The sequence below is a fragment of the Carassius auratus genome, chromosome 2, assembly GCF_003368295.1.
Source record: "Carassius auratus strain Wakin chromosome 2, ASM336829v1, whole genome shotgun sequence".
NCBI lineage: Eukaryota > Metazoa > Chordata > Actinopteri > Cypriniformes > Cyprinidae > Carassius > Carassius auratus.
Window position 1 is genome coordinate 16,915,481 of NC_039244.1, and position 125,315 is coordinate 17,040,795.

Below are 125,315 nucleotides of genomic sequence, written 5' to 3' on the forward strand. Positions count from 1 at the left end.
AGTATAAATTACAGTAATTTACAAGCATTCTCATATTGTTATGAAATTTGTATGATCTGAAACACACACACACACACACACAAAAGGAGACATTTGAAGCCATTCAATAGCTTTGAGTGAAAAAGTTTTACAAATTTGAAACGAATAGTTCACCCAGAAATAACAATTCTGTCATTATTTGTTCTCCCTCTTATCATTCCAAACCTATGTGATTATTATAATTATTTTTATTATTTTTAATTCTGTGGAACACAAAAGAAGAAGAATGTTGGTGACCAAACATTTGTGGTTTCCTTTAACTTCTGCTGTATGGGGATAAAATACTGTGGGAGTCAACGGAACCAAAACTGTTTCACACAGGTTTGGAATGACATGAAGTTAAATGAATCGTGATAGAATTTCATTTTGGATTGACGATCTCAGTGATCATTTTAATATTCACCCTAGCCAAGCAGCAATTCATCTTTGAATCAGATCGAATTGACCAGTGAATCAGTTCACAGAACTGGTATTAATTATTAATCACTGCTTTCTTCTGTTCTTATTTTCGGCGGAATTATTTCTGTTTCATAAAGTGTCATACATTTTTTCTTTACCTGATTCAGTCTCTCCTTCTCCTTACTTTTTCAGAATATTATATTCATAGTGACAAACACATGCAGTTTCTGCATTTTAATTTTCTCAATTATGAATGTATACTGTATGATTTTGCATTCACACACAGGTGGCGTTCAGAGCCGGGCTCAGTACAAACTATGAGTCTGAGAATTTGTTCTTCTTGATGATGTCTCAGTTAAACTGGAACATGTTCCCCAACAGGAAGTTGTGATTTTGAGTCAGGAAAGTGTACATGGCTGAATGTTGCTAATGGTATCATAGATGAATATGACTGGATTCATGCAAGCGGTCTCTACAGAGGTCCTACAGAGCAATGACTGTTGTTTGAAACACAGATCACTGGGAACAACTGGAAAAATGTCTCTGTCACTGTAGCTGAGACCAATACCTTTCAGGTGTGAAATACATCTATTTGGAAAGCCATAATATCCATTTGTAATTGTGCCATGTAATATTTTTAAACCTTGATTACCAGATTCATATAGAGGCTCAAACGGGTTGTGAAGGATACATCGCTGTAGATGACATTAGTCTGAAACATGGGCCATGTACAGGTAAACTGGTTTTCTACTCAGTTAAAAAAGAAAAAAGGTTTTGAATTATCAAACATTATTTGAGGTGGTTAATGTTTTTCAAGGTCAAGGTCAGAAAGATTTGTTTGGAAGAAATGCTTTTATTCAGCCATGGCATGTTAAATTTATCAAAATAATGGTAATAAATGTTACAAATTAATAATGTTAAATGTATAATGTTACAAAAGTTTTCTGTTTCAAATAAACAAGTAATCAAAGAATCCTGAAAAATCACAGAATTAATCAGCAAAATTGTTTTCCACATTGGTGATAAAAAGAAATGTTTATTCAGCATATTAAAGTTATTTCTGAAGGATCATGTGACAGAAATCTGGAGTAATGGCTAATGAAAGTTCATTTTAAAGTTCATCTTAAAGTTCATCTTTTTTTTAAATATATTTAAATAGAAAACTGCCATTTGAAATTGTAATCATGTTTCACACTATTACTGCTTAACTTTATTTTTTATTAAATAAATGCAGCCTTGGTGAACATAAGTGACTTCTTTAAAAAATAATTTAAAAACTCTTACTGACCAAGCTTGGTGTAAATGATCCAAAATATTGTAAACATAATTTTCAGGTAATTTTCAATAGTGACACAAAGTACACCGAGAGTACTTTTTTTTTATTTATTTTTTTTTATGTTAGTTATGTTTATGTACCACTGACAGAATTCTCCTCTTATAATGAAATGGTTGTGGTATGTTCCAGGTCGTAACATTACTTCAGCACATGATTTGGGTGAGATACAGACAGACAGCAGAGATCACCTCTAGCACCCTGCTGCCCAGAACTTATTGCACCATGAGTCATTGTGCAATCATGTGTCAATCAAATAATGAAATGCACAGTCTCTTTCATATGCACTGATGCAATCTGACTCAACTTTATTTTCAGACTGTCTTCCAGTATGTGAGGTTCATGCGTCACAGACAGTGATGGACGAGGTTTCCTTCTGTGTGACATAAAGGTGCTCCTCAAAAAATCAGAATGTCATGAAAAAGTTCATTTATTTCAGTAATTCAACTCAAATTGTGGAACTCGTGTATTAAATCAGTTCAATGCACACCGACTGAAGTAGTTTAAGTCTTTGGTTCTTTTCATTGTGATGATTTAAGCTAACATTTAACCAAAACCCTCCAATTCACTATCTCAACAAATTAGAATACTTCAATACTCAACATTTTCAGTGAATTGTTGGCCTTCTGGAAAGTATATTCATTTACTGTACATGTACTCAATACTTAGCAGGGACTCCTTTTGCTTTAATTACTGCCTCATTTCAGAGGTGATCAGTTTGTGGCACTGCTGAAGTGATATGGAAGCCCAGGTTTCTTTCACAGTTGCCTTCAGCTCATCTGCATATTTTGGCCTCTTGTTTCTCATTTTCCTTGACAATACTCCATGGGTCTCTCTGGGGTTCAGGTCTGGTGAGTTTGCTGGCCAGTCAAGCACACCAACTGTCACTGTCTTCTGAGAATGTTGTGTTTGTTTGTTGCCATGTGCTCTCTCCTGTCTTTTTCTGACCCCGCCCATCTTGTTAACTCATTATTGTTTAGTTGCTCCACCCGTGTTTCTCCCTGGCTCCCGGACTCATTACCTTCAGTGGTACTTTCATCCACTCACACCTGCTTCTGCTCGTGTTCCTGTTGTTTGGTTCGGTTATGGTTTTGCCTTGTTGGCCTTTTTGTTCCTGTTCTTTCCTCAGCGCCCTCCGCCGCGCATTGACACCAACACCATGGTCATTTAACCAACTTTTGGTGCTTTTGGCAGTGTGGGCAGGTGCCAAATCCTGCTGGAAAATAAAATCAGCATGCTGGTCAGCAGAAGGAAGCATGAAGTGCTCCAAAAATGTATTGGTAAATGGGTGCAGACTTTGGTTTCTAAAAAAACACAATGAACCAACACCAACAGATGACATTGCACCCAAATCATCACAGACTGTGGAAACTTAACACTGGACTTCAAGCAACTTGGGCTATGAGCTTCTCCACCCTTCCTCCAGACTCTAGGACCTTGGTTTCCAAATGAGATACAAAACTTGCTCTCATCTGAAAAGAGGACTTTGGACCACTGGGCAACAGTCCAGTTCTTCTTTTCCTGAGCCCAGGTAAGATGCCTCAGGAGTGGTTTAACAAGAGGAATACAACAACTGTATTAAAATTCCTTGACACATCTGTGTGTGGTGGCTCTTGATGCCTTGACTCCAACCTCAGTCCATTCCTTGTGAAGTTCACTCAAATTCTTAAATCGATTTCGCTTGACAATCCTCAAGGCTGCAAGGATGCAGTTGATCGGTTGGTTGTGCATCCCTTTTTTTTCTCCACTCCTTTACCTTCCAATTCAAATCTCTGTTAACATGCTTGGATACAGCACTCTGTGAACAGCCAGCTTCTTTGGCAATGAATGTTTGTGGCTCCTTGTGAAGGCTGTCAATTATTGTCTTCTGGACAACTGTCAGATCGGCAGTCTTCCCCATGATTGTGTAACCTAGTGAACCAAACTGAGAGACCAATTTGAAGGGTCATGAAACCTTTGCAGGTGTTTTGAGTTGATTAGTTGATAGCCATGTCACTATATTCTAATTTGTTGAGATTGATGGGTTTTTGTTAAATGTTAGCCAAATCATCATAATTAAAAGAACCATAGACTTAAACTACTCCAGTCTGTGTGCATTGCATTTATGGAACCTGTATAGCATTGCTAAGACACTTGGTTTTTCAATTCAGGAGAATGAGTTTCACTGCTGGCAGTATGGTAAAAATGCGTCGCAGCTGGTGCTCAGTGTATTTATATCCTAGACTGCCCTCTAGAGGAAGATAAAGAAACATGCGGGGAGTCATTCAATCAATCATTGAGTCATTCATTTTAGGAAGAACAGAAGTAAAAAATAAAATATAATTGTCAAAATAAATTTTAAATATTCAAAAGATCACATAGACCTAAAAGTAAAGGGTAAAATGGGTAAAATGATGACTACTACTACTACTAATAAATAGTATACATATATTTAAAAATAATAGATTATTTAATATATAATATTTATATTTAATATATAATAATTATATTAATATATATATATATATATATATATATATATATATATATATATATATATATATATATATATATATATATTATATTAGTATATATATATATATATATATATATATATATATATATATATATATATATATATACTTTTAGGTCTATGTGATCTTTAGAATATTTAAAATTTATTTTGACAATATATTTTATTTTTTACTTCTGTTCTTCCTAAAATGTATATAGACACACAATTATTGTATTATATTAATATAATTATTATATATTAAATAATCTATTATTTTAAATATATGTATACTATTTATTAGTAGTAGTAGTAGTCATCATTAATCATTTTACCCTTTATATCTCCTCAGGGCGTTACATGCAGATCAAAGAATGTGGCTGTGTTTCAGAGTCCATCCCTGTCTGTCAGCTCTGCATGCTGTTAGCTTCTGTGAGTTCATTTCTAATGTTGATGTGCAAAACTGCTGACAAAAGTAAAGTAAAATGTTTCTGTAAAACAGACAGATACTTCCATTACACAACATAACACACGACACTGTCCTCTTTTGTTTATCTCTTTCACACTAGGTTTCACTTCCACATGCGTGCAGGAAGTGCAGGCGATCTCAGCGTGATCATGAAGAAGGGTGAGGAGGACAGGAAGCTGCTTTGGTCATGATCCAGCCGCACTTCAACTCAGTGGGATTCAGAACACTTACCACTGGGCAAACAAGAACAGCCTTACAGGCTATGCAAACACTTACACATGCAATCACGAGTCTGATCTTTAGAGATCAATCCTGTAGGATCCCTGCCTCATACACTAATTCAGGCAAATTGTCTTCATGATTATAGATGTCATTTCCCTGTGTCCTATTTAAGAACGTTTTCAGCAGCCAAACCTCACTCATACAGTATGATTACCTGTCTGCAACTCGGACCATGGCCCTGGATGAGACTACCAACCTCCAGGTGCATGGGGATAAAACGGAGATAGCTTTGAGCTGCATAATAATCTTGCTTCTTCGGTATAACAAAAGGTAACCCTGTTTTACCGTAGTCTAGAAATGATAAGTGAAATATTGTGACTACTTCTGAACACAAATGTTTCAGGTCTGTGATTTTTATTTTATTTTATATTTTTTTTAATACTTTAGCATTAACACATCAGATGTACCAAAAGTGACAGTAAAGTCATTTACAATGCTACAAAATAATTATTTTTCAAATAAATGTTGTTTTTACTGTATTTTTGATCAAATAAATGCAGCTTTGGTCAGCTTAAGAGACCTCTAACATCATTAAATAAAATTATTACAGACTCTTGTCTCACTTTTCCTGTACTCCAGACATTTCTTTGGCCACATGCTCCTTTGAGAAGGACTTGTATGGGTGGATCCAGGAAGCTGAAGAGGACCTTGACTGGGAAAGATGGAGCGGAACTTCTGAGACCCCAAATCATCCGGGTGACCACACCAGTGGAAATGGTGAGCCAACAATTTGGTCAGCTCAATCATCACATTTCTTAATTATGTGTTTCTTGCTATTATCGGATATTATTTGTACATTAACATCAGGGGACTGAATGGCAGATGGCTCAGAGTCATGTGCAACTGACAGAAATTCATCAGATATTAATTGAGGCTTCAGTTGGAGGGCTGTCTGGTCACATTGCTGTAGATGATTTATCTGCCACTAAAGGTGACTGTACTATCACAGGTTATTAATAACATAGTTTAGCATTTGTTCTGTTGTTTTTCACAGTGTCCTGTCGAAATGTCCTCCATGCTTACTAGAGCACCACAAGCATTTGGCACAGCTGTAACATAATGTTGTATTCATCTATCTATATACTATCTTCAATATCAAACTTGTAAGCTTAGTGACAAATTTAGGAGATTTAATTAATGTCAAAAGCAACTTGATTATATATACCATTAAAAAATGTGAGCCTGGAGAGGGGTCATTTAATAAAGGGGACTTTAACCATTGCCTTACTTTAAAAATGTTCCACTTCATATGAAAATCCTTTGCATAACTAGGTTTGAGAAGTAGTGAAACACCAATATATCTTTAACATTTACAGTTAATCGTTGAAATAGTTTTTGACATTGACACCATATTTGTTATCAGCTGATATTAGATTCAAAATTGAATATTCAATAATGCTTGTTAATTTCTCAAATGTTTGAAAAGATCATTTAGATTATCTTTGCCATCAACTAATGATTACTTTAAGTTAATCTTTAAAAACACTAATAGTTTAATAATGCAGTTAAATCTTTATAAAATCTCAAATTAACTATACATTTTTCACATGTTTCATATTATTACAGTATGTTGTGATGCCTAAATTTTACTGCTGGTGACCCGGTCTGGAGAACAGGGTGGACTGTGGAGGTTTGCTCAGACTCTCTAACCATCTCAGGGTCAAACTACAAGGTGAGTCCCTGAGTCATCACTGTGTCTGGGGACTGATCAAAACCTCAAAGTAATACGCAGTTGCTGTCACTGTTTGGTACAGTAGTCACAGATCACGAGCTGCACAGATCTGTTCATTATCTACAGTCTGTACCCTTGAGTTTACTGATGTGGAACTGCATCCTCATTAATACAGCTGTCTTTCAGATCGTGGCGGAGGGGATTACAGGCCAAACGGAACAGGGAGTCATAGCACTTGATGCTGTTCAGGTTTCAAACCATCCCTGCACTGCTTCGGGACAATGTGACTTTGAGGCAAACTTCTGCAGCTGGATGAATGGAGGGTTAATGATGCAGACTGGCTCAGAGCCCAGCCCTCCACCAACACTTCCACAGGTGAGCTGAAAGAGTTCACTCAGCTTCATTAAAATGTTAGAGAGAATATAAAGGAAATATAAATAGATCTGATATTGTGCTTTCTTTTAATGGGGATCATACATACTTTACACTTAACTCCTGGTCCCAAAGTGTTAAAAATTGTATTTTATATTTTATAAAATAGCAATGAGAGCGTGCAAAAAGTATTTATTTTACTTAAATACACTGTTAAAGTAATAATAATTTAAATTTTAGAGCTGTCAGTGGGAAAGACTTTAGTGGAAAGTGCATGCACAAAACATTTAAAGTGTCTGTCAGTTCATATCAGTTCACAGAGAAAAGCTTTAGTGAAGCTCCTGGAGGATGTTCTAAAGCTGAAATGCAACCAAAACAATGCAGGTTTATTTTATAACCGTTAGAGGGCCAAAAGTTCCATAGTGTTTTAAATACTGGTTACCGTAAGTTTCAAAAGTCCAACCATAATCAAAGGTCATCAAAAAACACATGACCTCATTGCTTTTGTAGGATAAATTGAAAATCTGGACAACAGTGAAGGTCCGCCTACTTGCTTGTCTGTTGAGAGAACTGGGCTTGAAAACAACACATTTGTGCTTATTTTAAATCCAGGTTTATTAAGTAGTGGTGTTTTGTTTGTGAATAAATCAGAAATGACGACTGAAAATACTTTTTGTGGAGTCTTTTTGCGTATATGTAGTTCAAAAATATAATAAGACTTGTTTGAGTAGATACACCTATGGGCAAAAATGTAACCGAGAAAAAGATCACTGACAAATAAATTATTAAATCAAAACAAGTCTTTTTAGTAAACGATTCAAAAGACTGAATTTCCTGATGTGATTTATACAGTTTGCTGTATTGCAGTTTATCAACTTGCAGTAGAACACTAAATAAGTGATTGATATAGTACTAAAAACAGACCTTTTATGAAAGTGGCGTGACATATAGCCAAGCATGGTGACCCATACTTATTATATGGACAGTTCTGTGGGGACCTGGGGAAACACTGTCATGATCCTAAGTGAGATATTCACCCCTGACAGCAGAGGGCACTGCTACACATTCATATGTATGGACACAATTTTGGGACTCTCAGGTTACACATCAACAACAGGTACAGGAGGACCATGACCAAAAAAAAAAAAGAAAAAAGCTGTTTAGATGTAGGTTTTGGTGCTGGGTTGGGAGTGACAGTCTTTGTGATATGTATTGTCGTCCCTGTCCTTTTTGTGCTGAATAAAAAAGAAAAAGGTATGTACTGCTCATTACATGGCCAATTTAATGAGATAAAAATGAAATGTCTTGTTTATATACAGGGATACTTGAAAATGACATGCTTGATGAGTGTGGGTATTTTGATATGAGTGTGGGTATTTTTTTCTATACTATAGGACTATACTATACTATAGAGTATACTATACTTAAGAGCACACATCCATATAGCATTGTAAGAATTTGGTTTTCCACTGCTATTTTTGCCAGGGTTTAACATCTACAGGAGCAAACAGCAACTCCAGGAATATTCTACTTTCAGCAGATGGAGATGACACTCATCTTTCACATAAAAAACTTTCACATAAAAAATCTTTCAAACTCGGACAGAATCTTTATAAATCTTATCATACCTAATGTATATCTTTATTGTACTGAGAAATGATTGCAGTCCCCCAACCATTTGTTTTAACAGTAGTCATATGGCATTAAAATACATGCCTGACTGAATCATTGCTAGGATCATGCCATTTTGGCTATATCGGGGGGCCCAGTGTCTGATTTCACATAGAACTACCGGTTTCCTCACAATAAATTCTTTAAATTAATTTTGTATTGTTTTTGAATGCATCGATGTTGCGTTGAACTTGCATGATGGCACAGGCAGATTAAATGATATAATTGGATTTGCCGACATATCAAATGCAAATCCTGTGTGAAGTGCAGCCTTTCTGGAGTTGTTCATTTATTCTTTAGTTGTTCATTATTGATTTATTTACACTTTTACCTACAACATAATAACAAGCCAGAGAGGCCTACTAATGTGCTAATATTTTATTTGGAGTGTTGGGAATTCACTTTATAAGGCTGAAAATATTATCAGTAAACACTGTTATATTTAAAGCTCTTCAGATTTATATGACAGCACATCATATGACTGCACTCAAAATTTAGTTTAAGCAAATTACAAGAACTTTCTCATAGACTGTAAATGGGTTTTGACCTTTAACATTTTGAATTCACCTTTAGACTTCCTTTTATTTATTTTTAAATTCAATCTCAGCAATTAGAGGCTTGGTTGGAATACATTGGATTTAAACCACTTTATTAAACCCCTGTGTCTTGAGCTGACCTTACATCATTCAGGAGAGGGCTGTCTGACACTTCCAAACCGAAGGGCCAGAGAATCTTCTCAGCTCTATGAGACATGTCACACTCCCCTAATCCACTCGTTTCTCACAGGAACCTAATGGTTTCCTAATGGTAAACCAGCACTCCCTCTTCCTGCCTTTCAAACAAGCACACACACACACACACACACACACACACACTCAAATTCAGACATATGAGTTGGCCTACAAGCGTGGACTAAATCACTTTTAAGTGCTCAGATGAATCAAAATGGAAGGTTGACGTTTTTATGTCTGTAATGTCTGTTAGATCAATTATAACTTTGCCAAACCACTGTTTAATATGGCTCTGTTTATGCTGACACAAAGTCTGCTGTAATGTTCAGAAGACTCCAGAAATGAAATGATGAGTGTGGTTAAATACTGTATTATTTAGAAATGTAAAAAAAAAAAAAAGAAAAGAAAATGCATTTTAGATTTCTGTGCTTCCTTTGTGCACATTCACATCTTCAAAAGTCACTTCTGAGGTCTGGCAGTATGGTCTTAGCCTTTTTTTTACAACAGTACAAACAGAACAAACAGTTATACTGTAGGACTACTATAATATGTGAAATAAACAAACATAATATATAAAATGCTTAATGTATAGAAAATACACATTATTTTATTGTAAACTCTCATGAACTCCTCATATGTACTTCACTGGACAGTCTCGTGTGGTTGTGTTTGGAGCTGAACATTAAGCGCATCAGTCGCATGCAGTTATCTGGCAGCTCCCTTCATTTAAATGTACAAGGAAAGACATTAAATGTAGTTGGTTATGGAACTGCCTGCAAAACCACATGTTTTCTCAGGAATTTAAGCAGTTATTTTGGTTCAGTTTACCTTATAGGAATTTACCACTAAACTTAAGTGTTAAGTGTTTTTTTTTTTTTTTTTTTTTTTTTTGTGCATGTTTTAATTTAGTCTAAACATGCAATAGGTGTTACCTATTTATTTAAGACTTATTTACTTCATAATTTCTGAATGTAAAAAATAAATCTCTCTTCCCCCAAACAGAGGTACAGTTATAACATTTTCCTGTAGATCTAACAAGTTCCAGCCCTGCTTCAGCACACCTTCCTGTAATGATCAAGTGCTCCTGAAGATCTTCATTAGCTGGTTAAGCCATGTTTGATCAGGGTTGGAGCTAAACTTTGCAGGAAGTTAGATCTCCAGGAACAGGGTTAAACTTTCACTTAAAACTGTATTATTTTTCTATTATTCAGTGGCTTTTAATGCTGCTTTGGCCTCGGATTTTATGTTGATTGTGTATTATTTTTATTTTATAGTATGGCTTTTATACATCACACAAAAAAACTTGTCTTTTACAATAAATGAAATAAAATGTTCCATACCTGGTTATTCATAGTTCTGTTCATATGGACCACCTACCGTATTTTCTGGAGTATAAGTCGCACTTTTTTCATAGTATGGCTGGTCCTGCGACTTATAGTCAGGTTCGACTTATTTATCAAAATTAATTTGACATGCTACAAGAGAAATGAGAAAGTGAAAACATTACCGTCTACAGCCGCGAGAGGGCGCTCTATGCTGCTCAGTGCTCCTGTATTCTACACTAAGCAGTGTAGAGCGCCCTCTCGCGGCTGATGACGGTAAAGTTTTCTCTTGGTTCTTGGTTCTAAATAAATGCGATTTATAGTCCAGTGCGATTTATAATCCGAAAAATACGGCATATATTTTTTGCAGTACAAAAATATATAAATATGCGTTCAAATCCCTGACTCTATGAACTGGATATTTAACATATATTTAAGATCTAGACAAAAATAGTGTGTGTCATTGACCCATAAATCATCTAAGAGGCATTAGCATTCATTAATTTTGATTAGAACAGAAATATTATTGCTTGGCTTTGTCATGAAGAAGCAGTGTAATTGTAAAGAATATTTATCATTTTAATAATATAATAATAGAGTTTTGTACTCCTCAAATAGCTAAGTTTTTTTTTTTTTTTGGCCCATGTATGCTCACTGTATACCCTGCGTTCTCTGTCAGCATGTTGGAAATAAATGTGATAGACCTGAGGGCATATCACACAGTGCCAGAGAGGAAAAGATCTGTCCGTTGTGCTTGGGGTGCAGGATCTCATGCTTGTATTGAAGAGTATTCTAACATATATAACAAGTATATATAACAAGTATATAAGCAACATAGGCAACATTAAATTGAGAAGGACATAGGAAAGAAGTGAGCAAACAGAAACACTGTTACCAAAGTCAAAACACTGTCCTTCCCTCACACTAACCCACCCAGCACTATGACGAATTCTGAGCATGTTTCACCCTCTCCTGAGAAAGAACTACACATGCTTGTCACTGCAGGATGTGAAGAACTGTGTGTATTTGCATCAAAGGTCGTTTTCATCCACTAACAGCTGCTTAAAATCATTGTCAATGTTACATTCTTCAGTTCTCCAAAGAGCTGAATGTGTGCATTGTATTTTATGTGAAATTAATTTTGAATTAGAGAGCAATTGGCATGCATGTAGGTTATCAATGATTCAATGACTGCTGTAGCACAGACAATACAGCATATAATAATGTTTGATTAATCTTCATTCATCGGGGGTCTCCTGCTTCACCTGTTAAAGGCACTCCAAGCAAGAGAATGCTAGTGTAAACCTCAAGCTTTACAGTAGGAGACGGAGAAGATTGATGCTCTCATCCAAACCGGTGGACGAGATCAGTCAGAACCAGGATCTGGAGCGCTATGAAGAGCACAGCAGACTGGATTCAGAGCGCTTTCCAGAAGGTGTGACAAATCAGAGTCATGACAATTTATCTATTAAGGTGAACATCCATGAATGTATTGTCTATATATACTGTACATTGTCATGTTTATATTTCAAATAATGTGTATATTTCATTAGCGAGATATGGATCATATCTACAACACATTCAAATTCTATGGGACCACGGACAGTCCAGACAAATATTTGTGGGTAAATATTGAACGAATGGGCTTTGGAAGAGTTCATGGAATTCTTTCCAACACACTTTGCCAGACTTTGGTACAATCATACAATCACCTACAAAGTGTTTACAAATTTTTACTTATTTTGTGCACATAATTTAGTGGTTTTATTTATCTTATAGAGGGTGAATCTGAACTTCAATTTCCCTTTCTACGGACATTCATTAAGGAAAATGGTTTTGACCAGTATCGTCAGTACTGGGTTGACAGTGGGTGCTTATTTGAGGTGAATAGATACAGCATATCCTCCACTTTTATCTTGAGTTGTTTCTCCATTCCACGGTCTCCCATTTTTACTAACTTATTCTAGTAGTATTTTAAGATAAAGAACCAGAGCTGCGACAGAAGCAGCTTGTCATTAGAAGCAGCACTCCAGCAGTGCAGACAGGAGTGATGGCAGTGTGTAGAACTACAACATCACCTACATCAGCCTCTTCAGTCACCACCAAACTCACCAGCACACCTTTATTCAGAAGAAATCTTTCTACCAGCGGTGTGTATCAGTCTTATTACCGTATGTCCTGCAGCTCATTGAGAGGATTTTTTCTTCATTATGTCTTGCTTCAAATTGAAGTCGCATTTGAGATCATTTATAGGAGCCCTACAAACCGAGATAAAATTGACACCTGCACAGCTTTTTTTCCTTAGGCCATAACCTTTTTCAACAAGACACTTAATCCATAATCCAAGACTGACCTTTCATCTGAAGAACACACTTCCAGTCTTTGTATCTGTTGCACTGTTTAACATTAAAAACGCTTGGTTTCTGTGCTGCATGTTACTTTGAATTAAAAGTTCTGTCATTATTTACTGCTCTACCTTCATGCCGTTCCAAATTAGAATTTCTTTCATCTGTGGAACTGGAACATATAATAAGATGATTTGAAGAGTGTTGGTAACCAAACTGTTTTAGTGTCCAATGATATGTTATATAAAAAATATATATATTTTATGATTCCTTTCTAAAATATCTGACCGTCTAAAATACTTTGAATGTTCCACAGAAGAAAGAATGAATACTGGTTTGGAGAGAAAATATGACAAAACTTTGGGTGATCTCATTATGTTTTTATTTCAAATAAATGCTTTTCTTTTGAACTTTTTATTTCAAATGTTTCAGCACAACTGTTTTCAACACTGATAAGACGACATGTTTCTTGAGGACCAAATCAGCATTTGATCAGATTTCTTTTGTAGGTGCTCTAAAAATGTTGTGATTTTATTCTTGATCTCTAGAGATGACCAACACACTGGACAGCCATGAAATTCTGTCGGGGCTCAGGACTCCCGTCTTATGCAGAGGTAGAGGCCATGGGACAGGATAAAGAACGATTCACTGTGATGGAACCAAGAGACAGCTTTCTTGTTGTTCCAGACAGGAGAGAGAGCTTGTTTCTGACGGACCACAGGGAAGGATTTACTAGCCTGAACTCAGTGGTTTATGAATTAGTACCTCGGTTTTTGAGAGGAAGTTGCACTGGATGCTGGGATGAATGTGCTATTTGTTTGACCTTGAGTACTACAAATGTGAGTGATGTACTGCACCATCACACCAAAGTGAATCTAGACAATGTGGATATATGTTTTTTCCAACCCAGCGATGCCAGTGGAATTGCAGCACTCAGGGAAAACCTTCACATCTAAGCTTTTATTTCATTTCTCTCTAGAGCCCCCTTTAAACCAGGGTCTGATAATGTTCCTGGGAGTCCCCTTGTTGGTGTCCCTCTTCTAACCAGATGGGTGATTAAAGCCTGTGTATTGCAGACGCCTCACAGAACTTCCTGTGTAAAACAGGGAAGCCTAAAGGATATATTTTTGCAATAAAATGAATACCTTTATTCACTTGTGTAAGTGATTGCAACACATCCAAATTCATGTGGATAATTTTAAAGTACAGAAATAGAAGATTCTTAAAAACTTTGACAACAGTTCTTGGAAATTTACTTGAATACTTTGCAGCTAATCAGAGAAATACTGAGATATGGTACAATGAGTTGATCTAACACCCACTACACACATACTGTATATATGTGTGTGTATATATATATATATATATTGTGACATGCGTCCCGAGCGCTCGTCAGCGTCGCCCTGGCAACACACCGGAATCACCGGCACGAGCTCATCACGGGCTGAGCGGCCGCACCTGCAGCTCATCAAGCAGTGCCTACTTAGGCAGAGGAGGAAGACAGAGTGGTGAGGAATGTCTCCCAACAAGGACGCTAACCCTTTCCTCCTCTGTTGCAGAGAGCAGCGTGTGACCGTCAGCCCCACTAAGGAGAGCACAGCACGGGATCCACCACTCAGGACACAGCGAGCACGAGGGACTTGAAGCGCCACAGGAGAGCACCGCCTTCACCAAGAGCACTATTTTATTTAATAAATCCACCCTTCGGGGACTTTTTCTGTCCATCGGTTGTCGTGTAGTTCCTCACCCCGCCACACTGGTGGAGAATGCGGGCAAGAGTGTGAGTTGGACACCGACAACCGACCCCTGAGGAGACCGTTAAAGCCACCCGTTTGTTTTTGTTTTGTTTGTTTTCCTTTTTCCCCTGTCATTTGTATCTGCTCTGTTTTCACAGGCGGCCGCTCCTCCCCCGGCATGGAAGAACTGCTCAAACACCTCACCGAGGTGAGCATCCGCCAGCAACAAATAGTGGAGCACATGGCCTCACGTCAAGGAGACGCCGAACGTGAGCTCGCCGCCCTCCGCGCCGCCGCCCACCGCACGCCGCTGCCTGACCCCCGTGTCCAAGCCGTCCAGCTGATGCCACGGATGACATCGCATGACGACGTGGAGATGTATCTTCGGATGTTTGAGGCCACCGCAGTCCGGGAGGCGTGGCCAGAGGACGAGTGGGCCCACCTCCTCGCACCGCTGCTGACCGGGGAAGCGCAGCGGGCGTATTTCACCATGACGGCCGAGAGAAGCCGGAACTATGGAGAGGTGAAGAAGGAGATCCTGGGCCGAGTAGGCCTTTCCCCAATCTGTGCGGCGCAGCAATTCCATGACTGGGAATATCGAGCTCGACAGCCCGCTCGCGCCCAGGCGGCCGAACTATCCCGGCTGGCCCAACATTGGCTGTTGACCGGGGGTCCCTCCGCACACCAGGTAGCTGAGCGTGTGGTGATCGACCGACTCCTCCGCGCCCTTCCCCGCGCGTTGAGGCAGGCGGCTGGCATGAGGAACCCCACTGATCTCGACGGGCTCGTGGAGGCCATTGAGCTGGCGGAGGCCGCCCAACACCGGGAGATGGGGGAGCGGAGGCCGCCCAACACCGGGAGATGGGGGAGCGAGCGCCGCCTTTTCCCCGAAGGGTGGTCCAGGAGCGACGCTCGCCGGAGGGCACCCAGCAACCCGTGAGCAGGCCTGCGGTTCCCGGCCCCCAGGACGAGCCAATGCCCACCGAGCCGCCGCGTTCCCCAGGACGGACATGGCTAGCAGGCTGTTCAGTCCACGGTCCAGCGCCGAAGGCACCACGGGCCAGGGTGCGCATCAACGGCCGGCCGTTCGTCGCCGTCCTCGACTCGGGCAGCGGGGTAAGCCTGATACAACCGACTGTCCTTCCACCCCGAATAGGTTCCAGGGCCCGACTGGCGATAACGTGCGTGCACGGGGATACCAGGCATGTGCCGGCCCGGAGAGTGACCATCACCGCGACACCTGGTTCCTGGCCCGTCGAAGTGGGAATCTTAAGGAACCTACCGGTACCCGTTCTCCTCGGCCGGGATTGGCCGGGGTTCGATCAGCTCCTCCCCTCCAGCACACAGCCTGCTAGCCCGGCCGGGAACCGCCGACGCCGGAGTCCAGCAAGGCGCCCTCGACGAGGCCCCGCGCTGCTGACGTCGGACAGCCCTCGAGGAGGTGAGTCCCCCTCCCAAAACTCTAACCTGTTCTTCGATGTCTTCCAGCAGATAGCGGGAGGGGGGACGCTCGCCAAAGAGCAGCGTGGGGACGAGCGCCTCAAGCATTGCTGGTCTCAAGTGCGGGTGGCGGAAGGAGAGGATCTACAACCAGCTCCCCACCCCACACCCCACTTCATCATCCAAAACGGCCTGCTCTATTATGTCGGCCAGCGGAGGGGGGAGGAAAAGACGCTGTTGGTGGTACCGCGGAGCAAAGTCCCGGCGGTCTTGGAACTCGCCCACGCCCACCCGATGGCTGGCCACCTCGGCGGCCAAAACACGGTGCAACGGATCCAGGACCGCTTCCACTGGCCGGGACTGGAGGCGGATGTCAAGCGGTACTGCCAAGCGTGCCCGACGTGCCAACGGACCTCGCCACATACTCCTCCCCCTAGCCCGCTGATCCCGCTGCCGATCATTGAGGTGCCCTTCGAGCGCATCGGGATGGACCTAGTGGGGCCGCTGCCGAAGTCCGCCCGGGGCCATGAACACATCCTGGTTATCGTGGATTATGCCACCCGCTACCCAGAGGCCATTCCCCTCCGCAAGGCCACCGCCAAAAATATCGCACAGGAGCTCTTCCTACTGAGTAGTCGGGTTGGCCTGCCAGCGGAGATCCTGACCGACCAGGGCACCCCTTTCATGTCCCGGATCATGGCTGACCTCTGTAAACTCCTCAAAGTCCGACAGATCCGGACCAGCGTATACCACCCACAAACCGATGGGCTCGTGGAACGCTTTAACCAGACCCTGAAACAGATGCTGCGGCGTGTCGTGGCCGAGGACCGACGCGACTGGGACCAGATGATCCCGTATGTGCTGTTCGGGATCCGGGAGGTGCCCCAGGCATCCACCGGCTTCACGCCCTTCGAGCTCCTCTTCGGCCGCCAACCCCGAGGGCTCCTAGATGTTGCCCGGGAAGCCTGGGAACAACAGCCTGCGGTATGTCGGACCACCGTCGAGCACGTCAAGGCCATGAGGGAGCGGATCGACAGGGTCATGCTATTGGTCCGGGAGCATCTGACCAAGGCCCAGCAAGACCAGCAGCGCCTCTTCAATCGGGCTGCCCAACCCCGGGAGTTCCAGCCGGGAGATCACGTCATGGTACTGGTCCCCACCTCAGCCTGTAAGTTCCTGGCCCGCTGGCAGGGCCCGTATACGGTCACCGAACGGGTGGGACCCGTCACCTACAAAGTGCGCCAACCTGGTCGTCGAAGGGAAGAGCAGCTCTATCATATAAACCTGTTGAAGCGCTGGGTGGGGACCGGGCCCCAGCTCTCGGCCCTCGCCGCCACCTCTCCCGTGGTTGTGGACATGGACCCCCACCTCTCCGCAGCCCAGAAGACGGAACTGCAGCACCTGGTCGGTCAGTTCTCGGATGTGTTCTCCCCTCTGCCAGGGCGGACGGCCGTCATCCAGCACGAAATCCGAACACCACCAGGAGTCATCGTCCGGCAGCGGCCCTATCGTGTCCCGGAGGCTCGGCGACACGCAATCGAGACAGAGGTACAGGAGATGTTGAAGCTAGGGGTAATTGAGCCCTCGCGGAGTCCATGGTCCAGCCCCATCGTCATGGTCCCGAAGCCCGACGGCACCCTAAGGTTCTGCAACGACTTCCGCCGCCTAAATGAGGTCTCTGAATTCGATGGCTATCCCATGCCCCGCGTCGATGAGCTCCTGGATCGACTAGGAAGGGCCCGGTTCATATCAACTCTCGACCTCACCAAGGGGTATTGGCAAGTCCCCCTGTCCAAGGATGCCAAGCCTAAGACAGCCTTCTCGACCCCCAGTGGCCACTGGCAGTACCGGGTCCTTCCCTTCGGCCTGCACGGGGCCCCCGCCACATTCCAGAGGCTCATGGATGTCCTGCTGAGGCCCCATATGGCCTACGCCGCGGCCTACATCGACGACGTGGTCATACATTCAGAGACCTGGGGGGAACATTTAGAGCGGCTCCGGAGGGTGCTGCTGGACCTCCGCCGGGCGGGGCTCACCGCCAACCCCCGGAAATGTCACCTGGCTCTCTCCGAAGCCAAGTACCTGGGCTTCTGCGTGGGACGTGGCCTTATCCGCCCCCAGGAAAAGAAGGTGACAGCTATCCTCTCGGCACCACCGCCCTCTACCAAGACCCAGGTACGAGCCTTTTTGGGGTTGGCGGGATACTACCGATGTTTTATCCCTAACTTCTCCTCCTTAGCCTCTCCCCTGACAGATCTGACCAGGAAGGGGCAACCGGAGAAGATAGCCTGGAGTCCAGAGGCGGAAGAGGCGTTCCAGCAGGTGAAGTCAGCCCTCACCACGGAGCCAGTCCTGCGAGCCCCCGACTTCAACTGCCCCTTCCTGGTGCAAACCGACGCCTCGGACACCGGGTTGGGAGCCGTTCTCTCCCAGGTCCAGGACGGCGAGGAACACCCGGTGATCTTTATTAGCCGGAAGCTGACCCCGACCGAACAACGGTATGCCGCCGTGGAGAAGGAAGCGCTGGCCGTCAAGTGGGCAGTCCTGGAGCTCCGCTATTACCTCCTCAGACGCCGGTTCACCCTGCTGACAGATCATGCGCCACTGAAGTGGATGGCCCGCGCAAAGGACACCAACCCCAGGGTAACCCGCTGGTTCCTTGCGCTCCAGGACTTCCACTTCACCATACAACATCGGGCGGGGACGGCCAACGCCAACGCGGACGGTCTCTCCAGGATAGGGGCAGCTTTTGCAGGTCTGTCAGGCTCCACTCCCCACCCTCCCCATATCTCCCCATTGTACCGCAGGCGCAGGTCGACGCTTAGGGGGGGGGAGTGTGACATGCGTCCCGAGCGCTCGTCAGCGTCGCCCTGGCAACACACCGGAATCACCGGCACGAGCTCATCACGGGCTGAGCGGCCGCACCTGCAGCTCATCAAGCAGTGCCTACTTAGGCAGAGGAGGAAGACAGAGTGGTGAGGAATGTCTCCCAACAAGGACGCTAACCCTTTCCTCCTCTGTTGCAGAGAGCAGCGTGTGACCGTCAGCCCCACTAAGGAGAGCACAGCACGGGATCCACCACTCAGGACACAGCGAGCACGAGGGACTTGAAGCGCCACAGGAGAGCACCGCCTTCACCAAGAGCACTATTTTATTTAATAAATCCACCCTTCGGGGACTTTTTCTGTCCATCGGTTGTCGTGTAGTTCCTCACCCCGCCACAATATATATATATAGATAGATAGATAGATAGATAGATAGATAGATAGATAGATAGTAGTACTACTTGAACACAGTAAGGTCATAAATTGCTAAATTGCAATGGTAACTGTACACGTCTCAGTTTTGTCCTAATAATATCTGTGCTTTGTAATTGTAAAATATAGTTTTATTTGTATATTTGAAATACTCTCAAACAGAAAAATAGATCTCAACAACTGAAATGTTATATTGATGATTTCAATAAATGAATACCATAAATAGCTCAGGTTATGTAATCAGAACAACTCAATTCAACAAAAACAATAACAACAAAACTCTGTGGACAAAAATGTACTATAATTGAAATATAATCAAACAAAGAAATCCATTCATTTATATAGATAATTTACACTTTACAATCAATCAAATGTCTATTCAATAGTTTATTTATAATAAAATCACATTAATGTATATTATCAGCGAGTTTAAAGTTCTGCATGAATGTGACACATGGCATCGAATGATCTACACTATTCCTGACATAAATCATAATTTAGAAAGATTAATCCTCAAAATATTTGGTCATTCAAATGATTCTATATATATATAGAGAGAGAGAGAGAGAGAGAGAGTGAGAGAGAGAGAGAGAGAGAGAGAGAGAGAGAGACTCTGTGAATCTGTGGAGCATAAAATATAGATTTTGACCTTTTTTTTTTTTTTTTTTTGAAGACTTAATTGAATGATTAGCTTGATTCACAGTAATGGTAAAATATGCCAAAACAAAGCTCCACATCATTGTATAATATTACATTATTTTAGTTTATTATTTATTTTACATTATTATTTTTATGAGGGGAGGGAGTTAATAAAGCAGTCTTATCCAAGAGGCATTTGTTTGTGTAAAATGGCATCAGTCTATTTGAATCTGGAGGCCATTAAATATTATCTATGAGCCATGAGCTTCAAGGCACATGTGATCATTGGCTTTTTTGTAGTTTGTAGTTATGTAACTTTGTGGTGATTCTTGCTGATGTTTCCCACTTTCCTCATTATGCTTCTTTATCTGAAATTTACAGATAAAACGGGAGATTCAAATCATTTTCAGCGACAGATTTGAACTATTTTATATGATAGACGTTTGAGTAATGCAACAGAAAAAAAACGAAGCACATTTAAAGATGAAGGGTATAATTTCTGCAGGATTTTAAAAATAAAACAATTACACATTTCACTGTAATTACACCAGCAACATCTTTCAAAAAAATCTATTTCAGTTGTCAGTATTGAATATGAGTAGATCTTACCTTGTTTTGGAGGCGCTGGCAGTCGCCTCCTCAGTTTCCGAGATGAGCTAATGGTTTGTGTCTGAAATAAAAATATTATGACATAAGAGCATGTAAGAAAATGTGTATGAATATTATTTTAAATATGAAGACAGCACCTTGGTTTTTGTAGTCTTGACCTTGGTAAACTGGGTCTGTGGAGTTACATTAAGACCTGCATTTTTCAGAGCAGCAATTCTTGAGGAAATGTCTGAAACCTGGAAAAAAAATAGCACAGATCAAAGCAAGTAGATATGAAATGACTGTTTTATTGTGATCAGTAAGGCTTTGCGAAAAAAGACTGTTATGTGAAATGTTATTGGCAGTTTTGGGATGGATAGTCCATTTGCATAGTTCTATATAGTATGTACAGTATAATATACAGTATATATTATAGTATAACTTAATAACAGCTGTATATAGTATGTCCTGTATAAAGGAAATTTTATATTTCAATGTTTTTCAATATTTATTTTCATATTTCTAATGTTTATCAATATGTTTTAATCAGTTTTATCCTTATATTTTGCTTTTCCTTTTAATTTAAGTTCAAGTTTAGTTATTTTGTAATGTTCTTTTAATTGTTCACTTTTTATTTTTATTAAGCTTTAATTAATATCTATTTCAGCTTTATTTAGTAATTCTAATATTCTAATTCTAATTTTCTAATATTTCTAATTTAAGTTTTTCGTCTATTATTTACATTTCATTTAATTTTAGTTTTAGTAATTTTATTAAGTGCTTTGGTCCTTTTTATTCGTTTTTTTTTTCTATTTAGCTTTATTTTTGAGTTTTAGTCATTCCATTGTTAATTCTTTACTTCAATTAGTTTCCAAGGCAACATTTCTAATTTCAGTTTTTCATCTAATATTTATATTTACATTTTAGTTTAGTTTTATTTCAATTAATGATAACAATGTAAATAGTTTTAGTAATGTTTGTATATATTAATCATTAATTCAAGCTTAACTGCTTCTTCAGAGCTATGAGATGCTGCTGCTGAGATTCAGAAAGCGAGAGAGAGAGAGAAAGACAGAGAGCACAGCGTCCAGGTCGAACACACCTGGAGCTCAGACTGCTGCACCTGAGCTGCTGCAGAAGCCACCTGGTCCTCCAGATGTGACAGATCTCTTTCAGTGGTGGATCCACTGATGCTGCGTGCACACTCCTCCAGATCCCCCAGTTCAGCCTCAAGCCCGTACACTGTACCTGCCGCCACATATACCTGCACACAGCGAAATGAATGAGAATAAATTGAGAAGTAGCTCATAAATGCCCAGTGGCATGAGAAATGTTAATCTCCGAAAGAATCCACACATTCTCCTCAAGTCCGCTGAGCTGCTCATCCAGTCTTCTGGCCTCGGCAGGGGGAATTACTGAGACGTCACTGTGGTCTGACTGGCACTGTCCATCTCCGGCAGATCCGTGAATCAGATCCTCTGTAGCGTTCAGTACTTTTAGCACTTCTGTGGTGATGCTGCGCAGTGATGTGGCCGAGTACTTCTATTTACGATAAAAAGACAAAGGAAAGTATTGTAACTGTACACATTAACTTTCACATTAATGGGGTCAGTAACACCTGCATTAGCAAAATTATTATAACTGATTTAATGAATAAAATTTGCATTAAAATATTTTTTGGATGGGCCAACTGCATGCCATATTCTTTATGTAAACAATACGTCTAGACCAGGCTGAGAAACTGAATTATTACTTATGGAAACCCATTCCCAACCACATAAGGAAGAAAATAATGCTTTGTTAAATCTTAATTATGACATAAAAAGTCACAATTAGAAGATAAAAAGTCATAATCACGAAATTTAAAGAATCAAAATGATTATATACCATCTCATTTTTGACAGATTAGGTTATGATTTCAACTTTTATCTCATAATTATGACATATATATACATATATATATATATATATATATATATATATATATATATATATATATATATATATATATATATATATATATATAATGAAGCAGAAATGGGCTCCCATACTTATTTTCATTGTGCCTATATTCTGTAGGTCATAATGAGAGGATTTGCAAGTGTGCAGACGTCAGTCAGCTTGTATAGGAAACAAATCTGCCATTTAGAGTGCCACTGAGTGGATTAAAGCACCTCTGACTGGCCATTGTGTGTGCTCAATCTGCTCAACCAACATATCTGTGATTGGGTTAATGCTGTGAAGAAAAAAAAAAAAAACTTTGACCTGAATTGAACTATAATACACATATTTTATGTGGCAGCCATTATCATAATCATGATTATTTATTGATGAATTGCGCTCTAATAGAATGTGAAATATAATAAATAACGGGCATCAATAAGAGCAAACTGTCTATATTAGCATAAAATCATCACCTGTTGCAGTATATTGGAGATTAAATGTAGGTTTTTCTCTATGTCCAGCATGTGTGCATCCTAACAAAGATCAAAAAGAGGCAGAAGACAAAGACAAAGATAAGAAATAAAGAAGAGCTTCAGAGAAACAGGTTAAGAAGGTTAAATAAAAGCATGTTAGTCGCAAGAAACTAAGGTTACTGCAGCCAGTAGTGTTTAGTGTACATACTGTTGTTAGTAGTTACCTTGTAGATCTCCTCAGGTGACAGATACTGCTCCTGACCATGTGGGGCGCTGTGCTGAGTTGTGGGGTTCCTCTGTTTCTCCCTTTTTTCAATCAAATCACCTCGACTGTTGCTGTACTTCTTTAGAATTTTCTCTTCTGATGATTTTCTGCATTGTTTGTCTTCTGTCTTCTCGGTATCTTTAGTGTTTCTCTTTAGTGCCACAACTTCATTGATCTTGCCAGCTACCTTCATTTCTTTTTCCTGCACCTCCTTCGATTTTCCACCAACAAAGCACCCCTCAGATATGGTCTTGTCATCCATTTCCTGTACACTTAAATTCTTGTCTTCTTCAATCACCTTATGTTTCTCTCCCTCACTTCTCTCTTTGTCTAAAAATACCCCCTCACAAGTATAAGCTTCTGTGAGTTCTTCCATATCATCTGAAGCCTTCACTGCAGTATTAATTATCCTATCAAATTCCATCTTTCCATCTTCACTTATCAATCTACTCAAAGCGAGTTCGCTGGATAAGACCTCTCCAAGCTCCTCAATGTTATCAACCGTCTCTATATTCTCAGCTCTGCTCTGCTGACCTTCAACTGCATTTCCTTTTATATCTTTTATTTCAGCTTTTTCAGTCTGAACCTCTTGCTCGTTCTTTGTCTCTTCAACTCTCTCTCTAGCTATCTCATTTTGTGTATCTGTCTCAGCAAGTGTCTGTTTTCGGCTCACAGAGCTCATTTCTTCTGACTCACCCATGTTCTTTTGCTCACTAATGTCCTGCTTTGCCACAGTGTCCTTTTGCCTTTTCTCTGATCTACTGTCTTCTGATTTCTCTGCATGGTTTGGGGTTTTCTCATGATATTTTATAATGTTGGTTCCATCTGTCCTGTCATGGACCACCTGCAGCTCAGTTCTTATTGGCTGATTTATACCCTTGGTTTCAGTTTGATACTCAGACCTGTCCAGTTCATCTTCAGTTGAGGAAAGCAGTGTCTCGCTGGCCTGACTGGTCAACTCTCTCAGTATGGAAGTCAGGTCATCTTTCAATATCTCACTTGATCTCACTTGATTTGTAGATTCATTTTCATCTGACATTTCATTTGAATCGGACTCAAACTTTATTGAACCATCTCCCATGAATTTATCTCCCACTTTTGCATTTGTCTTATTTTCTTCATTCCCCAGTTGATACTCAAACCTGTCCAGTTCATCCTCAGTGGAGGAGAGTTGTGTTTCTCTGACTTGACTGGTCAGCTCTTTTAATTTGGAAGTCAACTCCTGATCTAAAGATCCAACTACACCAAGGGCCCCATGATTGTAATTGCTGGGAGAATTGAGACCAAGTCCAAATGGATCAGGGGTCACGGCCCCAGAGCTCAAGATGTCAGGGGTCGCAGTGTCTGAAGTGTCTGAAGTGCCTTGTTTCACATGACGCCTCTTCATCAGATCATCTAAGACGTGACTACTGGAATCCTGCCAAATATAATCATCAGAGTCATGGAATGTAGAAAAAAAATTATAATGATACAATAAAATAACTTTTTATAGGTTCAGAACTTGAACTGAAACTGAACCTAATACAAGAAACATTTTCAGATATAATTGTTGTTACCGACTGTCCTTTCCACTCTGCCTCCTCTCTTTTATTTTTCCTCCTTCGCCTTGACCTTTTGACACTGTTGTCCTCTAGGCCATCCTCGCTGCTTTCAGCGCCTCCTGGATTGAAACTGATATCCATGATATTCGCACAACGGGCGGATGAGGGTCGTCTGTGTTCTAGTGGCACTTTTCTCTTCAAGAAGGGCAGCAGAGTTTTCGGGGACTGGGGTAGCGTCCCTTCCTGTCCTGAGGAGTTCTCAGCATCAGCATTCAAGGTGTGTGCAGTGAGGTGTTGTGCTTGTGCATTTAAAGGCAAGGTTGCTTGATGGCTGTAGGACTCTTGGTAACCCAACTGCTTATTGGCCGACATTTTACGCCGAAACTCATCCAGTGCAACGCCCCAGACCCCATTAGCTTCAGGCTCTGTTTCTGAGCCCATCTCATCGTAAGCTGACACCACATCAGACTCCCTTTCCAAGACGCTGTAGACCAGACTTTTGCGCTTAGTTAAAAGGCCTGGTCGAGAGAGCAGGTTGCTCTGATAAGCAATCCAGTTACCATCAGGACTCTGTAACACTAAAGACACATACACAGCATTTAAACACACACACACACATATATATTAATTTATATATACAGTATATAAATGAAGGTAGTTAACAGTTTCAAATGTTAAAATAATTTAAAATCTCTCTCTCATAAACAAGAGAAGTCAATTAACTGTGATTCAGAATCAAATGGATTTAAGTCAAGGATCTAACTGGAATTGTCCAGTCGGTCGACACTCCTCCAGCTAGGCATGACCTGGACAGGCATCGTTTCTTCCATTGTTTCCAGAGTATGACTTATAGAGGATGAAGGTCTTGACCCAGTGTTAGAATGCTGGTCTGTTTTCTCATCAGTCATGAGACAGAAAGCTGAGCGAGACTTCTGAGGTAAGAGGAAATGTTTCATTCAGCAAACATTGAAGCAACAGAACAATCCAAAAAACATTGCAAAATTGCAGGTGATTCAGTCTTTAAAAGAAATAAAAAGCCACTGTACCCAGAGAGGAGCGTCAAAGGCACTCTGGGTTTGATCAGGAGAGATTCGATCACTGTTCTCTTCAGTCTGTTGATCCTTTTTCCGGCGGACAATCTAATGTTTAAATATTCCAATATAATACTTTTATGCAAACATTGTCATTTATTCAATGTATAAATAATAATATGACATTTTAAAATTAATATAATAATTGAAAATTATTTATAGCAAAAAAAATTATACATTTACATTTTATAATATATCAACACATATATTCCTATTCAAAATATGTTAAATAATACAATTCTTCATTGTATTTTAGATGTAAACCAAGACTGTAAATATATACAAATACCAAGATCTTTATACATTCAGATGTCACATGACCCTTCACAAATCATTCTAATACGCTGATTTGGTGTTCAAGAAACATTTCTTTTTATACATATTTTTGTGGAAATCTTAACAGGACTCTTTGATTAATAGAAATTATAGCATTTAATTGAAATAAAAACCTACGCAATTTCAAAACTCTACATTCATGAAAGGTCATTGCTGTCACTTATTACTCACTTTTTGTACTATAGTTGTGGTCAATTCCTCTATCAGCTCTCTTCTGTTCTCTCGCAAATAATGAGCTTCTTTCTCCTTCTCCTACAAAGCAAATGTCAAATAGCTGCCCTGAAGGAATAATCTTGTACTTATTAATGGAAAAGTCTTACTTGACTGCCAGTCTGGCTCTCAGCTTTAGCAATAGCCTCATCTATGGCCTCTTCTGCCACCCGCTGTGCCACATTAATAGTCTCAGCCATGCTGTGCTCTGGAGAGACACATAATAAATCAAAGAAAATAGCTGAAAATTGCCATATCATTGTCAAGTGTTTTAAAATGTCAACTCATAAAATCAAAACTACTGATATTCAGTAACAAAACCCTAAATAATTATTTGATCACAAACCTTCACTTTGCCTGTAAAACGTGGAGTCGCTCTCATACATACTACTCTCATTGCAGACACTCTCCTCATAAGTGCTCCCCTCTGTTGGTGCAAAAAAATGTTCCAGCTGATTTAGTCAGAAACTTTACAATGCTTTATAATCTATCCATTTTCAGTTGCAGAGGATGCATAACTTCAGTAAGTGTGTGTGTATGTTGCATGCCATGAAGAAATACTTAATGCCTCGATTTCTGGGGGCATCAACTTTTTATAAAATGTTTTTCCTAATGATCTTTTATCCATCATTCAAATAATATTCTTAAGAGTGATAAGGTAGGATGAGAGTGAAATAGACAGCTTGGCTCAATATTAAATTAAGAAAAAACAAGTAAAACCATATGCATCAACATTTCTGTTGTTGTTGTTTGTGTTACTGACAAACTGTTCCTGAGATAAACTGAGAGATTCAACAGCCCTTCCGGTTCTGACACATGATTTTATTGTGGTGTCAACGGTTTTCTCTCTCTATCGGTTGACAAATCATTTGATTGGTAAATACTGACATATCAGTATGGCCTCAGCTCTACATACATCCATTTAAAGTGCTCCCCTCAAACCAATGAAGGTCAGTCTTCCTCTGAAGTCCCTCTATTAAGACACCTGCCCTTTACATTCAAGCAAGTGCTTGTGCCTACACTCTGCCGAAGAGAGCAAATCAAAGTAATGTTATGAATCTAGATTTTTCTATGAGATAATCTGAAGACTGATGTTGCAGCTTAAAAACCTATCCTATAATGCTATAAGCTTATTGCTCCATTTCTTAGTCTGACGTTAAACTCAAACAGATTATCTCCAAGCTTTTCTCTGCATTAAATTTCCAAAAGCCTGACCACAGTGCGGTGAGTTTTGTGGCCAAAGCTCTTTATATTTCATTGTCACTGTAATGGTTTTACTCTCCTCCACAGAGAGCTATTGTTTCTCAGAGGTTACAGGCGTCTGCCGAGGTGACAAACATCCACAGTCATGGTCATCCATAGTTAATGTGGCATCGGCCTTGCTCTAAACTGCTTTCCTCTTCAGGGAGAAGACGGTCTCTGCTCACAGACCACAGCAAAACTGAAATGGAGGCTGGACATAGACCATAACTCATTACAAGCTAAGGAGCTTCAAACTGGCGTGGAGGGAAAAAATTATAATTTAGATTTTTTTTTAACTTCCAAACAAGGGTGCACAGTAAAAAAAATTGTGAATTAGCAGTATACATCTGGCTACTACCTTCTGGCTGTATCTTTACAGTAAATTGTTTTACTGTAAAAATGCACTGTATCCTTTTGACTTTCCAGTGCACAGGGAGCAGGAAATTTCTGTATTATATCTTTCTGTACACCAGTAAACTGTAATATTCAGTCATTTTTATTCAGTCATTTTATTTAAGTGAATAAATTATTTACCTGTTATTGTAATAAGTCGTTAGTGTGTAGAATTATGTGTATATGCTTGATTTTGATTCGTTATTTAAATAAATAACGAAATAACGATAATCATAATCACATTGACCCTTCCTCCATAAACATGAATAATTCTCAGAAATCCTGCTGCTGTTAAATTGTATACAGAGGAGGCAAGTCAGACCAGATGAACCCCGTCTGCTCTTTCCTTAACCCTCATGAATTAGTGCTAAATACATGTGTGCACATGCAACCATAAGCTGTGAAAAAGACATAGTGAAGGACAATCTAAAACTGACATATGCACTGAACGCAGATGTCATTTGAAATGGAGCAACTTTTACAAACCAGCTCTTTTACCTCCAAAGCATATACCAAAATGCATGAAAATTTTTGTGAATTTTCAAGAAAGGTCATATAATAGTCCAGACAGCGAGTACCTGTAAGCTCTGTTAGCGATCCATGCTCAGCTGCATGCCTCTTGTAGAGGTTCTTTAATACTTTGGCACTGCCAAACTGTTTAAAACGCCTTCTCACATTATTGTAGAACCATTCCAGTGACTGGGTCTTCAGTAGCCTGGAAATGCAAGAAGAACAAGGCCACATTATAATGTTTATTTAAGAGCGTTCCTGAGTTTCTGTTTACATTACACTGATTAAAACCTTTGACAACATAAATACAGAACATATGTTTATGAAGACCATGACATTTGTCCTATAATCATAGACACAAGGTTCTATAATCAAGCACACACACAAACAAACAGTATCTACAAAGAAAGGTCATAGTAGATAGAGCATTTAGAGCATGTGTTTTTTCAGAGGAACTGCCTGCTGAGAACATATAAGATTGCATATAAAGGGCAAATAATATTTATACATAATAATATTTATAATATCAAATAATACTTATACATACACACGCACACTCTGTTTAAGTGTGAGTGTTTATGTATAAGATAGGAAAGAAAATAAATAATCCTTCTATAAGTAAAAAAAAAAATAACTACAACAATATTTTGTACAGAAATGCAGGACTTTTGTAGGACATAGTAACCTTCCATGCACAGTGTGGGAAGTGTAAAGCTCTTGGGTTTCATTAAAAATGATATCACAGCACATTCATATGACATCTGTAGAAACAGCAAAATAAGGCAGTCACCCAAAATTTGACCCTGACTTCACTGGTTAGCAAAATCAAATGAGTTAAGCCTAAAATGAAGGTGGGGTTAAGTCATTTATATGTTTGCAGACATTTGTAAATTAGTGTGCATGTATGAAGAGCAAAATTGTCTTCAGTCTTGGTTCAGTAATATTCTGACCTACAGCACTCTGCGACATTTACAAAGGCCTTTGAGAGCAATAAATGTCATGTCGTGCTCTATACTTGTATTATACGTAATTATTTTGATGACTGCAGAAGCCTTCACAGTGCTATCTGAACCCTCACCAGGAGGGTTATTGCACTCTCTTTCATTAAACCATGTGTGTAAACAAACCCGGAGCCATACAGACACTGATGCTCAAATGACTACTGGGTGCTACAAAAAGGTGCTTTAAAGTAGAGAGACACAACTCATGAACATAAACACGAGAACATTTTCACAGTAAAACAAACAGTCCATTTACAGATCCAGTTCTGAACCCCTCAGGATGTCTTTTGTTAGTTTCATGTAAATTAACTGTACTTTCTTTTTTACTGTATAAAAATACTTACAATTATTTTTACAAATTCATATATGTTTTTTTTTTATTTACTTATTATAAACTTTATTTATTTCATCTATATTCTATATTCTGTCTGATAAAATTTTGACTGATTATTCTATAGTATTCTGTCGAAATAAAATATGCCGCTAAAAACTGAAATAAAGTGAATTTAGGCATCACAACATTATAATGTACACATTGAAAAAATGATTTTCCTTCTTAGATTTGCAAAAGTTAACTGTTACTAAATTATTAGTATTTTTAAGATTCACTTCAACTGAGACATGGAATTAGACACGTTCATCTAAATGTAAAAAATAAATAAAAATATTGTATGAGAAATTAGCATGTATAATGAATTATCCAATACTGACTGATACGGTCAATTAAAAAATTCTGATATCAACTAACTAACTGATAAAGCACCAATTTATCATGCACCCCTAGTTTTTAAACCCTGAAAACTACCAGAGGCATCATGAGGCTTTAACCTGCATGTGTGTCCCACTAAAGCCCCCTGACGGAGCTCACGCTCACTCGGTCTCCGAACCACAACAGCTCTTGTTAGCATGGCAATACTGACCTGGTCTTCTGGCAGGCGGAGCACAGCCAACCTTTGTCCTTCTTACTATATGTGCAGCAGCCCTTGCAGATGTTGTAGCAACAGTCCAGGCAGCAACGTTTTGGGTTGAGCAGGAAAGTGAAGGGAGAACAGCAGCGGATGCAGCAGCGCTCATTAAACCTGTGCTGCCGCGACAGCAGAACAGACCGACTGCCCTCCTCAACCAGTGTCTTCATCACTCTGGAGTGAGAGAGAGAGAGAGAGAGAGAGAGAGAAAATAAGAAGAAGAAAATGGAAATGGAAAAACAGCTGTGATATAAAGAATCTGACTAAAATTATCTAAAATGATTAAGCTGATGCATATTTGTCTGAGTATTAGGATGATGCATTAAAAACATACATAATTTATCTCTTTGGAAGGCAGGCTGTAGTGCCCTGTAAGTGGATCATGTTCGCATGACATCTGCGTGTTGACAGATGTGCTGCATTTGCCCTTCAACGTCTTAAATCTGTCTGCAATTCCAGCCGTACTGCAGCCTCCAGAGAGGAGAGAGCAATTCAGAGCAAAATTGCTCTGACAGCAGAGAGACGAGAGACCTAACACTATTCAATAGAGGTTTGCAACCAGCACACATTTTGTTTGGACTAGGTCCATTAGATGCTGCTTAATTAAACTGATGTGCATTTAGGATATGAATTAAAAGTTACGTTTATGATTAACAAGTCAGAATTGTAGGCTTTACTGTGTACAGCAGTAAGAAGGCAACTGAATAAATGAAAGTAAATAAGAAATATCTTAATCAAGCTTGCACTGATACATCAGTAGGTGGCATTAAGAGACTACATTTATGAGTAAATCACTGAATCAGTCACTCAACCGAATTGTTACATTCAAAATACTGCTTTATTCTACAACAAAACAAGAGAGTAATTACCTAGTGACCATTAAAAAAGTATGTTCTATATAGTAAGAATGCATTCTGGATGTACTACATTCATCATGTCTACCAGCATCAGTTGCGTTGTTGCTTCACTAACTGCTATTCACAAATCCTCTCCCGTGGCCTTGTGGGATAGTAAAGTGTCAAATGAATGCATACTTCAGATTCTTGCCAGAAATAGCAGGTCATCCCTACTCACAATACTTTGAATTCAGACATACTGTCCTGTTCATGTATTGTTTTGCATCTACTGTATGCCTGGGAGATTTTGGATGTGTTTATGAATAAATCATTGAATAACTGAATCATCTGAATCGATTCGCTCAAAAACACTGATTCATTCAGAGTTGCTCAAAGATGAATAAAGGTTCCTTCTGCTTTGACTTTGGTTGGAAATATTTTCTTTGTCAGAAGTATGTAAATTAAGATAAATGGCTATATTTGAATATTATAATATATAAGTTAATAATAACTTCTTGTTTATTAAAGTGTTGCATAAAGGCAATATCACACTTGCAACTGTGCTTCTGTACGGTGCCCCTAAGCTGATTTTATTAATGCTAATTAATAGAACATAATTATAAATACTATAGCTTTTCGTTGGGGAATTAATCATTCATGTAGTTTCATTTGCACACAACATGCTCATTTATCATTTATCTGACAATTATGTCAATAATGTTTTGACTTTATGATTGTATTTATGCCTATGTGTTATGATAAATGAGCATGTTGTGTTTTCATTTACAAATTAAACTACGTGAAGTAGGCTATTATTTACAAAAGTATTCCGAATGTTAAGTAAAGAGATCGAAATTAAGGGATAAAATAAATCTAAATGAATATAAAAACATAACCAATAATAACATGATAATAATAATAATTATATACAAATATTACGGGGAAAAGACTATCAGTTAATGGATTTACAAGACTGTTGGATGGATAAAAATGTTTTTTATATTTTATATTTTATATTATGCACTTTATGTAAAATTTATTTATGATAAACTTCATTTGAATGCTCGATCAAATGGAATACAGCCCGGTAGCCTAGGCCTATGGTTAATATAATAATTTAATAATATGATAATTTCTTACTTCAAAATAAAATATGAATGAATCCATCATAATCCTGGACTTCTGAGGTTATGCAGGATTATTTACATTGAACACGTGGCCACAAGAAAAATGTTGTCATTCCATAAACATAAGAAGTCGTGGCCACGAGAAATGGATGTCGTTCCCTCAAAATAACATCTCGAGGCCACGACATAAGGATGTTGTTACCTCGATAAAATGATCTCGTGGCCACGACATAATAACACATTCCCACGAGTTAATATGACGTTCTCATAAATTAATATATCATGGCCATGACATATTATCACACTCCCACAAGTTATTATGTCGTGGTCACGGCAAAACTAAGTGAACCCACCGAGTCACCTAAGGGGCACTGTACTTCTGGTCATCATATCATCATGGTTGTGATTTTTTTATGGAAATGTAAATAATTTAAAATTATATGACATGATACAAATTGTTCTAAAAGCTAATCTATGACTCATAGAGATAAATTGACAAAGAAGAATAGAAAGACAGATGAAAACTAGAAAGGAAGTATTGTATTGAAAATATCTGCTTCAGGTATGGCGTTTACTTTGTCTCTCCACACAACAGCAACAGGAAATCATTACGGATGATTAGAGCCCCAGCTTGAATGGATCGACTCCAGTGAATACTGAGAGAGGGGAACTGAGGATAATCTCAGCAGACTTAAAACAGACAGACAGGACAGAATAAAAAATGGTAAAGGAAGAAAACTAAGTCTTTAATGACATCATGCACACACAAGGGGGGATAATACATTACAGTGATGTTGATGTTGTAACTGTGGACTTGGCAAACATAATTTTAAAACACTGCATTTGTGTCCATGTGTGCACATTGAAATAGTTTGCTGACAAATTTGTGCCAAAATCTCCCTTTGAGGACATTTTGCGCATGCATTTGCTTGAACTCAGTGAAAAACAACTCTTGCACTAAATCCAAGATGCATGTAGTTTCTAGATTAATCTCTAAATGTGATATTAAGACCCTACAAATGGAGATTACAAACAGCTTTCCACCAGTTTGTATAGACTGAATCAGTGAAAAATGCATTTAAAGTGACAGAAAAAAAAGGAAGATAATAGCTGAAGATTCTTACAGACCTGAGCAGGATCAATTTCATGTCCCTACAATCACCCACGGTGATGATACCCCATCAGGGGTCTCTCCAATGAACTTATAATTGGATACTCAGCAGGCCATTTCCACCGAGTTCTCAGAAATATGGTCTGTTGTTTACAAAGCAAGCTGTTAGCAGAGAACAGCAGAAGTGTCCTGTGCCAGTAGGTGCAGATCCAAGGGAAGGTCTACTAAGTGACTCATGCCAGATAACCAGACTGGGCACAGGTGTGATGGACAGGGGGTCAACCAAAGCAAATATTTTTACTAAGTCATTTGACAGACCAATATCTATCATGAATGACAGGTTACATTAGATACAATCTGCAACTATAATACACATTTAAGAATATAGTCTTCTTTTCCCTTGCCTGTTACACAGTATGTATCTATGATACATTTTATATTATCCTTTGAAGTTTATAATGTATAATATAACTGACACTTTTATTGTTCAATATTTGATGTATATCAGCTGATATTAGATATTTAGTTAGATTGTGGATTTTGTTCCCATACAATTTTTTACATTATATTAAGTGAGTATTAGATGATGGCAGAGGCAAAGTTATTAAAAAAAAAATAATATTAATAATTCAACAATGTTTACATTTTAACAGATATGTCATTTTTTATACTGTACATTAAAATATAGTGATGGTTTAAGTTTTGAATGTTTTGTTATGAATATATTTAGACTAGGCACTTACCAACATGAAAATAATAATTAGTTTTATTTTTCAATGCAGTGTTAAAATATTTTGTAGTACCCCCCCCCCCCATTCAAATTAAAATTAATAAACATTAACATAAATAAAATGCATTTTATAATATAACATACATTTTATGTATTAGTAATTGAGTCTAAATTAAATCTCATAAAAAAATGTTGCATGAGGATTGAGAGCTTCTCTGCACACAAAACAAGGGAGATAAAACTCAAACCTAATCTACTGTTGTGTTATATAGCGCAAAGACTCCAGCATTGCAGCAATTACATGACCTATTCCAGGAAAATCTTGTTTACATAGATCAGCAGTGTTATTGCAACACAATAACACATAGCAGACAGTAAAACAAGATGTGGTATGCTGGGAAAGGCTGACTTTAGAGCAATGCAAGAAAACATACTAATCAGAGCTTGTCAATCTGTCAAATGTTGTTAGTTGCTAGTCTTTCTATGGAGATTCAGCATAGACAGAACTGAGACAAAACTAGTTCTCTAATTTAAATTAATTCTCATGAAGAATCAGGTTTGGATGCGGAAGAACAGCTTCAAAACAAGCTTCACAAATATTCACATAGCTGTATTATAAATAACAGTGTAAATGGATCAGCATGTAATTAAAGAAACTATCTGGTCATAATTGTTTGTTTGGGCCTACATAAACAATTGAATAGTGTACTACAAGTCGAAATGTGTGCCCAGAATCACTATGTTCTGTGTGCAGTTCCATTACATTTCCTCTTCGTGTACTGGATTAACAGCATCTTCATAAAAATGACAGAATCTGACATCCGTTTGAAAACTTTGATTTAATGAAATGGAAAATCAAGGATAAGAGCATGGATAGATGGTGGACTCTACGGTGTATTTCCAGATTTTTTCCAAAGGCTGACTATGATACACACCTTTAGTACTATTACATTCTTTGCTCATTTGTTTCCATCCTTGTGTGATTTTCTTAACCTTTATCATGCAAAATAAAATTGAACAGTTGTTCTTATCAAGGGTTTTGTTAAATATTTCTGGAACAAATATCTGATGCCTTGACATATTTAATCGGTTCTCTTTTTTGTACTACTTTGTCAAAACAAATACTTTCCCTGTATTCCTTTTTTTTCTTTTTTTTTGCTCTTCCAATCTCTTCCAGTGAACTCACTCAGTCCTGTTTAAAATTCAGAGATGCTCCCCAGGTGTCAGAGAGGCTATTGAAAAGCTCGATGCATGCAGGCAGGACACACTTGGGAAAAGAAAAAAAATGCTGTCTGCATAAAATGAGATGGTTTAAGGTTTTGCAGTGATTTGAAAAATAATTGTGGGGCTTAAGAAATAGCACTAATATTCTAAAAGAAATTCTGTTTAATCATTTGAACAAGGTAAAGAGAATTGAACAAAAATACCTGACAATTATTATAGGGTTGTATGGTACAAAAATAACATGGTATACAGGCTAACCAATCCCAATGCTCTAACAAGACAAACAAAAACCTGTTTCTTGGTTGGAGGAAAATCAAAGGCAAACTGTACTCAACATTACATCCCAGCAGATCAACATGTTATTAACATCCATCTTAAGCGATTCAATTACAGTAAAAGTGGACAGCTAAGACAGATCTTCACTCTGGCCATTAACACACATCTCAAACATGTCGCCTGTAAGCACCCGTGATTGGATTTTGAAGGCAAGGGTCTCTTTTTGTGACTACATAAAAATACGATGTCAGTGTATTTCTACATTTCTGAGCTGATCTGATGCCAAAAAGCATGAGACAGCTACACTGAGGCATTGTTTTTGTTTTTTCCCAAATTAATTTTAGTGCCATTATTCCTGCTTCCTTTTCCAGCAAACAAGCATTTTCAACAGCAGAGTGAGAGATTAGAGAAGTCCGAGCGCTTGTCTGTCGGTCAGATAAAACCCTGGTGCCAAACAAAGTCATTAACTAAAGTGTTTTTCTCACCCCAAAGTACCATGATGAGTAATGTGCTTCATTGTTCCAATGTTGCACTTTTTTTTTTTAAAGAAAGACAAAACAACGATGGAAAGAAGGAAAGATAGAAGGTCAAACAGACTAAATACATGGGTTATGTTCTGCTCTTTGGGGACCAATGTATTTATACATAGTACTACACAAAAAACCTTAAAAGGCAGGTCAGGTAAGACCATCAGTTAAGCATTCTGCCTGTTTCACACAATTACTTTCTGTGAAGTGCTGCAAATAAAAACACCAAAGAGATTTTTTTATATGTAAAAAGAAAGGGCCTTTTAATTCGCAAATACCTGTTAAGATAGAAATATTGGTCTCATATAACCAATAAGATACAACATGAGTCTGTCTCTCCTGAATAATAATGCATCTATGTGTATCTTTAGTTCAGAATCAGATTTCTTCAAAGCTCAGGGAAGTGAGTCATGGATAAGGAGGGAAAGGGAGAGCCCTTCCTGTCATTTTGTTTTAAAGAATGACCAAGAAGGATGGGAACTTCCTCATGCTCTCTAGCTACTTGAACACCATTTGGGTGACATCACAAGGAAGACCATGCTAAAATGGCTTATTTACCAACTTTTCATGGGAAAATCTGGTGATATTCAGCATTATAATTTTAAAATGTCCTATACTACAGTTTAAGTTTGGTTTGGTACAACTTTTCATGCTTCTGATAAAGTCTCTTAGGCTCATCCAAGCTGCATTTATCTGATAATAAAAGAACGAACAAATGAATGACTAACAATGTAAATATTTTACTGTCACTTTTAATTCATTTAATGTATCCTTGCTGAATAAAAGCAAAAATCTTACTGACTCCAAACTTCAGAACAGCAGTGTATTTTGTGCAGGAGGAGTGATAAAACTGTGATGCTACAAAGACACAGAAGTGTGCATGAGACTCACTTGAGCCGCATCTCCTCAGTCTTGCGCAGCTCCATGTCCCTTTGCACCACCTGCATCACATGCTCAGCCTCCACATCCGTCAGACCAGAGAGATCCAGTTTACGCCCCATTCTTCACCTCTGCAGAGCTAATAAGATACCTGCCCTGTCCCAGCTGTTAGCTAAGAACAGTAAAAGAAGCATTTAATATATCAAAAGCTAGGCATCAGCTGCGCCTGTGGCTTCATAATGTGTTTCATGTTGCAGACAAAAGTTACAGTTTTACTTTATGAGGTTATTTTTTAATTTCATACTCTAACCAGGATCTTTTAATGCTTTGGCAAAATCAGTTTTCGACTATAGCCTAATGGAAGCTGGGAGGTAAATCTAATGACAAAACAATCTTGTTATTATAACATGATTTCATTATGAAATCAGCATAATACAGTGTATTGCAAAAGTCCAAAGTAAATCATCTTGCATAAGGCTGTTAAATCTGCATTTAGCTGAAAAAAAGGCCTTGAGATTCAAGACCACAACAATGTCATTTGTATCCACTGCCCTAGATGTTTGATAATTCTGGCATGACTTATAAAGAATACATGAAACTGTCTGAGGCACAACATGCCTTGGGTTGTGACCTTGCCTTAAACACAATTAAAACTTTTTTGTCTGAAAGATAAGTCCCCAATGATGCCATTGTCAATATATATATATATATATATATATATATATATATATATATATATATATATATATATATATATATATATATATATAATTCACTAGCTGAAATAAACCAACTGAAATAAAACAAATACTATCCTAAAAATTAAATAAAAATATATTACAGCTTAATAAAATAAATAAATAAATAAATAAAAGTACTAAAACTAAAATTAAATGAAAACTGAACATATAGGCTAAAAATATAATAATGTATATATAATAATAAAAATAACAAATGAAACCAAGGCTTTTGCTGGCACACTGTAAAACTATCTTTCTCAGCAACCTCAAAACCATCTGCTGAGTAAACAGTGAAAGCAAATGCAGAGCTTTTGCCCATGAGATATAACTACAATTCATTTGTCAGAAGGTGGCAACGCATTAAAGGGACAGTTTTACTTTTCGTCATTTACTGTACTCTCCACAGCCTCAAGTCACCATTCACTTTCGATGCATCTCTTCCCAGTCCATGAAAGTGAATGGTGACTGAACCTGTCACCTCTCCAAAAGAAAGAAAGAAAGAAAGACTACAGTATGTTCACACACAGGTTATTCATACTGAGTTTGGATAACAAACCTCTTTCATCTCAAAGCTCAAAGCCATAATAAATATGTTCTGTTCTGATTAATAATGCAGTCGCGTTTATAAAAATAAATAAATAACAAGACTGCAATAATTAGCAAATAAGCCATAGGCCTACTAGAGACATAAAATTGATAGGTTGAGAAGAACTAGTTTAGATGCGGCACTTACCTTTGCGTCTTCACCTCAGTCGCTTACGTCAGCTCTTTTCGAGCAGCGACTGCCAAGCTGTCAAGATTTACAGACAAACTCATTATGAATGTCCGCGGACCGCTTCAAATCAACAATGACTTTCCGTGTCTTTCGGGAATGTTCGAAGTTAACCTTTTGACAAGTTTGACAAAACAATCAAGAATCTCTGAAGAGAAACCCTCGGAACGGAGCGCGTGTGTAGCAGGAGCGTGAACCTGCTGTGGTCTCATACCATTTACGACCACGAGACCAGAAATCTGCCCACCTCCGGGACACGAAGAGCTGCAGTGCTGCAACAGACTGGTGACTAGAGCTGCTAATCCACTTCTGGACGTGCTGAGCAATGATACCACACTGAGAAAGAAGCGGGGAATGTAAAATTTATACGTTCCTGTTGATTAAGCCACAGTTGCTTGTTTACTTTTAAAAAATTATAATAAAAATTTAATAATAATAAATAAAAATAAATAAAAAACGGTAAACCGTCACATTTATTAAAAGACACACATTTGGATTCATTTAAACCTTCTCTTAAAACCTTAAAGTTTTAATATATAGAATAATGATGAGAGAAGTTGGCCTTTTTAATTACTTTTTGACTGTTTGATTGATATTAGAATTACATTACTGAGCATGATTTATATTATTTAACCCTCATATTGTGTTTTGTTAATATGCGAGATGTTTACATTTAGTCACCCACACACACACACACACACACACACACACACAAAATGCTGAAATTATTAAAATAAACCTATTCAAAAGTTTGGGAACCCTTGGTTCTTAATACTGTGTGTGGTTACCTGGATGATCCACGACTGTCTTTCAAACACAACTATTAAAAAAGGTTCAAACATTCACTGATGCTCCAGAAGGAAACAAGACGCATTAAGAGCTGGGGGGTGAAAACTTTTGAAATTTGAAGATCAAGGTAAATTGTACTTAATTTGTGTTCAGGGAAACATACAAGTATCTTCTGTTGCTTACAAAGGGCAAAACTAAATGGAAGAAAATACATATCTCAACAAAATAAGGAAAATTTGGACATCTTCATTATGTTCAAAAGTTTTCATCCCCCACTCTTAATGAATAGTGTTTCCTTCTGGAGCATCAGTGAACGTTTGAACCTTTTTTAATAGTTGTGTTTGTGTGCGATCTCAAAATATGCAAAGATGCTGGAAAACTGAAGAATCTGCACGACCTTAAAGATCTTTCTGAAGAACAGTGCTCAGTTTAACTGTTCAGAACAAACAAAGGACTCATGCACAGCCATCACAAAACAGAAAGACAGTCGTGGATCATCCAGGTAACCAAACACAGTAGAACCAAAGGTTCCCAAACTTTGAATTGGGTTATTTTAATGATTTCAGCGATTTTTTTGTGTTGTGGACTAAATGTAAAATCTTTTACGTACAATATCTTACTCAGGACAGTACTAAATAAAACATAACATGCATTTAGTATGATCTCTCTTATTTTGTTAAAATTATTCACAGATTCTGAAAGGGGTTCCTAGACTTCCGCATGCCACTGTATAACCAATCAGGAATACAAAATGTGCTAGAAAGAATACATTATGACAAACATTTTTTTTAGTTTTAAAGGCTGGTCTAGTAGGATAAGGATTTTCACAGAACAAGAGTTCAATTGTTTTGTCTGTTACATGCTGCCTTGCCATTTTGCATTCTTCGTTGCCTTCTTAGATCACCTTTTTTCTCAACATCTCAACAAGTTATCCTACAGGTAACAACCAACAAAAATGACCTATTAAGAGGCCCACCCATATAGTAAAACACATAGGCTATCTAAATGATATGGCAGGTCTAAAAATAATTTAAAAAAAATATTTTATATCTTAATATCCAGTTTAAACTAGCCTCGTTTTTGGTCTTAGCTGGTTTGTATTGACAGGGGTATTGAGCAATTGTATGCTGGTCCACAAACTATTTTAGACCGACTTAAACATGGACTTCTTATGATCCTGTTAAGGTTGATGCAAATCCCAGTCCCACACACACTATAACACCACGTGGGCCATCTTTAACCTTGCAATGTCACTATCTGTCTTCTGTCCATGTCACTGATCTGCTAATTCAGACTGTAAGGCAAGTGAATGTTCCAGCATTTTCAGACTTAAGCTTAGTCACATGTAGGTCCAGTCAGCTGCTTTGAAACAATGGCACAGAAAGGCCAAAGTACCCTGAATTTTTCTCCATCTCGCTCGTTGTTTCAAGATCATTGTTTTCTCTCATTTCTGGAAAAAGTTATTTTGCAATGGCTATCATCTGTTTTCCCGCAAACAAAGTTATAGATCAATAGCGAAACCGAAAGCTGGATAACAACCAATAATAAGGACCTTATGAGATACTGTACACTGGCCCCTGTACTGTACAAATCAATGATGATTAATCACCATGTGTCACAGTATTAGACAGAAGATCATTACTTACTTGAGCGGGGTTGTTATTCAAGCCTGCAAGTGTGTTTCAAAATGTTTTTGTCAGGGAAAATGTGTTACTGCCTCTTTTTTTTTAGACATCTGGTAGTGATTAAATGTGAGTATAAAGGAGAGATGAAGTGTGCTTGGACAGCAGAAAGCAGCAGGATGAAGAGTAGTGTGCAGCTAGGGCTGTTGTGTCTCAGCCTGCTCATCTCCTGTCTTCATGGAGGAGAAGAAGAAGTCGAGCCAGATTCGAGCATGCAAATCGGAATCATCTTTGATGAACCAGATCTTCATCAGTTTAAGGTGAGGAATACACTTTGCTAGTAGTACATGGTCTGGTCAATCACACTGGGGCAAGAATGCAGTTTCAACAGGCATCTTTCATGCATTTCCCTAAATATAATTCATATACAGTTTTTGCAAAATGATAAATTGCTTTAGTGGCGTATTTGTAACCTAATTTCTTGAAATACTATTATTAATAAGCAGTTGAACATTTTGTAAAGATAAACAATAGTTGTAGTAAATGGTCCTCTCTTGACTCGACACAAGATCATTTCAATATGCATACCATGTCCAAGCAGCACTAAACCAAAATACATTATATGTGTTTGAATTGTATATGTTTGTGTGTGAGTTTTGCTTACTTTGAGTCATTTATGTTTTACCAATCCTTTTGCAAGATGTACAGAGCACGAAGACAGACGGTCTCCGCAGAGGAGGAAAATATAGCTGAAATACAGACAGCAGCTTTTGTGCCACCAAGCGTATGTACACATCTAATAAAGTAAAATATGCACCAATTTTTCCAGCTGCGGCTGTTAAAAAAAATGTAATAAACCTACAGGGTTTTGAATGATAATCAAGCCATAATCAAACTCTCTCTTTGATAACTATTGAAATAGTAGTACTGTATATTACAAAATAACTGCATGTTACAAAAGAACTACTTAAAGATTTCATCTGCCAAAATTATAATCTGTATTTTGCAGCTATATCCGTCTTCATAATTGTTTCACAGTGCAAAGATGGCCATGTAAAATGTGTAATCAGAAATGTTATGTTTTCAGGACAAAAAGCAAAAGAAGAAAAGCAGGAAAAACAAAGGGAAAAAACATACCGGAAGTATGAGTGTTTTAGCAAGCACTGGATTTATCCAGGTATTCCTTATTCTCTGATCAGCCTGTCAGCGTGCAATTTAAACATATTAATAGTTATTTTTTATTAAAGAAATAAACTCATCATTTGCCTCCCTCAATTAAAGGACCCCCATCTGACTGACATAGCCAAAAGGGATACGGGAGGAAAAAGACCCTTTCCAGAAAGTTAATGCATTGTACTCGTTCAAGGCTCCTTCTGAGGTAACATACTGCAGCGTTTTTATTTACATAATATGAAGGAGGAGAAAAACTGTACTAGGTGATTTAACAGACATTATTGCATGTTTTATCCTTACAGATTACCTGAATCAGGAAAAATTGGAATTGCATATAAATACATCACCATGTTTCATAAAGAGTGTTTCGGACTCAGGTTATGCATGTGACAATCATTTATATTTCTATAGCTTTTCTTTTCCAGGTCTGTTTTGGTTAACTAATAACCTCTATGGAAAATCAAATGAATTTAATTTACTGAATTCACCCCGTGTGTAATTCTTATTGGCATCACTAGGGGGCAATATTAACACAAGCGATAAGCCCGCGAACCAGCTTGGCTTCTGTTAAAGCAAAATGTTTGATATCTGTTTATCTTCATCTCTTAATTACAATAAAGCATTTGTGTTTAAAAATCACTTTATTGTGTGGAGCCAGTGCAAAACACTGTAGATTTCTATATGTAGGCTTATAAAGTTTTGGCTGTACTGCCTTTTTTTTGTGAAGGAACTGTTGATATTGTCAAGCTTAAACAGTATGTGTGTGTGTTGATAAATTATGTGGGATATAAACTGCACATCTATTAGTCGTCTTTCGTATTTGAGTAGTTCTGCCCCAGTTTATTGTGCCAGAAATGTTGCTGGCCTGAAAAGGCATACAAAATAGTAGGCCTATGTTTTGTGCCAGGAATCTGTAAACACATTAGTGGTCCAAAGTAAAAAGAAAAGCAACACCCCTTCCTCCTTATCTGCATAATCCTTGATAATAACACAAAACTATTTGTACGTTTCACTTTGTTGTTTTTTTAAGCATCTAAAATGTTCTGGAACATTTTGTTTGAGATCACACAAGCCTAGTACCATTGCCTTCACACTGAGACCCTAAAAGTAACCACAAGTAACCTTGCAAAAACAATTTGCACTTGCACAGGTATGTACAATGTAAGTAGTGCAGTTGACTACAAAGTGAACAGCAATTTTTCTAAAATTAAAAATTTGCAGCTCAATCACAGACCATATAACTTGTAACATATAACAACATAACATAACATATAACATAAAACCATATTTATTTATACATATATAACCTGGCTTCAAATAAATATGTTGTGGTTGTGCATTATATTTATCTTATGTGCTCTCTGATAATCTTTTTTAAAGGCATGTTTGTATACTCTTGCTGGAACCACAGATGAGAAAAGATATGTTCACAGTAAGTTTAGGTGTGGGAGCAACACTCTGCATGCATGAGTCACAGTAAACAGACTCTGTTCTCACAGGAAGAGCAGACAGAAACAATCTACTCTGCCTTCATGTAAAACCCCGAATCTTTCAAGGTAAGAAAAGCATGGCATTATATCAGTTTTAGATGTTATTTTCTTTTTAGTAAGACCTTAATATGATCCAGATGTTAGCTGCTGTATTTGCACAGTGTTTGGGAGATAACTCTTGAACTGGAAGTATGCAAATACATCTAATTAAAACATTAAGATAAACAAACATGAACTGTATTAAAATGTACATGTCTGCTATTTGAAAATAACTATAGGAATGTTTGGTTTATAACTTATCTGATTAATTTTAAATATATACAGTGATCCAAATGACTGAAAATAGCGTTTGGGTTCAAGTCTGAATGAAATAATACTACTTTAAATTCTTTGAATAATTTATAGTATGATATCAAAGCTATTTGATTTGTGCAGAAAATTTGAAAACATGTTTTGCTGGAATGAGTGCTTAAGATTTGAAAGTATAACGAAATGCATTCATGCATTTACTTTTTATTTATAAAAAAAAAAAAAACTTGCATTTCTCTGGAAGAGGTAATGTTTAAAGAGAAACCTTAAAGTTTTTGACTTGTTTAAACAAATGTTGGATTACACAGGAAAGCTGGAAATTATTTACAATGTTTAACTGATATGCATGTCTACTTTCGGTTTATCTGAGATTTTAAGCATGCATAGAAAAAGTCAACTGATAAAAGTGGAAAGGGAATGTTCGGAATGAAGCTGTTACGCGCCTGGGGGAATAAAACATCCTGTCTGTTAGCCAAATGCTTCCTCTCTACTTTTGTGGAAGAAAAAAAAGATCAACTCTTTATCTGTAAATCTGAGAATGCTTGCTCATTTCCGTGTCTTTTTGCACATAAAAATCTAAAAGCTTTCAAACCATTGTTTTTATTTTCAGAGCTTTAGAAGAACAATGGATACCTCAGAGGAACACCATTACGACTACCCGAGTATGAAAACAACAGCTTCAACTTCAGCTACGATGACTATCAGACCATCTGTGAGAAGGGTGACGTGCGCTCCTTTGCGAGGATCTTCCTCCCAGCTGTTTTTGCGTTATGTCTTGTGATTGGATTAGCAGGCAATGCTCTGGTTGTGGCGGTGTATGCACACTGCAAACAACTGAAAACGATGACTGACACATTTATACTTCACCTGGCTGTGGCAGACCTTTTGCTGCTCCTAACGCTGCCCTTCTGGGCTGCCGATGCCGTCCACGGGTGGAAACTCGGGGTCACTGTCTGTAAACTCGTGTCTGCCCTATACACCATCAACTTCACCTGCAGCATGATGCTGCTGGCCCACATCAGCATGGATCGGTACTTGGCTTTGACGCCAGGAGCCAGAAACAAAGGCATTATGCGTGTTTTTCAAAAGAAGCATTGTGTAAAACTCTGTTTGGTGGTCTGGACAACTGCTTTTTTTCTTGGCATCCCTGATTTGGTGTTGTCAACAGTCAGAGAGCTTCCTCATAAAAAAAGCTGCATTGCAATGTATCAATCTGACATGGCGCTCAGGGCTAAAGCTAGTTTGGAAGTGGTGGAGATCATTATAGGCTTCCTGCTACCTTTATTAGTGATGTTGTTCTGCTACAACCTGTGTAGGTCGAGCCCTACTGAAGCTCCCTCAGGAGAGGAGGTGGAGGAAGTGGAGGTCCATCCGTGTGCTGTTGGCGATGGTGGGAGTCTTTGTGGTCACGCAGTTGCCCTATAATGTGGTCAAGTTCTGCCGGGCCATGGACATCATGTACATGTTTGTGACTCACTGCGGGGTTAGTAAGGGGCTGGACAAGGCTACTCAGGTCACAGAGAGTCTGGCATTGACACACTGCTGCCTAAATCCTGTTCTGTACACTTTTGTCGGTTCCTCCTTCAGAACACATGTATTAAAGAGTGCCAAAGACTTTGGAGATAGGGGAGGAGGTTGGCACGTACGAGAGAACAACAAGAAGTGGATATCTCCTTGAATTCTCATTCCCAGAGACCAGCACTTTTTCCATTTGAGCAAACTGAAGAGTAGATGTTTACTAGGGTGGAGCTTTGCACCAACTGCTCCTTTGCAAAATATGTACACACTGACAGGGAAAAATTTGTGAAAACATAAGGCAGTATTTTGACCAAAATTCTAGCTTAAGTAAAGGCTGAGTTGCAAGATGTCGATAGTTGGGTTTATACAAAATGAACAGGAAATGAACAAACCCGCGGAGGGATACGAGAGATACGAAAATAGAGCCGGACTACTAGCGGACTGATGGCGAGTTCAAGTCCTCCTTTATGAGCTGATGCGTTCAAATGACCTTGGTCGAAGCATGGTGTCTTTTTTTCCCCTTAATATTCAACAAGATTTTTAACTCTACTTCTACAAAATTATGAATAAAGAAGACTTTCCACTCGTACGGTAATTATGACTTTGTGTGTGACTTTGTGATGTTCATGTCCAACTAATAAATACGCCCTTTCCCACATCACTTGTAAACATGACTTGTTAAAAAAATTTTACTCAGCTTATACAAAACAAAATTAAACAAAATTATGTATTTTAAATGTTTTTATTCAATTTGATGAAAGTGCTATAAATGTAATTAAATCATCTATTCTGTTGTAGTTGTAGCCTATATATATATATTTAGAAGCAATTTTTTGATAGTTTTATGTAAATTACTAAAATAATAATTTCATTAATTTCAACAAATTGACCATCAATATGCCACCATTGTGTCTGTTTACTCACTGCCTGCTGAGAATAAACAAAAAAATGACAGCAAAGGTAAACCCCGCCCATATGCTGGCTGCTCTTAGCTACAGTGAAAGTGAGGTAAGGTGTGGCCAAGCATGGTGTCCCATACTCTGAATGTATCCCATCTATCCCAGCAGTGAGTAGTGAAACACACACACACACACACACACCTGCAGCAGTGGGCACCCATTTTTGCTCAAAGGTCTCACCTCAGTCGTGGTATTGAGAATGGAAGAGAACACTCCCCCACCTACATTTCCAGCTGGTCCTGAGACTCAGACCTGTGACCTTCGGGTTTTAAGTCAGACTAATGCCACAAATGACCAGTCAGAATTGCCATAATAAGAGAAAACAAATGCTCTGTGGAGAATATCAGAACAAAAATGGACAAAAACATATAAATATTTTATTTATAAAGAATGTGATTTTTTTTAATGTAATTTTTTTCATAAGACTTCATAACTAAATATAATTTTAATATCATGTTCACTGACATTTTGCTAATTATCATCTTTTTATTGGTTCCATGCAGTTTATTCTTTATTCTTACAGAGATTTATTATTTCAGGATGTTCAAAATGTTCTGAAGAATTTGAGAAGCAGAGCAGCAATCTTGGCCAATAATTATGGCTCACAGGGGTGACATAGCATTTATATTAACTCCAGCTGCAGAATCCAAACAAACATTTTAAATATAAACAATTGGATCTTTCATCATACTCATAAAAGCCTAGATTTTTTTGTTTCTCAAAAGATATTTCAGCAAGGAATGCAAATAGAATATGCATTTAAAAGCAAGTATGTTGCACATAGGCCTAGTACATAGATGCAATCATACTGAAAATAAATGGAAGTTATACCTTCACCTTATTTTAATTTTTCTTAACTTTATTCTTTGTGAAAAATTTGTTTCTTGGATAACTGATTTTTTTTTTTTTTTTGGACTTTAATTATAAATTGTGTAAAAAGTGGGCCTAGCTGTGACCAAACCTTTGACTGTACATGCTGATATAGAGATTATAATTTTAAAGTACAATGCCCTTTACAGAGACAAGATAACGGTTTCTGAATTTAACCTATTTCTAATTCTCGGTAGGATTTCTAGGGTTAAACAGTCCTCTACTCAGCCAATTCCTAAAAAATAATTTTAAAATTGTTCCTTAAAATACTAATGCTGTATGTGAAATTATTAGTAAGAGAAAGATGCAGAACTGCTGCATACTGTAAATAAGCGGAGGCCTTGAGGCATTTAAAGAAATTGAGAAATTATGGCACACAACCCAAAAGAATGCTTCATGTGTTATATTGCAGTATTACAAACAAATAGGTTTCTTCAAAACTTAAATAATCACAATACTTGAGCAATAGAAAGTGTTTTTTTATATAAAACTTTGGTAAAAAAAAAAAACAAGTGCAACAGAACAAAAACATTGCTCTTTTGATTAGAAAAGCTATACAGAGAAAATAGTTACTTACAGTAATAGAAAAAAACAGCGTAACGCAAAATCTTGTGGAATGTACAAACAAAGATTATCCAAGGCAGTTTAACATCCTTTGTCATCTAAATCAAAAACACTACAATTTAAATTACACCTGTCCACTTTTTAAATTAGGTAGGATTGCCTCTACACAAACAATAAAAGAAACAAATTAGCTTTTCACAACAGGGTGAACAGCATAGTGATATTCCAACAAGGCAGTCAGTAACAAAGACACACAATAACTCAATATAAATATACAAAGAGGATCGTCACAGTGTTTCTATCAGTGGACTACAAAACAACCAACAGACAAATAATTAGTGTTGTGATTAAATGCTTCGACACACATTAAAGCCATTCAAATAAGTGTGTGTGTTTGCACTGTTAAATTATATTATACATTTTCATGTTAAATTGTAGAGCTTCTGCTTACAATGTGTGATAAGAAGATAAAGTAAGAACTGTTTATAATGTATCAGGAAGAATAAGATTGTGGCACGCAAAGAACAAAAATAATGATATTAGCTGATCATAAGGCACATGTTCCAACAAGTGTACAACCGAATCTCTTAGTGTGTCATGTTTGGGTGGTTTTAATTCCTCCGATTACATTCAAACACCATCACTCATCAGGAACAATGAGTGAAGTCACAAAAATAATAACTGTATCAAACAAAATGAGAACAGACAAGTGTTTAAAGTACAGGTGGGAGGGCTTTTCCTTTGAAACATTAGCCACAGTTGAAGGCAGACAGGACAATAATTTTAAGGACTTACAAGTCCAAGTGGAGGATGAATGTAAATGAATGTGAAACTGAGCGCAGGCCAAGGTTCAAGGAGCAGACGCTGAGGCAGGAATGCAGCCGTTGGCAGTGGGGGGGGGGGGACTCATTACCTCTGTTTTTGTCCTATGAAAGCAAGTGTGGACTGGTGTGCCAAGAATCATGCTTTAATAATTAAGAATCTGCACATCAAAAAGGTCACAGACTCCCTCGTTGTCATCAAGGTTGAAATTGTAATCCACACCAGGGTTGGGTGAAAGTCTTAACAGGGGGAAAACTGCCGGGGTTGAACACACACACGAAAAGGTGATCACGAAGAGCACAGATTGGGTTTATCCAATACACATTTACCAGATGAAAAAAAAAAAAAAAAAAAAAAGAGAGATTTGTTTTTTTTACTGTACTGTTAAAAAATTTGAGATCAATAAGATTTTTTAATGTTTTTGAAGCTCTTACGCTCACCAAGACTGTCATTGTGTATTATTGTGAAATTAAAATATTTTTAAATAAATACTCCAAGGCCCTCCTTGGAACATTTTTTTTAGGAATCTTTGATGAATAGATAGATCAAAATAATAGCATTTGTTTGAGATAGAACACTTCTGTAACATTATAAAATGTCTTCACTATCACTTTATCAATTTCATTCATGTTTGCTAAACAAAAAGATTACTTACCCAAAAACTTTAACTATGGTGTATTTTTTTTATGTTTCAATACTATATAGACACATACTTAATAAATAAACAAAAAAACAGCAAGTTAACACTTCTTATAAAAACTTATCTTTTAAGTGCATTTTATTTTGGTGATTTTCAAACAGAAATTGATTTATAATTTTATTTCTATACCTATGACAACATAAAGGATCTAATAGCAAGGTAGCATAACATACATCAATGCCATAAAAGAATAAGCCGGAGGCAAAAGTGATGATAAACTAGCATGCATAAGAGAAAGAAACCTAGAGAAGAACCGTCACTGAGCTGTGGGAACCCATCCTCCTTTGGTCAGGACGTATTAAAAAGATTTATCTGCACTGCTAGCTATGACTTATTGATAAGGACAGTGAACGGCTTTAAATCAGAACCCATATGTGACCCTGGACCACAAAACCAGTCTTAAGTCGCTGGAGTATATTTTTATCAATAGCCAAAAAACAAACAAAAAATTATCATCGATTTTTCTTTTATGCCAAATATCATTAGGATATTAAGTAAAGATCATGTTCCATGAAGATACTCTGTAAATTGCCTAATTGTAAATTCAAAGGCAATTTCTCAAATTCAAAGGCGATTCTATCAGTATTCCAGATTTTCAAATAGTTGTATCTCGGCCAAATATTGTCCTATCATAACAAATCATACATCAACGAGAAGCCTATTTATTCAGCTTTCAGATGATGTATACAGTACATATCAATTTCGACACTTAAGACTGGTTTTGTGGTCCAGGGTCACATATAACCAAATGAAGCTACTTTGTGTGACCACAAGGGGGCTGTGCAGAAGACCAACACTGACAAATAAATGACTAGAAAACTTTTTTAAAGAACTTACCATCTGAAGACATCATTTCATCAATGAGGTTTGAAACGCCTGGAGGAAGAAGAAAAAGGCGAGTGTAAACTTTCTTCTTCAAAATACATACACATATATACATATACACACACACATATATATGTGTGTGTGTATATGTTTCATTTTAAAATAATTGCTCAAAAAAATCTTTTTAATATATGATTTTATAATGGCATCCATGTCACCTTCTCTCTCATCTCTCATTTCTTCCAACATTGATTGCAGATCCTGACCCCCCATCTCCCTCTGCTGTTCTTCAGGGCCACCTAGAGACCCCTGCATCAAAAAACACTGACTGACAGGGGACTCAGTGTTGCATTCTTAAAAAAAAAAATTAAAGGGGAGGAAAAATATAAATACAATTAATCATATTCAAAGGCTGTATATTAATTTTCATATTCATTACAATAGAAAGGTTTGGGATAAGCCGAACTAATGTGTCTTTTTTCTTTTTTTTTAAAGACACTCTTTTGTTTGCGAAGGATGTGTTAAATTGTCTAGCACTGAGTTATTGCTGAACGCAGAGCTGCAATAGAATAAATAAGTAAATAAAAATCTAAAAATAAATAAGCCGCAATGACTCGAGTTTTAAAATAATATAAAGATATCGCTGTCCCTAACTTGCAACCTCCCACTTAATTCACTTCCTAAATTAAGTTTATGTATGTATGTGAAAGGAGAATGTAAGTGTGTGAAAGCAAGAATATATGTATGTGAATGGAGAATATATGTATGTGAATGGAGAATGTATGTGTGTGAGAGTGCCAGAATGAATTAAGTCTTTTACGGCCCCTCATAATGATGCATGTACATTTTTAATTGTTGAAAATTTTTCTCCTACCCCATTTCAATATGCAGAGAGAATAATGACTGGTGCTATAGATATCAATCAAACAGTAAGGAACAAGGTCAGTAAGAATGGAAGCAGTACCCATGTGCATATCAGGGGATGTGGAGGACGGTGTGAGCTGGTGCTCTGCAGTGGGGCTTTTCAAGGACCCACACTTTAGATCACACAGCTCAGCTGAGGAGATGGGGAACCTCTGCAGCCCTGCTGGAGTACTAGGAGGAGTTGGCATGGCAGAAATGTCATCTACAGGTGGAACGGGGACAACAACAGGCTCGGAGCAGCTTGTCTCTCTGTTTATCAGCATCACCTGGATGGGAGCTGAGTGACTTCGCAAGTTCACCTGGTACTTTTTCTGACCACTGTGGCCCTGAATCAACAATAAAGGGATGGAGATGATAAACAACCAAAAAAATAATAATAATAAATGCAAAGAAATGCATATTTACCATCTCAGGCACTGGGACCTCCAGCTGGGTTCCTGATGGTGCCATGACAGCTAAAAGAGTATCCCCACTGAATGCATCACATATGTCCTCATGTGTCACGTAGCTGTATGTATACAATGCTAAGGAACATGTACCAAGTGATAATGCAATACATCCTCAAACCTTGTGTTTATTTTTCACACAGAAATGCCCCCATGACACATGAGATTGGAGGAAAAAACTACATTTCAGTGCTTCTGCAAGCAAACCCAAAGTTTTCCAGGGAAAAGCAAAATTGTTTCGAAAGCAAGCAAAAGCATTAAAATATGAGATGAAAAAAATTATAATTCAGTGATTTTGCATTCTCCTGAGAAACTGTATTCATTTACAAAAACACAAAACTGAAGATAGACAAAATATAAGGCGAGAGGGCAAACTATTTCAACGGTTTTGCAATTGTAAGCAAAGTTTCCCAGGTGAATTTTTTTTTTTTTTGAGAGAGAGAGAGAATAAAATACAAGATGTAGAAAAATTCATTGCAACTGGAAGCAAAGTTTTTTTTTTTTTTTGCTAGAACACAAAAGTATTTCAATGTTGTTGCATTCTATCAAACAGATGTGCATTTTCTCGCAGGAAGGCAATATTTTTTTTCCAGAGAACCCAAACGTATTGACTGGAATGAAGCAATCTCCCCTTAAAATCTCATCTTTTCTCCATTTCTGTTCCATGGCATTATAGGTTTTGAGATAAAAAGGCTGAACTTTGCATTAACCACTTTAATCCTAAGAGGAATAACTGGTGGGGTAAGGCTTTGGAAACTCTAGCATAAACCACAATAGACTGGAAAAACTGGACTGGGGCCTCTCAAAAACCCAACACTAACACCACATAGTCAAAGGAGAACAGGTTATAGCACTCAACATATAATTAGGTGCACTTATTTTGACAATGGCATTTTTCTGGGGCTGTTAATTACCAGAGGAACCTACCAAAAAAAGCAAAAATATCAGACTAGAATAAGGAAAAAGAAAAATGGAGAACTTTGCCTGGAAGGATATCTGCAGCTGGAGGGGTCTTCATTCAGGTGTTTGATGCTTTGTTGCAGACACGACTTCTGCATGTCCAGCTCTCTCTCTTGAATATCTAGATCAGCAATATTTGCCTTGAGAAGTTCAACCTGCTCAAGAACTTCCTGAGACTGGCAGCCTGAACCCTCCCCTCTAATTAAGAATAAGAATTAGAGAATTAGATACTACTAAGCATGCAACGAATGCACACAACATTACGATACGCATATAAAATGTAAAGGAAACATTTGATAGCACACTGATAACTTCCCTAATCTTTGTACTCACTTCCACTGAATGGTGTTTTTTGTCTTTTTTTCAATGAGCCCGATGCCTTCCAGAACATTGGTGATGTCATAGATTCTCCTCTTCTGTTTGACAGCCAAACTGTCTGCCGCCTATGAAAATAATCACAATTTTCTTTTCAGAGACCCTCCAATCAAAACTGGTTTCAGATAACTTAGTAGCTCTGTCTGGACTGTTAATAAATAAATTAAAAATAAAGGTTTTCATTAACTAATTTAATCACTAAATAAATAATAATAAAAATAATAATAATAATGCAACACGGTTAAAATAGATTTTAGAAAATTATTTAAATTATGAAATCCCAAAAATATTTTTTTTACCCCTCCACAGCATTTCTGCATGCAAATAAATCACATTTTCTAAATTTACACATAACATTTATTTTTGCATTTTGTAATAGAAGTTGTTAGTGGTTACTGCATTAAAAAAATCAAATATTTTATTTAATGTGTGGAAATAAGTCTTATCAATAACTTCTCATTAAAATTCAATCAATCAATCAATAAATAAGCAAAATCTCTAATTTAAATAAAATACTTTTCTTGATTTTAAGCAACTCCCATTTGCTGAAGGAAAAAATACTTTTAATTTTTTAAGAGTCTATTTTGTTCCATTCTTGAGGTAAATAGCAGGTGATTAGACTGAATAATGTCTCCAATGACTTCACACAGCGCGTCTCTGCTGCCTCAAGCGTCAGGTCAGGTAACAAACACCTGTCGTGAGAGTCCCACGGGTTTCTGTTCAAAATCCCCTCTGTCACAATAACACGACATTTATATTCGCTTTTTAACACTTTATATAAACTACGAGCCTGAAACGTTCTTCTGTAAATCTTACAGTAAGAGCCTCACAGAACAGTGAAAGTCCACTCAGGTAAAAACAGTTTCTTTGTGTAACTCCTGACAGACCTCCTCACTGAACAACCTGCAGAGTTTCATTCATTCCCTTCGTTCATTCTTTCCGCCACTTTTAAATGTATTTTAACCCACCACTTTGAGATCGAGCACTCCGTCTTTGGCCTCTTGAAGCAAGGTAACGAACTTGACCGTGAGGAGACCCAAACTCTTCTCATGGCGACTGGACCCGTTCGGTGTCGTGTGAGGAAAACTCGCGCTGTTCGACTCAGCCATACCATCCAAACGTCCGGTGTTAGGGACGAGATTGAAAAACTCCCTCTTTGTCTCGTTCAGATGTATGGAGGTCAGTTTAGTTGTTGACGGTGAGGGGGAGCAACAATCATCTCTTGCACTTATTTACCTCAGGCTACACTTCTACTGATGGCTCGAGGGTTTTTAAATGAGAGGAAATGACGTTGGATTACCGTTACTATGACAGCGCTTCTGCTCGAGAGTTCGAAGAACACATAACGGTATAAAGATCAGAGGTTCGAACAGAATACAGGCAATGCTTTGAGAATTCAACACACTTTTAAAATGTAATCGAATTCTCCAAAATACACAACAAACACAGCGTAACAAGGAGTTTATAATTTCATTATATAATTTTTAAAAAGCCTATGGTATAAAAAAATGCAGTATATAATGTTTTATGCTAAAGGTACAAAAGTTTTAGATTATATACATATATATTAATGATTTTGTAATAGAAATAAGTTTTACAATTTCAACATTTTATATAATATGAAGCATAAAGCCAAAAAAAAAAAACTTCCAGTAGCTAGGTTACATAGAGACATAAGTGTCATAAGTCTTGAAAAGGGCATTTCCACGTTTTTGTCTTCGGTTTGTAATGGATGGGAAGTCTTTCAGCACTTGTGTGAGGCATCTCATTTTCTCCTCCATTACCCTTTTATTACTCTCAGTTTCCTCAAGCAGCTGGCACACTTCCTCTTCCACCAGGAGCACCTGTGGTTAAAAATAAATAAACAAATAAATATGTTCTTGAGAACATTCTCCCAGTCAATCATCTAATTCATCAAGACATTAAATCATTAAATTAAAAACAATACTGTAATGACAACTTTAGGGGCAGTAATACCTTCTTATTGACTTTTTCTATTTGTTTCTGTTTGTCATTCTCAAGACTAAGTATTTCAGTCTGATGGGAAGCTTGCAGAGATTCCAGTTGTCTACGGAATGCATTGTCCACACTGTGAAACTTTATCACTGCTGCTCTAATAAAAAATAAAAAAAAATACTTTTAAATTTATACTATTAATTGGCCAAATTAAGGCAAGCTGCACATCCCATACCGGTGTGCTTGTGAAGCCTTTACACTTTTCTCTATCAGCATTCTCTCTTTGGAATCAAAACCCTCCTTCATTCGCTTCACCTGGCTCTCAAGCCTGTTCAACAGCTCTGCCTTTTCCTGCCATTTTTTACTTGAGGCCCTGCAAAAATAATTTGATTCAAAAATATTTAAATTCAACATTACTAAGCAGCTTTGTGATGGTTTGAGACATCAGCATACACCCTTTCAAACAATGGCATATTGTTCCATAATTAATGGAATTGTGGCCTAATGGGTAGAGAGTCGGACTTGTAACTCAAAGGTCAAGGGTTCAGTCACAGATCCTGCAGGGTTGTAGGTGGGGGAAAGTGAATATCCAGCGCTCTCTACACTGCAACTGAGGTGAGACCCCTGAGCAAGGCACAGAACCACCAACAGCTGGACACCGCTGCATTAACTGCCAGTGTGTGTATGTGTATGTACTTGAATGGGTTAAGCAGAGCACAAATTCTAAGTATGTGACACCTTAATGAGTTAGGGTTAAAGCTTGGAATCGTGACATGATCTAACTAGCTTTCTAATATTTTTGTATTTCCGTTTTCTTTTCATTAATTATACAATTATCAAAAGCAAAAAAGACCTCTAACACTAGCTTGCTCTATTATTTTTCTATTCTGTTTTCTTTTTATTTATATTATTTAAAAGCCCATCTTTTGGCCATACCTTAAACTCAGCAATGGCTTCCACTGTAGTTTGGATATGAGGAGCTTAGAAATGCATGTTTTCTGTTCTTTCACCATAGCTGTGAGCTCTTGCACTGGTGAGGCTGACTGCTTCTCCTTCTGCTGAGACTGGCTGAGACTTCTAGTTCAGCAGATACCTGATCGAATCCCTCCTTTACCTACAAATCACACACACACACTCAATAAGGGCAACCAGTCTTGTGTCACTAAATCATTTCTGACAACTTAGCCAATATTCTTAACTGAAACCATCAACATTTTTGTTAATTGAAATAAATCTGAAATAAAATAAATATTTGATAAAAAAAATATATCTGAAATGTTGCTTTGAAATATGTTTAAATTTAAGTACTAAATTTACTGACAGAAACTTAAACTATTTAGAAAAAAAATTGTAACAAAAACAAATAAAGAAGATTTAAAAAAAGCTTATTCTAAATATTGCTAAAAACTCTAATAGTATGTGCATACTTAAATAGCACTGATTTTAAACATTGCACTGACATTCACGTCAGTACTGTTTTTTTTTTCTGTTTTCTCCGAATTTATTTAACTGAAATCTTTTTCAAATAATAACTATGTTCTCCTCCTAGATTCAAATTTAGAATTAATCCAAACTAAAATGTAAATCACTGTTCTTGTTTTTTCTTTATTATTCTAATAAGACTTATCAGATGAAAGATGTTATCTCACAATTTAGATTTACTAAGCAACCCTTTCCTAAATGGGGAGAGCCATGCAAAATTCATCCTGTAGAGAAGCATACTGTCTTCTAGCTTTAGAGATCTTCTGTTCCAAGAATAAGGCAGATTTTTTATTTTCTAACTCCGGAGTACTCTTCATCTGAAATAATATAGCACGTCGTTCACTTTTAAATTGTACAGAGAATTATTCCATTTTGAAGAGTGTTTTTCAATTTTTAAGTAGATAACTACTCAAGCAGAGCTCAAGAAGTTTTCTCATGGCAGTTCAATTCAATTTTCTCAACTCAATTCACAGGATTCAAATGATAAAAGAAATTAAAACATGTCTGCAATTCAGCCATATGCCTGTATATTTATCTGGAAAGTGCTTCTGTAACTGTCCCGCAGAAATTGCCCTTTAGATGACTATTACATTAGTATTTCACTGTCTAAGCATTCTTTTAAGTAGGAATAGTTCTTGTCAGGTCAGAGAAGATTGGATGTATGGTTCAGACATGAACGAATGCCACTCTATACAGTATACTAGAGCATTCAGTGCACACAATGGATCGCCACTACAGAAGATTTGGTCTGCAACTGTTCTACCTCTTCTGCATGCTTCTGGAAACTGAAAGCCTCTGCTTTGGTCATGCTGTTCTCCAGACTGTGCTGCGCCTGTGTGTGTTGTTCTTCCTGCTTGTGCAGCTGCTCCAATGTAGACCTGTATCTCTCCTCCAACTCCTGCAAATGAGTCTGCAATGCTGCCCGATCAGAGCGCCCGCAACACTGCCTTCAGATCAGATGCTCAGGCCTAGAGCAAATCCAGGGCTAACATGAGGAGGGGCTTTAAAAATGCTAAGTACTGCTACAAGCTAAAGGTAGAGGAACACTTTTCCAACTCTGATCTCAACGCATGTGGCAGAGCATCTAGATCAGTGACTACAAGCAACGCAGCTCTACTCCAACTGTCACAGACGTCTCCTTCCTTAATGAGCTAAATTACTTTTATGCTCGCTTTAACAGCGACAGCAAGGAGATGGCCACCAAGACCACACCCTCAGCAGACCACCAAACCCTCAAACTCACCTTCACAGATGTCCACACTGCATTGAGCCGGATCAATGCACGCAAGGGTGCTGGACCAGAAGGCATTCCTGGACATGTGCTTAGGGCATGTGCGAAGCAGCTTGCAGGGGTCTTCACAGACATTTTCAACCTGTCCCTCACCCAAGCAACTGTGCCAACATGCTTTAAGTCCACATCCATTGTGCCAGTGCCGAAACACTCCTCCCCGATATGCCTAAATAACTACCACCCTGTAGCACTCACACACAGCATTATGAAGTGCTTTGACCGACTGGTCCTAGCACATCTCAAGGACTGCCTCCCACCCACACTGGAACCACACCAATTTGCCTACCGTAGCAATAGGAGCACAGAGGATGCAGTATGCACAATGCTGCACTCTGTACACACACACCTGGACAATAACAACAGATATGTAGTTTGTTGACTTTAGCTCAACATTTAATACTGTCATTCCCTCCAAGCTGACCACAAAACTTGGAGACCTGGATATTAACACCTCCTTCTGCAACTGGATTGTGGACTTTCTGACCAACAGACCTCAGCATGTTAGGTCAGGCCACACCTGCTCCACCACCATCACACTCAACACCGGCATACAGGTCCTTCTCAAAAAATTAGCATATTGTGATAAAAGTTCATTATTTTCCATAATGTAATGATAAAAATTAAACTTTCATATATTTTTGATTCATTGCACACCAACTGAAATATGTCAGGTCTTTTATTGTTTTAATACTGATGATTTTGGCATTCAGCTCATGAAAACCCAAAATTCCTATCTCAAAAAATTAGCATATTTCAAATGATTTTAAACATTGCACTGACATTCATGTCAGTACTGTTTTTTTCTGTTTTCTCAGAATTTATTTAACTGAAATCTTTTTCAAATAATAACTATGTTCTCCTCCTAGATTCAAATTTAGATGAAAGATATATCTCACAATTTAGATTTACCTCTAAGCAACCCTTTCCTAAATGGGGAGAGCCATGCAAAATTCATCCTGTAGAGAAGCATACCGTCTTCTTTGGGTAGAAAACCCAAAATTCCTACCTCAAAAAATTAGCATATTTCATCCGACCAATAAAAGAAAAGTGTTTTTAATACAAAAAAGTCAACCTTCAAATAATTATGTTCAGTTATGCACTCAATACTTGGTCGGGAATCCTTTTGCAGAAATGACTGCTTCAGTGCGGCGTGGCATGGAGGCAATCAGTCTGTGGCACTGCTGAGGTGTTATGGAGGCCCAGGATGCTTCGATAGCAGCCTTAAGCTCATCCAGAGTGTTGGGTCTTGCGTCTCTCAACTTTCTCTTCAAAATATCCCACAGATTCTCAATGGGATTCAGGTCAGGAGAGTTGGCAGGCCATTTGAGCACAGTAATACCATGGTCAGTAAACCATTTACCAGTGGTTTTGGCACTGTGAGCAGGTGCCAGGTCGTGCTGAAAAACGAAATCTTCATCTCCATAAAGCTTTTCAGCAGATGGAAGCATGAAGTGCTCCAAAATCTCCTTATAACTAGCTGCATTGACCCTGCCCTTGATAAAACACAGTGGACCAACACCAACAGCTGACATGGCACCCCAGACCATCACTGACTGTGGGTACTTGACACTGGACTTCAGGCATTTTGGCATTTCCTTCTCCCCAGCCTTCCTCCAGACTCTGGCACCTTGATTTCTGAATGACATGCAAAATTTGCTTTCAGACGAAAAAAGTACTTTGGACCACTGAGCAACAGTCCAGTGCTGCTTCTCTGTAGCCCGTTTCCTGCACGCGCCTGTGCACGGTGGCTCTGGATGTTTCTACTCCAGACTCAGTCCACTGCTTCTGCAGGTCCCCCAAGGTCTGGAATCGGATCTTCCTCAGGGTCCGGTCACCTCTTCTCGTTGTGCAGCGTTTTTTGCCACACTTTTTCCTTCCCATAGACTTCCCACTGAGGTGCCTTGATACAGCACTCTGGGAACAGCCTATTCGTTCAGAAATTTCTTTCTGTGTCTTACCCTCTCGCTTGAGGTTGTCAATGATGGCCTTCTGGACAGCAGTCAGGTCGGCAGTCTTACCCATGATTGCGGTTTTGAGTAATGAACCAGGCTGGGAGTTTTTAAAAGCCTCAGGAATTTTTTGCAGGTGTTTAGAGTTAATTAGTTGATTCAGATGATTAGGTTAATAGCTCGTTTAGAGAACCTTTTCATAATATGCTAATTTTTTGAGATAGGAATTTGGGGTTTTCATGAGCTGAATGCCAAAATCATCAGTATTAAAACAATAAAAGACCTGAAATATTTCAGTTGGTGTGCAATGAATCTAAAATATATGAAAGTTAAATTTGTATCATTACATTATGGAAAATAATGAACTTTTATCACAATATGATAATTTTTTGAGAAGGACCTGTACCACAGGTCTGTGTACTGAGCTCATTCCTCTACTCCCTGTACACCCACGACTGCAAGCCTGTGCATGGATGCAACTCCATCATTAAGTTTGCAGATGACATCAAAGTTAATTGGCATCATCAGATACAATGAGACTGTCTACAGGAAGGAGGTACAGCACCTGGCCACATGATGCACTGACAAACACCAGCAAGACAAAGGAGATCATTGTGAACTTCAAGAAGAAAGGAAACATGCATGACCTCATCCACATCAACGGGATGATTATTAAACGTATCTTCAGCTTCAAGTTCATAGGAACCACCATCTCGGAGGACCTGCCCTGGACCACAAACACCTCCAGCCTGGTCAAGGCGGCACACCAGCTCCTCTTCTTCCTCAGGACACTGAAGAAGAACCAGCTGTCTTCAGCCATCCTGGTGAACTTTTACCGATGTGCAATCGATAGCATCTTGACCAGTTGCATCACAGTCTGGTATGGGAACTGCTCAGTTGCTTTCCACAAGGCACTGCAGAGGGTGATGAAAACTGCCTAACGCATCACAGGGACACCACTTCCTGCTATTGAGGACATCCAGAGAAAACGCTGTCAACGTCGAGCTCGCAACATTCTTAAGGACTCCTCTCACCCTGACCACATACTGTTTAACCTCCTGCCCTCCGGGAGGCACTTCAGGAGCCTCCGGACATGGACCAGCTGATTCATTTGCACACTGAAATATTTTTCTATGCACTTTTTTACAGTCCATCGCACTAGTGTAAATAATTTGTGTGTGTGTGTATACATTTGAAGAGTAGTGTATATTATATAATCAAATCTGGGTTAGGAAAGGAGTCAAAATGAGTCAGAAATCTATTTCAAACCAGATTAAACCAAGAATATCTGAATGAGCACAAAGGAACAACATGTTGCCATTACAATAATAAATGAAACACACACTAAATCTTCTGTTTAATGACAATTAATACATGACACTATTATATTAATTTACATTCACACACAATGAAGTGTTAAAAAACAGACACTGGACTGTGAGGCAAGAGTCATTAGCAGCAAATTGCTGCAGGGGTGGAAATTAGGATTGATTGATGATATTCGGCAGACAGGTGCCTGTCACTATAATAATTACAATTTATCACTGGGGGAGTGGGTGGGCTTCAATATTAGTGCATAATATCAGGGCCGTCACCACGCCACAGAAACTGCCGTGCAGGTGGGAAGGCAGAGCTTCATACATCAGGGCCCTGCAGTAGGGTCTCTGGAAACTTCTAATAAAATTTAATTATACTCAAGTGAATTCAGATCCAGTATTTCAGCTGAAGCTGACACCAATTAGGTGTAATACATCAAGCCAAACATTCTCTCTAAACACTTGGATGGCTGAAGATTGTTAAGGTGTCCTTGATGGAAGAGAATGTTTGAATGGGTGAGATAATAGATTTTGCAGCTAATTGTGTTCGTTGGTAAAATTTAAATATATACAGTTTTGTTCAAAATAATAGCAGTACAATGTGACTAACCAGAATAATCAAGGTTTTTAGTATATTTTTTATTGCTACGTGGCAAACAAGTTACCAGTAGGTTCAGTAGATTGTCAGAAAACAAACAAGACCCAGCATTCATGATATGCACGCTCTTAAGGCTGTGCAATTGGGCAATTAGTTGAAAGGGGTGTGTTCAAAAAAATAGCAGTGTCTACCTTTGACTGTACAAACTCAAAACTATTTTGTACAAACATTTTTTTTTCTGGGATTTAGCAATCCTGTGAATCACTAAACTAATATTTAGTTGTATGACCACAGTTTTTTAAAACTGCTTGACATCTGTGTGGCATGGAGTCAACCAACTTGTGGCACCTCTCAGCTGTTATTCCACTCCATGATTCTTTAACAACATTCCACAATTCATTCACATTTCTTTGTTTTGCTTCAGAAACAGCATTTTTGATATCACCCCACAAGTTCTCAATTGGATTAAGGTCTGGAGATTGGGCTGGCCACTCCATAACATTAATTTTGTTGGTTTGGAACCAAGACTTTGCCCGTTTACTAGTGTGTTTTGGGTCATTGTCTTGTTGAAACAACCATTTCAAGGGCATGTCCTCTTCAGCATAGGGCAACATGACCTCTTCAAGTATTTTAACATATGCAAACTGATCCATGATCCCTGGTATGCGATAAATAGGCCCAACACCATAGTAGGAGAAACATGCCCATATCATGATGCTTGCACCTCCATGCTTCACTGTCTTCACTGTGTACTGTGGCTTGAATTCAGAGTTTGGGGGTCGTCTCACAAACTGCCTGTGGCCCTTGGACCCAAAAAGAACAATTTTACTCTCATCAGCCCACAAAATGTTCCTCCATTTCTCTTTAGGCCAGTTGATGTGTTCTTTGGCAAATTGTAACCTCTTCTGCACATGCCTTTTTTTTAACAGAGGGACTTTGCGGGGGATTCTTGAAAATAGATTAGCTTCACACAGACGTCTTCTAACTGTCACAGTACTTACAGGTAACTCCAGACTGTCTTTGATCATCCTGGAGGTGATCATTGGCTGAGCCTTTGCCATTCTGGTTATTCTTCTATCCATTTTGATGGTTGTCTTCCGTTTTCTTCCACGTCTCTCTGGTTTTGCTCTCCATTTTAAGGCATTGGAGATCATTTTAGCTGAACAGCCTATCATTTTTTGCACCTCTTTATAGGTTTTCCCCTCTCTAATCAACTTTTTAATCAAAGTACGCTGTTCTTCTGAACAATGTCTTGAACGACCCATTTCCTCAGCTTTCAAATGCATGTTCAATAAGTGTTGGCTTCATCCTTAAATAGGGGCCACCTGATTCACACCTGTTTCTTCACAAAATTGATGACCTCAGTGATTGAATGCCACACTGCTATTTTTTTGAACACACCCCTTTCAACTAATTCAACTAATTGCCCAATTGCACAGCCTTAAGAGCGTGCATATCATGAATGCTGGGTCTCATTTGTTTTCTGAGAATCTACTGAACCTACTGGTAACTTGTTTGCCACGTACAATAAAAAAATATACGAAAAACCTTGATTATTCTGGTTAGTCACATTGTACTGCTATTATTTTGAACAATACTGTATATTACTTTGACTCTTAGTAGTAGAACTCTTAATGAGGCTACTCAATTTGCATTCATTCACACTGATTTCAATTCAAAAGTAAAACAGATCAAAGTGACAAAAGGAAACTATATTATATATTACTATGTTACATACTTTACGTTATATACGACTATATAACAGACTCTGTATGCCCTTACCTGTCTGTGGTGTGTAAGGCCAAACTTTGCAAGTTCTTTTCCTCTATGGCTCAGGTCTGCAGGTTCTTGATCTGTTAAAAAAAGTCTCTTTGCAGCCTTCTGTCTTCCAGCGCCTGGTCCTGGTCTCGTTCTTCTACAATTGCCTGAATGTAAACACAAAGGCCCTTTACTCTTAACAAATTTACATTTAGCTTAATAAAAAGAAAATTTTGACTTGTGGAGTGCAATATACATACCCTGTAGGTTTCCTTTTTAGATTGAGCTGGACTTTTTGGGGGGGATTTTAGGGTCCTTTTTTACTGACTCTAAAGTTTCAACAGACCCAGAGCTCTGGACTGATGTCCTACAGGGGCCAACAACCAGCTTTGTGGACCTCTGCTTCTGTCTGCAATCAAAGCAAAAGCCATTTAGACTAGTAAAGTGTGAGGGGTTTTAATTTTTTTCCGATTTTTTTTTCAGGGTAAGAAAAGTAAATAAGTAAATACAGCTGAATACAACAAAAACTGTGACCATGTTCATTTCAGGCTGCAAAGCAACAAAATGTGATTGTTTTAAAAGGGGGTGATTCTTTTCTATGCCCACTGTATTTTAAAATGCTATTTATTCTTGGAATGGCTAAGTTGAATTTTCTGCAGCCATTGCTTCAGACTTCTGGGTCATATGATCCATCATAAATCAATCTAATAGGCTGATTTAGTGCTCAGTTATTATGAATTATTGGTGCAGTTATGAAAAATGGTTCTTATTATTATAAAAAATTGAAAACAGTTTTTGCTGAATAATATATAACCATGATACATTTTTAGGATTCTTTGAAGAATAAAAAGTTTAAAGGAAGAGCATTTATTTGAGACAGAAATCTTTTGAAACATTGTTAATCTCTTCACTGTCACTTTTGATGAATAACTGATAATAACAAGAGATGCTTCTTGAGCACCAAATCAGCAAATTAAAATGATTTCTGAAGGATCATGGACAATAAATACTTGAGTAATAGATGCTGAAAATTCAGCTTTTGCATCACAGAAATAAATAAAAAAATGTTAAAACAAAAACAGTTTTTTTAAATTGTATTAGTATTTTACAATAATACTGTTTTTACTGTATTTTTTATCAATTAAATGCAGACTTTGTGAGCAATCAAGAAGAACATAAAAAAAATCTTGATCATTCCAATCTCACATATATTATAGAATATTTATATATATATATATTTATTACCATATTGGTGCATTAGTGTATGTATTAAGTCATTATTGCTGTAACTTCTTAATGCTCTGTCTGTTCCATGTTATTGCAGCTTAAGTTCTGATTAAGTTAAATGAACTGAACTTAGGGACAGTGTAATCATTCATGTGTGCAAGCAATTTTAAATGGGAGGGCAATTTATAAACTGCCTTGATTGCTAGACTACTACAAAGCCTTTGCCTAAAGTCAACATCCATAGGACTGTCCTCTGCCAAAGTAGATGCATTTCCTAGGCAATCTACTCCATGAAGGGTACCAAGAACCATCTCTCTGTAGCCTACAAAGGAAGAACATATTAGTGAAAAAAGCTGACGACTATTTCTATCTTATATATTAGTTTTAGCCCTTTTTTAGACTATTTCAGATTTTCCTATTTCAAAAATTGCAGCTTTGGTAAACATAAGAGGATTCTTAAAAAATAAATACATAAAAATTCCAACCAGACCCCCAGGCCTTTTTCTTATCTTAAATGTCAAACTATTCAGAAAGCTAAAACAAACTACTCAAGAATTAACACATTTGATAAGAATGCAATCTAACCTACCAGTTAGGTCATTTATTTGATTGTAGGCCAAATTCAAGTCCTAAAAAAAAATACAATCCATGTACTGACAGATTACAACCCAAAGACACCCAATTACAAGTAATGACAGGATAACAGTATAATAAAATAACAGTATAATAAATTATACTACAGAGCATTGCAAACATTTTACACATTTTCTGCCTGAAAAAGTGTGGGCTTTACCTTATACTTTGGTGATTAAGTTACAGGTGAGGACAGGGAAGCAAGTCCCTCTATTTGACAGATGTGATGACATGTCCAGCTGTTTTATGTGCCATGCTGTCGTCAACACCTCAAACTTAGTGAGACGGTTAAAGTGAAGATTCAGGGATGAAATACTGGGATTCAGTGGGACCTCTAGTAGACTAAAAAATAAATATATTCAGTGAAGTCACAATCACACCCTTTCCTTAAAATACAGTCAAGCCAGTTAACGGGCACTTCTGCTGTAAATCTGGACTATTGAGTTAAACTTACCTTGAAATATCTTTAACGTTACATGACCGAATGGGTCCCAACAACAGTCGATGATTGGATAACGTTACATTAGCCACAACATAACCTGTTACATTCTCACACACCTTGACGTTTATTTACACTGCTGCTACTATTATGCTTCATAGAAATAACTGTTAAATCGGGTATTTAAAGTCAGATGATGGGAATTAAGGCAACGTTTTAGACAAGTTTCAGCACTTGACAACAAAACAAGTGATGTAAACTTAGCCCAGTCTTATCACGTAACATTTAGCAACTTGAATCCCAAAATGTGTTAAAAACAAGCCAGTTTTAACGATAACTTCATCGTCCATTAGCTAAAAATCATATATATAAAATAATGTGTGCTAAACTTTAACTGCTTGTGAAGGATTAAAAAGATTTCCGTTACATTTTTACCGCTGCTGAAATTCAAATTAAAAGTCCCGCTAAATGATTCCTACTTCCGGCAGGGTCCTTAGTAACTTTAGAGCTTTTGTTTCAGCTTCATGAGCTCAGCTGAACTGAACTGGGACATTAACCAACAGAAACTAGGTGAGCTGCCTAGTGAGTGTTTTGTGTTTTCAACTGGCTTACATGAATGCACAAATAAAGTCAGCGTTAAATACCCAAAAATCTAAACCCTGCTAACAATTGATGTCTGCCAGATTTTATTTCACAAATGCACCACACAATATTAAACACATACAAATTATTTTACCACATTTTTTAGATGAGTTATAAACTACAATAAAAGTTTAAAAGAGATAGAGATGTAAAAGTAGCTTATAATCCTAATAATGGGTGAGACAGATAATTTTATGATAGTTTACTTATACATAAATGTGCATTTAATACAGTTTATTTAAATATGTAGATAATTATAATGTCCAAAAATTCAAATTCTCCAATTATTTGTAAACCTTTATGACCATGACACAGCGTTTATCACATTTTCTAAATAATATACATTAATTATTTTACATATTAAGTTATAGTTTCATCTTTTTGTTTTGTCTGACTATACATATGTATGTAAAAGTATGACCAGTTGAATGAATAAAAAAAAAAATACATACAAACAAATAAATAAATCGACATGAAAGGGAATTCTGACTGGATATCTTCCAAAAACAGTAAACTTGATAGGAGTGCTGGTCCCAGTCCTACAGAAAGAAAAAAAGTAAATATATATATGTGACATCTCACAAAAGTCTTGAAAGACAGAGCCAATATATTTTCTGATAATGACAAATAAAAAGAGAGAAGTATGTGACAAGATATTGTGGTACCAACCTTGCTCAGTTGTCTACATCAGATATGTGGTTTTCTATCTGGGATTTAACACAAACACACACACACAATTATATCTAATACAAGTGGGTCTTGCTGATATATCAAATAAAAACAAATGACATATCACATTCAGGTTAGTTCAATGACAGCTCACCAGTTCACCATTAGCCCTGTCATTTCCATCATCACCATCATCAGTCACTTCCCAAGACCCCGCATCCAGATGTTCCTGATCCACATCCTCTTCTGTCTCTCTATAGAGAGATTGATAGGCCTTCTCGTGCTTCCTGTTGGCTTCTACACAATATTGTGATCAAGGACAGAAAGATGAACTAGATAATGAGATTAAAGTGCGGCCAGCAGCTATAGTGAATATTTAAAGAAAACATAAATGTAATGGACTGTAAAAAATGGTATGGTAAAAACCTGTTAATTAGTTAATGGTAAATTCCTTTAAACTTTATAATAAAAAAAGAAAACACTAATAAATCTAGTGAGCCATTTAGTGCCTTTTTTATTCTTGTTTTTTTTTTTTTGGTGGTTGTCAATTTATTATAAAGGTACAAAACACATTTAATACTTCAGGAGATTGGTATTATAAATGTTACTTTTAAAGATGGAACAACAGCTTATGTTTTTTATAGTGTTTCAAACTTTCAAGTAAAACTAACACAGGTATGTGGATGTTTCCTCTCCTAGTCAAATTTCTTTCTGTGCGTGTGAAGACACAAGTGGTGCTGTTTTCGATTTCCTGCCCTGACATTGAAAGTGATGAAGACAAGTGTTTTTAATCTACCTCCTGCCAACATGGCCTCTACGCTGACAGCAATGTTCATTTCATCCTCTTACCTGCTTCTGCTAACTGCTTCTGTTCAATCTTCTCTAGCCTTCCCAGCAAGGAGTCGATCTTAATCTTTATCTGGGACAGTTCTTGCTTGATTGTCAGGAGCTGATCGGATTTCACTTTGATAAAAACAAACAAACAATGATGAAGGTGAATATGCATCACTGAGATTTCATCAGTTCATCACCGTATTTTTTTATTTTTTTTTTATGGTTATGGTTGGCAGTAGATTATGTATGGTATGGACATGTTATGTCTCAGTTATTAAAGGCATCTGATTACAGAGTGTTCTAGGTGCTAAAAATGGTTATTTAAATTGAAAGGATATGGCAAAATTGACTTGTAATTATGGACAAACCCATAGAGCATAAGGAACCTGACGACATCGTTTTTAGATAAGAAGAGCAGGTGGAAATCTTTGGCTGGAAAGAGTTTTTTGTCCTGCGTGTTGAGAGCGCAACCAAACGGGAATGCTTGATAGGTATCACAGCCCGAGGGGACGGTGCTAATCTCCCATGAATGTCAAAAATCCTAAAGAGAAATATATAAAAATATTTGTCAAAATATTTTAAATATTTGTATTATTTATTTCTTTATTTATGTCATTTATGTAATTTTGTAGGTATATTTTAATCACTAAAAAGTGCTTTGTGGTTTTATATTATCAAACATATTAAGCAGCACAACTGTTTTCAGTATTGATAATAATATGAAATGTTTCTTGAGAACCAGATCATCATATTACAATTATTTGTGAAGGTCTGAAATTTATAGCGGCTGGAAAATCTGCTTTGCCATCACAGGATAAATTACATTTGGGAATGTATTACAATGCAGCTATTTTAAATTGTAAAAATAATTCTAAATAGTACTGTTTTTACTGTATTTTTATAGTAAATGGTATACTAAAAAGTACAGTAGTGTATAATGAATAGACATTAAGAAGTCCTTGTTGATATTGTTTTTGTAAAGTGTTAATTATTATTAAATTACAACTTTTTTAATATAATCATTTACACTTTATGACAGATTACTGTATATAAAGAGATGAGGGAATATCTTAGTCTACATGCAAAAGAGCAAGATCACTTTTTAGTCCTACTCCCCAGAAACAACACTTTATGAGCATAATTAGCTCTTACTTGCACATTTTTAAATAACTGCAATGAAGGAATTTAGCACACACATATTTTCCGTGAAGATGTATAAATCTCAGCTCTGCCAAATGAGGAGGGAAAGCAAACACATGAAAATGTCAGAGGAAAGATGCCCGGCGTGTCTGCACTGCTCAGTTAGCTTTCTGACATTCAGCTAATGTCTCTCAGGAGACGACTGCTCATCATTAGCCAGAGCAAAGAATCCAAGTCAAACCAATAAAATGACATTAATTATGGTTATTAGGGAAAGTTCTTCCTCTACTTTTTAGCTTTTTTTCTCTCCACCTTGCATCAGTTTTTCATACCATATAAAAGGTCATACAAGACAAGGTGGATCTTACCTAAAAATGTAATTAACAAAAACATATTACAAAGCTCCTTATAAGAAAAGATCTTAAAAGTTCAACTACTAAAATACCAATGTATCAATCTGCATGAAATGATTAGCTTTGAATTATTGCATTTGCATTAGTGAATGCATAGACATACCTGGTATAGAAATCATCCCTGTAGAAATCATAATGATATTCATAGCCACTTAAATAAATAAAACAGATGAGAAAAATGTTATTTAAATATTTCCATATCTACTGAATACAGTATTTTGTATTTTATTTATTTTTTTAATTTAGGTAGCTTACCTGTATAAGGAGAAAGGTCGCTTGGATCCCACTTTTGGCCTGTAAGGACGTGGTTCTCCAGCCATGTTAATGTCTGTGGGAAAAGCAAAGAGCATTGTACAAAATACAGTATACGCTTTCCATTTTAATTATACCCTTCTTCAAGTGAATGACTAACAATGGCTGGATAAAGGACTTAGAAAAGCCTCTGAGCCCTGAGAAAGTACATAGGCATTAGGCCACAGAATAAATGACTGATGGCTCTCATTTGTCTCATCAGAAAGAGAGATGCTATCAGAGCAACAGCCTCACTCATCAAACACACACACACACACACAGATGCACAATCACTCCTGAGTGCCTCTCAAGGTCATCCGGCACGTTATCCAGAAGGACGGGCTGTCTGAGTGTCTGACTAAATCACAATTCAGAGCTTTGAGACATTTGCAAGCAATTTTAGCCTTCAGTCTGATGAAGCACAAAACAAAGCAGTAAATCTGTGAAGAAAAGTAGTGCACTTTCAAAGTTTAGATTAGTCTTTGCCTGACTGAACCAAATTCATTATGGAAGCATTCAGAGCTTTCAAATAGAGATAGTCGTACTTTGTTCAGAATATATTCATGAGACTGAAGTTTCAAAACATTTTAATGAATATATTGGAAAATACATTCAAACATAGCAACTGAAGAGCAGGAGGAGAAACAGCTGATTGGGAAGATCAGGTTAGCTTCATCCTCTTTAATTAGCAGTGTCTAATTACAGCTAACCTTCTGCGATGAAAGCGGACGTTTTCCATGGGAACATCATAATTAGTTTGACGTTAACACAAAAGCATTTTTAAAAAGAAGTTCTCTTCAAATTAATGCAATTACGTTTTGAGATTCAAAGGATGTCTTCATGAGTTTGTTGGTATTTAAAATGTTAGAGAAAAATGAAAATTCCGTCATCATTTACTCCACCAAAAACATTTGAACCAAAAAAAAAAAAAAAAAAAAAGATTTGGAATGACATAAGAGTTTGTGAATGTTGAGTGAAATATCCATTTAAGATCTTATTTCTGACCAATACTGATTTGGAAGCATATGTTGTATTCAAAACACACAATTTTATCACTTATATTATATTATATTATATTATATTATATTATATTATATTATATTATATTATATTATATTATATTATATTATATATTTTTATTTTTTTATTATGCTTTTTAAAAAATGTTAAGTTTAAAAAGTTATTACGTTTGTCACAATACATTTATTTTCTGATATTCAAGAAAATATCAGAAGGTTTAGTCTGTTGATAAGATGAGATTTAAATATTCTGCTCGAGTATTTCTAGGTTCGTGTATTCTTTTTGGTGAAGTAATCTCCATCAAAATTTATGAACTGAATGGGGTCAAGAATTTTTGCGTTTGATGTTCAAAAGGAAGTCATCATTAGTTTGATCACAAAGAACTTTTCGATCATAAATAGTGACACAATAAATAGTTAATCTTGCATTCAAGCCATGCATTTTTTAGTTCATGCATTCTCTTGGCAAATCAAACCCTTGACACAAGCACAATTCTTTTCAGTTTGAGGTACATGAACGACCTCATTGAGTTTCTTTAAGCAACATTATTGGGGAAGCAAGTGATTTAAGTTCTCGATAATGATTTTGTAAGATCTTAATAATGGTTTTTGGGAGACAAAACAATTCAAAACTGTCTGAAACATCCAACTGCTCCAATAATCAGTGGATGGTGCCATGACACGCTCGATATGTGCCAATCATTTAAAATACCACCACATTTTAGACTTGGAACCATATCAATACTTTAATCTGAGTTTACCAATAGGCCTCCTCTACTCAGTATGCTGTTCTCTCAAAGGTCTGTCAGGCTTAGCGTAGAAAGAAGATTGGAATTTCTCTCAGTGATGACCTCTGCTTAATGTCAATGTGTCTGCCTGTCAGCTCAAAATAGTTTTTCTGAGTGATTCATTTGATGAGACATAACTAATGCCTTAACTTGTGCCTGGATGGCAAACTCTAAAAGAAATATCTGTTCTGATAAACCTCAGTAAACCAAGTGAATCAAGATACCTACAAGGACTTCAAGGACATTATTTCTTTTCAAAGAAAATCACTTTGCAGACATAAAAACACAATTCATATAGTTCTGTTTTAGCTAGTAGCCTATGAATATTATTCCGACACCTCTGGCATCTTTTTCACTAATGAGTGTTTTCCATTCATGACCTACTTATCAAACATCTCTTTCACTTCCTTTAGTCATTCCTCTGTGGTGTGATGTAATTTGGTGACTGATGTGCGCAATTATCTGGAATGGTTTGTACACTTGAGGACATCATATCCATTTTCAGTGCCGCTCATTATCCCTGGAGTCTTGTGTATGTGCATAGCTACAAACTTTGATGTGCCGTCTTTGATTAGACACACACAAAACATGGATGCTCGTCATGAACAGATGAACAGAAACTTGCATCCAAATATAACAACTTTTGGGGTTAAGAAAATTATGTTTCTTTAAACGTCTAATTAATCATTTCCTTTTTGACGACTTGGTCTGGTCAAGACTGCATTTCAAATCTTCTGGAGTCGGTCAAAGAGTATGAAAAAGTTAAAGGAGAAAATTCTATAGTCAAATAGACTTTTTATTCAGGTCTAAACATTTTAATTGTAAATAATATTGTTTTGTGATACTATTTATTATTGACAATTATTATATTAAATAATATAATATTTAATATTTTTTAAGTATAACTAAATTAGGTTGCAGGCAACATATATATGTATATATATATATATATATATATATATATATATATATATATATATATATATATATATATATATATATATATATATATATATATTTTTTTTTTTTTTTTTTTTTTTTTTTTATGCATACACACATCACTTTAAAGTTAATTTCTTTACTTAAAAGTCATTTGAGATCAAGTAGAAATAATTCCTAATGCATGTTTTCTTACTTTTTACTTTGGTTACTTGTCATTTAAAAGATGCCTTCCACAGGAGTTCTCCTGTGCTTAATAATTACAAACAGATGTTTCATATGTACATTTTAATTGCATTTATTAAATGCATTTATTAATAATTAAACCAATATCAAACGATAAAAAACTATAATAATGTTATTACTAACATTTCCTAAAAATTTTAATTTTAATTTACAAAACTGCAAAAGCATTATTATAGTTACTAAGGTTTGACTGATTCTGTTACAAATCAAATATAAAAAGCACTTATCAGAAATAAGGTACTTATCTCTCTGTAAAATACTTACATTTCTGATTCCGCTTCCCTTTATGCATTGTTCTTCTGTGCATGTCCATAAGGTTGTACATACAATATTTTGAGGAATAAATTATTGCTTTCCCTTGAGTTCACTTCACTGTAGTGACACTGTGAGAGACTGACTGAATAGAGTTCAGCATGCAGGCATGCACCATTCCAGACCGTACCACTGACACATAACGGGGGTGCTGACAAATATGCAACACAAATTTGAGCAGCATTATTAGAAGCAGTTTATACTCTTGTCTCAGACTGTCTCTGATCTTGGATCATATTGTGCATCAAAAGAACAGCACCCCACAGCTGCTGTCATTCATTTGAAACATCTTGGTAGTTATTGACATTATAAGCCCAGAGGCTATTCATGCAGAAATATGCCTTTTCCTTTGAATTAAAGACAGGCTCTGAAATTGAATACATTGTGATGCCTTCATATCTGTCAGAAGATTTCAGATACTGAAAAACTAATTATAGTGACACTAAAACACACAAACACACATGCTGTGAAACTGAGTCTTATAAAGGTTTTTAAGACAAGCTGAAGAAAATAATGATTGGAAGACTAAAATCTGGAGAAATTGTTAGATAAACTTAACGTCATATTTCTGACTTATACTCTATTTGATGCTTACATAAATATTGCGTTTGATATAATATGGATTATTCATAGGTGTTCTTCAGATATTTAGACAAATATCAGATGGCGTTTTTATGAGATTTTAGAATTCCTCTGGAGTGCTTTTAGATTCTGCTATACTTTAGAGTAAAAGCAATCTGCATTAACTGAATAAGGTCAAGAGTTATGAATAAATCCTTCAAAATAAGCATGTGTTATGAGTAGTCTATGCAACCGCAGTGCCATGGATGTCTACGGTATCTTTATATTGCCATCTAGTGGTTGACATTGGCCAATTTGCATTCAGTAAAATTATATTTACATATACAAAAAAAAATTGCACTCTGTATCTCATTTAGCCATCAAACATATAGTATTCCAAAATGTAATTAATGAGATTCCATAATAAAATGCATTTATTTAAAACAGACTTTCTCCTCCACTGCACTATTTCGGTTCATGCCAGTTCACCTGTACTTCCTCTGACCAACACAAGGTGGCAATAAAACACTGTAAATATGAGTCAAACAACTCTACTCACTTTCTACACCCTGGAAAAATAGATAATTAATGATTTCTCTACTCTCCATGTAGAACATATTTAGTAGCAGCATAGCCTTGCTAATTCAGCAGGTAAGGGCTGCTTGATTTTCCAGTTTAAAAATTTCATTTTTGTTTGTTAATATGCTGTAAAGTGCACAGAATCATACAAATCAATTAGATTTTTTAATCAATATATCAATATATTGATCAATATATATATATATATATATATATATATATATATATATGTATTTTTTTTTTTTTTTTTTTTTTCGGAAATTAAACAAAACACTTTGCTGGTTACAAATGCTCAGCTCTGTATAAAATCAAGCAACTAATATTTTTTCACAAAGAAAGATCAAATCATATAAAAATACTTAAATAAAGCAGTTAAAATAGTCACACATGGAAAATCAGTCCAGCACAAAAGACCCACTGCTGCAACAATGACAGCAGGAGTTTCATTTTTAATAAAGGATGATGAATATTTACCAGGTAGTCATGGGAACGGCTATGACCTAAGATCAACTGTCTCTGTGTCTGTAGATCTCACACTTTTCTTTCCTTTTCTCATTTTCTCCTGCTCTACTTTTTTCACCTTCCTCCTCATTGAAATCATTGTCACCTGTTTGAGTCCAATCATTTACAAAAATAAAAGAGAAGTAAATGTCACTTACCTAAGGTCTGTCCGGCCAGCACCCTGCTGTTCTCACCAGCCACAGCCGATCGAGCGTTCCTCTCGCAGGCATACTGGACGAAAGCAAAGCCCTTGTGCACAGAGCAGCCCGTAATCTTGCCATACTTGGCAAAAATGAGCTCAATGTCAGTTTTCTTGACCACAGCAGTGTTGAGGTTACCAATGAACACTCTGGAATTCAGCGAGCGAGGATCTGTCTTGTTTGTTATATTGCTGGTTTGAGTTTTCCCAGTCATCCTTCTCAGGATGTCCTGAAACACACGTAAAAACACCATTAGAGGAAACTGTTTGACACCTTAACATTGATATTTTTTCAGAAAACACAGAAGAGAACTTTAAAATAATATTAATAATTATCATTATTCTTTTGAAATGCTTTTGGTGTGACCAACTCCAGAAGCTCTTATGACACAACATCCATCTTTAACACACAGGTCGACCTGTAACCAGTCTCTGCGGCATCTATATACGCACTGCATATTCAGAATGGCTCAGACACGTCCAGGCTATAGAACTGCACAAAAGTGTGTGGCATAGCCTTACTAACTGCTGAACAAATAAACTCCCCTGAGTAAAGCCCATTATGTAGCTATATGGAATTGGCTCTCTGGCCCTATTGCAAATGTTCCAATTGTTTACCAGTTACTAGGGCTGTAGTACTCGAGTCCGGTCTTGGACTCGAGTCCGGACTCAAGACATTTTTCTGTCGTCTCGGACTTGTCTCGGACTCTTTGCATTTGCACTCGGACTTGTCTCGGACTTGGCCATTGGACTCGCCAAGTCTTCTAGTTGGTCTCGACCGAGTCCAGCAAAAAAAATAAAAGAAAAAATTTCTCCTTCAAAACAAAACCACATTTGCATGATGTCGCGACTGAAAACGTGTGGAAAACGCTAGGCGCGCTGCTCTCCTTATTTCCAAAGCACTCTGTAATCTAAGCTCGCGCTCCAGTGGCGTCTGCTGTTGCTGGGCAACCATGACCCGCTCTCCATGATGACGCAGAAGTTTCAGCAAAGAATAAATGGAATTCCAGCACTAAAAATCCCTTGCAGTAGCTCTGCTAATAGATTCATTTAAAAAATGGCTATCCTTGTACAACTATGATCATCTGTTTCTCCATCTTAGCTTTCAGTATTGTTCCGGGAAAGGATGTGCATGACCAGCGGTGCACTTACTGCGACCTGAAAAGTTTAGATGTTTCTAATTTAATTTTCTACCTGTTAGATTGTGTTTTATTTACGTCTACACCTAGATAGCCTTTTTTTTAATCAATAAACGCGTATTAATGTATAGCCTTATGCAACAATTACATATGTACATTTTAAAAACTTTATAATTATGACATTACATATTTACATTTTCATGTAACAGCCAGTATTTGTATCTGTAACAATCACAACATTTTTCCTATCTGCATTCGGATACAACATCGTACAGTTACTTGATAAGACTGTTATGACTTTTTATATATTTTTTCGTAGTTATCACTGAACAAGTATGTTGTGTTAAACTGAAATAATTATTAATTTCTAAAATAATATTTATCATGCAAGCAGAGAGATGTCATGACAAACGTTTAGTGATCATTTGAACACGACTGAATCCATTCAATGCACACATTCTCATTACGCATAACATTTTGAGCGAGTCTTAATGTTAATGAACTTCACTAAACAGATGTGTGTGTGCCGCGCAAACCAGCAAAAGGTAAATATGCAAACATGTAGGACAAGTAGACAATGTATCCGTATCGAAGCTGATTATTAGCCTACTCCTGAGAGAGAACTGATTTGGTTTTTGAGAGACTGAGACGCGCAACGTGGCTGTTTGATTGGTGAGCGCGCTGTGCTTATTCCATTCATTCATATCATATCGTAGCCTAAGCTTTAAATATTTGCCTTTTAAATATATACAAATAATATAACGTGTAGCTATGATGTATTATTATAGGTAAAATTACTCTTGCAACGCTCTGATTTCTGAGAGATGCACAGAGAGGCGACAACAATGGGGTGTTTCATTTGCGCTCTTTTCACTCATAAAGTTTACATTCATTCACTTCTGGCACTGATCCCCCTGGCTCACCTGTTATCTAGCAAACACCAGACTGTGTCAGCTTCAGCCGAGTATTCAGGCAGAATTATTCCTTGTGCGTTATTCGTTTTTTAAGCCATTATCCGTGCCATTCCGAATAAGGTATTTGGCTTCAGGCACAACCCTAATTATTACATTACATATTTTATTTTTACATGCAACATAGATAAGGTCATATAGTAACAGCTCCACGCAATATTGTAATTCGTACTTGCAAACACTTTGTATGCATTATGGTTAATGCATGCTGGAGTAGTCGATTGTTTCCGACAGAGCTGGACTAGTCTATGCAAGCCCTAGTAAAGTATGACCAAAATTTCGTTGTATTTATGTGCGCATGTCCAGTAGAGCCAAACGTATCCATTCTAGCCTTGCTGCGCGCATTTGTCATATCCCAAGCTTTGCGTGTGTCTGTGCACTGTGCCAATTAGGCATAGTCATATACATTTTTGACCACAGATATAATGTCAACAAAAAATAAAGTACATAAAAATAATTTGACCTTACAGTTCAAAACTTTGTTTGTTTATCCAAGTTTAGCTCCCAGGGTCGGACTGGGGGTAAAACCAGTACTCATTACCAGGGCCCCAAAGGAAGAGTGGGCCCTTGAAAAGTATGAATCTGAAATATATATTTTTTACCTGGATATTTTCATGGGTGGGGGGCATGGGGACCCATTAGGACTGCCTATGCATATAGGGCCCGGGATCTTGTTTAACGCCCCTGTTAGCTTTAACCCTAATTATACACACTTGAACCTAATCAAGCTCTTACTAGACACACTAATCTTCCAGGTGTTTTAAGGCCAGCTGGAGCTAAACTTTTCAGGACATTGGCCATCCAGGATGTAGTTTGGAGACCCCTGTCCTACAGAGTTGTTACTTTGCACATGCTTTTTGATCATTACAAATAATAATGTAAAATGATTTTCTTAGAATAGGAGATATGCTGTCTCTCGCATCACAAACATTATCAGTAGTTAAGTATGTGGTCTTGAAGAGGACCCTTTTTTCTTTCATTTGGACTCGGTCTTGGACTTGGACTCGAAACTTTTGGACTTGGACTTGACTTGGACTCGAACCTCTTTGGACTCGGTCTTGACTCGGTCTCGACTAGTCCTGGACTTGGACTTGACTTGGACTCGACAAAGCTGGACTTGACTACAGCTCTACCAGTTACACCATTATTAATTGCAGAGATCCAATGCGCATGGATAAGTCTTTCTAATTTATTTCAAGTCCTCAAAGTTTGGTAGTGAGTTTTGAGTTTCCAGTATTCTCCAATAATTCTATGATTTTTACATCCTGATAATACAATTTTAAAACTAATGATTTTATTGTTTCAGTGAAAACAGCTGGCAGTATAGATGTATCTATAATAAAAGGATCAGAATCTGCAGAATCCAACCAAAAGTCAATACTGGATTTTTGAGTAAACTGCTTAGTTGAGGGGGGTTTTTTACCCTCTAAATTTCAATTAAGACTGTAACTTAAACATAACAGATCACTAGACTCATTGTTTGCTCTTGGAGGAAATCTATCCATGGAACCATTCATGACCAAATAAAAATCACCTCCAATAATTAATTTAGCATTAGGGTTGTTTTTCATGATCGAGTTAACACAACTTTCAATTTCACCTAATAACTAAGTGTTTGAATGTTTTGAACAGTACCCATAAACATATTAACAATAATGAATTTACAATCATTCACATCAATCAGTAATATTATCCAATGATCTTTAGAGTTCCTTTTGCTCCACACATATTTTCCATTGAAAGTATGTGCTAAAATTGCAGCTCCACCTGAGTGACTGGAGCCATGAGCTAACCACATGTCGACTTCCCACTGGTTTTTCCAAAAATTAAAACCCTTAGGGCACAAATGAGTCTCTTGAATGAAAATTAAGTATTCGTTGCAAAAAAGAAAAAAGGCTTGTCCTTGGACCAAGTTCCTCAATCCTATGGCATTAATAGAACATAACTTTAAGACCATCACACACGGCAAACTCATATAAAAAAGTAATATTAAAGAGAAAGAAAAAAGAAAGCATTTTTTTCTGGAACATTTTTTCTTCCGTCAGTGTATGTTTTAGGGCCAATGAAGTAAGCCTTTTTTCCTTCATTGCTTGATCTTTTTCTTTTCTTTTGTCAGGTTTTCTCCGAAGCATAGTTTGCATTATTTGAGGTAGTCTCTGTTTTTTGCATTTTTCCAGATGAAATCACACACCCAGCACATCGCAAAAAGGAGGATAATGGCCTTCGCTCAACCCCACACATGGCCTGCCCAAACTGTGAGCTACATCCACTGCCTCACTCATCCTTGCTGCGAGTTCAGGTACCAATCTCTTGCATTATGAAGGAGTAATGGCCAAAGCCTATACAGAGAAGCATACAATATGCCATCTTGTCGCCCACCCCCAGCCTATTGATGAGACAGAACAGAACACATCCTCTGCTCTGTGTTATACATAGGAGTCCTGGATGAACGGTGAGTAATACATCATTTCTGTGGATAATAGTCATTATTCAGAAAAAAAGAAACCCCTGAATTTACCTACTATAATTAATAAATTCATCAATGTAAAATGTAGCCGTAACTCCACATTTTTTGATGAACTCATTTATAAAAATACTTACTGTATAAGACCAGGTCTAGATATATTAAATGGATTGTCCCACTACCAGTGGACCATTTGAGAGCATTACCTTACAAAAAAACAAAAAAAAGACTAAAGACATACCCACTCCACCCATTCACACCCTCCACGCTCCATATACTAATACATCTACAGCTAAATGTCAAACTTGCATTTTCAAATCCTCACCATTGCTAATATTCTGCAGTTGCTATAAATGGAATGAAAACAAAAGGTATCGTTTGATGAGCTCTGTTTATATACCTATAGAAAGATGATCCTGTGATCCTGTCAGAATTCTTTTAAACACTCTTTTCCGGCAGCAGGGTTGACACCAGAGAAGACACCGATCCGGATGAGCTGTGAGGAGCACTTGAGTGTGAGAATGCTGAGACGTGTTAAGTTCACACTCAAAAAAAGCTTCTGATATAAGGCTTCTCCTGTCTCTCGCTGCAAGTGATTAAGCGTTTCTTCAGGAATCCCACCTGCATTCTTTTGCATGTATTAAATGGAAATATAACCAATAGTCCAAAGGTATTGTTGTCAAGGGTTTAGCTAACATAAATTACTGTCTACAACAGGTGTCTTCAACCCTGCTCCTTGAGAGCTGTCCTGCAGATTTCAGCTCCAACCCCAATCTGAACCGGTTAATCAGGGTTACTTGACAAAAGGCTGGAATGGAAGTTTGCAGGAAGGTAGCTCTCCAAGAGCAGGGTTGGAGACCCCTCTCTCTCTTTAATAATATCTACAGTATAAGTTTAGCTCAATACATGAGTACACAAACTCAGTACATTAGGGGTCAGTAAAAATGTTTAATGTTTTTGAAAGAAGCTTCTAACAGTCACCAAGGCTGTATTTATTTGATTAAAAATACAGGAAAACAGTTACACTGTTAACTATTCTTACAATTTAAAATAATTATAGATTAATATATGAATACATTTTCAGCAGTCATTACTGCAGTCTTCAGTGTCACATGATCCTTCAGAAATCATTCTAATATGCTGATTTGGTGCTCAAGAAACATTTTTAAATATTATGAATGTTGAACTTCCAGTTGTTCTACTTAATATTTTTGTGGAAACTGTGATACATTTTTTTAAGTTTCCTTAGCCAATTAGAAAATTCAAAAGAACTACTTTTTTGTTTGAAATACAAATATTTTGTAACATGAAAAATGACAAACCCATCCCTAACTATTTTTTATAAAGAAGGAACAATGCAACTTTCTCAGATTCCTTTATATCAAATCTGCCATTCAACGCACTAGAAACAAAAGAAGTATTTCATCTGTGAGACGGTGAGTCAACATGCTGTGACTGATCCCCAGCAACAACACCAGCATCCTGCTCTCATGATTTCAACTGAATCACTGATGCATGAAAACCCTTTGCTTCCCTGTGTTAACAATAACCTCACCTCATTCTCTCAGGTTGACAGGCATGGCAGAGCTCTGGCATTGTGACTGGACATGACATTTCTATTTCCTTTCAAACGCCATCACTTCACCAGATGCACTGAGCCCTTGCACAGTCTGTTATTCTATTATACATTCCTCATTCAAACACTCTCTACTCTCCACACAGTACAGTACTTCACACTTCTCCGAGATTTGTTGCTTAAAGGCGAATGTACTTGATCATCAAAATCAAATAAATGTGGCATCAAGCCATCTCCATTCTCTATTAAAAACATCTCTTTAATGTATATATACATTTCATTTTAATAGTTTAAATTTAGTTATGAATTAAAACATCTTTAATTATACATAATGCTTTACGCTTCACAGTAACGAATAAACAGGAAAATAACAGAATCAGTGATTCAAACTAATCTGAGTCCAATTTGAATTCTGCTGTAAAGCAGCTCTACAAAGACAATTGTGTCATTATTCAGCTCAAGTCAGTTGTAAACATCATCAGTTATGAACTGAGTTAATTTCATCCATAAGTAGCACTACAGAAGACAGAGAAAAGAGAGAAAAAAGTCACTGTCAACTAAGTTTTCTTTAGAATTTCAAAAATGACAAAGGTATGAATGAATTCTATGCTGAAGTAATTCAACTTAAACATTAGTAGGTTGAATCTTTCATTATATAAGGCTCCACTGTCAGCTAAAACCATTGTTCAGTTAATAAATGCACTGAAAATGACCAAAGAGGACTTCACATTAATTGTATAGAGCTCATCTTGTTGCTAGTCTAATTGTTCTGCATTGCAACAGGCTTTATATGTAATTTAACTGCAGAATAAAATTACCAACTCAAATCAGACTTTTTTATGTCCAAATACAGTGCAGTACAGTAGAAGCTTCTGATTTTAAACTTGCGTGTATATCTCTTTATGGCTGTATAACTCTACAGTAGCTGTGCTTGCCCAGATGACAGTTTCTGCATGAAAACTCTTCACACTTCACACAGAATACATAAAAATAAAGTGAGAAATCATCACAATGGCTCCAACCCACTATACAGCACACCTTAGCATTGACATCTACATTCATGAGATAATGAAGGATCATTTGATGTTTATGATGTTCTAACGGAAAACACAAAAGCGATAGAAGGCATAATGTTCTTTTGTTAACTATTTAGTGCCATGACATTCTTTTTAAAACCTTGCTTCTCTATTCGGATCCCAAATAGAAAGTAAATTCAACCTGGCATGAGTAAGTGGGTCACTAGAGCAGTGACTAATTAGCTGGTAACACAATGAACTGTAGTTGACATGACAGGTGCATTGCTTAGAAGAGACAATGTTGGGTCAATGCATGGTTGAAATCCATGCACTTTCACATGAACAGTAAAAAGCCATCTGGAGCACTGAAATAGTCTATAAACATCTCAGTAGTTTTAAATATAGGGTTGTGATTGTAATTTGTGTAATTTGGTCCAAATTGCTTGTAACGCTCTCATTATGCTATATTATCTCCAAATCTTGGATTCAGTCTTTGTCTTGTTTTCTTTCAATAGCACAGGTTTTGTATTTGTAATTAATAGAAAACATGTTGATGAAAGACTTCAACATGATACTTACATCTTATTCCTGCTATTAAAACCGATGAGTGATATATGTGTGTGTGTGTGTGTGTGTGTGTGTGTGTGTGTCTGTGTGCGCACGTGCGTGTGTGTGTGTTTAAACAAACATATTTTTATCTGTATTCATGTTTGTATGCAGAGAGTGAATCTCTAAGGAAGACTCAGGAATTCTGTCCAGGTACTGTATGGTAGATACTCCCATACCTTCCAGAATTCCCAATGAGAGATAAGCCTTACTTGGGGAAAGGATATTTCACGGCTGGCTTCCCCCACCTGTCCCTTACTGACACATTCTGAATAGTAAACCATTCTTTTCAGAAAAACATACATCCTCTGAACTTTATTCTCATCTCGAAAATAACAATATAGATTAAAGAAAATGGGTTTGCAGGAAGAGTGCGAGCATTTTATCTAAATGAGGACATGGCTGAATTATTATGTTTTAGCTCCTGTACTTGTACAAAAGAAATATTGCAACTGGCTGAATAAAAAGAAAGGCAACTTTCGTTTTGGCTTTCATTCTAAATAGTATCCTCTCTTAGACCAATCATTTCAGACATGATTTAAATAATGTCCAGTACAGTCCAGCAGTATGGATTCAGAGAATGAGATTGACCAACTGTGAACAGATTTAAATAAATGAAGTGACAAGCAAAACCATTATTACACACTGCAGATTCAAAAAAGTTTTTCATTTCTTCAAATAAAGTGTAGCCTATTGGCTTCTGAGTCCTATAAGTCACAAGAACATAGAGCAGAGGTTTTAAAGAACGAGAGAACACTTAAGGTTTTAATTTGAATATAAATAAATACATATTTAAAAAAAAAGATTTTTAGCTCCTTAAGTAACCTATGGGAACTATCTAATAAAATAAAATAAAACAAGCAAGAGGGAATGCTGCAAATATCAGAACCAACTCAGGAGTCATTGTTAATGCATGCATTGAAAATATTTGTTTATAATAATCAAATAATTATTCGTTTAAAATTAATGGGACGTCAACATGATATTTTTAAGACATCAAACCAAATAAAAAGTATCTAGCACCTCTTTAAAAAATAAATATCTAAAATCTCAGGAAATACACGAGGAAAAGCATCTCACCATTTAACAATGATCAAAACAAACACGCTAAAGACAGGAGCAGAGTCGTTGAAGCTACTCACCAATCACAGAATCCGAGCATCAGATGAGATGCGAGAGAGCGAGTGCAGAGCGCTGCGCTTCTGGATCGCTCAGATCTCAGCTTCACTGGATCATGTGACAGCAGCTGCTGCTCGCTTCATCATCCGCATGCATACTGCATCCATCCATCCACAGCACTGACAACTACATTTGCTTTATATAGCTGGGCGTTTCTTCAACTTCAGACATTTTTATGTCCCAGGGGTTGATTTTTATTAAAACCAAGATGGTAATGATGATGATGATGATGATGATGATGATACCTTATCAACAATCCAATATCCCTCACAGGTCTCTGATTCAATGAAATTGACATGTGTTGCAGTGATTCAGACTTTCTAACTTTTTATAGATTATAGAGGAGCAAGAAAACTACAACTTTATCTTAAATTAAATCTTTGAAAAGATCCTGAGACAACTCCATCTGAACCAACAGCTGAAAATGTTCCTCTTGGGTTGTCAAGCCTTTGAAAAATGTCATCACATGCATCTTCATCCTCCATGAGCACAACATTCTATTGTGCTAAAATTCATCTTTAGCCATAAATAAATTCCAGCGTTTATAAGAACAGAGGCACCTGAATGTTAAAATATACTTAAGTCATGCCATTTTACATTGACGTATTTTTTCCTCAGCGGGTTTTTCCTGCAGGGCAAAGATGTACTTTCTCATTTGAAGCTCAGTACAAACAATCTGTCATCAATGTTCTGTAAGTATGTCACCCAGAGAGATAAAAGTAGTTAAAACTGTTCATGTAACTAGGGCATCTCTCACTTTATCTAAAGGTTACCTTTCAGTACATTAAGCAACTTATAATGGGCAGTTATAGGACTGTAGATATATAACTAAAATCATTGTCAGATGCAGCTCCTTTAGGGTCAAACATTAGTCATTCGAAGTTTATTTGTCACTTATGTGTTACTTTACAACCACCCCTTTGGGGGAAGAAAAGCTCAACTTTTCAATAGCCACATTTCAATGTACAGAAGTGCAATCAAAATCTCTGTTCAAGGCCAGATTTTATGCATTGAAGGCTCATTTCATAACAGTCATTTTCAAGAATGCAGTGTTCAAACACAAACTCATTCACTGACCACATTAAAATGAGAACCTCTGCAGCACTGCTGAATACAGCACACAGAAGTACACTGCTAATTTCTGTTTGCTTATGCAGAGTACATATTTACCCTCATTACCATTCAGGGCCCTTTCCCATCCACTTAATGACATTCAGCTGGTCCCGCAGGTATACAGGCCATGGAGAGGTGCAGTCAGCACAAAACGGACTCATGCTGACTGAGGCATTAAGCAACAGTTCATAGCCTTTGCTATATCCCCTCTCAAAGCCCACCTAAGGCCAATTAAACAGTAAGGAAAGAACCACAACAGACGTGCCAGAGGTATGAAACGTGAAGCTGCTGTGTTTGCACTTGGGTATACATATCCCAACTGATTTCTTGTATTCAAGCGTGTGTTGGGTAATCCAAGTATAAGGTATATTTTGTGTGCTATATCAGCTCCTTTTTTAGTTAGATTTGCCAAATGAGGGACCTTCTACGACTGGCATATATACAGTGCACTTGCAGTTAATGCATATTTCAACATGTTCACTGTCTGTGTAAGTAGTCATTAGTGTTACTTTATTGGCATGCCAAGCTCTTTTAAAAACAGTCATCAACTGTACTCATTTTTCATCTGCCTGAGGGATCTTTTTGCCAAATGTCATTGTGAATAATTGAAATATTGGGTGTCAGGTAATGTTTAATGGGTTTATTATATACTTGATCATGGTGTTTTAAATATATGACATTTCTATTCGACACAAACATTTTTCACTGTCTACAAAAGGCATATATGTTCAAACTAAATATATATATATATATATATATATATATATATATATATATATATATATATATATATATATATATATATATATATATATATATATATATACGTAAAAGCTTAATAAAATCTAATCTTTGTATTGTTAAAAGGTTAGTAAAACCTTTTGAAGTTTAAGTTCTTTCATCTATTTTCTTGCTCCTCTTTTTAAAGCCTGACATTACAACACATCCAGTTTAGATGTGTTGATTCTGCATTTGCATAATTCAAGTGATATTAATAATTCAATACATAATTTTTGTTATAATAGATGTTCCAATATATCATATCATATGTTGTCACTTATATGAAAATCACAGTAATTTGTAATGCAAACTTTAGCATCTATTATGAATGCATAGTTTTCTGAATTGCAATATGATGAATTTGTTTCACTGTACTAAAATATGACGTCAATGCATACTCTAAAATTTGAAAAACACCAACTTTAATTCATTTCACTAAGTTATTTATTTATTGAAAGATTAAACATAAAATGCAGAAAAGAAAGACAGAAGATAGTTTTTATCAAAGTGGGAATTACATTAAATATATATCAAGAAGTCACATAAATTTAGAGAAAAAGTACAATATAGATTTTGCTCTCAGTATTAGTTTAAGTCATTCATTACAATAATAAGTCTACATTATATAATACATCGATACATATATTGCTTCACATTACAACTAAACTCACAAATGTATGGATTTGTTTCCCAAAATGACATTTCAGACAGAATTAAGACCTTAGACAACTCTAGAGTTACTAAAACATCAATGCAAAAACTACTCCTGGAGGATCCTGAATTTCTTCTCTCGCAAAAGCCTAAACTTGTGCTACATGTAAATAAACATGATTGAATATGCAAGTTCTCATCCAGTTTTTTCTTCTCATTTCTTGTAGCCACCAATATACCCTCTCAGGAAGTCCCTGAATAGTGGAACTGGATACCCAGGTGCCACGTGTTCAGGGAGAGGGTTGCCATGAACTTGTTCTTGCTGGGCCGGCTCATATTTGTGTTCTTGACTTGCGGATTCTGCTCGGCGCAGACGGCAGTTGTAATCGATTTCTGGGTCACAGTCTGGATGGGGCTCAATGATGCCGTCTTTAACTCTCTTGGCTGCATCAGCTCCAGTGGATGGCTGAGGGGCAAACTTACCACAGTTGGGGTCGTACGGGTGGCAATCTGGTGTAGAACTGGCAGCACTTGCCCTCAATTCCTGGTTCTCTACTGGGGTGCAGTCCTTGTCATAAAACACGTAGCAGTCATAACCTTCTTTGGTCTTTCCACGGATGCCCAGTTGGTGACGGGTCTGGAACTCAGGGAGAACCGGAGGGGGTTTTCTGAAAGCAGCGTCTCCACCCATCAGACAATACGGATCGTAGCGAGGGTCGCACGCCAGGTTGACAGGTGCAGGCTCATCTCTTGGAGCGTATTCCAAGACCGGCTTATTTAGTGCAGCTAGTTTGGCAGCTGTAAGGGGGTTGCAGCCCTCATCAAACAAAGGGTTGCAAAACTGCTCTTTGGGGGCGTCTGCATTCCCACTGGTTTGGGCTGCAGGTGCAACTACATTGGTGGCGCAAAGGGGGTCAGTGGCAGGGTTACAGGTAGGGTACAGGTGATACAAACCTGAAGGCGATCTGGCCACCAGTTTGGGCTGGCAGTAAGGATCTTTGGTAGGATCACATCCAAGGTGAGCATAGGAGGGCAGAGGACCGAGCGAGGGTCTGTAGCCATAAGCAGAGCGCAGGTGGTACTGCAAACACTCTGTGTCTGAAGGATTGCATATACGCAACAGTTCTGCCCTCTGCTCAGCTGACAAGAAGGGCTCTAAGACCGGAGCGTAGTAGTAAGCTGGTGGGGTTTTCAGAGGCAGAGGTAGTAGAGGGGAAAAAATCGGAGCAGGGAGCTTTTCTGGGGCAGGAGAAGGCTCTTCTTCTGCAGCTTTTGGTCTAACAGCATAGAGACAGTAGGGGTCGAGGTAAGGGTTGCACACTGTCACAGTAGCTTGCCTCACGGGAACAGGCATGACCATCTTGGCTTTGGGTTTGCTGGTGGATTCTGCAATGCAGTCTGGGTCATCAGAGTTGGCACAGGCTTTGTAAATTTCGCTCAGGTGAGTGAGGTAATGGTTGTAGGAGCGTCCCTCTTCTACTCTGTGCTTGTTCTGTAGGTAAACACGGTACATGCGATCCATGTCCTCAATCTGCGGAGGTAATCACAGAGAAACAAAACTGGGATGACTGAATTACACTTGTTGCAATTTTCTGTAAACAGTTCTCAAGAAAGTTCACTAATCAAGTCATAGAAAAATCTAAAAAAGATTATAACGATGACTAGCGATGACTAGTTTTAGTTTAAGGCTACTCACTCCTTCCTGGTTGTTGGTCTGCATGAAGTATTTATACCAGCCCCAAAAATCAGGTTGACTCCTGTAGTAGGCAACATTCCTCCTGCTACGGACCAGCTTTTTCAGCGATGACATGCTGTCTGTCTTCACCTCAGCAGCGCCCTCTATAACTGAACCAGCACATGACAACAGTAAGTGTCATCATTTAAATACTATTCAGACATCATCTCAGTATTTTTTGCTTTTTAATAGTGAGATTTGGTTGAATAAATTTTTTTTTTTATTTTTTAAGGGGACCACATTTATTTTGCAGAATTAAATGAAATCAGAATCGTTCTAATATGCTAATTTTGTGCTCCAAAATCTTCTCTTATTATAATCAAAGATGAAGGCAGCTGTGCAAATATTTTTTAATAGCAATATTAATTTAGTGATGATATGATTGCATTCTGAAGAATCTTTGGGTTCTTTGCTTTGTCACTGTGTGACAGTCCATAACTATTATGTGTTAACATTTTCTAAACGTAACCTAAAATGATATTAAGGAGAAGGAAATTCTATTTTGGGGCCAAGATGTAGAGAAGCTCTATGTGAGTCAATGATCCACTGCCTTTTTGCAGTTGTTCAGCATAATGATTCATGTTAAATAGCATTATCTCACATCAGAGCTGTGGTGTTGGTGCCATTTACAGCATAGCTGGTGATATAATTACACACACACAAAAAAAGGTCCAACCCACCATCCTTTTCTTCACTGCGTCCTACAGGACCAGCAACCAGAAAGTCTGTCAGACATTAAAAAAAGAAAAAAAAAAGAAAGAAAAAACAATTAGAATTGTTACCAACCAAATGTCAGACTTCTGACATGAAGGAAAATGCAGACTGACTATGACTGCACAGCAGGCACTTTTCCCGTCAACGGAGCCTGTGTCTTATTCTAGTGATTACTACTCTGTCTCGGCTCTCTGACAGCTCTAAGTGCTTTAAAATGGGCTAAAATTTCCGGGACCCCCTGCAAGCGTACCTGTTAAACTACAAAGAGATTGGGGAACTAGCCCACAGGCTGCCGCTATAATTACCACTGCTGTAAAATAAAATGAAGGATGTAAAATGTTCTGTACTTGCAACATTATTTGTGGCATATATCTGCATCTCCAGTTGGTCTATTTAGATGTTTTATAGCTCATGGAAAATGTACAGTTGGCTAATATTTACAAGGTCTACCTTTTCCTATATGGAAACTGTTTGACTGAAATCACTTTACAGAGGTGTTCACAAAGAAAGATTGACGATGCTCATTCATTTATTCTGGTTTTGTAGAATCCTTGGTTTTGGAAAATACTCCAAAGTTTCTGCAGTAGGCTAATAGTAACCAAACTTGTTTTGCTTGAGATGGATAATGAGTCATTTGGTCCATGCTTTATAATGCTATGGTGATTTACACTGAGATTGAATTGGGACAAATATTCAGGATAACTGATTATTTTTGTTTTGATAGAAATGGATTCTCACCTGGCATAAAGACAGCTGCAAGAGCCATTGCACGGAACATTACAGTAAGTCTGGCCATTTTTCTTGAATAGTTGAGTCCTGAAAACAAAAATTGAGAGACAGATCCAAAATCAGGGACATTTCCGACCAATGGTTGGCCAGCTCGGGTTTTGAATAATTGAACTAAATCAAGAAATCAAGAAAATATTCATTTGGCATGTTTTTTTTTTTTCATTGACAAACAGGTTATAAAAAATACAAAAAATATAGAAATCCATAAGATTCTCAATATATAATCAGTAATATATACACATACACATATATTTTTCCAGAAGCAATACCTCAGCCTAATATTATACTACAAGTATTCTGTCTGTATCAGTCAACTTACCTGTTCAAGCAGAAATGTTTGAAGACACTGCTAAGTTGTTGGTGGGCTCTGAAGGGGTGTACTGAACTCTTCACACAACCCCTGCACTCCCCTTCAAACCCTCTGAACTGCTGTGGCGAACGGCAACATTTTAAGGTGCTCCATGATCATTAAGAAAAAAAGGCATATCATATGTCAGGAGCTTGCTGTTAGCCTTTTTAGGATTGGCTCTTTCAAAATATGCTCATTGACCAATGAGAGTCCTGTAATTAGGAAGAAAAGCAGCAAGATACAACTTGGAAGAGGGAGCCGGAGGGATGCAGAAATAATTAAAGAAATACCTTTTTGCTGATTGATGAATGAGGTGCCACAACTTCCACTGAGACACAAACATGACATAAAACCTTAACATGGAATACTTTTCCCATTCTGCCATATAAATTGTGACTTTATCAGTCCATGCTCTTTAGATTATCTCACCAAGAGCAGTTAATGTTTGAGTGACATATTATTCAGAATCCTGCAGCTTTGCTTAGTAATATGCATATTTATCAAGCAAAGTTAAGCTCTATTGAATTCTCTATTTATATGCTTATGCTTAATTTTTTTTTTCATATTTTCATCTAAAAACGTGTCCAAAAACAACTTTTTTGTGGTTTAGAAAAAAATGTTCACAATGAGAATTGATTAGTATTTAAGACAGGTTTGACGCAGAATTAATTTTGTCATTGTAAAACTTTGTCAGAAAGTCATCACAATCTTTGCAAAAATATACAATGGTATATATAGGTTAGAATAATGTAATATTTTACCCAAAAATGAAAATTCTTTGATTGAAAATTGAGCACAAAAGAAGATATTTTAAAGAATGTTGGCAACCAGTACGGGAAAAAAAATACTATGGGAGTCAATGGCTACCGTCAGCTACACAATAAAGAAACCCATGCAGTTTTGGTGAAAACTGTGTAATGTAAGCTAATTGAAAACCAGACTCCAGAAACCAGAAAACTAAAATAAAAACTCTCCCCAACAAGCAGATTCCTGTCAGCAGCTTTTTTGGTAGTTTCTTCACACTCACTAAAGACTCCACGGGAAAAGCAGAAAGTGTCGGCCACTGTTATGAAACTGATGGAAACTGAAGGCCAGAGGTCTACAGGATGCTTAAAAAAATCAGGTTTGGGTTAATGATCTGAGGTGACTTCTTTTTATGACATGAACATCATAGATCAGAATGATGGCTTGTCATATCATTTGAGGTCATTCCTTGGAAAATGGATTGGGTGATGTTTCAAATATGACCTAAGAGCTAAAACATGCTAAACATTTACTGTACTGTATGTGACTGAATGTTTAATAGTGTCTACTAAGGTCCATTCATCATGATGATGGGACGGCCGGATCAGCACGTCCACTGTTACACATACAGTATAATTAAACTTCAGGCTTGCTGCAAACAGGTGTTTTACATAGCACATAAACCAGCAATCCAACCTGGAAGTAGCGGAGCACGCACACAAACATGATATGGCCTCATAATTTCAACATACCACACGTAGAAGAATGTGGCGTTCCCTCAGAATTTTGGAACACCTGGCGCCAGAGAAGACTTTAAAAATCACTTCGAAGAGGAAAAAAAAAACCTCTTTGCCCTTCACTGATGCTATTTTTTTATTAATATATACAGTATCTGCCAATGTCCAAATGTCTACTTATCGTTCCACAATGATCTATTTACCCTATTTTACAATCTTTAATGAAAAAAAGTGATTATTGATATTTTTTATTATTGAACTGACAGGATGAGCATGCCTGGAAGATCAAGGTGGTAGAACTTCTGCTTTTTTATGTCTTTTTTCACAGTTCTCCTTTATGTCTCTGTAGACTTTTACAAGACACCAGCTAGCTTTCACATCTTCTCACCTGAAAACAGGGCAGAACACTTTTCCTTTCCTTCCACACATACAATGGCTCCAAAATGTATATTCAGACTTAAGTCACACCTAAAAATGTGTGTGAATTTCAAATTATCAAACCAAGTGGCATTTTTTCTTGAAAGCATATTCCAAACACTCTTTTCAAACTAATTTTCAAATGCTAAAAAAAGAACGCTGTTGTTCAAAACAAATGGACAGTTTCTGGTTGTCAAATGAACTACATCTCTCTGAATGAGATGCATGAGATGTTGTCTTTTATTTCTGCTATGCTTTTCCCAAACCAGCAACATATTTGTAAATAACCACATTTTATGGAAAACTAAAGGCCTTTCTAGAAATAGTTCAGGCTTATTTTCATGTAAAAAAAAAAAAAAAAGCTGATGGGAATGACAATTTTTTATATAATTTACATGCCAGAAAGGACAAGTAATTGAACCTGTCATGTATAATTTTATATATTTCAATGTGTGACATGGGTGACATGAATCTATTGCATTAAAATAATATCGAGATAAATTATTACAAAAATCTATTTTCATTTGTCTCTTTCTCATTCATATCAAATTAATATGTGAGGCAAAAAAGTTTTGTCTCGTTTGATTTTTTTTTTTTGGCCCCAAGACACAAATCACACCACATTAAGCCGCTCACATCATAAAGAAATTCTGTGGTAGTAAAAACTTCTCCTGCTGCGCCTGGACCTTTAAAGAACCACCAGATGCTGAATTAGGAAAAAGATTTTCTTTTTAATTGTTAGCGTATGTTTAGCTGTATAGTCGCTCACATTGCATCCACTCAAATGTTATTATAAACATCTCTGAATGAAAAAGCTACATCTTAATATTTAGTGTTGATAATTTATTTCTCATAGAAATTAATTTAACAATAATTGAAATAGATTTGAATAGTTAAAAATGAAGCACTTTAATTGATGTGCATTGGATACAATCCTGCATAATGGTGAGCATAAATTACACATTTGAAACATGACTTTATTTTGTTCTGCTGACTTGAGGAAAAGTTTAGATGATATGGTATGGATGGTGTGCTTTACAGGTGGACTATGAGTAAATCATTGGGTGCTGTTTAAAAATTGTCAGATTTATGAGGAGAACTGTTCCTCCTCTTCACCTGGTAAACCTACAAAGAGTGAAAATAGCTCTTATCTATCCATTACCTGAATGTGAAGACATTTGCTATCCGTTTAATCATGTATTTGGTGAGAATTAGCAATACACATTATCGTTAGTATATTCAATTAATATAATTTGTTTCCTTTCCAAAATACTTACATTATTAGAATTATAATATAACATCAATATTCCTTAAAAGTCCTTAATTTCTTAATATTTATTAATAACCTTAATAACCATTTGCTTTATAATTTATATACAATTACTATTAATTATAATAATTTCTGTATCTTTCAAAACCTTAAAACATGATTAATTTCCAGGTTTAAATGAAGAAGAAAAAACGGATTCAATTTTGAACCCCGCTGTTCTGACCCATTTAGAATTGCTCCAAAATCACTTACCATTGCGAAACCTCATTGAGAATAATGACAAAAATCACAATGTTGAATCATACAGTTTTAATTACATTCTGGAGATTGTTTATATACAACTAGATTTTGATTATTTTCCTCGCTCTGACAAAACAAACTTGCACAGGCATATATGGCGATCATATGTGTGTGGCAGCAATCTAATAGTTGATTTATATATAGGATTAAATAATATATTTAAATTTATTAAAAAAAAAGTGAACAAATTTACACTGATTAGAATTATTTTTGGATAGCAGTCATTAGTGACTGGCAGAAATTCCTATTCAGCCACTGTGCTATAGAAAGCACTTGATACATTAAAACAAAATTCATAATACATCAGTAGTTTGTTAGAAACACTAAATTTAGATACACACCAAGCACCACACACTGTGAACAGAAACAGTCTTGGCTATATGTGCCTCTGTACTTACACTGATTAACAGACTATTATGAACAATGGGTCAGTTGGTTAAAAATCTACTGTCTTTCTCTCAGACAGCTGATAATGATCCCCAAAGAGACTTTTTGATTTATAAGACTGACTAAAAGTATTATCATCTTTTCTCTAAATTGTTCTTGGGGATTAAATACATTCTAGATGTTACTTTTGTCTGAAAATAAATCTTAAGGTTCTTTGTGTACATTAAATAGAAAGAGTTCACCCAAAAATTATTATTTACTCAATCTCATGTCTTTCCAAATATTATCTGTACTTTTTTCTTCAGTGGATCACACAAAAGATGTCTATAAAATAAAAAGTCAATGGAGTCTAAAACAACATTAAACACCATTAATGTCAAATTGTTAATTTTTGGGTGAACCATCCCTTTAAGCACTGTTTGATGAATATTCGTATGAATATAAATCAAAATCTGTTCAACTTTGGTGCCTTTGTGCTCTAGTGCCTGGTTGGTTCACTCTATTAAAAAAAAGGTGCAAATAAAAATATAAAATAAAGTCTTAAACATGACTATGCCTGTAAATTATCAATACACTAAGACCACCGGCTTTTCAAAAATCCTTCATGAAAAAAATTTTTTTAGAAAAGAAAAATTTTCAATTAAAAATACCTATTTATCACGTGTACTTCACTACAAGGTGTTTCTGTTTGCTTGTAAGTGCTATCCTGATTGTCATTTAGTGGGAGGCCCTTACTCTTTGGCCATGAAGCTTTATTTTTTAGAAGTAATTATGTGAGGTTGAAAAGAAAAAAAATATTTGGCAGCAAAATTTGAGTATCCTGTATCTACCAGCCCTTTAACAGCTAAACTAGTGACATAAGTCCGGTCCATGACCCTCTGTTCACTGGAGGGTTGGAGGTTGAGAGGATCCTCCGATGACCCATTGAGATGTAGCTATGCCAAAACCAGTTCCCTGTGAAATACACAACTAGCCTCCTTCCACAAATGACTGTTTTTATAGCAAAATGACTGAATCACACCAGCAAAGTACAACAATGGAATACCTTCATTACTCTGGACCTTTCCCCGCAAACCCAATATTCATCCTCCCACCCACATCCCATCACAGAGGGAAGCGGAACCCCTCTGAATAAAATCAGTGGTGCCCCAGTAGTTTGGACAGAAAGCCTGAAGAAGGTTTGTTAGCTTTAGACGTTTCTGCACGGTTCGCCCGGTCCAGCCCCAACTCGCCTTCCAGCTGTTCCAGCTCTGACTGGTCCAACAACTCAAAGTCCTCCGCCTCGCTGTCCGATTCCTCGGCCAGGGCCTGGACCAGCACCGGCGCTACCACTGCCTCCAGGCGTTCCTGCATGGCCGCGGTTACTGCTGCCGTGATTACATCTCCAGCCAGCCTCTGCACAACCTCCAGGGCCTGGGCAGCTGGTTCCTCGTCTGACTGTGTGGACCCGACCCTGCTGGGATGGGCCGGTAGGGTGGGCATACCAATGCTCAGGTCTTCATCGTCATCTCCATTTGTACCCGAGCCATTTTCCAAGGAGGGAAACTCCGGTAATCCACCTGTGAAGACCTCCTCATCACTTCGCCGGTCTGAGTCTGTCAAATATACAAAATAAATAATACAGAAAATGTCTTATAATAATAATAAAAAAAATAAAAAAAATTATACTATTGGAATTCAGATATTTACACATTCAACTGAAACACAATTTGGTCTTATTTTTATTATTTAATGCCTCAAAACTATATTTAATTTTTTTAGGTTTTACAGGCATACATACTTCTCATTGTAATGTTTTAATACACAAAGAACAGCTATAATATATAAAAAAAATGGCTTTCCAATATAGAAACCTGACATTCGTTCATTTCTTAAACCTCCTTTTTTATAAATCACAACAATCTAATGGCTAATTGATTCCAGTATACCCATTTATATTTACTATATTAATAATATACTAACATATAGTATAAAGTAAATACCACAGTTCAAACTTTGGGGTCAGTATGATTTGTAGTAAAAAATACAGTTAAAACTTTTAAATAGCTTTTTGAATAACATTTCACGTTTTGTATATTAAAATACAATTTTACATACCTCTTTATAATTTTTTTATATTTAGACCTGCCAAATCACCCACATATTACGCATATTTTATATCTATATATTTTTGGAAAAGGTAAGCGAGCTTACCTTCTGAGTTTTCTGTCTGAGGTGTGTGTCCCTCTGAAAGGTTAAAGGTGCCATTGTCTGTCCATGTTATTTCAGAGACCTCTGTGTCTGATATAGACAGCTCTTTGCACATGGTAGAGTCCATCTGTAATAGATGCTCAATATCAGTTCACATAGACAGGAAATGGACATATGTATATTTTATTATTGTAATATAATGACATATGTAATGAATATCACAGTCTTTGGTGGCACATGATATGCGTGTGAGTTACAGTATCTGGCGAGCTGTTTGGCAGCACACTGACCATGGGGAAAAGTGCAGACAGATCTGCTTCAATGCTCTCTCTCTTGGCTTGAGACTGGAGTATCCTTTTCTCTTGAGCAGGGAAGGAATATGGGGAATGCAAGAAAGCCATGATTTTAAATTACATATCTCAACTAAACAGAATCATTAAAATTACTTGAGTTTAATCGAAACAAAAAATTTAAAATATATATATATATATTAATATCAATGTAATGGAAAAGTCCCTCCATTGAAATTGTGTGAACTATATACTGTCCATGTCCAGAAAGGTAATAAAAACATCATCAAAGTAGTCCATGTGACATCAGAGGGTCAGTTAGAATTTTGGTCCAAAAATAACAAATCTACGACTTTACTCAGCATTGTCTTCTCTTCCGGAACGAATCAACGAATTAACTTTTTTAATGTGGCTGACATTCCCTCGGAGTTAAAATACACCAATATCCCTGAGTAATTCATTTACTCAAACAGTACACTGACTGAACGAGTCAACGAACGAGTCAACGAACGAGTCAACGAACGAGTCAAGAACCGGTTGCATCGGTTTTCGGCTCACCAGTAGTGATGGGAAGTGCGGTTCTTTTCCGCGAACCGGTTCTTTCGGAAAGTTCGATTCAATAAACTGGTTCAAGAAAATGGTTTACTGGTTTCTTTGCGCTCGACGAAATGACGTCATTGCCGATGATTGCCCTTCATTCAAGCCTTCGGTTTACCCGCGCTCATAACATTAGCACAGAATCAGTTCAGAATCAATCACCAAAAGAACCAGTTCAGATGCGCTGTGTGTTAGTCTGCTTCATGATGAATCATGCATGCGCAGTTATCATCAGCTCCTCGGTTCTCGAATCGGATGCGTCCGACAGAAACGCTTCTTGGTTCAGTGTACTGGTGATCCGAAAACCGATGCAACCGGTTCTTGACTTGAGAACAAGTCAATCTTTTGTTCTTTATCTGGCTCGGCTCGGTGTTTACAACAGACCCAGAAGAGCAGACTGTGGCAGCGGAGGCGTGGTTCAGTGAAGTCTGCGACGGGTGAGAGAGTGAAGAGACGTGTGGCGGTAAGTGGTTCAGGTGCAAAATGACTAACAGCTGGGTCTCGTTGCAGAAATTGGCGTGGGGAGCCCGCATATAAGCCGATTGGAAACCAGCAAGAGGGAAGAGAGAGCTGAGGACTCGTGGCCGAGGAGCGGAAAGCGCGAGAGCGACGAAAAGCATCGGTTACAGAGTATTGTGAAATAGTTACTGAAGTTTAACGGTAACACGCATGTGACACGAGTGTTTTTATTTTGTTGAAAGATTGAATAAAGTACCACGATCCTCAGCCAGCAAACCCCGGACTCCTTGTTTCCTTGGTTTCGGCACCAGTGTAAAGTTCCCCTTGTGTGTTTGAGTTTGAGTGTGAAGGAAGGGAGTCCAGGGTAGGCTGGCTGAGGCTCGTGGTACTTCAGTAACTGTTTCACGATACTCTGTAACAGATGCTTTTCTTCGCTCTCGCGCTTCCACTCCTCGTCCACGAGTCCTCCACTCTCTCTTCCCTCTCGCTGGTTTCCAACTGGCTTATATGTGTTTGTTGTTATTTTTGGACCAAAATGTATTTGCAAAGCTTCTACAAATTCTAACTGACCCTCTGATGTCACATGGACTACTTTGATGATGTGTTTCTTACCTTTCTCGACATGGACAGTATACCATACGCACGTCCTGATTTTGCCAAGTTCGATGTGTTCCTAGGTCAACATATTTTGTTGACCCTGGAACAACATTTTACTCCAAAAATATATTCTTAACCATATCCCTACACCTAAACCTAACCTTAACCATGAGTAATCCCTAAAATCAGAGGAAATGATAGATGAATGACACTGATGTACAAGCACCAAACACTGATTTTAAGCGTAAACTTCACAAAATCTATAAACTGGTTCTTCAAATCTGATTGGTTAATCACAATGTTGTTCCAGGGTCAACAACGATGTTGTCCCAGGAACATGTCTTACTTGATAAAATCAGGTTCAGCATACCATACACACAGTTTCGATGGAGGGACTGAGAGCTCTCGGACTAAATCTAAAATATCTTAAACCGAAGATAAACGGAGGTCTTACAGGTTTGGAAAGACATGAGGGTGAGTTATTAATGACATCATTTACATTTTTGGCTGAATTAACCCTTTAAGAGTGCTATATGTGTAGTGCGCAGAGATGTGCACAGTTAATTTTTTATTATTTATGTACTATCATAGTATTTATTCATAGTTTGAAAATGAATTGAGGTTAAACATTTACATTTAGTTTTAGTAATATTTTTAGTTTTTTTATAACAAAAATAATTCTCGAGGCAAGCATTCAAAATCATAATTTCCTGATTACAATCTATACTGGGGATAATGTACAATTGAGTCATTTTCTGTGTGTATTTTTTTTAGATATACCATGATTCTCTTTTATTTTCTGAAGAAACTGGCCCACTCCAAAGTCCAGTTTCTGCAGAACTGGTTCCAGCCACATCCCAAACTCATGTGATGACAGCAAAGGCCAGAGAAAAATGCCCAGCACTGCAGTAAACAGATGTAGAAACTATTAATGTTTATGAACCTGCTGACTGCTAGGAAGAAAGAGAAACCAGGGACTGAGTGATAATAGCGTCATGGTTACATTACTAGGAATCCACTATCACATGACAAACGGACTGCTGGATGTTCTGGAGTGTGTTGGAGGTAAATACATAGTAGCCAATAGTAGCATGGTTACAATCAAAGAAAAGATAGGGCAAAAACTATTAATTCCCATCTTTTTTGTGTAGCTCCAGGACCTAATTTGGCACTTACCTAAGATGTATGAAATAACAACCCCTGGAATGTAACGTCCAAGTATTGCCAAAAAAGAACACATACTGCACACCAGCAGACAGAACTGCAATGAGACACAAACCTAAAATGTCTCAGTTCACTGCAAAAGGATAGCTGACATAAAATACTTTTGGTAAGTTAATAACCTGCTATGTGACATGCTGTACTCTATCTAAATATACTTTAAATATAATCTTGTTAATTATTTATAATTATAATACATGCAGCTTTTAGGAGCTCATATTATGAGACGAAATGGAATAATTTTACATCAAAAGAGAATTTTTTTAAATACAGTTTTTCAACATAAAATTATTCCTTGCCCAAAATTAAAAATAAAAAAGTCTGATATATGTTTCCCTTTATACATTCATACAGATTTTAAACTTGATTTTAAAAGGTACATTATGCACCAACTAAATCCACCCATACCTTGCCTGGATTCTGCTGCTTAAAAGAGGAAGTCTCCTCAATGAAGAGCTTGAGGCTCATCCAGAAGTCTGTGAATGGAGATCCTGATCCAGACTTGCCCTCCTGGACAGAATCAATGACCTCCCAGCTTAAATTAAAAGACCAATGAAACAAATGATTATTAGTGTTAAAACAGAAGTAAAGTAGTTTTGACATATGCTGCAATACACATTTGCAGTGGCCTCTTCTCAACCTCTGGAACTGATATATGACAAACAGAACTAGTGTCTAAATGCTAAACAGTGTGTATGCCTTTGAATGCAGATTCTAGTATAATTAGGGAATTACTGCACATTGAAAAACTTGGCTTCACTTGATGGTTCACCCAAGATTGCTATTCATTGATTCTTGTTTTAAAATATATAAATGATTACATTTCAGTCTATTAATTAAGGTCCTTAACTGACAGCTTACATCGACAAACACATTTTTCAAAATGGAAATCTCTATTCTTTAAGTCCTTTGATACTCTTTGATGAACTTTGATCACATTTGATGTTATATGGAGACATCACTTTCATGGAAAGTATAATGTGAGTTAGCTTTAAATGCTTTAAAAAAAGAAATCATGATCGGCTGATAATATTAACATTAGGTAAAAAGTCAAGTAAATTTCCTTGGTCAAACTTTTGGTTTTGAATAAATTAGTATGACTTTCAGAAGGGGGTGGCGGGCATTCTGGGCACAAGATAAGTATCTATTAACAGGCAGCTTGTTAATGCCCTTTATCTGTGGTTATGTGCCCTTACTCCTATCCCCTCACAGCTGTCACCCTACATTTCTCGTCTCCAAAACAAACAATGCCACCTATATGTCGAAAACTTTTTAAAACCCAGTGTCCATTATAGACAGATCGACCCAAAACTCAAGTAAAAACCCACGCAAGGAACTCTTCTACAGATCAGTTCGAGCTGCGTTTCCTCTGAAAGGTCATAAACCAATCACCTCCAACATTACAGAGACATGTTTCCCCATCGGAGGTTTCCTATTAAACAGAGCGCATGGGGGGCATGTGACTGTGAGGCAACACAGCTCACATTAGCATTTCACCATTGACCATGTGGCAGATACAAGAGAATGTGCCAGAGAAAGTGAGCTCAGGCTTGCCCAACCCAGACCAGAGCTGACGACTGGAGATCAATGAGGTGTAATGCTCACAAGTGTTAAGAGATTTCATCAGATGAGATCTTTTGGGAAATCTGCTTGTTGACTGGCACCATGTGCTGTTTGATAGCTAACACTATTTGAAATCATACCGCATGGCATGTTTGCTACTGGTAAATATGTTACTTAATATAATGTGAAATCTAATTAAAGTTTCCTCCCTCAAGAAAGTCCTTAATTTTTAAAAACCAAAGAATTTGTGCAGAAATGTTTTTGTAAATGCCTACAACAGGTGACTGGATTCTGAAAATCAAGCCGCTAGACTAGATGACTCCAATGCTAATCGCTAAAACAAGAAAGCTACTTGTCGGACACTCCGACAGAACGAGTGACAAAATAGCCCAAACAAACAGCTCAGCAATGCCACTGAAATCAATAATGTCTCTTAATTTGTAAAATAAAGGTAAAAGGATCCATGGCATTGGCAATTGCAATACTTTAACAATGTTTTTAGCATATCTATGGGTCTGTCCACATACTTCTCATTCCATAAGACCAACAGGTTCCATGGCTGTGTCGTGTACTTGCACGTTTCAATACCTATAAATTCCTTGTAACAATTGACATGAACTTCCCCTTAGTAAATATCCCAAAACAAGGGTCACCATGGAGCCCACACGACCCCGGATGCATCAGATGCAAGATGTCTGACATTTGTAATAATTTGGAACAAGCTTGTATCTCAAACATGACACATCTAACTGCGATGCAAGTACGATTTAAATCACAGTTTTTCAAAGACAAATATTTTTCAAAGAAAAAAAAAAAAGTCACAAAATAAATAAGCAAGTCAGGTTGCAAAGGGGTAGAAAATGTCCGGTAAATTTCCAAAAGATTTTCCAAAAATCCCTGGAATATTAAAAAAATAATAATCATAATCCTGGAAAGTTTCCAAAATTTACTGGAAATTTTCAACCTTTTTGCAATCCTATAAGCAAGTCATCCGTTATATACAAAATTAGCATTTTAGGGATATAAATCACATAACACTGATTTCTTAGTTAACAACCATTCTGTCTTTGTACCAGTTTCTTCAATAGGATCTTTTTTTTTTTACCTCAGTGCTGATCCATGGTCTTCAGCAGTCATCTCAAAATCTCTCGGTTTTAACATGAAAAGCGTTCAGGTAAGTCAGAAGGTGAGTGTGTCAGTGCTAAGTTCCCGAGTTCAAATGAAGTGTCACATGAAGCCACGCAAGCTAGTGTTTATGTTGACCAAGGCCTGAGCTTCACTATTTCAATCGGTCAGGTCTAAAAATACCAGTCACATAGCATTCCACAAGCAGGCATCAGACAGTGCTGGGGCATGAACACACACGCATACAAACACTCCACAAAATACCCCCTCTTCATAGAATGAGACCCTCTCAGAAGATGCAATTTTTGAATTACGCAATTTTTTCTCAGGTACATGGGTATCATAACAAAGAAACTTCCTGACATCACAAAAATGCTACACCCTTTTCCTCTCTCTGTTAATCTCACAGATTTATGATAAATTAGTGTTTTGTAGTGAATATTTAAAATTCTCATTATACTGAAAGAAATTATAGTCAAATTAACAATAAAGCTCAAATAAATGAAAAATAAAACTACACTAGTAATCATTCTGACAAGAGTCAGCTATATGATGAAAGTAGAATTTAATAATGTTCTTGGGATAAGGGTATTTTTTTTATATATATGTAAAAAAATTTATTAACCTTTTTTTAATACTATATTTCAAGATTGTCCATTTCATGCAGACTTTAATACTTGTGCTTTATATTCTGTAAATTCTAAAATGTATTAATTAAATACTTATTTTTTATTTTTTTATATATATATATATATAAATATATATATATATATATATATATATATATATATATATATAATTTACCGGTCTTTCAAAAAAATTTAACACATTTTCACAAATGCCCTCCTGGGACATTTTATCTTATCTTTATTGTTGTTGTTTTTTGTTGTTTACATGTTTAAAATGGTCTAATTCTTTAATGATAAATAATTACTAATATTCATTCGCCAAAACAATGGTTTGCTATTTTTGCATGATTAAAATTGTTGTGGTTTCTTCTTTCTGTACTTTTATTATTATTTAAATTTTGCGTCGCACAATATGGTTTGCTTAAACCTTCCCTGCGCCCACAGCATGTGACAACATAAATGAACAGTACCGGTTTATCTATTTAATAATAGTGGGCATGTTCAAAAACTTTTTGTATGCAAGACTTCAAAGCATATGAACAGAAACTGACTATCAAAAAATTACATTCTCAGAGAAGTGGAGTAGAAAGTGTAAAAACATGCCTAGTCGCCCCTGTATATACAGACACTAACAGTTGTCTTTATTATTTATATCACTTCTTTATTTATCTCATTCTACAGTATCTATTATTATTATTTGGTCATTTGACTGTGATGAAATTACCATGACTGGTCAGTTGGTCATCTAACCCTCACTCAGCCTTCCTCCAATGGGTCACTGAGTGTCCAGACACACCCTTTGTCTGTTCGTATCCTGTGATGTGATTGGCTTCTCAGTTGGGACACTCCAAAATCCTCCCAATTAAAAATGGCAAAGAAATGCTAGAAAGGATTACCATCACTCCTGAGCACACAACTGGCTGTGTCATTCTACTCACCATGACACGCGACAGTCCGAAACATAAATTCAAGTTTCACAATATGACAAGGACGAAACAATCCACTCTAGTGCAAACATCACAGATAAACAAAGATTTTACTCACTACAGATGTAAACATTTGTAGCAAATAGATTTGTATTATTGTTGGAAGTTTTAGAAAAAGACAAAGGTCTTTTAATATAAAACTACATTCATCACAGTTTAAATTGAATATAATGTCTATAAAATACAACAATACAAGAAGTAGGGCAAAACAAAAAGCTCTTTAATCCCACAGCTAAGGGAGAAAAGGGGGCAAGGGGGTCAGAGTGAAGATCCGGAATAAGACAGCTGTTGGAACAAGACTCACATCAACAGCGACCGGCAGAAATGGACAAGCTGAGACAATCCAGCAGCTGTTGTTTAAGTACCCAAGGCTTTAATGAGGCCGTCTCGCATAAACACCACACTGAAGATTACTACACTGGCATCTTACCCACTGGAGCATAATGGTGCCATTGCATTTGTTTTTACCATAAGCACATAAACAATGACTGGGCAACTTCAGTCAGAGAACAGAACGATGCAACCCGGATTAAAATAATAATGAGAACCCGAAGGCCATTGATAAGCAGTATTGGATAAATTCATCAAGCCTTCAACTAATCCAATATTTGAACAAATTTAGGGCAACTTTTGAATGTTCTCATATATAATGATTGGATTTAAATATTTATTATATAATCTTTTCTCAGACTCATCAAATTACTGCAAGAGAAAGGTTACCAGTGTTGTACATTTCTAAGTTTCAAGCAGGTCAGGAGTACTTTGTTAGATTTCTTAATTAGTCTTGATCTCACAACGGCTTCTTCACAGCAGCACTGGATTTCCAAACTCACATGACAGGCTTTATGGAATGCTGCATGTCATCAATAATATCAATAAGAAGTATAGGACGCCCTCAAGTGGCTACAGGCTGGACTGTAGCTGGTGAATGGAAAATACTTCGGACAAAAACACCTTTTTAAATACATTCAGATGTGTACCCCTCAATTTAAATCAAGTACATTTTCAGTGCAACAACCAAAACAAAAAAATAATAAAATAAAATTAATAATAATAAAATAAAATTAATAATAATAAATATATATATATATATATATATATATATATATATATATATATATATATATATATATATATATATATATATATATATATATATATATATATAAATAATTGTTGTAAGTAGATTGTTTGCTTTATATAAAAATTATGTTGTTATCGGTCATGTTTTTGAGCATAACAGCTGCTCTTTTCCTCAAAATGAAAAAAAAAACAACAACAAAATAATGGTGATTGTTGTCAAGTTTATTTAAACAAAAATGAAAATAATCTAAAGTGGTTTTTTTATGTTACAAAAATTTCTTAAAGAATCCTGTAAAAAAAACTGTCTCATAGTTTCCACTAAAATATAACATAGCTCTTTTCAACATTAATAATAATAAATATTTTTGAGCACCAAATCAGCATATTAGAATAGTTTCTGAACGGTCATGTGTCACTGAAGACTGGATTAATGATGCTGAAAAATCAGCTTTGCCAACACAAAAAAAAAAATACTTTTTTACTTTTTTTTTCTTGTAATATTTCACAATTTTACTGTATTTTTTATCAAATAAATGAAGACTTGGTGAACATAAGACACTCCTTTCAAAAACAGAAAAAAACCCTACCAAACCCAAAGTTCTAGGTAAATAATTTGAATAAGTGTGCATGCTCTGAATTTACCTGCTTGTCATACTCCTCCATAGAGAGGCTCCTGTAAGTAGAACAATAAACATTAATGGGATCTGCATTGATGGTGGACATCAAATCAAAATTTGTTTCTATTCTTATGAGTAACAACAGTCACACATGTTAGAGTATTATGGGATGAAACAAACCCACACCTCTGGATCTGGAAAGTGCCACATCTCTCATCAGCTGTATCATCACTAAGAGAGCCAAACACATGGAGATGAGGCTGAACACCCGACAGGGACTAAGCAACACAAACCTGCATGGAAAAACAAACAGGTTTCCCGTCTTTAATCATGTTGGGAACAGTTACAGTCAACAGACATCTAACTATCACTTTCGTATGTATAGTGCTTGTTTTGTTTTTTGTTTTTAGATGAAAGCTGCAAGATTATCTGAGATCTGTCATCATACATTTAAAAACAACTCTTGTTATTATTTCTGTATACAAGTTACCTAATCTAAAATCATATGCTTTGATGGTGAAACTAATTCCCAGTTGCAACCCCAATTACTAATTATACAGTCAAGTCAGTCAACCGAAAATAAGTCAAGAATACATTGACAACCCTGATTATGTGGGGACGGAATTTTTTTTTTTTAATTGTAAAAGTTTGTATGCAAAAATGTATTCATGTTATCTAAAGGAACCCATTTTCACAAGAACAAAAGGTCCAACACTGTACTAACAGCAACACAACTGTAGTGAAGTCCACCTATACAGAGAAAATGGTTAAGGGAAAATGCCTTAGGGGCCAGTACACAAAAAACCGTTAGGCCGTCTGATTTAATTAGGCAGAGAAATGTAGTGCATTGGAAAGATTTAAAGACTGACCCATATTTATTAATGCAACATTCTATTTAAACTCCAACATCATGGTGTGTTAAAAGAAAAGGTGATGTTTACATTCTGCATTCAACTGATGTAATAAAATTATGCTGCGTCATGCATCTCACCAAAACGCTATATTTGTAGTTGCGAAAAGAGCGGAAGTCCATAACGGTCTCTTCCAGTTAATCAGCTTTGATATACGACAGAGAGGATCAGTGTCTGCAGGGTGTCGGACTCCCGAAGGTTGCTCTTCCTCTTTCTTCGCCATCTCTCTTCCACCTGAGTTGAGTGACTGGGAGGAAGTCTCTCCGGCGCTTTTTCCCACCGGCTCCACCTCTGAAGCGCGCAGGCTGTCGCATCCACCCTGATTAGCCATTGAAAACGACCGCGAGCCCGCTCCTCGCTCCTCACGAGCACTGCAGCTGCTGTTGTTTAGTCGCTGACGTCACTCGGAGGCAGCCCCGGGTTGCTGTTGGGAACACTTACGTCATCGTTCAGTCAGCTGTGCGACGTCCACCTGTTCTGGGTTACCTCTGCGTGCAACTTATCGCTCGCAGTTACAGCCAAATCAACGTTTGTGTTTGATTTCATTCATATTACAAGGAAATAATGCATAGTTTTCTTCTATTTATTTTTTCTTTTCTTTTTTTTTTAGTTCATCATCAATCATTAAGTTTTTTTCAGATTTATAAGTCGCTTTGGATAAATGTAAATGTAAATATAAAGTTTTTAAAATATATATTTTTTTATGCTTCGTTTCCAGTCATATGTAGATAATCTTATATTTTAAGACAAAGACAAAATATGTTTTTTTCCACTAGGAAAACTAATTTTCCACTAATTTTTATCCACTAGGGCGCAATGTACTTTATTATTAGAAACAGCCACTTGCAGTAAAGAAATACAATTACTGAAAATGTTATTCAGACATGATTATTTTTAACATCTTGAACGTTTTACTGCTGTTTTAAGTTCTGTTGTTGTGATATAGCCTATATGTAGGCTAATTAATCCCTATGCAATTTCTTACAATTAAAATATGAATAACAGCTGCTGAAACTGGTGGATATCATATCAGATGTATACAGGTGCTAGTCATATAATTAGAATATCATCAAAAAGTTGATTTATTTCACTAATTCCATTCAAAAAGTGAAACCTGTATATTATATTCATTCATTACACACAGACTGATATATTTCACGTTTATTTATCTAAATTTTGATGAGTATAACTGACAACTAGGAAAATCCCAAATTCAGTTTCTCAGAAAATTAGAATATTACTTAAGACCAATACAAAGAAAGGATTTTTAGAAATCTTGGCTAAAAAGTATGAAAATGAATAGTATGAGCATGTACAGCACTCAATACTTAGTTGGGGCTCCTTTTGCCTGAATTACTGCAGCAATACGGCGTGGCATGGAGTCGATCAGTCTGTGGCACTGCTCAGGTGTTATGAGAGCCAAGGTTGCTCCGATAGTGGCCTTCAGCTCTTCTGCATTGTTGGGTCTGGCATATTGCATCTTCCTCTTCACAATACCCCATAGATTTTTTATGGGGTTAAGGTCAGGCGAATTTGCGGGCCAATTAAGAACAGGGATACCATGGTCCTTAAACCAGGTACTGGTAGCTTTGGCACTGTGTGCAGGTGTCAAGTCCTGTTAGAAAATGAAATCTGCATCTCCATAAAGTTGGTCAGCAGCAGGAAGCATGAAGTGCTCTAAAACGTCCTGGTATACGGCTGCATTGACCTTGGACCTCAGAAAACACAGTGGACCAACACCAGCAGATAACATGGCACCCCGAACCATCACTGATCGTGGAAACTTTACACTGGACCTCAAGCAACGTGGATTGTGTGCCTCTCCTCTCTTTCTCCATACTCTGGGACCCTGATATCCAAAGGAAATGCACAATTTACTTTCATCAGGGAAATTAACTTGGGACCACTCAGCAGCAGTCCAGTCCTTTTTGTCTTGAGACGCTTCTGACGCTTTCTGTTTTTCAAGAGTGGCTTGACACAAGGAATGTGACAGTTTTCTCAACTGTTTTCTCAACTAGTTAGACAATTTTCTCTAACTGCATTAGGATCTGTGACAAATGAAGGAAAATCACAATCACCCTCAAATAGATTCCACTGTTGTGAAACTTCAAAGCAATACTTGTTTCCATTTGATAAAGGAAAAAAAGAGTTTACTGAGACACAAACTTAACCTAAGTCTTATTTTTTGTTATACTTTCTCAGTTGATTGATTACGTGAAGAACTGAAAGTATTTTGCTCTGCTATGTTTGTGCAAATTAGACATTATCTAATTAAATATGCACTAGTTTGCATACATTTCCAGAACAGAAACCTGAATATTGCATCAAGTCAGGATCAAAATTCTTGTTTAATTTTGCTGACATGTTGCAGTCAGAGGTTTTTACAGAGGAGATTCTGGATCTCTTTTAATCACATCCAGAAACATTTTCACCATGCTTTCAGGAATAAAATGTTGTATAAAATCCAATAATATATGAACAAATCCCAATCAGAAAAAAAAATTGGTGCATGTATGTGCAGATGAAGTAGAGATTTCTGGCTCAGGTGCATGATAAAAAAGAGAGAAACAGCCTTTAAAGGTAATCTACAGATCCAAACAGGTAACATGCAAAAAAAAAAAAAAAAAGTATTTTCCCCCCCAACACATCCCCAAGACTGAAACATCACGTTGCCTTAAAATTATTTGAGCATGATAAATAAAATTAATTATATTTCGGAATAAATATCAATCAGATAAGTAAATTCTCATTTTACATGGTAAAATCTCAGTAATACATGCCTTTGAGAGACAGGCTCAATGAACAGCAATGACCTAATTTTTGATGTTACTCTGTGAACTGTGTACTTCTGAACTGGCTGGCATTCAAATTGACAGCTTGGAACAAGTATTAAATTCATTTAAAATATGTTATATTATTATATATTCTGAACTTAACATGATTTCAGACAAATATACTCTCTTTTTCTTTGGAATAATCTTGCATCAAGTGAGTAAAAACAGCACTGTGCACCAGAAAGAAGTGTGGAGCCACTAATTGGTCTGAATTTCAGTGGCAACAAAAGCCCTGGCTAGAAAATTCCAGCCCTGGTTTTACAGGACCTGCTTTGTTGCTGCAGTGTTTGTTCTCTACTGCTGTGTTAACAGTTATCTTTTCGGTGGTGGCCTCTCCCCACCCTTCCACACTGTGCATGAAATGTTCCTCAGCACAAACCCGTCCAGAGCCACCGTGGCACAGTACAGGCAATGCTCCGTTCTTTACAGGACACTATACAGACACCAGGAGTGGCCCAACAGCTGCCTCGCAACCATGTTCCCACACAGCTTTGACTACAACCAGCCGATGAGAAAGCGTTGAGAAGAAGGAGACATGATGGGACAGTTCCCAGAGGATGTGGTGGGTGGCTCCACCACAGAGGATCTGGAATGCAAGATCTGCTACTGTGCTTACAGCCTGTCAAGTCGACGGCCCAAGGTCCTCGAGTGCTGCCATTGTCTTTGTGCCAAGTGCCTTGTCAAAATCCTTGATTTAGGTGAATCCTCCCCGAACGCAGTGGTCTGTCCGTTCTGCCGCTACATCACAGACCTTCCCAGAGAAGATGTAGAGAGTCTACCAGATGAGTATAACTTGGTGTCTGCCTTGCTCTCCATCCAGAAAAAGAAGCACCAGAACCTTAATGACAACCAAGGGGAGATTCTCCTCAGTCCCAGACACCTTAACTCTCTGGTGGGACATTCGGCTTCAGCTTCTCCCACCTCGATTCGTTCCAATTATGTGGTGATCACCATTATGGAGCCTCGGCAGGAGTCTATTATTCCAGGTTCGGGTAGGGATTACCGTTCTTCCAGTCAGGACTCCATGGCCTCTGTTACCCAGAGATGGACAGTTTGGAACTGTGCGGCCCTGCTGTGCCAGACTTTAGCACGCGTCCTGGTCTGGCTGCTGGGGCTGCTGTATTTCAGCTCCCTGCCTTTAGGTGTATATATGCTCATCATGCAGAACACCACGATGGGGGTGTTGATGGTCAGTCTGGTACCTGTTAGTCTTCTCATTGTCATGGTGTACGGCCTTTGCCAATGCCTGTGCCGTGAGTTTTGGGACTGTGTACCATAGTGACCAAAGTGTAACTGTTATGTATGGATACAATGATTGGATTTGCTAATGGTCCTGCCAGTTTATGGAAACTCGTACATTTTCCAGTTTATTGGATAAACAATGTACACTACTGAACTGAAATACAAAAAATAAAAGTAGACATATATAATTTAGTATGCTATCATAAAAATTCTAATCATGTTAGAATACTTAAAATGTATTCTCTCTCTCTCTCTCTCTTTATTTTTATAACTTGCCATGATTGTTGATTGTGCCTTTTTTACTGGAGTGGTTGAAATGGGCAGGTCAATAACGACATCCACTCTAGGTTTGCTGATGTTTATTTTCTCTGTCTGAATAGTTAACATGCAATAACTTTGTTAGTCATTGGATGTTTGGGTGACATTTTACAATAAGGACCCATTAGTTAACGTTAATACTGCATTAAATAACATTAACTGACTATGAGCAATATTTTTGTTACAGTATTTAATAATTAATTTGTTAATTTTAGTTAATAAAATACAACTGTGAGTTCATGTCAGATCAGGTCCATTAGAAAAAGTATTATCAGATACACTTTTGATTTCAAATGACTTTAATTAAGATTAATAACTAATGTGCTTAACTAATGTTAACAAATGGAACCTTATTGTAGTGTTAACAATGTTTTCAATATAAAGCACTTAAACATACCACATTCTGGGTCATGGGTAGGCCATATATTTTAAGATTTAATAATCATGTTTATTAGTTTGACATTGTTTCACTTGGAACAAAAAGGAATGGAAAACACAAACGTGTCCGAACATGTTTTCATGAGAAATTCACAAATGAACCATTAATGTGTATCACAAGAATGATGAGGAATGTACTTTATACAGTTTGGAAAAAAACTTTACCTCCCAAAATAAATCAGATGCAGTTCTTATTACGTAAGTTGTGTAAGTTGTTGCAAAATCTGGAAAAGCTAAATTTCAGATCTTGATACATTATACCATTCCACTTCTACACATGCAAATGTGAAGGTTTGTAGGGGAAAACACTATTATTCACATTTGTATATAAAGCTGTGTTTTATATTGTGTTTTGTAAAACTTTTGATGCTGCTTGAACAAGATGAAATACACTGACCCTGCTGAGGGGAAACAATTAAAATAGTTTAATTAGTAGTTTATGTTGCATGGACAATTTAAAAAAAAAGAAAGAAAAACTGATGATTCAATAGGTGTTGTGAGTTTCTGTGTGTGGAGGGAGTAGGGACATCGAGGGGTGGGAAGTAGACATTTTTCTCAACAATGCCTAAGGGGACCATAATTTGCACCATAACTATATTGCCCCAGGATATATGAAAATGATTAAATAAATAAAGGAATCATTGTAATATGTAAGTATGCATACATTTTCTCACTGTCACAGCCATCTGAACTATGGATAACAACCCAAGCAAGAAGGAGGACATGTTATTGATAGCTCGTGTCTTGTCATGTACCAAGTGCTCGGGGAAGTATGACTGGACCTTGAGAGAGCCAATCAGATCGCTGGATTTCACACTAACAACAAACAAAAGATCGGGGTTCCTTCTGCTGCTGTCTTTCTGTCCCTTTTAGCCTATTTAGTCTGTTCGATCGGCTGGATGTCGTCTTAAATAACAAGGATCAACTTTCTGGTTGTCTGTTATGTTGTTGTAAGCTGCAGTTTCGCGGTATTGGCGTGATTAATTCTGTCTAGCGTCTTGCTAACTCTATCGGAGAGGCTGTTTGCGGGCTAATCGCAGTTAGCTGGCTGGCTAGCCAGCGGTCGATCCGAATAAAACAACTCCGAAATCTCAACGCCTCTTCTCCTGTGGTGTCTGACAGTGGTCTCTTTAGCCACTGGACACTGTTAGAAAGCTGTCCAGCTAAAAATAGCTGGCAAGCTGTTGTTATCGACGGCAGGAATCGGATCGCGATGTCAGGACCGTCATCGGGCTGTGGGTTTCTGATGTCGGTTGTCGTCCACGGAGACTTGGCTCTCAGCGAGCAGGAAAAGGAGCTCAACCAGCGGCTTAGAAGCCTTTACCCGGCCGTCAACGAGCAGGAGACCCCACTTCCCAGATCCTGGAGCCCCAAAGACAAATTCAGCTACATCGGCCTGTCTCAAAACAACCTCCGGGTCCATTATAAAGGTAACCGAGGCTAACAGCAGCAGATGATCACAAACACCGAGTTGTTTACCAGCTAAATGTTGAAGGCATTAGCCAGGTTAGCTCGATTCAAGTTGTACTTATGATTAACGATCTAAAAATACACTTCTGTTAGCTTCTGCGTACGTTAACGTTACTTATATTCGTCTGTTAATCAAACCTATTTTTAGTCACACAAACTGCTAAAATCGTTACGAACGATTAAGGAACGATTTAGACTGATACTTCAACACATAAGCCGATAAAAGTAAACGAATTAATTTGAAACTTTGATTACTAATAACTAACTAACGTAACTGCGACATGTTTGAATAAAAATAGCCTCCCTTTAGCATTATTTAGCACCATTCCTAGCAGTCAGCATTGGCTAGTAATTGAACTAACGTTACTGCTCTTAATTGAAGTTTTATGCATAACAATGTATGTTTGTATGTGCATATATATATATAACACGTAGTCTTTGAAAATGAACGGTGAAGGTATTAAGTTTGAAAGTATTAAGTTCGTGTATTATAGCAAGGAGATGGTGGTGAGTTTCAGCAGCGAGCTATAAAGATGCTTTAGTCATTTCCGGAAGTACCTACTGTATGGAGTTTCACTGTTGAAATGCACTCATTGTCAGCTCTTTTGACAACATGATCTGTGCATAAAGGCTGTGTTTTAATACACACATGCTGATGTAGGTAGTGATCGAGGCCGACGCAGAAACTCTAGCAAGGCCTCTGAGTGTTTATCTGCAGAGGCAGGTTTTCTGCCATCGCGAGTATTTAAGACTTTTACTAGGAATTCAGCAGATAAAAAGTTGTAATATATGTATAATTGTATTACCATATTGAGATATTAAATACACCTCAGTAATCCAGTGAGGTCTCTGCCATTTCCCTCAGCTGAGTCATAAAGGTAGGCCACAGAATTAATTAGGCCAGTCAGTGCTGAGCACAGGTAGGTTTCAGGTAGACTGCATTAAATTACCAGTAGGCCAAAATGTCTTAATAAATTTACAAGCTACATATAAGCTTATGAATATATTCAGATACAATGATTATCAATGGGGGTAATGTTACCAAAATAACATTAGGTGGTAAATTCACCATATATTTAACTCTTGAGCCTGAGCCCTAACCTAAATAATAGTGTTAAATAATATATATTTGATACATCAGGATTCTATGACCCATGTAGTCTGATATAGTGACAGGATATTTGTACACAAGGATAAAAAAAAAAAAAAAATCCTTAAAAATGTATGTAGAGCCCCCAATTTGGTGCAGTTGTTATTATTTAAATGACCAAAAAGTAAGATTAAATTCTGACTTTGTAAGATGAGTATGAGGTCCTCTGTAGTTTTAATTTGGGGGGAAACGCATAATGCAATGCAACTCGATGGTTTAGAGATATATATAAATAAATGCTCCTCAACAATCCTGTTTTATGATAACTGATACATACATTTTTACACAATAAAAAAAGATTATCTAGTTAACCTAATTTGCTTTAGTCCAGTAATGGCTTGTCTTGAAATATTAGTAATGACATAAAGATTATTATGTTCACTTTATAAAAATCACATTCAGATTTCACAGCAAACAGTAATTTTGGAATTGAGAATGTTTTTTTCTTTGTTGCTTAAAAGCATGAACCATCAGAGGATTGTGTACAACAGGTTTTTCAGCAAAGTTTCTGTCATGTTTTCAATTAGTGGCTTAGAAATGTATGAGCCAAATATGATTCAAAGTCTTTATGTTTGAAATGTGTTGACAAAAGTACTGTATTTTTAATTTTTTGTTGTTGCTATTTTATGTCTGTCCAGTAATGTGTTAATAATGAGCAAATAATGGGTTGATGCTTCAGACACCAGTGAACTATAGCTGTAAATGTACTGTATGCATTTGCTGTGCCAGAGGTGAGTGTTAAAGTGTTAAAATGAACATTTAATGTTTATCTGCTTACCCCCAGGGCATCAGATGTAGGTGACTTTAGCCCCTTTTACACTGCAAGTTAGTCCCAGAAAATGGCCGGGTCGCTTCTGTGTGAACGCAAACACGTCCCGAAAAAATATGTGCAAACTGTAATGAAGCAGGGATAAGGTAGTTCCTCAGTATTTGCGCTGAAGCTGAGATCGTTCGCCAGTTTAAGTGAAAGTTAACGTGCCTAATGTTTTTGACACATACATTATACGTCCTGATGTCATGTGTCTTTATGGGACCCTAACCCACGCACAGATTCCGGGATATCACTCGCAGTGTGAATGAACCAAAATCTAACGATCCAGGAGCAATTGCCGGGACAGATTACCCGTGTATTATCTGGAATCTCTGTGTGAAAGGGCTTTTGTGTCTTCAGTAGAACCCAAACTGAGATACTGAACTCAAACGTCTGTTAGCCATAAAGTGCAAGTGGATGGGAATCACGGCTAAAATATACAACAAAACAAAAACAAAAAACATACACAAACAAAAACAAATTAAACCATGCGGCTCGTGACCATACATTGATGTGTAATGATGTTGGATGCACAGGGGGTAAGCAGATAAACATCAAATTTTCATTTCTGGGTGAACTATCCCTTCAAATATATAGCTAATATGAAGCGGTTTTGATAAAAACAGTGAAAAAAAAAAAAAAAACTGCCAACAAGTTCAAGACATCAAACTCTTCCTTATTGATACACAGTTAGAGCTATATAGCATATGCTTATTTTTGTGTTCATGTACTTGTACTTTTACTGCTACCTTTGTATTTGATGTTGGTTTGGTTTTTATAATTAACTGCCATGTTTGTTCTGAAATTGAGAATTTTTGAAAACTGATAGATTCAGCTGAAGTATTTGACTTAAATGAGGTGACAAGCTGTTTTGTTATTTTTTTTGTAAGAAAATTCTATTTCAGGAGGCATATTATTGACTGTTAATAACAGTAAAAAAAAAAAAAAAACTTTTTTATGATTTTCTGATATTGTTGTGGCTATTGCTAATAAAAATGGCAATAAACATGAAACCCCAAATTTAGAGCAGTACATATTCACATGACATTTTTAAATATCACAGTTAATGTGCAGTGTTTTTCTGTTGCCAGGCAAATATCATCAGCCTAAAGTGTATAACTCTCAAAGCTAAAAAATATTTTTTTTTGCGATGTTAAAACATTACACATGTTCTGGTGTTCCTTGTGAGTGGTACAAACCATCAGCAGTTGTAAATGATTGTTTGTCTTTCAGGTCATGGAAAGACCCCAAAAGATGCGGCATCTGTCCGTGCTACACATCCTATTCCAGCTGCCTGCGGTGTCTATTACTTTGAGGTGAAAATCATCAGTAAAGGACGAGATGGGTATGTGACAGATTCTTTTTCTTCTTAAATACTATAAAGGGAAAATTTTAAAGATGCACTCAGTATTTTTTTTTTATTAAGTTTTCCTGCACTTTTATTGTCACCTAGTGGCTTGACTGTAGCATTATGCCGAAGTTTTACTTTACTAATATCTTTGTAGAAGTTCTCTATTACAAGTCAGCACTGATTAATTTATTCTGTTAGTGAAAATGTCAGATAATATGAAGTTTACAGAGATGAAATAATTAGTATTAGTAATGCTGGACATTTGATCTCAACATGGTGGCACCCATAAAGTGACCTGTTCCATGAAAAATGACAGCTTTTGTTCAGTCCAGAGTTATTATAGTTAACTAAACAAACAAACAAAACATTTTTGTTATTTAACTTGGTGTACTAAAATAATTAAAACCTTTTTTTTATAAATTACCAAACACTTGACTAAAAATATGAAAATGCTTTAAATACAAAATGAGTTATCAGTGATACTAAATAACACTGATTTGAAATACTTTTCAGCAATTTTAACCCCCTTGAAGCAGAACTTTTTATCATATAAATGCTGTTTTTGTGAGCAGGTACATGGGGATTGGCCTGTCAGCTCAAGGGGTCAACATGAACAGACTTCCAGGTAAATCGACTTTCGGATGTTGATGAGTCACTGGGCTTTTATTTCTAGTTACACATTAGCTATGTCATGTTTTCAGGTCGTTTGTGTCTAAAATGTCTGTGATCACTATAGATGGACAGGTTTTGTAGTTTATATTCAGCTAGTGGCTGTTAACTTGATCCTCCACCTTTTGACACGCACAGACACTGGGTGGTTACTCTGTGAGACTACAGCTTGCCAGGGAGATAAGAGTTTAGAGAGCTTGGTGCTCTTTCCTGGAGTTTTTGTGGTTCTTTGTTTCCAAAAATCACCAATATGTGCACAATGTTCTGCCCTTAGGATGGGACAAACATTCATATGGATACCATGGTGACGACGGGCACTCCTTCTGCTCATCTGGCACTGGGCAGCCCTATGGTCCCACATTTACAACAGGCGATGTGATTGGCTGTTGTGTGAACCTCATCAACAATACCTGTTTCTACACCAAAAATGGCCACAGTCTTGGTAGTAAAAAATTTTATCGCTCATTAAGATCAAATACTTTCTTTTAATATATCCTTTCTTATTACTGATCATCAATTCAGTGAACATTATGTATACTAATGCATACTACTATCTCTAAGAATAGAATATTCTTCAATTAGGGTTATTTTAGTAGTTTATAGGAGATATGAAGCATTGGCTATTTAAACACCATGTATTCCCACAGTTTCCTGCTCGGATCTTGGTTTTACTTCAACATTAATGTAATTCTTCTTTTTCTTTTTCTTTTTTTCAGGGATAGCTTTTACAGATTTACCGGTAAGTGTCTGTTTTTCTTCTTCTCTGCAGGGTTTGAAATTAAGATTTTGGTGCCATATTATATTAAACACCTCCATTCAAAAGTCTAGGGTCAAATTGATAATTTATTTTGTCAGAAATATGGTTAAAAAAATGCAATACTATGAAATATTATTGTATTTTAAAATATGAGTTTTCTATATATTTTCAAAGCTGAATTATCAGCAGCTATTACTCCAGTCTTCAGTCACATGATCCTTCAGAAGCATTTCTTATTATTATCAATGTTTAAAACTGTTGTGCTTTTTAAGTCTTTATTTAACTTTTCAGCATTCTTCATTGAATGGAAAGTTAAAAGGATAGCATTTATTTGAAAAATAACGTTAAATGTCTTTACTATCATTTTTGATCAATTTAATGTATCCATGCTGAATAAAAGTGTTAATTCCTTATATATTACTTTTGAATGGTGGTGTATATTTTGATTATTTTAGTTTGATTATATTATTGTTCATTATAGTTTTATGTAGTGTATCCTCTGATAGTTTCTTCAGATAAATGTATGCTGTTTATAAGCCGACTATATGCATGTCTTTTGTTAAAGTGTTGTCTAAATATTGAACTTGCATTGACACATCATTTGTTGCTTTATAGAATTGTTTTTGTCTTTGCCTGCCTGAGGGTCAAGGGGTGATAGATCATTTGTATATTTTTCGTTCTATTGTAATATTTTTAGATATTGTAGAGGAAGCCTTTTGCTATTGTTTTGTCTTTCCTTCCTTTCTTCATCGTTCAAGATGTTGGACTGACAACCCCCAAGCATTGCTCTCGCTAACTGAACAGAGGCCTGTTTGGGGCTAAAACAATAATCCATTGAGCAGAAAACACAGTTGGCTGGTAACCAGCATTCATGCTAATCTGAGTACTTCTGTGAAGTATGTCAGTTTAGCAGCCCTGACCTTTCTTTCTATTGGACTATGAGCACAGAACCTCTCACAGAGTTATTCTTCAGAAAGCATCAGAAAATGACTAATATGTGCTTATGCCCTGATCTGACCAATAAGCAACATTTGAAATCTGATTAAAATCTTTTTTTCTAATCCATCTCATTCTAAACGCCCATGACAGACTTTAAACTCAGCAACATTTTCCATCATTTCTTTTAAGCTAGTTTCATTTGTTTTATGAATAAGTCTTTAGACATTATGCTTACATGCACATCATTAATAATAATTTAAAAAAACTGTTAAATTAGCCATTAACTATAATACGCATTTTGTAAAATGTGCTTATTTTGCTTTTAGCCCAACCTTTATCCCACAGTGGGTCTACAGACCCCAGGGGAGGTCGTGGACGCCAATTTTGGCCAGCATCCATTTGTCTTTGATATTGAGGATTACATGCGTGAATGGAGAACCAAGATCCAAGCCCAGATTGACCGCTTCCCCATTGGGGAGAGAGAAGGAGAATGGCAGGCCATGATTCAGAAGTGAGAACTTTTGATTTGGAGTATTTTTGTAAGGTTTATTTCAACCTAGTTACCAGTGTCTAGTTTTTAAAACCTTTCCAAAAGTAATGAATGGTTGTACTAGTGGTATATTTTCTGACATATTCACTCTCTCTTATTAGAATGGTGGCCTCCTATCTGGTTCACCACAGTTACTGTGCCACCGCTGAGGCCTTTGCCAAATCAACTGACCAAGCTGTACATGAGGAACTCGCTTCTATCAAAAATAGACAGAGTGAGTCTTCCCAGACAACACAAATAGGCTATTTTGAGTCTGTCTGAATGTTAAAGTCAACGTGAAATTGTATTGGCACTGTTTATTAACTGTTTCTGATCCAGTGATTGAATTGAATGTATCTGAATGATTCATCAATGCACGTCAGCATGCAACATTCAGGGTTGAACATTCTCAACTCAGTACTGAGTAATGATGTCATGTTTGTGATTGCAGAGATCCAGAAGCTAGTCCTGTCTGGCAGAATGGGAGAGGCCATAGAGACCACTCAAGAGCTTTACCCAAACCTGTTAGAGAGAAACCCAGACCTCCTCTTTATGTTGAAGTAAGTGTGATGTGTGCCGTCTTTCAGGAATCTTCAGCAAAGACACTATATACACAATGTATCTATTTCTCTCTTTCCAGAGTCAGGCAGTTCATTGAGATGGTGAATGGCACTGACAGTGAGGTCAGGTGTCTCGGTGGGAGGAGCCCTAAGTCACAGGATAGTTACCCAGGGTCCCCCCGTCTCTTCAACAGCCCTGTTCACAAAGCCAGCAGCTCCCAGACCTACCAGACAAGTACGTATTATATCCACCATTTTGTTTTTTGCCAGCATGGGTGGAAAAAAAAACTTTAGATCTTAGAAAAATCGGGGCTTTTGCACCAGAGAAATAAAAATGTAGTTTCTAAAAGTACCTGCTTCGAGGTGTGCTCGCACCGCAGGAACTGGGAACATTTTTAATTATAGGAAAACATTTTTGGGGGGGGACTAAATAAACTCCTACTTCAGAGTAGGGTGTAACCCAGCACAAAAGGATACAGAGGTGTATGTGTATGCCATATGAAACTCCTGCACCCACCATTTTTAAAAAGCTGTTTAAACACCGTTTACATATTCAGTACTAAGTCCATGAACTGGTGGTGTGAAAGCAACGGAAAATGGCTCCAGGGAAAACATGGTTGCTAGTTCCTAAAATGAGTCGTTGTAACTACCTGGTGCATTAGCCCCTTATGTAGTCTTCATTGAAACAGCCATTATGATTAGTGGCTCTCAACCAGGGGGAACCTAAAAGTTTTTAAATGATTTAAATTGAGTTATGTTTGTGTGATTTAAAATGCTGAAAAATACCAAAAATAAAGAGTTCTATCGTTGAAATGAAATCACGTTTAACGTAACAGAAGTACCACTTGTACATGTCGGCTTAACAGACAAATATTGTCTTGGACAGACATGGGCTTTGAGGTCAAAAGGTTGAGAACTGCTGATTTAATCATTTTCAAATCAAGGCCAATTCTAGACCAGAATGACCTGTTGATCATGAATAGGAGATGTTATCGCTGATCATTTGTGCTTCCCTCTTTTTCCAGGTTTTGATGGTAATTACTGTAATGGTGTTTCTTCAAGTAAAGGCCACACCTCAGCCCATAGTCACAAGTCATGTCCGCCTACCATACCAAGCCCCGAGCTTGGTGTCCTGAATGGCAGTCGGGGCCAGCTGACCAACATCAGGTATGGTCTTTGTTCCATAGTGCAGTGAAATATACTAAAAGTTGACATGAAATAAAAAAAAATTCCCTATTATTTGTTTATGCATGTTATAGAATGATAACATTTTTTTTGCCTCTGTAATATATATTTAAAAAGTCATAACTGAAATGACAGCTTTCTTCAATTATTAAGTCCAATTCATTCATGAGTGCAATGCCCACATCTCAAAATCCATAGATAGAACCAAATCCCCCCAATAATCTCTTCTACTCGGATGTACCTTCATAATACAAAAGATAAGCTCTGTTACAACTTCTGTTTCATCACAACTTTCATTCTAAAGGACAAATGATATAAGAACATAGTAACTGTAAACCACAAAATAAGCCTGTTGTGTAAATGTTAACTCTTCCTCGTAGTACTGAGGTGGAGATGGAGGTCGATCACTTCTCAAACGGAGTGTCTGAATCCTCTTCAAATGGATTTCTGAATGGCAGCTCTACTCACGGGATAGACTTGGAGGAATGTGATGCAGATATGGGTGAGAACATTAATTGGGCTCATTCTTCTGTTAAATTCCTGTGCATCTGCAATGCAATTTGTTGTGGGTCAAAGGGTGTCGTGCATTTGTGACTTTTATTCAGTTATGTTATGCAAATGAATCGTGTGTACCATTTAAAATGAATGAAATGTTCTGTGCACAGAAGTGGATAGTGCTCTGTCTAAGAGGCAGTTGTGCGGAGGGAGCCAGGCAGCTATTGAGAGAATGATTCAGTTCGGCCGAGAGCTACAGAGCATGAGTGAAAACTTGCGCCGTGAGAGGGGCAAAAACTCAGCCAATAAGAAGATGCTCAAGGTACTGCCTTCAATATACACTCATTGTAAAAGTTGGATATAGGTGGTGTTTGTACCTGTAATCACAAATATTATTTCGAAAAACATATGCATACCCTTGACACAGAAAAGGAATTTTACAAACATGGAGGTGTATATATATGTTTTAATCCTCTTATTGTCTCCATTCCTGCAGGATGCGTTCAGTCTGCTGGCATATTCAGATCCCTGGAACAGCCCTGTGGGCTACCAGCTAGACTCCATCCAGAGAGAGCCTGTCTGCTCAACACTCAACAGTGCAATATTAGGTTGGTACAGCATTAGTCTTCATATATTTGAACTCCTCTATGTTGTTCAGGCTCCGTACAATATTGAATACTGCATGTGTATTTGAGCCAAAACAAGCCTTATTTTCCTGAAACTAAGTAATTAGATGCTTATTGTCAGGAACAACAGGATAGTACATATACATTTTGAAAAAATTCCAGGATTTTTCTCCATATAATGGACTTCGATGCTGTGCATTAGATCATGACAGCGCGTGCGTGCTTGCAGACGAGGACGAGTGAGCACGGCTCTGGCTAAATTTATTTGGAGATGACTGCTCAGGTCTCATTCGGCACAAATCCAAATGTTTCCATATTCGCAATGTATTTGAATGTTAAACCATTATTTATAATGTAAACTACTTACACGTTCGCACATAGACAGAAAAGATTATCTTCTTCATATGAGGAAAAATGTCCTTGGCATAACAGCAGAGTCAACCGGAATACTACGGTCTATTTAAACTGACCAGTGTAACCTTTTAAATGTTTAGTTGACTGTATTTGTTTTGATAATGAACTGACTGCTATGTAAGTTTGAATTGCTAGAAAATACGTGTGCTCCAGGCTCCGGAGCGATCGAAACAGCTGAGACAGAAAAAAAAAAAAAAAAGATAATCGATTAATTGTTTGCATCCGTACTTGCACTAACTCGACTTCACACATAACGTAGTCACATTGGAAAGGTCAAGTGCAGTTAGCTCTTCATCTGGGTACTTCGGTTCAGAAAGGTAGGGTGGCGCAAAAAAACTCCCATCTTATAGTTTTGTGACTTTCCTCTTTCAGACAAATCAAATCGGGGTTACATTAAAAATTGTCCTGGCCCCTCCAAGATTTTCAATGTGGGCAAGCAGGTGTTGGTTCTCAGCAGTCCAGAAAACGTGAAATAAAGTGTGCACATCTGTACTAAAGTGTCCCTCACATGGCTCCGGGGATGAATAAAGGCCTTCTGTTGCAAATCCATGTGTTTTTGTATACAAACTATCCATATTTCAAACGTACTAACCTTTTTTTCTCACTTCTGCTGACTGTCGTACCCTATGGCCAATATAATGCATCTTTGCTGAAATGTTATGAAAGAAATGAATTTAAAAATATGTTTGAATGGTGGTGTCTATTACTGTTTACTAGAGCTTAATCTTACATCAAATAATTTAACATGCATATGTAGCATTTAATTATCCTTTTTTCTCTCTCATGCAGAGACTCATAATTTGCCAAAGCAGCCTCCCTTGGCACTCGCCGTCGGCCAGGCAGCTCAGTGTCTGTCCCTCATGGCTCGCACAGGCAGCGGATCCTGCGCCTTCGCATCAGTGGATGATTACCTGCACTAACCCCTGGAGAATCATCCCTTTAAATGACCACGTGAAAGAGGCCCACATCATCCCGGTCCATCCCAGACCCCCCCACCCCCCCAAAAAAAATAACTGGGGCCAGCTTTGAAACCACGGCCTGATGAACTGAGCCTCCACATGGCCAGACCCATCCTGGCTCTCTGACAAGACTGGATCCTCTTCACCCAGGTCGAAACTGGGCCTAAAGATACATTAGGAAGAGGGGTTCTTAAAAGTCAGATAAATTCCCCAATCATTATAGTCTTTTTTTTTCCTTTTGTCTTTTTTTTATTTTGGGGGAGGGGAGGAGGTGCTGGGTGGGGGGTGCAGCAGGCTCTGATTGTTTGTTTCCTAATTTACAAGGCATGAGGAAAATTATTATGACATAATGTTATTATCAGTAGACTTGCATATAAGATATATTTGTTCTTGGTTGAAAGCTGGCAGAGTGAGCGAGCCCGAATAACTAAGGTCCCACCGCGGCAACGCCCTGCTATTTTCGGGTCTCAGCTTGTGTACTTTACCATTTAAAAAAAGAAAAGAAAAAAAAAGAAATATTGAAATTATATTAACACGAGGAGTGGAACATTTAGTTATCTTACAGATCAAAAAAGTTAAAACCCAGAAAACCTAACACTGCTGGAGCCATCCTTAGTAGTGGTATTTAGTGTAGAGCGTTAGTGTGAGCTGTCTTGAGTTATGCCCTTTTTTGTGCAAGCGCACCCTCCCTCTGCCAACTGCACTGCAGGATTGATGCAATGTTTCGGACACGTTGATTTGTAATTGTATTGATGTCTATGGTCTTTTCATCCACCCGATCTCTTATGCCTAGTTTTAAAAAGTCCATATTCAGGCGTTCTCTCGTTGTTGCCTGCACTGTGTTTTTGTGCAGTTTGGATGTGCGACAGGAACATGGTGAAATTAAGGTCATATCCAGTCCCAGAGAGGCAAGCCTGCTCCATTGTTTTTTTTTTTTTTCTCCTCTTGTTTACCAGGCAATCCTTCAGATCATCAGTACTTTTAAAACAAGGAGAATGGTACAGTATTGTCATCAACACTGTCTTATCATTTTCAGTAATAAAACGTAAATACCCAGTTGAACGAGATATACCGGTCTGTTTTGACATTTCAGCAAGCGTTCGGATGTATGCGATTACACCACGAAGAGCATTAATAATGCCAAACTAAGTGTCTTCTCACGTACTTAAAGGAATAGTCCACCCAAAAGTGAAAATGATGTCCTCATTTACAAACTTGCAAGACTTTGGTTAATCTTCAGACACATTATATGAAGATATTTGTATTAAAGAGGTTTCTGTCTTTCCATCGAAAGTCCAGGTAAGCAAAATGTAAATGATCCAGGAAGGTTATAAACACATCGTAAAATAAACCATATGAATCGAACTGTTTAATGACAGTTTAAGTGATACCATTTTAAATGTTAATTAGATTTAATTAAGGCTTTTATTTACATCTAAATTTAAAATTTACATTTTAAATTAAATTAATTCATTTAGCAGACGCCTTTATCCAAAGCGACTTAAAGTGTATTCAGGCTATCAATTTTTACCTATAATGTGTTCCCGGGGAATCGAACCCCCAACATTGCGCTTCTTAGCACAATGCGCGCCAATTGAGCTATAGGAACACTAAATGATGAACAAACACTAAACATCTAAATGATGATAAACACACATGCATAGAGCAAATGTCATATATAGTTTTTTAAAGACTTACCTAAACCTTATGGGTTGGGAACAAGTTGAGTAAATGACAATTTTTATTTTTGGGTGAGCTTTCCTTTTAGCTTCCTTGTAAAATTCTTCAACCATGACTTGTTTATATGGTCATCAGAGTCATTTAGTTTAATAAAGTCTTATGTACAAAGTAACTGACACATTAATTATTAATCCTTGAATCAGTTTTACATTTATTGATGGGTACAGTAAATATTTAAACTTAAAACATTTTTACTTGAGGCAGAAGCTGAATGTAAATTTAAGTTTTCATTTGTACGGCAAGTAATTTTTTTTAAATGACTTAATCTTATTTTATAACAAGGTTTAATATTTTAAAACTATAAGGCTCAAAAAAAAAGCTTTGAAATAAAGGTGTCCTTTTGAAAAATATGATCCACAAGGTCAAAAACAGCTGGATGATGGAAGCCGTCCCCAGATGTGACGGTTTTCATGTGTTGAACTCATAATTAAGCAGTTCTTTCTCCTGTTTTGTGTCTCAGAGAGGAATCAGTTTATGCTGGCGTATAAACCGTTTGTTGGACCTTGTAATCCTCGC

At 37.2% G+C, this 125,315-nt stretch overlaps 10 protein-coding genes and 1 pseudogene across 17 annotated transcripts in view; 5 read left to right on the plus strand and 6 right to left on the minus strand.

The window, feature by feature from the left end:
- The first annotated feature begins 12,060 nt into the window (after positions 1-12,060).
- LOC113118189 (plexin domain-containing protein 2-like) lies at positions 12,061-12,925 on the plus strand. Its single transcript, XM_026287166.1, has 3 exons — positions 12,061-12,254; positions 12,335-12,406; positions 12,561-12,925. Exons 1-3 carry the CDS (start codon positions 12,120-12,122, stop codon positions 12,666-12,668), a joined length of 315 nt encoding a protein of 104 aa, XP_026142951.1. The 5' UTR covers positions 12,061-12,119; the 3' UTR covers positions 12,669-12,925.
- A 2,150-nt stretch (positions 12,926-15,075) lies between these two features.
- On the plus strand, positions 15,076-20,242 carry LOC113040694 (uncharacterized). Its single transcript, XM_026198969.1, has 3 exons — positions 15,076-15,673; positions 15,706-16,277; positions 20,233-20,242. The coding sequence occupies exons 1-3, from the start codon at positions 15,104-15,106 to the stop codon at positions 20,240-20,242; spliced, it is 1,152 nt and encodes a 383-aa protein (XP_026054754.1). The 5' UTR covers positions 15,076-15,103.
- On the minus strand, positions 20,215-39,284 carry LOC113118136 (rab effector MyRIP-like). 5 transcript variants are annotated; one of them, XM_026287101.1, is made up of 18 exons: positions 38,941-39,284; positions 37,480-37,639; positions 35,687-35,691; positions 30,713-30,929; positions 28,860-28,996; positions 26,993-27,073; positions 26,757-26,854; positions 26,608-26,688; positions 26,056-26,148; positions 25,773-25,941; positions 25,025-25,587; positions 23,428-24,885; positions 23,204-23,263; positions 22,143-22,328; positions 21,889-22,050; positions 20,945-21,043; positions 20,808-20,868; positions 20,216-20,566 (listed from the first exon to the last, which is right to left on the minus strand). In XM_026287101.1, the coding sequence occupies exons 2-18, from the start codon at positions 37,587-37,589 to the stop codon at positions 20,553-20,555; spliced, it is 3,594 nt and encodes a 1,197-aa protein (XP_026142886.1). In that variant the 5' UTR covers positions 37,590-37,639; positions 38,941-39,284; the 3' UTR covers positions 20,216-20,552. The 5 variants fall into 5 exon arrangements, with proteins under 5 accessions (XP_026142870.1, XP_026142886.1, XP_026142853.1 ...); XM_026287074.1 differs by lacking the exon at positions 35,687-35,691 and having other exon boundaries at positions 20,217-20,566; positions 37,476-37,639; positions 38,941-39,283; XM_026287085.1 differs by lacking the exons at positions 35,687-35,691; positions 37,480-37,639; positions 38,941-39,284 and adding an exon at positions 33,849-34,042 and having other exon boundaries at positions 20,215-20,566; positions 21,910-22,050; positions 30,713-30,931.
- Positions 39,222-46,077, plus strand: LOC113118179 (atypical chemokine receptor 4-like; annotated as a pseudogene).
- Positions 46,078-48,097: 2,020 nt separating this feature from the next.
- On the minus strand, positions 48,098-56,325 carry LOC113118159 (transcription factor E2F5). 3 transcript variants are annotated; one of them, XM_026287121.1, is made up of 11 exons: positions 56,218-56,325; positions 55,517-55,654; positions 55,303-55,393; positions 55,110-55,169; positions 53,284-53,393; positions 52,987-53,148; positions 51,950-52,058; positions 51,585-51,870; positions 50,839-50,973; positions 50,633-50,671; positions 48,098-49,350 (listed from the first exon to the last, which is right to left on the minus strand). In XM_026287121.1, exons 1-11 carry the CDS (start codon positions 56,292-56,294, stop codon positions 49,241-49,243), a joined length of 1,317 nt encoding a protein of 438 aa, XP_026142906.1. In that variant the 5' UTR covers positions 56,295-56,325; the 3' UTR covers positions 48,098-49,240. The 3 variants fall into 3 exon arrangements, with proteins under 3 accessions (XP_026142906.1, XP_026142897.1, XP_026142913.1); XM_026287112.1 differs by having other exon boundaries at positions 55,303-55,438; XM_026287128.1 differs by lacking the exons at positions 55,110-55,169; positions 55,303-55,393; positions 55,517-55,654; positions 56,218-56,325 and adding an exon at positions 54,294-54,982.
- LOC113118186 (RNA-binding Raly-like protein) lies at positions 55,072-84,101 on the minus strand. The gene is made up of 14 exons (XM_026287152.1): positions 84,022-84,101; positions 75,067-75,337; positions 69,928-70,000; positions 69,776-69,823; positions 68,488-68,660; positions 68,135-68,248; positions 67,440-67,582; positions 67,286-67,323; positions 65,990-67,155; positions 65,696-65,877; positions 63,936-64,084; positions 63,700-63,842; positions 56,218-56,395; positions 55,072-55,169 (listed from the first exon to the last, which is right to left on the minus strand). Exons 2-8 carry the CDS (start codon positions 75,320-75,322, stop codon positions 67,291-67,293), a joined length of 840 nt encoding a protein of 279 aa, XP_026142937.1. The 5' UTR covers positions 75,323-75,337; positions 84,022-84,101; the 3' UTR covers positions 55,072-55,169; positions 56,218-56,395; positions 63,700-63,842; positions 63,936-64,084; positions 65,696-65,877; positions 65,990-67,155; positions 67,286-67,290.
- Positions 84,102-86,622: 2,521 nt separating this feature from the next.
- On the minus strand, positions 86,623-90,277 carry LOC113110856 (uncharacterized). The gene is made up of 5 exons (XM_026275093.1): positions 90,160-90,277; positions 89,790-89,867; positions 89,018-89,062; positions 88,299-88,441; positions 86,623-88,133 (listed from the first exon to the last, which is right to left on the minus strand). The coding sequence occupies exons 2-5, from the start codon at positions 89,845-89,847 to the stop codon at positions 86,817-86,819; spliced, it is 1,563 nt and encodes a 520-aa protein (XP_026130878.1). The 5' UTR covers positions 89,848-89,867; positions 90,160-90,277; the 3' UTR covers positions 86,623-86,816.
- Positions 90,278-93,651: 3,374 nt separating this feature from the next.
- Positions 93,652-106,713, minus strand: LOC113118195 (reticulophagy regulator 1-like). Of its 2 annotated transcripts, XM_026287180.1 has the most exons (9): positions 106,393-106,711; positions 105,588-105,694; positions 105,427-105,457; positions 99,807-99,933; positions 99,354-99,438; positions 98,958-99,080; positions 96,525-96,595; positions 96,238-96,361; positions 93,652-95,639 (listed from the first exon to the last, which is right to left on the minus strand). In XM_026287180.1, exons 1-9 carry the CDS (start codon positions 106,641-106,643, stop codon positions 95,182-95,184), a joined length of 1,377 nt encoding a protein of 458 aa, XP_026142965.1. In that variant the 5' UTR covers positions 106,644-106,711; the 3' UTR covers positions 93,652-95,181. The 2 variants fall into 2 exon arrangements, with proteins under 2 accessions (XP_026142965.1, XP_026142973.1); XM_026287188.1 differs by lacking the exon at positions 98,958-99,080 and having other exon boundaries at positions 106,393-106,713.
- Positions 106,714-109,403: 2,690 nt separating this feature from the next.
- Positions 109,404-110,632, plus strand: LOC113118206 (E3 ubiquitin-protein ligase RNF182-like). The gene has a single exon (XM_026287201.1). The coding sequence runs from the start codon at positions 109,682-109,684 to the stop codon at positions 110,423-110,425; it is 744 nt and encodes a 247-aa protein (XP_026142986.1). The 5' UTR covers positions 109,404-109,681; the 3' UTR covers positions 110,426-110,632.
- Positions 110,633-111,936: 1,304 nt separating this feature from the next.
- LOC113118210 (ran-binding protein 9) lies at positions 111,937-124,126 on the plus strand. Its single transcript, XM_026287216.1, has 14 exons — positions 111,937-112,574; positions 115,809-115,920; positions 116,499-116,551; positions 116,870-117,037; positions 117,312-117,334; positions 118,618-118,802; positions 118,943-119,055; positions 119,272-119,380; positions 119,461-119,615; positions 120,406-120,547; positions 120,946-121,067; positions 121,231-121,382; positions 121,557-121,668; positions 122,890-124,126. The coding sequence occupies exons 1-14, from the start codon at positions 112,358-112,360 to the stop codon at positions 123,018-123,020; spliced, it is 1,794 nt and encodes a 597-aa protein (XP_026143001.1). The 5' UTR covers positions 111,937-112,357; the 3' UTR covers positions 123,021-124,126.
- A 797-nt stretch (positions 124,127-124,923) lies between these two features.
- Positions 124,924-125,315, minus strand: part of LOC113118217 (nucleolar protein 7-like) — a 1,727-nt gene continuing 1,335 nt past the window's right edge. The window contains exon 8 of the mRNA XM_026287230.1: positions 124,924-125,315. This exon is cut by the window's right edge and continues 14 nt beyond it. Coding sequence (XP_026143015.1) covers positions 125,256-125,315 — 60 coding nt within the window. The 3' untranslated portion in view covers positions 124,924-125,255.

Coding starts and splice junctions, on each gene's coding strand:
- LOC113118189 (XM_026287166.1), top strand. CDS start 12,120: ATGCTCTCATCCAAACCGGTGGACGAGATCAGTCAGAACCAGGATCTG. Junction 12,255..12,334: donor ATGACAATTTATCTATTAAG/GTGAACATCCAT, acceptor ATATTTCATTAG/CGAGATATGGATCATATCTA. Junction 12,407..12,560: donor GTCCAGACAAATATTTGTGG/GTAAATATTGAA, acceptor TTTATCTTATAG/AGGGTGAATCTGAACTTCAA.
- LOC113040694 (XM_026198969.1), top strand. CDS start 15,104: ATGGCCTCACGTCAAGGAGACGCCGAACGTGAGCTCGCCGCCCTCCGC. Junction 15,674..15,705: donor AGGCCATTGAGCTGGCGGAG/GCCGCCCAACAC, acceptor GGGGGAGCGGAG/GCCGCCCAACACCGGGAGAT.
- LOC113118136 (XM_026287101.1), bottom strand. CDS start 37,589: ATGGGGCGTAAACTGGATCTCTCTGGTCTGACGGATGTGGAGGCTGAG. Junction 27,074..28,859: donor ATCGCTAACAGAGCTTACAG/GTACTCGCTGTC, acceptor TTGCACCAACAG/AGGGGAGCACTTATGAGGAG. Junction 24,886..25,024: donor CAGAGTGGAAAGGACAGTCG/GTAACAACAATT, acceptor TATATTTGGCAG/GATTCCAGTAGTCACGTCTT.
- LOC113118159 (XM_026287112.1), bottom strand. CDS start 56,294: ATGGTGAAAGAACAGAAAACATGCATTTCTAAGCTCCTCATATCCAAA. Junction 55,170..55,302: donor TAGAAAAAGTCAATAAGAAG/GTATTACTGCCC, acceptor TTTTAACCACAG/GTGCTCCTGGTGGAAGAGGA. Junction 53,394..55,109: donor AAACTGAGAGTAATAAAAGG/GTAATGGAGGAG, acceptor TTATTTTCATAG/GCGGCAGACAGTTTGGCTGT.
- LOC113118186 (XM_026287152.1), bottom strand. CDS start 75,322: ATGACTGGGAAAACTCAAACCAGCAATATAACAAACAAGACAGATCCT. Junction 68,661..69,775: donor AGGGATGATTTCTATACCAG/GTATGTCTATGC, acceptor ATTTCTCTTTAG/GATTTTTGACATTCATGGGA. Junction 67,324..67,439: donor ACAGGGCTAATGGTGAACTG/GTGAGCTGTCAT, acceptor GTTAAATCCCAG/ATAGAAAACCACATATCTGA.
- LOC113110856 (XM_026275093.1), bottom strand. CDS start 89,847: ATGGCCAGACTTACTGTAATGTTCCGTGCAATGGCTCTTGCAGCTGTC. Junction 89,063..89,789: donor TGCAGCTGTCTTTATGCCAG/GTGAGAATCCAT, acceptor AATGTCTGACAG/ACTTTCTGGTTGCTGGTCCT. Junction 88,134..88,298: donor AGACCAACAACCAGGAAGGA/GTGAGTAGCCTT, acceptor TTACCTCCGCAG/ATTGAGGACATGGATCGCAT.
- LOC113118195 (XM_026287180.1), bottom strand. CDS start 106,643: ATGGCTAATCAGGGTGGATGCGACAGCCTGCGCGCTTCAGAGGTGGAG. Junction 105,458..105,587: donor GGCACTTTCCAGATCCAGAG/GTGTGGGTTTGT, acceptor TTCTACTTACAG/GAGCCTCTCTATGGAGGAGT. Junction 99,439..99,806: donor AGCAGCAGAATCCAGGCAAG/GTATGGGTGGAT, acceptor GTCTCATTGCAG/TTCTGTCTGCTGGTGTGCAG.
- LOC113118206 (XM_026287201.1), top strand. CDS start 109,682: ATGATGGGACAGTTCCCAGAGGATGTGGTGGGTGGCTCCACCACAGAG.
- LOC113118210 (XM_026287216.1), top strand. CDS start 112,358: ATGTCAGGACCGTCATCGGGCTGTGGGTTTCTGATGTCGGTTGTCGTC. Junction 120,548..120,945: donor GGCCAGCTGACCAACATCAG/GTATGGTCTTTG, acceptor TCTTCCTCGTAG/TACTGAGGTGGAGATGGAGG. Junction 121,068..121,230: donor GGAATGTGATGCAGATATGG/GTGAGAACATTA, acceptor TTCTGTGCACAG/AAGTGGATAGTGCTCTGTCT.